Source organism: Adiantum capillus-veneris, chromosome 18 (assembly GCF_014529385.1).
Source record: "Adiantum capillus-veneris isolate H3 chromosome 18, ASM1452938v2, whole genome shotgun sequence".
Classification (NCBI taxonomy): domain Eukaryota; kingdom Viridiplantae; phylum Streptophyta; class Polypodiopsida; order Polypodiales; family Pteridaceae; genus Adiantum; species Adiantum capillus-veneris.
The window spans coordinates 47,762,773-47,906,951 of record NC_140948.1 but is presented as its reverse complement, the minus strand read 5'-3'; the positions used below and the strand labels follow the sequence as shown (position 1 = coordinate 47,906,951).

Genomic DNA, 144,179 nt, shown 5'->3' with positions numbered 1-144,179 from the left:
GAGTTTTTCTTCAAGAAGGACATACCATAGCATATGAGAGCCAAAGGCTCAATACAGATGAACGTGTCTTAGGCATTTATGAGAAAGAGCTTTTAGCTATTCTACATGCCCTAGACACATGGAAACATTATTTATTGGGGACTCCATTTATTCTACTAACCGACCACCAAAGCCTCAAGTACTTCATGATGCAAACCAAGCTTTCTGACAAACAAATGAGGTGGGAAAATTTTCTTTCACAATTTAATTTCCATATTTCTCACATTACTAGTAAGCACAATCAAGTGGCTGATGCACTTTAACGACAACCAAAAGTTAATGCGGTGTCTATAGCTACTCACAACGATCTATCTTCTATGATAGATGAGTATGCTACTGACCCTGACTATAGAGACATAATGTCAGCCCTTGCTTTGGGGAAGAAAGAGGAACCATTCACCTTGCACGATGGTTATCTTCTCCATAGAAATAGGCTATGTGTTACCCATTCCCTTCATGAGAAAGTCATGTATGAAGCCCATGCTCCTCCCTATGTGGGGCATAGAGGCATTCAATCGAGTAGAAACGTACTTCTATTGGCCTACCATGAAAGTGGACATACAAGAGTATGTTTCAAAATGTGTAGTATGCCAAAAGACCAAGTATGATAGAGGGAACCAACCTGGATCACTCCAGTCTTTGCCTATCCCAAATTCACCATGGGAGAGTATATCCATGTATTTCAGCTTTGGATTACCCACTTCCTTTTATAGGAATACGGGAGTATGGACAATAGTCAACAGGTTTAGTAAGCAAGCACACTTTATTCCTATCAAAAAGACTATAAAGGCACACCAAATGGCAACTCTCTTCATATCATAGATTTTCAAACACCATGGATTACCAACATCCATCGTGTCAGATAGAGATCGTAGAATGTCTAGCAATTTTTGGAAAGGTCTCTTTGAAAATATAGGTACCAGATTGAATTTCTCTTCGGCCTATCACCCACAAACGGATGGCCAAAGTGAGATAGTAAATCTTACGATACTTGATCTACTAAAGACTTATGTTACAAAAGTAGATCAATGCTCACAATGGGAAAAGTACTTACCTCTTGTAGAGTATGCAGCCTACAATAATACTGTATATACTTATATGGGAAAAGCACCTTTTGAAAAAATTGAGGGAAGACCTAAAATCCCTTACTACTTAAAGTACATGGGAAGATCTTCATCGTTGCCGATGAGTATATCCGTGACCTACAAGAATCTTTTTAAAAGATTAAGGAGGCTTTTTCCATCTCTCAACAAAGACAAAAAGCTATTGCTGACAAGCACAAAAGGGCCTTAATGTTCAAATAAAATGATTGGGTCTTACTTAAATTTCCCAAGGCTTGATTGAGGCAAACTACGGGCAAAAATCCTATAGTCCATCAAAAGTATTATGCCAAGTTAGAAAAAAGATACTATGGTCCTTTCAGAATTTTGAATCCCATCAATGAGATGGCTTATCAACTCAAGTTTCCCAACCATTCGCTCATACACAATGTCTTTCATGTGAGCCTACTTAATCCCTACAAAAGGAGAGCCACCAAGTGAACCAACTATTGAAGACCCTCCCGAAGTTGAAGACCAAGAAGAGGTGCTACAACCCAAAGCTATCCTTCGGCATGAAGACAAGGTACTATGACATGGTAAGATTATCCGACGATATCTTATTAAGTTCAAAAATTATTATTTTGAAGATGCTAGATGGATGCAAGGAATACAACTTAAGGATGGTATGAACCTTGTCAATGCTTACAATGCCACATTAGAGTAAGCAAAGATACAAATTTCTTTTAAATGACCAATGATTTTTTCTTATAATACTAGTTCTCTTTTTATTGTGCACAAATTTAAATAGTATGCATGCTTAGAATCATGTTTGTGATGACAACGTCTCTCAAACACCGAGTAGAATTTTTCACTCTACTTGGGATAATCAAATGGACTAAAGAGCAGACATGCTTGCGGCAGCTATGTCTTCCAAGCACCAAATGGATTAGTCATATATCTTGGAAATATTTTGTAGGGTAAAAAGGGATCCTCTACCTACTAAGAAAATTGACTCACGACTAAGGCTTTATCTCTTCTACCCCATAGTCGAGGACGACTATGATTTCAAGACAGAGGTAATGTCATAAAATCTATTTTCTAGACAACCCAAATTATTTTCTCATATTAAATTGATCTTTTAATGTGGGATAGTAAACGAGAACAAGGGTTAGAATATAGACATGTGCTTTTAAATCTATCTCAACACGGGGCCAATGGTAAAGGGGTCCAAATGAGAGATGATCTGTCAAAGAGCAAGGCTAGCCAATGGAGCTTAAAAGACCTTAGGATTAGCTTCATTAAAGACCTCCAAAGGTGAGTGTTAAAAATCTCTTTGACCCTAGTTAAGCTAGGGCTGAGCTTGAGGTGGGAACCCGCCCAAGATTAAGGTGCTTGAGGTGTTGTTGGCGGATACGTCGCGACGGACGTCAACACGGCGAGAACTCACCTAACAAGATTTTTCAACTAAGGACGAAGCTCGACCCGCAGGCGCGTGGAAGCAAGCATAGGGTGTCAGTTTACACTCGACCGACTCTCGACTAATTCCTATAGAGTTCTCTACCCAGTGTCTAAGCTACAGCCTTCAGGAGTGCTTAAGAGGAGGTTTCGTACAATGCTTACAAGAGCCAAATACCCATCAAACGGTCTCAAAACTCCATAGAACTTGAAGGAGACCCTACTAACACCAATAGGTCGCTCTCCCTAAGGTCCATGAACCAAAATCCCAACCCAAAACACCTAGTGCAAAATCACGTAGGATGTCTGGCCGAAATTTGCAGGTCGTCGTTTTCGAAAACTAAAGTGCCTAATGTGTAGCCCTACTCAATGCGTTCGAACGCATGGATATGCTGAAATGTGAAAACGGATAACGTATGCTCATCAAATCACCAGATGAAGCTCGTAGGTCGAGCTCGCAAAACCGGACCGTATGCACGCAATGTAGGTATTGGCGCGTAGCTCTCGTCGGGGGCAACACGTTGCACTTCTCTGCTCTCGATTCCGACCACCGGTGCACGCATAGCGTCAAGATGAAGATCTCACTTTCTCTCGTACACAATACGCTCACTCACAAACTTAACTTTTTTTTAAATGACAAAAGGTCCTTCATTAAGGTCAAAAAGTGGTATAAATACTTTACAATCTCAAACCCTAATGTTCCAATTTAACCATCTTCTCAATCTAAATGTCAAAACTAGGATACAATCTGGAAACTTCTGTAAGCCCCAATATTTACAAAGGTGAAATGTCGGGTTTTCTCACTAAATGAATAATTACAAAAAATAATAATAATTCGCCGAGCAGTAATTTTTCGTAGGGTGTGTCCAGCTTCTAACACTCCCCCCCTCCTTGTTCATGTCGTCCTTGACATGGCTGTTAAGTTGCTTCTTTAGTGTAGGCTTTCTCATATGTTGAGCAGTGACTCATATCTTTCATGTTGAGCTAGTAGCATCGGGCCGAATATGTCTGTGCTGATTGTGAAGAAGCCGGTGTAGAAGGCTTCTTCAAAGGCCTAGAGGTGATAAGATGGTAAAAACATGATCCTCTGATACAATGCATGTATCACCTCGTGAGAAGGCTGACCAGACAGATCGTATACACGTCTGTATGTATCTTGAAAGAAGAAGATATTGTCTGTCACCTGGCCTGGTTTGAATGTCTCGAATACTGCCAAAAGTGTTTTGCATATCTTTCTCATCATGATGCAAGATAGGTTAGGCGAGCCAGTGAACAATTTGATGGCGCCCATTAGGGTTTTCACCATGTATTGCTCACCTATTCTCTCGCCTACCTTCAAGCTTGGCAGCTTCGGGTAATTTAGCCAAGTCGGTTGGCTTCTCTGCAATAGCTCATGGGCCTTCCATGTCCTCATCCTTGGTAGGGGGCAGAAACTGAGGTTATCTCTGATGGCTTTAGGCACCTCTACCAGATGGATTAGATACTGTGGATACTTTGTCAGCCATGCCTTTCTCCACCTGGGCTGAGAGTCTACTATCAGCTTGACGCCTTCAGGCTTAGAGATGTCTGCTTTGTACATTGGCATTGTTGGCTCCTCTCTGATCCGCTTGTTGATCCCGACAGCTTCATATTTCAGTAGAGGATATGGGAGAGAGGGCTGTATCCTTTCACGCCGAAGGTTGCTAGCATCTATCTTCTGAATAGTTATTGATTTAAAGACCCTCTGCTCCCATCCCAAGGCTTCTTTGGCAGTGTCTCTGACTGCCGCTTCTATAGCCTTTTGCAGCTTCTCTTCTTCTTCTTGTGTCAGATCTTGTGGCTCTTGTGAGGGTCCCACAAGGATTTCCTCTTGCATGGTGGTGTCCACTGGATCTTCCACATTCTCTATATCTATTCCCTCCATGGTTGTTGGCCCAGTGCTAAACTGCTGCTCTTCGATTTTCTGCTAGCCTCTTAGCTCTTCTATCTGCTTCTGAAATATTTTCTTCTCCTCTTTCGCTTGCTCTCCCATATTCACAAGGAGGTTGTTTAGATCGGCATTTATCTTTTCCGCCTTCTCGAGCTTTCTCTTGATGGATTCTAGCTCATTTTGCATGGCCTTGTGCTCTTCTTCCAGTCGGTTCTGCATTACCATAGAGCCCTCAACCAGCATCAGTCTTTGTCGCTTCTCCAATGTTAACTGCTTTTGAAGCTCTTTCATATGTTCTTCATATAAATTAGTCTCTGAGGTAGTGTGAGTCAAGCTAGTAGCTCTGACTCTGGCAGGAGATGCTCGTAGCCATTGGATGGTTTGATCTTTGACTTTAATCTGATCTTTTAGCTCAATGACCTCATCCTGGCTTGCTTCATGCTCTATCTCTGCCTTCTCTTTGGCATTTCTCAGGGCTTCCACCTCCTTGGATTCTCTAGCAAGTTGTAGGATTAGGTTGTCCCTTTCCCTCTCTGCATCTGTCAATGACTTGTTGATTTTTCTGTATTCTTCTTTAGCTCTTTGAAGTCTTTGATCTACAGCCTGATTTTCTTGTTCCATCTCTTAACATCTTTGCAATGCCGTGGCCAGACTGGCTTGCAGCTCTGCTTGTTTCTCTTTCTGCTCTTGGCTCTGTCTTTGTAGTGTGTTTACTTCGGATTTGATAAAAACTTCATTGGCTTTGAGATTGTCAATCTCACTTTCCGTGGCCAATGATTTTGCCTTGAGCCCGGTTAGCTTGTGCATCACCACATCCCAGTCATTTGGCGGTGGTTGTAGGTCCATTGTATCAGTGGCCATCTCTTTTAGTTCCACTAACCGTAGGCTCGGCTTTTGTTCGTTGGGTCTTGTGCTTGGGAAGAATCCCGCTCTCCGAGCGAGCAAATCTAAGCGAGTGCTAAAGCGAGCAGATAATTACAAAGATATTAACAATATTTTCATTTTTTTTGTCAATTGAACGCGTGAATATATTAAGAAAGAACACAAAAGATTACATACATCCATGGGAAGGGAGTAGTAGACTCATACCAAACTATCCAAAGCCCTAATTAATAATATTTTGCAACATTCTTTTATCAAAACCTAATTAAAGCATCGTTAGACAATTCGTCTTCTATGGACAAATTGGCATATAGAACTTTCTTTAGAGAATTTTGTGCACCTTTTAATTCTCTCTCTCTCTCTCTCTCTCTCTCTCTCTCTCTCTCTCTCTCTCAAGCTAGCTATAATCTATAGGAGCCAATAAAAAACCGGTCACCAATTTAGGGACACAAGTTAGAGACAAGTCTTGCCTAGTTCAATTACACTTTGCACCAATTTAAAGTCAAGGTTGGGTGAGTGTTGGGTTTGATAGTTCACTTTAGATTTGATCTTAACCATTGGATCCATGATATTTACCTTGTTGGCACATTTGTTTTTACATACCCCCTTGAGAGGTTCTCCATTGGCACCCACTTTTTTACACATGAATTAGAAATCAACCACAATATTTGCCCTACCTAACTCGATTTGACCTGAAATTTCTTTTGCAGATTCTCCTTGTCGAGGGCTTTCATAGTGGTGTAGTATGTCGTCAGCAATTGCTCGTCTACCTTGGGCGTCTCTAAACTAGCTTCTTTACCCTAAAAATCTTTGAATTTTGAAGCAAAATATGGCTATTAGATGATATGTATGAATTTTCTGTCTTGAAAGGTACGCAGGTCGGCGTGAGCATGTTTCGCTTCTCTCACACTCTATCTCTCCCACAAATGCAATGAACGCTGGCATGCATGTATGTAAAGGTTGTGGAGGCTAGACTCCACCTTCAGAGGCTACGAGTATTCATACGCTCCAGCATGTGAAGGCGGTGCGAGCAGAGGCTTTGGTTCGATAGAGAGAGAGAGAGAGAGAGAGAGAGAGAGGGAGAGAGAGAGAGAGAGAGAGAGAGAGAGAGAGAGAGAGAGAGAGAGAGAGAGAGCACTAGCTATTTGCAGACATGGAGTTGAGTGCCAGACAAAGGTGTGGGTGGGTATGGATATCCTTCAGAATCTCCCATGTGCGTCCGAATTTTGTGCTCTCCCTCCAATTTCTTCGATAAGTCATAGGTTCTTTGCATCAGCTCTACATACAATTTGCGATTGCGATCTTCACAAGCTTGGTCTATCTCCAAAATCCATGCACGCATGCGCGCGTCCATAGAAACAGCAATCTCACCTTTGTGTTTAGCTTCTCAATTAATTATTAGCCTCCTGCCACAAACACTGCACGCCGGCGTTAAGTGTTTTGTGCTATGTTTATGTTTAGGGAGAGGCTTACCCACAAGCCTAAAAAATTTCAAATATCAACTAGATTCCTTAACTAGTATTCCCCGACACATCCCCTCCTCTCCTACCCATCCCCTCTCTGCCACGTGTTGCCTCGTCTCGTCTTGAATATACGCCACCTCTTGAAGGTCTCAATGACCATGGCCAGCAAACGCAACAGGTATGAGGGTCTGCTTTCCAAACACTGGACATGCATCATCTTCCACTACTTCAATCCTTGTTTCATGCAAGTACGTCAGCAAAGAAGTCCAAACTACCTCTCAGAAAAAAAGGTCAAGAGGAGCACCTCTCAAAAGTAGTAGGTCTGGAAACTTTCAAGAAGAGCCACCCTCCTTCAAAGTACGGTTGTTTCTCAAGAAGCAACTAGCATGTTTAGTGAATAGTATGTGCAAAAAATACCTACATACATATTTAGACATGCTCAAAGACAAATGGCCCCACAAACTAAATGTCTTTCTCATGTTGGCTTATTGTATATAGGTATGCACGTCGATGTGCAGTCCTACAAAATGATTCACTAAACATGATCATTGAAACAGCCATACTTTGCAAGAGGGTGCCTCCTCTTGAAAGTCCTCATACCTACTTTTGAGAGGTACTGAGCGGTGTTCGAAAAAAACTGAGATTTAATGTATTTTTAATCGGCTAAGGTTGCAAAATTCCGGCTAAGTTTTGAGCTTGCCTTGGAAAAAATAGATCAAATTTTACAATATTTAGTGTACATACCGGAAAAAGCTTCAGATTTTGACCTAAAAACTGATTAACTTTCAACTTTGCCCTTATTTCCTTTGGTTAGGAAAAATGTTTTTTTTAAGCCCTAAGGTGGTCCTCTTGACCCTCTTGTAGGTATGGCTGTTTCAACGAGCATACCTACAAGAGGGTCAAGAGGACCACCTTAGGGCTTAAAAAAACCATTTTTCCTAACCAAAGGAAACAAGGGCAAAGTTGAAATCTCTTGACCCTCTTGTAGGTATGCACGTTGACGTGCATACCTACAAGATACCTACAAGAGGGTCAAGAGGACCACCTTAGGGCTTAAAAGAACCATTTTTCCTAACCAAAGGAAACAAGGGCAAAGTTGAAATTTTATCTGTTTTTAGGTCAAAATTTGAAGCTTTTGTCGGTATTTACACTAAATATTGTAAAATTTGACCCCAAGCAAGGCATGGGGTTCTGCCATGGCAACGCTGGCAACAACACTGTAGCCCAAGTACACGGGGAGGAAGGGACAATACAAGGAGAGGAAGGGACGATGACGATCTATATTCACTAAAGCACTGTAAAAATACCCACCATTGTCAAAAATATAGACCAACAAATCTTTAAGTTAATCGCTACTATGATTTTAAAAAAAGGGGGGGGGGTGTAGGTATGCACATTGACGTGCGGTCCTTGCGCTCCCTGCCTCCTCGCCCTCTAGGCATACACAACGACGCTGCCTCTCTCCTGTGCCGATCTAAAGAAATTAGAGAGAAAGAGACTATTGTCTCTCTTCACTGATGCAGAGATAGCGGGTGAGAGAGCCAGGAGCCTTGATCATGCATTGATGAGAGAGAGAGTGTCCAGTGCTCAGGCGCATGTGCCCAGAAGAGAGAGGGTGCGGAGAGAGCGTAGTGGTACATACGCAAGACTGCACGTAGAAATCTGACTGCATGCAAAGCAATGGCTTCCTTCTCTCTCCCATTTTAGCTGCAAAGCATGATAATCCCACTCTTCTCTCTTGCACTCACGCTCACACACTCACACATACACACGGAATGTTGTCCAAGTCAGGCCTCCACTAACACACACACACACACACACACACACAGAGGCACCTGCATCCACCATGGCCACCCCCATCTATGACACCTTAATTGAAAAGGATGAGGCCACTCGTGACAGAGAGTGAAAGAGACTCTCTCCAAAAAAAAACACCTAAAAAATTGATGCCGTGCTTCTAAAATTAGTGCACTAAAAAATTGATGATGTGCTTCTAAAATTAGTGCACTAAAAAATTGATGTTGTGCCTCTAAAATTAGTGCACTAAAACTTTATTTATAACTATAGACTTCATAGGTATCTCCAAAGATTCTCCCTTTTCTTTTTTTTTAAAAATTGAGTGCTTCTAGCTTAGGCACCAATTGGCAATGTGTGCACCGCTAGCAATGCCCACCACGCAGACCTGGCAGCACTTGTAGCACAAAATATAGAAGAAGAAGAAAGTGGTACCACGTGGCAACCTGAATTGCTTTCTCCATTATACTATGTATTAGATGTGTTGGTTATGTAAGCTAATTTTTCTATTTCCTTGTTATCTAAGACTTAGATTACACGTACACTCAAACCCACATACTTTGCTCGGATTTGGGCTTGCTCGGAAAAGATTGCTCGGGGTATGGTAAGACTCTGTGCTTGGCAGCTCAAATGCCACAGTGGCTGCCTCTTCTCTTGAATACCCAGCTGCTAGTAGATCAAGGAATGTTCTGAAATTCCTTTCTTCTAGATCTACCTTTTCCTCTTTCTTTTCATCATCTTCTTTCTGCTCTTGGCTCTTTTCTTGCTTAGAATCTTCGTGTTCCCGGCTAAGAGGAGGTGGTGATGGCGGTGGGCTGGGCTCCCGGCTTGGTGGTGGAGTTGTTGGCTTCTTCTTGAAGTCCCTATCCGCCTTTGTCTGACCTTCCTGCTCTTCTAGCAGTTGCCGTCGTACTTCATCCACTTCTTCTTCTGTAAAAGGGACATTTGGGATATTTTCTGTTGTAGCGTCCAGGATCTCAAATTTTTTGATGTAATCTTCAAATCTATCTTTGTGAACCCTTTGGGATGATCCCGACATGGCCTCTAGTGAGGGCTTCCACAGCTCGCTTAGATCTCCTTTCAGTGCTCTTTTGGCTCTGAAGCTTTCCATTAATCTTTCGAGCCGTGCCGCTTTCTGTGATTTGGTTTCTTTGATAGATACTTGTACGTTTTCTTTCTTTCCTTTATTTGGCTCTGGCGGCTCTTCTAGCACGGACTCTAGCTGGCGCTTTAACCTTCTGGCAACTCTGGGTGCTTTGGGCTGTTCTTCCTCTTTATCTTCTTTCAGCCTTAGCCAATCATTCTGTGATGGAGGGTCAGGCCAGTTTCCCTTGGCGTGCAATGCCCCATAAACCACTTTTGTTATCAGTTCACCTGGCACAATGTAGTGGGATTATTGTTGCCCATCTTCACCAGGTTGTCATGGATATAAGCCACATAATTTATCACCTTTGGCTTGCTCTTTTGCATTGCCCAGGTGAAGGTGGTAGCAATGGCTCCAGGTGGCATTCTGTACTTCTGTGGCCACTTTGTACACATATGGAAGTATTGGTTGTACAGCTAGATCATGACAACCACTTTAGGGTTTGCTATATCTTCAAAGGTGTAGTTGTTTTTCTTTTCTGAGTATACCTTGACTTCATCTCTTCTCTTAGTCACACTATCCTCTTTGTTGGAGAGGTCTAGTGCGGCTGCCACTACTCTCTCTGTGATTACAATCATAGTGTCCGGCTTGCCCTGCAGATCAGTGACTCTGGCCACTCCATCTTCTTTGATAGTTGTTACGAGCTCCCACACTCTATTGATGTCGATTCCCGCTGGCAGAGATTCAAAGTAGTTATGTAGATCTATCTTCTCTAGGTATTCTCCCATCTTGCTTCTGACAAACTCATTGAGCTCCCGAGGTAGCATAGGTAGCTCTATTGCATTTCCTTCAGGATCTTTGAACACACCTTGGTAGATCTTCAAGTCATTGGACTCTAGCAAATCCTCTTGAATCCACGTGTTGGTTGGCTTCAGAGTTCCTTCTGGGATGACAAACGGATCTACTTCTTCCAAGTAGTCTTTTATTGTCATTCTCTTCTTCTTTGCCGGTGATTTTGCGGCTACCATGGATCCTATTGAACTCAGTAGTCCAGGGTTAGCGTTTTTTCCATATCAGCTGTTGAGAAACTGAGTTTTAACTATCCAAATGACTTAAAAATTGAAAATAACACTTAAAAGGAACTTGGGAAACCCTGCATGTGCTCACAATGTCTTTCTGGCTAAAATTTATTTATACATCCTACGCGTGTCTATTTCATCAGTTTTTGGTGAAACTTGGTATGATGGTGGTCCTTGGCTTGTGCAACATGGCTATATGGTTGGAATTGGGTTTGGGCATCAAAAAGTGCATTTTTGGGCAGATTCAGGCTTTAGGCTCACAAATTGGGTAGGATGTCCACAACAGGTGGCAAATGATATTCAAATGGGTTGAAGTTTGATATATGAGCTTCTTGCACCATGGTAATGGCTCCTATGAAGTCAGATCCTGCACAGAAGGTCAAAATCATGCTGGAGACATCCTACGCATAGGATGTCTTTTTCATCAAAATTACTTGAAATTGATTCTGTAGGTAGCCCATGGCAAGTGGAACATGGCCCCGCTCTTGGATTTTGATTTGGACAAGAATTAGTGTTGGTAAGACCATGTGTAGTGTTTTTGGGCTCAAAAATTGCATCTTGGAGGTGTTGGGGGCCAAAAGTGATGGGAATGGCTTGAAACTTGATATATGAGCTCAAGAAAGGGTAATAAAGAGATCTGGAGTTGAAAAATACCATCTGGGGGCCAAAAATGTCATTTAGACATCCTATGCATAGAATGTTTATTTCATCATTTTTCACTTGTGACCACACAGATAGCTTGGCAATGTGCTCATGAGTGTATTGTGCAAGTTTCATGTGATTTGGACAAGTTTTGGTAGATTTATGGCCCATTATTGCCTCTATGCCCTGACTTTGCGTTTTTTGGTGCACATGAGGTCAATTTTTGTCCAAATGTGATGAAACTTGGTGGCTAGCTTGTACAGGCTATTTAGAAACTTTGTGTGATGAGAGATGTTGGGGTTGGTGCCCATAAATGGCCTTGAGACATCCTACGCATAGGATGTCCCCTGATGAAAATTTCATGGTGAGTGCTACTGTTGCCTGCCCTGAGCCCCCTGAGTCCCTTTTAAACATTATTTCAACAAAAAAGTCAAATAGATAGAAAGAAACTCCCTGTGTGGATTTCAGAGCCTCCGAGCCGTTTTCTGACTCTTGGAGTGCTTTTCGGCTAAATTTCTTGATGTTGGTCTCTATAGCTTCCCGATCCCTTGAGAATTCTTGCCGTATGGTTTTTGTCGACTTTGGCTTCACCAGAGCTCCATTTGGCAATTTGTCGCTCTAGAAGTACCCGTGGTTGCGTTTTCATGTCGTCAATGACTTGTGGTGGTCTACCACCGTAGGACTCAGTAGTTGATGGTCTAGGAAAGCCGCTCGTGAAGTTTGGTGGCAAACGGACATGCGGTTTGGCCGCGAGAGCTATTTGACACTTTGTGTGTCTGATGCCATTTCTGAATTTTACTGCCGCTTTGGGTCACCGTATGGTTATGTGGGCTATATAGACTTGTCGAGCATGTCGAGATGCTCCTACCCATGAGTTTTGGTAGCATTTGGACGCCTTTCCGCCGATTTCCCATTTGGTGGCCTCTTGCGGGGCTCTAGGAATTAGGGTTTTTCTCGATGGTTTTCTACTGCCTTTGGTCATCCAAAAGTGGCTGTCGATGAAGTCTCATTGCTTTTGGGTTAGCCGTCGGGTGGTCACTTCTACCTGTAGGTCTCTACTGCTCGCTTTCTATATGAACCCTACGCTAGTTTTCGTGAGACAAAACAACAAACATGTGCGAAAAGCTCAAGGTGGTGAGCCTACCTCTCATGTCTGGAGCCTGTCAGGTAGTCGTGCGCGTCGTAGAAGCTGTTGGAAGTGCCGTTCACTCTAGGTGGCAGAAGCTCTCTCTCAAAAGTCAATAGTGGAAATGAGCTTAAAATGAAGTGAAAATTTCTTATAATGGGGGTCCCCGAACCACTTTTCGTGAAATTTGACATGTGCTCCCAACTTCTTGCGAGATGCGGTTTAGGCTCAAAAATTTCTTGATTTGGACTCCATTTGCCCAGTTTAAGAAATTTGACGTTTCGGTCAAAACCTGGTCAAAGCACGCTTTTCGCTCCATTCTCATAATTGCACCCCCATTGTACCATAGGTTGTCCTATAGTCACTGATCATCCCCATATTTTTTGTTTCTCATTACGATCGTTTTTCACCTGCTTTTTTTATTTTTGAAATTTTTCTGTCGAAAATTAGTAAAATTAAAAGGAAAAGAGAAAATTGAACCCAGAAAATCCCCAAAAATCATAATAAATCCAAAACATCATCGCTGAACATTATATACACTCACATGGAATTTTTAATTGGCCGGGTTTCTCCGTTTTACCAATATTTTGTCCGAAAAATGGCTATTTCTACTTATATACACACACCTAGGGGCTTGATTTGGCATTTGGCCCCATATACTTGTAGATTCATGCTGTATAAGGGCATATATACTTAGTTTAATCCAAAAAACAATTCAATCAAACGACAACCCTTTAAAATAGTCAAAAAACATGCCTTTTTTAGCTCTTTCTGCCATTGGGTTCGCATTGAGAATGCCTCCCCCCCTCCTAGCCGGAGTCCTCCCGGATGACAAGGTATCGCCTCGGTGTATGTGACGTGCATGGGTTGAAAATTTTGCTAATGCTTGGCCGTGTAATTTGGCCCTATATGATGCATACTCGGTCAATGCATGGAAAAATTAATGTTGTGCAAGAGGATTAAAGCAATATGCTTATTGGCATTCGCCGTCGAGGTTTTCTGTTTGTTATTGATTTGGTCGGCAGATTTTCTTTGCAAGTAAAAGTTGTAACTCTACCGCTCTTTGTTTGATTGTCTTTCTTGCGAAAGTTGCTTGGTTTGCCGTTATTGTCGATATGGCCGTAGTCGTCTCCTTGGAGAGAATTTTCGTGGCAGAATTGGCCATAGTCTTTGTCTCTTTGGCTTTCCATTTGTAGCTTTGCTTTGGAGATTTGTATATTGCTACTTCCTCGTTTGTCATTGTTTTACTGCTGATTGGCACCCACATAGATCTGTTTGTCGGTTTCATATGTTGTGTGTCTCTGCCTTCCGATGTTGCTTGTACTGAAGGGAGTCCCTTTTGCTTTGGTTTCGGGATTCATATGTGAGTCGCATTTAAGTTGTTGCAGAGCATTTTCTTTGGGATCCATATCTGTTTTATTCCCTTGGTTTTTGGTTGAACTATCTGCTTCTGTTGACTTCTTCTGTTGTATTGTGGTTTGTCTTCCATGTCACCTCTATCCTTTTGCACCCATACTTGTTTGTTGCGTGTTGTTAACCGTGATCTTGGCACTGCGGTCTGTGTTGTTTTATGTTTGTAGTGAACATGGTTGGCAGTTCCTTGTTTGTTCGCCATGGGTATCTTGTTGTTTTTTTGTGGCACCCATCCTTGTGGCTCTGTTTCCAATGTCTGTATTGTTGGCAGCTAATTCTTCCGGGGTTGCTGAGCAAAAGCTACCACCTGTTGCTCTTGTGCATGCTGAATCTTGGCTGCATCCGCATTCCAATCTATCCTCACATTGTACTCTTTTTGCCAAGGTTGTCCCAACAACATGGGGTATTGTGTGCTTTCATCCTCAACCACATAAAACTTGTGTGGGTAAATATATTGATGTACTTGTACATGCAATATAATCCATCCCAATGTTTTCAGCGAATGTGATGTACTACTTTCCAGCACTTGTGGAGTAGGATGTAGTTGACCTATGGGCTTGAGCTGTTTGTATAATCTGTAAGAGATTAAATTTGCTTGAGCTCCAGAATCAAGCAATGTTGTCGATTCAACTTGATTGCGACCCACTTTGACTGCAGTTATTGGTTCCACAGTGTCTTCATCAAAATTCGTTAGTCGAATAGCATTTATCCGCAATGGTGATCCACATTGTTGTTGTTGTTGTCGTAGAAGCCGGCTTTTTGCAATGCGTTCTTTTGCTTCTGCTTGGGCTTCTTCCCGTACCCTCTGTTTCTCCTTCATCCGTTGTTTTTCTTGATGGATTTGTTGAAGCATATCCTATGTTAGTGGTAAATGATTAAGGCAATTTTTGTTTACCTGCTTCGTCTTCTCATTGGCTTCCTCTTTGACTTGATGAATGTCTTTCACGTACTTCTCTTGCACTGAGGACTAGGCAGCACATATATATTTTCTTGCTTCCCTTTCATTGACGGGAGATGAATTCAATCTTCAACAGTAGCCAAACAATTCGTCTCTCCCATCTCTAATAAAACTCAGTAGCTCAGTGGTGTTACAAAAGGATGATGATGCATTGGTAATTAGATTACCAAGGTAAATATGGCCATCAACCCTTAAGTTGATTGCCTTGTACCCAAGGTTCCATAGTTGATCTCCGGCACTAGGATTAGATGTGTCAAGTCGCACAGTAGCGTACTCCTACTCTGAATCAGCATTTAATCGATATCTTTTTATCTTGTTACTAATGTCTTGCAGTGGTAGGGGATTGAGTGACATTTGTGTTAGATAATCAAGCAAATTAGAGAGAGAAGATGTAATGGTGCTCTACGTTGCATTATACATTATATGGGATACATATAATATGCCATACATGGGCATATTATATGATACCCCATATTATAGGAGCGTATTATATTCCTGCGATTAAGGAAATTTTTGTCATCTTATCGCCTCAAAAATGGCCTCCACTTATGCCTCCATGTGCGTGTTTTAGAATCATCAAGTATTCACTTTCACTTGCATAGATTCTAAGTTGATTGTCCTTTCCTCACTTATAGATTTGGTTCCCAATTAAATTATAGTCACAAGCGTCCAGCTCTATAGCTCTTTTCCGTGCTCTTGTTATGTTTTCAGGAAACGTCCTTGTGGTTAAGAAATCAATGATATATTGACTCCATGCAGGTGCAATGTTTTCCTAAAACAATGTCGCGTGATCCACTGGTTGTTTGGCACTACATATAGTACAATTGTTAACATAAGCATGTGTGTCAGCATACATAGTTGGCCAGTAAATCCATATTGCTTCAGTCTCTGGTGTGTTTTCATTGTTGAACAATGAAATGCACAATCCTGGACGTGTGCTTCTTCAAGATAACACTCAAATTCCTCCAGATTTATACATAATCGTAGAATCTGGTCCGATCCTCGATGATACAGCCATCTTGCAATCAACTGAAAGTTTTTTGTTTGTCGAATTGTTTGCTATTTGGATCTGTCTTCCTGGTTATCAAACCTACCTCCAAGGGAAAGAATGCTAACAATTCTTGAGACCATTTGGGTATCAATTCAATATTGAAAAGATACGCATCAGGTATGTCATCATCTACTCCTTCAGGAGCTTCTTCGTTTTGCAGCGTTAAAAGGTGATCCGCCCGTAGATGAGTTTTACCCTTTTTGACCACCAGTGTGAAATCAAACTCTAGCAATATAATAAACGAGCGTACAATTCTCCCAGTATTGCATGGTTTATTTACCATATACAAAAGAGCTTGATGATCTGTGAAGAACACAAATTTTTTTGCGAGCAAATAATGCCGAAATTTCTTTACAGCATAAATCATTCCTAACCCCTCTCTTTTTGTGTTGTGTAGTTCTTTTCTGCACTGTTTAACTGTCGACTTGCATAAAAAACTGGGAAATCCATTGTTCCGTCTCCAGGTTGAGCCAGAATACTCCCAATTTCATATGCAGATGCATCAATGTGAACATGGAATATCTTTTCCCAATTTGGTGCTTTAAGTACAGGTGCTGATACAAGGTTTTCTTTTAGATTTTGGAATGAAGTTTCACACTCCTCAGTTCAGCCAAAACTGACTAACAAACGATACAGAGGTTGTGCAATGACTGCATACATATATATGAATCTTCGATAATATCCGCAGTGTCCCATAAAGGATTGCACTTGTTTCGCATTAGTAGGCCTGGGCAGGTCTACTATGACTTTGATTTTGTCGAGGTCAGTGGTTATGCCATTCCTTGAGACAATGTGTCCTAAGATGCGGCCTTGCCTAACCATAAAAATACACTTTTTCGGGTTAAGATAGATTCGATATGTTCTGCACTTCTCAAATACCTTTTATAAATGGTCAATATGTTCCTCTCGTAGAAGAGAGTGTACACAAAGATCATCCATGTATATTTCTAAGAATATTATGAGGTATTCATTGAACGCATGAGTCATTAACCTTTGAAAGGTAGCTAGGGCATTAGTTAAGCCAAAAGGCATAACTCTATATGCATATATTCCCCATTTTGTGGCAAACGCTGTTTTGTGTTGATCCTCTATTGCAGTTGCCAATTGGTTATATCCTGAAACCCATCTAGGAAGGAATAAGACCGTTTCCCGGCCACCCTCTCAAGTACATGTTCTGTGATCGGCAACGGATAATTATCCCTTATGGTGGCTACATTTACCTTTTTGAGGTTCACACACACTCGCAGTTTTCCATTCTTTTTGGGGACAACCACAATGGGTGACACCCAATCTGTATGTGCGATCTCATAGATGAATTCAACATCCATCAGCTTGTCAATATCATCTTTGATTCGTTTAGCAAATGTGTCATTATATGTATAAGGACGTTGTTTGCTAGGTTTGGCATCTGATTTCAAAGGAATTGTATGTTGGCATATCGATGGATCGACTCCTTTGAGATCTTTGTAGGACCATGCAAACACATCTTTATACTTCTTGAGAAGTTGTGTTAGCCGTTCTTCTTCTTCAGGCTCTAAATAAGTGGGATATAGACCGGCTAAGGCTTTTCACTTGGTTCAGCAAGGTCTATCCGTTTTGCATTTTCCGGCCCATCGTAAGATTCCTGGTTTATTCTTTCCCTGACTGGTGGTGTCATTTTGATTTTTCTGTCCTGGATGGTGAATTTTTTATAGTATGATGGTACATTCATATTTCCTTTTCTTGACTCCTCCTTACCATCACCTTCTCCCTCCATAGTCCATACCTCTCGTAAAGACCGTTTTAGTTCTTGGTATTTCTTTTTATGCTCCAATTTGGTCCACTCTGGGTCTTTTGTTTTTTCTTGTTTTGATTTTTGTGATTTTTGTGATTTTGTTTCTGTTTTAGCTTTCCGTACTTGTTTTATTTCCTCTTGCGTTTGTTTCCTTCGCACTCTCAAGAATCTTCTTGATATTTGGTCTTTTACACAATACTCTTCTTTGACAAGCATTAGATAGTGAGTTTTATCTTTTATCCTGGGCATCAAATTCTCTCTCATTTTGTTTTCTGCTCGTTTTTTCCTATAGCGTTCCTGGCGTCTAGGGTGCTGATTGGCAAAATCATAAAACTTGTCATTCGTTTTTTTCTCCCCACGCTCGCTTGAGCTGTCTGAACACTCATTATCGGCATCGTTATTTACCTCCAGATGCTCAAAGGATTTATAAAACTCTTCTTGTTCTGTTGGTTCTACATTCTCATCTCCTCCTCGTATAAGGCTTACCATGTAATAGGGTAGCACATAATAGCCATCCTTATCGCAAAATTTCATCGTTGGGCTATCTGTAATGGTACAAATATCCAATGTTGCTAGTACCATCCTAGAGGTTCCAAGGCATCTTCAGGAAAAGGTTCCGGAATATAATCCTTGTCCTCAATCGCTCTTTCTAAGACGCATTCCTCCCTTTTTAAGCTCCCACAATGTGAAGCTCTGCACATCCATAGCTCTTTTTGTTGCCCTAACCATGCTGGGAGTTTGGACCCTACAAATGTAGCTGAATCAAACTCTTCCACTAGTGTCTGGTTGACATCTTTGTAACTATGGTCTTTTAGGTGTATTTTGGTTGTAGTCTCGCCATGTCTAAGGTATATGTGGTCATATCCCCAATCCTAAACCATCTTTAATTGTCTCATGAATGGTCTTCCCAAGATGATCTCGTAATTGTTCTTTTTTTCGAAATTGACTATTGCAACGTATGCTCATACTCGATTCCGCACGAGGTGACAATTACTTTTTCTAAGAGCCCTAGAGGCTTTTCCATGAACCCGTCTGCCAATTGCAATTTCATTATGGTGTCTCTCAAAGCCGTTTTTTCCCATTTTTTCCAGATTTCCTTGGTGGCAATAGCGACTCTGCTCCACTGTCTAGAATATCTTTGGAAACTACTCCTTGGAATTCTACTAGTAGCGTGGTGTTTCCATCTTCTCCCTCGCAATATTCTCCAACCTTGTTTAAAGGTACTAGCCTTGTGTTTAGTTGAGGCCTGTCCAATTCTCTGATCCCTTCTTGAAGCTTCAAGGTGGGGTCTTTCACTCCAAATTTTTCTAAGCATTTGCCTACGGTGGTCCACATGCTGGTCGTAGCCTTAGGAGTTCTGCTAATGTGATTGTGCATGCCACAGGGGTGGACAGCAACTCAATCAACCCTTGTGAATCCATCACTCTGTTAGAAGAAAGTCTTGGGATGGGATTGCTCTCACCTCAGACTTGGCTTCATACTCTCCTAGGTAAGAGGGTAGAGTTTTTAGTGAGTCTGGTTGGCTGTGCCCTAAACTAATTGATCCCTGGTCTCCCCCTTACGAATGTATATCAAAGTTCATTTGTGATCTTGCCTCAAATTCATAAATAGGAAATAAGATCTCATTTTTCTCTTTTCTCGTGCTATTCATGTGGTAACTCACCCTGTTAGATTCGTTGGCATCACGGATTTGCTTCCACAGGTCACCTAGACCATTATAATCCCTACCCATTTCTACCAATGTTTTAGGCTGGAACCCGTCACTTGCCTCATCTGTTGTATTTGGCACTATGATAGGCTCTCCCCTAGACTCAGAGGCATTCGTGAGTCTTTCCTTCGTTTCTACTTGTTTCTCCAAAGTTGGTTTGATAGGGGTTGGAGCTGGTACTTCATGCCAACTTGCTGGTTTTTCAAGCGGATTTTCTATCAATGATTGAGTTGTTTCAATCATCTTTCGACACATTTCCAACCTTTGTTTTTCTATTTCAACATATGGATAAGCCATCCATCTTTGCTCTTGGGTTTTGGTTGTTTTTGAGTCTGGCTTCGTAAGATTTCAAAAGTGTGTCTAACTGCTCATTTATCTTTTCTGCCAATACAGATCCTCCTGATCTTGCACTTTTGGGTTTTGTTATTTTCTTTGGTGCTATGGTTGCCACAGTGTGTGAACTTAGGCTAGCTAGATCCTCTAACCGCTCTAATCTATCCTTGGTGTGTTTTAACTCTTCGGATAGAGTCGTTTGCTCTTGTTCTATCCTGGCTTTCATACACGCCTTTCTAGCTTTCCAAGTGCTTCTCTGATTTTTCATTTTTGAACTTGGGGCATCGGTTTTTGGCTCTTCAATTATGGGTTCATTCGTCATTCTTTGATCTTGGGCTCGTGTCATTGCCTGAATAGGTATTATTTTCTCGTTTTCTGACCCTCCACTAGAAGGCAGTGCTTCCAGCGTAGTTTTTGCTCCTTTGCTCGGGTTCTTAGGGCAATCAGGAATCAAATGAGTAACTCCACACTCGGTGCAATATGCGTTAACTCTAATGATTTCATCATGAGGATAGTCTCTTAGCCAATGGTCTCCACCACACTTGTAGCAGGGTCCCTTAGGTTGTTGAGGTGCTCCTTGAGCTCCTCTTTGTTGGTATGCATGTCTCTGCCCTCCCATGCCTCCGTTGGCTATGAACAACAATGTTTGTTCATCCAAGCTATATCTTCCTTCTCCTGTTGCCTGTGCAGCTGTTGGTGGTCCTGTACTTTCCATCATGCTCCATGGTTCTAGTGTTGGGGATTCTTCCGATGGATAATAGATAGGATTTGCAGCATATCCATTGGGATCTTCATAATATGCATGCATAGGCACCACAGCCTTCTCTTCTAGTTCGGTTACTGTTGGTGTGTATCTTATGTCGATTGGTCGTAATCCTGGTAGGGGTGGTTGCTGCCCCAACACTGGTTGTGGTCTTTCTACACCTACAGGTCCTGGTAGGTTGCCTGCTTGATATTTAGGCATCGGTGGAAGTTGAGAAGATGCTACCTGAGCCTGAGAGCATAAGGTCTCTCTCTCTCACATATCCTTTGTTATAATATCATTCCTTCGTCCCATTGTTTGTCCATTTTTGTTCAATAGCACACCACTTTGGCTGTTTAGCCTGAGGTTTGGCGTATAGGTTAATCTTTTTTAACACTTCCTCTACAAGCTGCTCTTGGCTCACAGCTACTTCTCCTTTCGGTGCCGTCTTAGCGGACTTGCTTCCACTTTGTTGTGAGGATGAATCGTCATCAAGATCCTTGAATTCACCCTCTTTGTAGACCGCACAATTGTCTACAAGGTAAAGAGCCTCCTTAGTTAACTGATTTAACATCGTGCTCCTCTTCATATGTAAGTCCTTCTGGAGATCTGCATTCCTTAGTCCTTGGATAAATATAAGCATAAGTCTAGACTGAGTTGGCAGTTCGTCCACAGGGTAGAACTTAACATATCTTTTTAGTCGTAGGGTTGCCTTTCGCACAGATTCCCTGTCTTTCTGTTTGAATTTATGGATTTGTGAGACTGTATTATGAGATATCCCCCTTTGAGATAATTCCTCAATAAACTTGTCAAACACCTCTTCCATAGACTCAAAGTCTCTACGCTCCACAGAGTCAAACCAAGTAGCAGTATCCTCCTCTAGTATTAGTCCAAAGCTTGCAAATTGGGTAGGGAAGTCTAACACCTCTTCAGCTCTAATTACATGCACAAAGGCTGCTACATGATCTCTAGGATCTCTATTTCCCGTGTTTTTTTTTTTAACCCATTTTTGCACTTGAGAAGGTCTAATTCTATGATGGTCTACAAATCTCATCATTGGGTCTACTCGTCCTAATCTATATACCTCCTCTGGCCTTCGGTAGTGGGCTGGCTCCTCTCCCACTGGTGCTCCTAAGCCATAATTTCTAACGGTTCTTGCAAGAGATGGTTCATCTCTTCGAACTCGCTCTATGGGTGGTCTTCCAGGCTCTGTTGACCCTTGAGTTTTTGGCTTACTCTCGCCTTGATACCGTGAAAAGAGTGGTGGTTCTTGTAAATCCCTTAGCCCTCGTGTGGCTTGATAACCATCTCGGTTTTGGTCTTGTTCTAATGTTGCACTTTGTCAAAGACATTCCTGCAATGATGGCTGAGTTTTTGGTTAGCTCTGGTTGTTGAACATCTGCGGTCGGGTAGAATGTGAGGTCGCGTCATAATCTTCCGAAAATGGATTTTTCTACTTGCTAGGGGTGTAGGTGGCTCTTGGCACTTCTTTGGGGGCATATGTTGATGCTTCTGGAACTGTTGCCTTTTCTACCTCCTCTAGGAGAATACATTTGTATTCTCGCCCGTACCTATCAACAAAAACAATATCCTTCCCCATAGCAATTTTATAAGAGAATAAGTAAAGAACCTTGTCTTTGCTTAATTCGTTTGGGTAGGGTTCTTTGCATCAAAAGTAAGAGACTATTCCCTCGCTCTCATGCTTGTAAATTCCCACATTTTCATTATAGGTTGAGATCCTGGTTGTTTTCTTATCATACATAAAAAGTGCTCTAGGTCAATCAATGTTTGGAGGCGGTTCTTGAGTTTCTGAAACCATTTTTCCTTTTGCCACGTTATCTCCAGATCTATTGTAATCCTCAGGGTTACTAACTATCAAATAATGGTTCCCCTTTTTGTCTCGGAATCTATCTCCATCATCATAGACTCAAATTAGCTCCAGTCTCTGAGGCAGTCTTTCTTCAATACAAATACACTTGCGTCCTCGATAGTCAGAATAAACTAGGGCTCCCCTCAAGTTCGTTCCTTCTAAGAAGATTAAAATGAACTTGGAATCGTTCAAAGGATTTAGGGAGGTGCTTCCTCCTGGCATTGGTCTGTCATAGGTGAAACCTCCTGGCTGTTGACTACCCATCATGAAGAAGGATTTTTCTGAAGAAGTGTTAGTATCACTACCCTCCTCAATAATTGGTGCTAGTGGATCTAGCCTTGCCTGAGTTACACTCTCCTCGGTGGACACTAAACTACCATGATCACCTGCCACCTTTTGGTCTCTAAAAATGTATCTTCCTGATCTTAAATTTATCAAACTTAGCAATGCAACTAAACACAAATCCAACCACTCACCTAGTAAAGGATCAGTTTCCGCACAACTTCTTGCTTTGCCACTGAATATACCTATACACAAGCGTTTAATTTTGGCAATTGAATCAAAGAATTTAACCACTAGAGGTGGTTTTAGTAATGATTGGTATAACTGGAGAGTTAACCTCAACCACTACTGTATTTTATACACTTTTGATGGTCTGGATTAGGTCTACTAATCTGGAACTGTACTTTCCTCGGATGTTGGTCAATTTATCTGAAGAGTCTTAATTCCGTCTTTGCTCCATCAAAAGATCAAACAAGGTCCAAATTCACTTCTGAAAGAAGTTCTAGAACTCTTAAGTCAAATGGAACCTCACTATATGTCCTCAGTCAAATTTTCTCTTCACTAAGCCCTTGTAGACATCCTACACGTAGGATGTCTCGTGCTCTGTTTTGCCTGGATTTTTGCACTATAGACTCCCCTTGATGTGTTGAGTCCACAGCTGTTTTTACTTTTTGATTTAAACACCTATAAGTTGGTCAATGGATCAGAAATCTGTTCGAGCAGCTTAATGTTGGTCTGACCAGTCAAATCAACTCCAATTTGGACCAAAATTGACTAGGAGGCTTACCTTAGGCTATACAACACCCTGCTATGCCTATAGTCAGTTTCTGGCTTTAATTTCATGCATTAGACATTCTACGTGTATCATGTCTTATTGCTCAAAATGGCTTCAAATGCAAAGCACGGACTCCCCTTGAGGTGCTGATCACTTTGGTATGCTCAGATCTGAAATTGGAGGCCAGATCACCTAAAACACATCCTACACGTAGGATGTCTTTTTGGCCTATTGGACCCCATACTTGATCCATAGCTTCCTCTTGATGTCAGCAACCCAGTGGTATTCTTAGATTTTGATTTGGATTTCAAAAGACCACAATTTTAGTTGTTCTAGACCCTTTCAGTCAAAAATGCTAAAGTCTGCTTAGAACCCAATTTTCTCACCCAATTGAGATGAAACCTCTCTCAATCACTCAATATATCATGCAAATCATGCTCATGCAGCCATCCTATGGTTTTGGTCTTAAAATAATGCCTTGGCACAATTTGGGTAGGATGTCTGGAAATTTCTGTCTATATGGCCTTATCCTATTAAGAAGTGAAAGTTTTAAAGCCCAATGGGTGAGTCTTATTTTTACCAAATTTTATCCTAATTTACTAGGTCTAAATTAGCAGGTAGGCTGGAGCCCCGCATCAGCCTCCAAGGTTTGTACAAAGCTCTTGCACCCGAGCTAATTAATAAAAGGGTAAGTTTATGGATTCTATTAAATAAAAGGGAACATCTAAAGACTAAGGTTAGATCAGCCCTTCCTCATTTAGTAAGTTGACTTTAGTCTTTGATTACTAAACTTGGCTAGGCCACATGTCCAAAGTAACACACACTTGCTTTGTGTGAACTTAACAAGTGTGTGTGAGTGTATGTGGTGTCTCCACTTGCCAAGAAGAGTTCAAAGAAGGGGGGGCGGGGGGGGGGGGTTCTTCATGCATAGCAAGCTATAAAAAAGTGTTAGAACATGCTTGAGTTGCATTATGGGATGTTCACACCTCATTCGTCAAGCTGCAAGCATTCCAAATCAAGACTAGTTGCAAATTAGCATAAGGATAAAAGCGGGTCTCATTGGATTTTTTGTCTTCTTGCTCCTCACACTCTCTCAAGTGTCCAAGTTGGCAAAGCAGCTCTCTCTCTCTCTCTCTCTCTCTCTCTCTCTCTCTCTCTCTCTCTCTCTCATTCATGGGAGCTTTAGAGATGGACTCTATGTTCAAGCTCTTGGCTATGAATGCAAATCCAAGCCAATGAAAGTTTCTTCTTCTCCATCTCTACTATTCTATTATACTAAGCTATACTAAGAGTTTGCCCATGAGCAAGCGTATACAAAGAATCCATTCTCTTACTTGAAAAATACTTATTTCCATCCTCATCTTCCTCTTTCCCTACAATTCCTTTCTCCCTGCTAGATGTTTAGGTTTTGGGAAGGAGGGTTATACCATGGAATCTTGAAGAACATCATCTTCTTGATTCAAGAAAGACTCCGCAAGAGCATAAACATGTATTGTAACAAAGCTCTCTTTTGAGAGGATTATAATACAAGTCCTTTTGGAGGGGGACCGGCTCCAAACAAATCCAGTTCTCATCAGTTATCAATCTTAATTGGGTATTCTCTTTGAGTTATGTGCATGATTCTAGTGTTTTTAATGTGTAATATTATGTAAAGAAATCAGCCCAACACAACCTATAGTCTCATCTCTATCTTTCTCTTAAGGTAAAACTCTCTCCTTTCATAGTTAAATTTTGCTAAATCTAAAAGTAAGTATTAGATTCTTTGATGCATGCTATAGAAAAATGATTGAATTGACCAAATACAAGCTCAAAGAGAGAATTTTTTCTTCAAAACTTGTGGAAACTTGCAAAGGAGTAGTCTGTGTATAAGCAGTGGATACTAAAGCGAGGATCCCACCCCACATTGTAATGATTGTCCATGAAGGTGCTCGCTCAATCCTAGCTCAATTACAATGGGAGCAGATACAAGTATCCACTCTGGAGGAGTTCCAAAGGTCGAGCAAGATTTTCAAGCAAACAATAAGCCAAGCAAGCTAAGCAATCAAAGCCAACAATTTGGATGTTACAAAAAAGAGAATAGAGTAGCCATTTTAGTTCCTTCCCAAAAAGAGGATAATCATTTTTAGTTCCTTTCCAAAATACACATTAGCAAATACAAAGAAGTTAGGAGTACATTGTAAGAAACAAAATCACCAAAGAAGAAGTGAACATTTGGGTTTGATGAGGATAGGTACTATAATTATCTTAGGGGGAACACCATTTACATTTATCACGTTTAAATTCTTCAATATAGATAATTGGTTTATGATAGTTCACAAGTCATATATATTTTTTAAAAATAAACATTAGATAGAAATAATGAGCGATATACCATTTGAGCATATAAGATGCTATATAGGAATCTATGAATTGAACAGCTACAAGTACTCACCAAAATCAATTAAAGTTAGGTATTTATGTTTTATGATCTTCTTTCTCTTTCTCCACCTTGATAGATGCCTCTCTCTCTCTCTCTCTCTCTCTCTCTCTCTCTCTCTCTCTCTCTCTCTCTCTCTCTCTCTCTCTCTCTCTCTCTATCTATCTATCTATCTCTCTCTCTCAACCAGTCTTTTTACATAGGACCAAATTATATTTCTTAGATAGTTATGTGTGCTTTTCATTTATAATTCCAAAGTGGTGCATATGAGCATACTATCACTTTATCTAGAAATGTACCAAAATTGTCAACTAGAGGCAAAAAGACTACCCATATAGGTCATTGATGTAGCTTTTTTTACGCCCAGTCATCATCCTAGTAGAAAAATAGATTGGCCGCTTTTTGAATACTTTTGCATCAAAACATTCCCAAGCATATCATTGCCTACACTTGGGTTGAGATATAAGGTTTCATTCCACTTTGGTGGCGCAATGGTGGGGAAAGAGGCTAACAATTTTTTAACCTCATTGAATCTCTGCTCATTTTCCTCATTCCAAGTGAAGACATCATTGTGTGAGTTGTTGCAAGGAAAGAATCACCTAAGAGAGAAAGTGTATGAACCTACTCAAGTATCTACCTTTTGAAGGAAAGAAACTTGTTGCTTTGCTGTGGTGGGAGCAAGTAGAGACAGAAGTGTAAAAAAGACCTAGTGGCATCTACACCAAGAATGCATGATGACCTCATCATAGGAGATACACATTAGGGGCACCACCTAGCTTGGGATGTGGCTAGGATGCATATACAGACGGCCAAGACGATAGAAATGATACACCGTCTAGCTAAGCCAATGAGAAAACACTTTATGATACATGGAGTAGGAGAAGCACACTCAACATGGTGATATGCATGCACATGCAAGTGGTCTATGTCACTTGACAAAGCTAGACAGTGTGACATGCGAAAACACTAGCGAGCATATCTCCAAATTGAGAGCTAGAGAGAGAGAGAGAATAAACACAAAAGCATCAAAAGGTCAAACTCATTTCTTGATGATGCTTACAATGGTAGCTAGATGATAACACCAACATCCAAGAAGGGAGAGAGAGAGGGATAGAGCTCCTAATGCGAGGTGTACATGGTGGAATGTGGATTGCCATATGGTGCATGGCAATCTCGAGAGTTAGCAAGTTAGTGGATTGGCGGTAAGATTAGTATAGGAACATCATGATGATGGGGACGCTGGCAACATTGTGAGCAATGACAAGTTCTAGGAGTGCCTAAGAGTAGAATGGAGTCATTGCCCGTTGCCCTAGAGTGCTCATGGTGCCTTCAAGTGCTTGCCTAGTACCTTAGTGCATGATTTTTTTGCGAATGCATGTGGTGTGTGTGGTCGGGCATCCCACTATGCTGTCATGCTCCCTCTCTCATGTCTCATATCACACATCGTGTCTTTGATGTGGTGTGTTCTTTGGTGATGTCTCTCTCTCAAAGTGGTAGTGTGCTGTGATGATGGTGTGTTCATAACAATGTCCTCTAACACTCCTTGTATAGGTAGAGAGGAGGGAATCTTCCACAATTTTTAATGCCAGACAAAGAGGGCCTTGGCACATGGCCCGACCTCACTAGGAAGACCATTGTCCTAGTGTTACTTAGGGATGATGATGCAGGCTAGATGCTCTCTAATTGGTGGGTGGCCACCGGTAGAGAGAGAAGGACAATACACAATGAATATTTGGTTTTAAAATTACAAGGAAAGATGAGGGTAGTGATAGGTAGGGTAAAATGAGAATTTTACAAGTGGTCATGCCATTGAAATCAATATCCACAGCTATGCAAGATGGCTGTGACATACCTGTTGATGCTCGATTTGATGCGACGTTCATACAAGTACTCCTCTAGCGTGTCGTGTTATCTATAGCCATAGTCATGCGCTTCAATTGTTGTCTTCATGGTTGTCATCGTTCTTGTTGAGACCATGTGCTCAAGTATACAAATGAGAGATGACTAAAAATATATTTTTTCTTACTCATTTTGAACAATGATTATGCGAGGAAAAATGTGCATGCGTGTGTAGGCAATGGGTGACCATGTGTATGCAAGTGCGTGTGGCTGAAAATCAGCTTATTCGTAGCTTATGGATGATCTGAGAGAGAGAGAGAGAGAGAGAGAGAGAGAGAGAGAGAGAGAGAGAGAGAGAGAGAGAGAGAGAGAGATAATTGTGCCTGAGAAAGCGGGAGAAAGAGCTCACCATTGAGGAAGACAAACTGGGGAATGTGTGTGCATCTATGTGTGTGTATATGTGCATGTGTGTGTGTGTGTGTGTGTGTGTGTGAGAGAGAGAGAGAGAGAGAGAGAGAGAACCATTGATTGTGTGTGCATGTATGTGTGTGTATATGTGCATGTGTGTATATGTGCATGTGTGTGTGTGTGTGTGTGTGTGAGAGAGAGAGAGAGAGAGAGAGAGAGAGAGAGAGAGGAAGAACAGAGAGAACCATTGATTTTAGAGAGGGAGAAAGAGAGAGAGAATTTTCAGCCATGGTGAGGTTGGGAAAGACATGAGAGTGAGAGAGAAGATAAAATGTGTGCGTGTATGTGTGTGTGTGTGTGTGTGTGTGTGTGTGTGTGTGTGTGTGTGTGTGTGTGTGTGTGTGTGTGTGTGTGTGTGTGTGTGAGAGAGAGAGAGAGAGAGAGAGAGAGAGAGAGAGAACCATTGATTTTAGAGAGGGAGAAAGAGAGAGAATTTTCAGCCACGGAGAGGTTGGGAAAGACATGAGAGTGAGAGAGAAGATAAAATGTGTGTGTGTGTGTGTGTGTGTGTGTGTGTGTGTGTGTGAGAGAGAGAGAGAGAGAGAGAGAGAGAGAGAGAGAGAGATATATAGATAGTTCTATTATCGTCCTCGGAGGTCAAATATGACCTATGGGACCAAATGAACATGTCACATGGTGTGAGTGGAGGTCATAAGTGACTCTCGATGCTCAAAAATGGCTGAAATGAGCGTCGCAATAGAGAGTCCACATCGTGGTTGGGAGAGGAAGGTATGTAGGGAGAGCTCATGGCTGAATATATGGGGAAAAGAGGACCTAATGTGGTCAAAAGCTGAGCACTCAAGTAGTGTGTGGTACTCACTATCTCGCGCTTGATGAGGGCATAAGGTGCAAAGTCGATGAGACTCCTCGCCAGTGCCCCAACATCCTGTCTCGCAGCGTAGAGAATGGGAGCTAAGACGAATGGAGGCGATGGTGCGGATCACACTCGATGGGATGGGCTCAAGGATGTAGGGATGGGTTCGGTTACCGCGCTCAGAGAAGAAGAGAGATTTATAGTTTGGGGCAATGTGTGTGGTGTAATGGCTGAAGCGAGAACCTCCGAATTTCTCCCAAGCCGTGATACATTGGCGTTGTAACACACTCACAAGCTTCATTTGTACACAAGGGGAAAGAAGGACACATGGTAGCTCCCTAGTTCAGATGCCCACAAGGTGTACTCAAATCCTATTGGATGACCATGGAGGTGGACCAATGAGAATTAGGCTAGAGTAAGTCTAGTTTAATTAATTTATAAACACTTAATAAAAGAACCAATAAGAATTAAGCTCTCTAGAAGACTATTGGACAGTCTTCCAAGGGGACCAATGAGCATTCAGCAACCCAATGGCTTGCCTGATTCCTATTGGCCAAGAGGCAAAGCGGTCCAATGAGAGTTTAGTTGCATTTATTAATTACCTAAAGCTCTCACAAAAGGGAAAAGGGGGACACATGTCAGAAGGCTATCACTTATGCTACTTAATTGTCATTGGCTAAGCCTGGGGAGGTCCAATAGGATGCTAGCATGAGCAATTAGCAAGGGAGGTCGACCAAGAGAGAGAGGGGGCTGATTTTTGCAAGGATTATCACACCACACTCACACAATCTCATGTGTGAAGAAAAGAAGACTCTCTCTCCTTCTCAAGCTTTAATGGAAAGCTTACCACCTACTCCAAGCTTGTGAGAAGGGAGGCCTACACTAACAACTCTTGGCTTTGTGATGCAAATCCAACCAAGAGCCAAGCTTCAATGCATGCTCATCTCCTCTACCATGCTAATTACTAAGCTAAGCTATGCTAATATGAGTGATTATGTGAGGAGATGTACATCTTTCTCGTAAGAATACTCCTTCTTCCTCTCAATCTACTCTCATACCCCACTAGCTCTCACCATCTTCGAAGGTGTGTGAGGTCTTGGGTATGAGACCGTGAGGGAATTGATGTTGTGTTTGATAAGTTTTTTGCTTAGTGCATGAAGTTTCCATCTTCAGTGCACTAGCTAGTATTGAAGAAACACAAAGAATTGTATTGTAAAATGTCTCTCTTGATGGGAGAAATCATAATACAAAGCCTTTTGGAGGGGGGACCGGCTCCATGCAAATCCGGTCCTCACTGTTGTCAATTGCTTAATTTCTCCGCTCTTTTGAAGTATTGTTCATGCTATCTAACTAGGTGTTATACTTTTTGTTGCTCTCTCCACCCAAGCACTCTTGTTATTCTCATTAGGAAGCTATTCTAATGAAATGCTCACTATGTTCATGCTATTTTTCGCTACACACAAGTTACTAGACCATTAAATGTTACAAATTACAAGATTAAGACCCAACTTAATCAACCTAATTAGTGATGCTAAATATCCCAAATCGAATGCTTGTAGAAGAATAGGAGTGGTTAATAGTAAGAAGTACATACTTCTCTCAAATCTAGAATAATGAGAGTGTAATGCTACTCCATGACATAATGAAATGTAGAGAAGAAGTAGAATAATGAGAAAATATGAATTATATTAATCAAGAAGAGCTTACTCTAATTACAATGATTAGCACTAGCCCCTTAAGCATCAACATTAAGCTCAAGGCTAAGCCATAGAGTGAACACTCAAGAGAGAGAGAGCTCTCAAAAGTGGATCCCCAAGAATGGATACTCAAGAATGAAGCCTCCTTGCATAAAGGCTTCCTTTTAAAGGCTTTCACCACAATCCCTTCTACTATGGGTTGAAGCGTGAGCCCTCTAACTACCGTATACAACTTTGGAACTCCAAGTGAGCCCAAGACTTATACAAAGTGTGTTGGAAATATTATGCACAACCATAGCATATCTCCCGGTTGATGCATATTCGGTGTAGCTTGTGTTAGCCGCTGCTAACAACCATCAATATCCCTCATGTTTTAACAGGCCATTACTAATTTTCAAGCTCTCAGAAACCAGCATGTTCTCAGCCAGCAAATCGTCATTATCACTGTGAGAAAAGCAAGCCCAAAGCACCCCAAGGAAGAAAATATGATCCAAGGAGACATGAATAATTCCTAGGATTAGCTTTATAAATGAGTGTAAGTATTAAAAAAAACATTATGTGGAGTAATAGCCAGGTAATGGTCTTTATCCTAAGTAGTGGAAAAAAAAACCCATCAAGAGTATGTTTATTACTAGTAGCTAATCCAAGAAGAGAGTGCTAGAAGGAGTAGAGCTTTCCCGGCTGTAAGTACTCCTAGTTTATGTAATCTATAAACGGCAATATTAACCCTAGCTTTATCTATTTTAGAGCCAAAGTATACCACATAGGTTCATAAAGTGCATCCAACCCTGGGTAGGTCACAAAATGGATGTCACCAAGGTATCCAACACAGATATGTTGGGTAAGTTAAATACTAGGTGAAATAGTATAATAAATCCAACATCTCGTACACTTCCCATTATTCAAACCCATTGAGAAGGGATAAAATCCAATCAGGGGCTACCAAAAGCACCCTGAGGGAGTAAATGGTCCAAGCAAAGCATAATCCGTATAAACTTAGTTTTTTAAAGAAAATTAGAAAAATTAACCAAAATTCAAGAGGGATTATGGGAAGGAGCCATCCTTGCTCAATCAATCCCAAAATCAACAATCCTTAGATTTAATATAGTTAGTGCAGTACAACCAGATAACCGCGATTTATATCTATGTTGAAAACAACATTAAGTAAGTTTTGGAAGAAACAAGTTTACAATTCCATCCCGATAATCATAAGTAAAGATCAATCCACAAATAAAAACAGAGTATTTAGGCATGCTAAACCAAGAAATCTCAACATTAATCTTATCATTCTTTTCCTAGCACCGGGTACTTATAAATGCCAACCTTCAACAGGTTTGTACCTGTACAAATGTACAAAATAGAGCAACATTGAGCGTAAAATTTGGTGAATAACAATCCATTAATCCGAACCACTGATAAGGAGCTAATAGTTTGCTCAATCATTCTCATGGAAGAGTTAAAAACTTATTTTAATATAAACATCAAGTGATAGCATGCCCATACCAAGCAGAGTTAAAAAATCAACAATAAATGCCATAGTTCAAATCCCATGAACATGAACCAATTACGACAGAGTGCAAACGATTTAATCAAAATGTATGGTACCAACCTAAGAAGAAGAGCCTTGATCTATAATCACCGCAGTGTAATGTATTAAGAGTAGAAAGTGATGTACCCTCACAATCCCACCAGAACTTGCAGTGTAAAAGTCGGTGATAGAATACATAGCTAAACCTTTTCATGACAAACAAATACTTGTAAAGTAAGTATTTGTAAAAGGAATACTTGTAAAGCAAGGCTAGGTGAGGGGGATGAGCCACCCTCACCTTAATATAGCAGTTCCCTTGATCGAATATGGGAGGCGACATTTGCAAGCTTAGCCCGTAGAATCTGCAAAGTATCCCGGTGATCCGGGCCATGCCATACCATCATCACGCCAGCCTGTCTCCCAGGCCAAGGTGCAAGGGAGATACAGTGATACAAGGGGGCGATGCAGAGCAATAGCCAGACAAATAGCGGTTCCATTCAACACACGCTCGAGATAATGGCCAACCCTTAAGAGAGTGTGTCCAACACGTCCCTGGTTTTGAATAACCCATTGAGTGAGTTTTAGGGTTATGCTCCCACCATACCACATTATTTTACACCATCAAATGGGTTTGTTCCCACCTACCCAATGAGCTCCAAGGGTTATGTATAAAGAGTTCCATCTAGTGTCAATCAGTTAAGATGTTCTAGGCCTACTATTAATATCCTCAAACATAGTTTTAGGGATAAGTTCCATTAGGTGCATATAGGCTAAATAATCTAAGTTTAAGTAACAAAACAATGTAATGTTGAGATAAAAACCAACTCAAACCGACACCCCTTAGGTGCAAGAGTTTGTAGCTGGGTGAGACACTTATAGCTAGATGGTATACCCAAGACAAACCGACACTCATTCACTGCTTAAGCTGAGCTATTTTAGAAAGGGTAGTCGCCCAAAAGAAGAGCTGTAGTTGTTTGTGCAGTTGTTTTTGCCAAGATCACTACAAAGGTCCCATCCTCAAGTCAGAGATTGAAGTTTAAGCACAACTTATCAAAAAGCAAAGTAAAGTTCAGTATAGAATAGTCACTAGCCATATCAATAGCTCAGGTGTAGGTTTTTGTAGCTAGGTGAAGCCATTATAGCTAGATAAGGTGACAAAGTGTGTGTGTGTGTGTGTGTGCACGCGCGCGCACGCGTGTGATAGAGAGAGAGAGAGTTTTAGAGAGAGAAAGTGAATGGGGGGTGTGGGCTGGAATGGGGTAAGAGAGCGCAGAGTAGGAAAGGGGGACTAGGGCGGGGGAGTGGGGGCTACGTAGGGGACGGGGGGTGGGAATGGGGGTGAGGGGAAAGAGGATAAAGGGGGTTTTGGGGGGGGGGGATTAGGGATGGGGGATGGTGAGGGCGTGGGTGAGGAGCCGTGTTAGGGTTTTAGGCCAAGTGGTTGGTGGCCGACCACCCATCTTCTATTCTTTGGTTATAATGTCAATAAGGAGTGTGAGCACATTGGCTCACTAAGCTCCACCAAGGCTGCATGTGTCTTGCTCTCCTTCCCTCTCTTGCATCCTGCACTCTCCGGATCCTCACCCCACAAGTGGTATGAGAGCACCCAGGAGCCCGTCCGCATCCCCTGCCCATCCCGCGTGTGTAGCGACCCCAAAGCAAGCTTTGGAATCTTGGATTTTTTTGAAGCTCTCTAGATTCAAGAGTCGCAAGCAAGAAGGTTTTGAAGCTTTGTAGATTCAAGAGTCGCAAGCAAGAAGGAGCCAGAGTCGAGTAGGGAAAGCATCTCGGGTAGAACAAATCAAGCTTTGAAATTGGGATCTGAGTTGCAAAGTGTCAGGTGAGCAAGGCATTCAAGTAGGAAATCAAGCAGAACCGAGAGAAGGTAAAAACGAGTAGAGAATGCATCAAGGCTCGGGTTGCAAGAAGGCAAAATTGACCAAAGCATGGGACCTTTGAGAGTGTGTGTACAAAAACTAAACACACAAATTGCAGGGACTTTCGAGCAAGGCAGTTAACGAGCTTGTAAGTAGCAAATCAAGGCAGCACTGGCAGCTAGCAAGTAGAGCAGGGGAGGGTGTGTAGCATAGCAGGGAAAGCACACAATGAGCAGTCCCAACCACACACACACACACACACACACACTCCCACTCGACCTCGTTTGTCAAACAAAGTCTGCATAATTTTTTGACACTTTGCACAGGATTGAAGTTTTTTTTAAAAAAAACTTTGACTTACACAAAATTTGTGTGCAAGCTCTCGTTCCCACCAAGGCCCTCAATAGCCAGTCCAGCTCACACACATCCGAGAGGCAGTGAGAGAGCTTGAGAGATAGCGAGTGAGAGAGAGAGAGAGAGAGACTTCCTCACTGTGAGAGAGCGGAGGTGTGAGATTAAGAGCAAGATAGAGTGTGTGTGTGTGTGTGTGTGTGTGTGTGTGTGAGAGAGAGAGAGAGAGAGAGAGAGAGCAGGTTTTTGACACTTCAACATGTCAACGACCCACCACTCTACATCGGACATTGGCAACTCGTTGCTCCGCATCGACACCGACTGTACACGCAGGTTTACATGGGGCTTTTGAGCCCACATACAATAGTTTCTCTAGGTTTTCAGACACTTATCGGCACAACGCCTTTCAAGCAATTTTGGCAGTCATTTTGACAACAATTTCTCTACGAACATATGCGTTGATAGATGCATGTTTCTTTTAGCATGCATAGTTCTATTGAGCTCTTTTGAGAGAAGATATCCCCGTGGGGATCCTTTTTTTACTACACACAGTAGTTCTTGGGGCATGTTCATGCATGGTCACTCATGTACCTTGAGTTGCGGTTACTGCCTTTGTACGTCTTTTATGGGGCCGCTTTGGCTTGACATTTTGATAGCTTTCTCGATCATTTCTGAGACTCATATGAAAAGAGCCCTTTTTGAGACTGTGGCTAGTTGGTTTTTTGAGTTTGCTTAGCCTTTGGAGGGTCGTTGCATGAGGTTTTCTTTGAGCTGGGGTATTCTTGAATGTTGAGATACCTTCAGTGATACAGGTAGCTAGAGTTTCCTTCTTACGGTACCCTCGCCATAGGATATGTATTTGGACGATTTCTTTTGCTTTTGATGCTGAGTTGGCGATCACAGGTAGTGGTTTTGAGCAATTTATGCCTAGTGGTTGTTTTGGGTAGTTTATGCGCTTACTCTTGTCTTGTCGGGTTCAAGAGTTTTCTCCGATTACAAAGGAGACTCTATCGGAGTACATTTTATGTGTTCTTGGCACACTTGGCTGTTCTTAGAGAGTGATTTTACTATATTTGGTTTGAATTTTTCCTCCTATTATAGGGAAAACTCTGCCAAAATTATCCCAAAAAATTTGCCATAAGTTTTTGGCCACATTCTCTTAAGTCATGGCTACGAGTAGTGCTTCCAAAAGAGAAGAGTACTACATCAAAAAGTTTGATGGCACAAACTTTGCTATTTGGTAGTAGTGTATGCAATATGTTTTGATCAGCAAAGGTTTGATATCACCCTTGCATGAAAGAAGAGAGAATGCATACATTGATGAATAGTGGGAATACCTGAATGAGCGTGCCATTGCGACCATTTGTCGCACCTTGGTGAATCCATTTTCTTTACCATAATGGATAAGACCAATGCCAAAGATTTATGGGATGGCAACAATGCCTCAAACAAGGTTTCTTGATGAAGAAGCTTATGCACATGAATATGAAAGAAGGCACTAATTTTAGTTCTCGCTTGAACGAGTTCAACAGCATATTTTCACAGATTACTTCAAAAGGTCTCAATTTTGGTGATAAAATGAAGGCCATTTTCTTGCTATGTTCACTACCATTGTCATGGGATACCTTTAACACAGCCATAAGCAATTTTGCACCTAATGGAAAGCTAGTTTTCAGCGATGTTGCCAGTGTGTTTCTCACTGAGGAGATTTGACGTCAATCTCTTGATGCAAGTGGGTATGGTGATGCGTATGTGGCTAGTGGGCAATCTTGTCAAACAAAGGCATCGTGGTCATAGCCGCGGTTGTTCTCATGATCGCAAACAAGGTTGTAGCAGGAGTTGTGGCAAAGACATGAGAAATGTTGAGTGCTACTACTACCATAAAAAGGGACACTTGAAGAAATATTGTTGCACATTGCAACATGACAAGGGCAAAGAGAAATTGAATTCTGACAAACCTAAAACAACGTGAAAAGTGAAGAGATTAATGTGGTTGAGTCTCCAGCCCATTGAGATAATTTTTGACGTGCCAAATGATGTGTTGATTTTCACATTGGATTTGAGTCCTGATGCGTTGTTAGCTCTTGACGAGTGTTATGTGCAGAATTGGATTGTGGACTCAGGTGCTATCTTTCACATGACTCTTCACAAGGAGTGGTTTTCTACATATATTGTCACGTCTGGCATAGTGAAGCTAGACAGCTCTTATGAGCTTGATATATGTGGTGTGGGCAACATCAAGTTTTCTATGCGTAATGGCACTAAGTTTATGCTACACAATGTCAGACATGTACCCAAATTGACAAAGATAGCTGGATGATTTAGGTTACACTACCATATTTGCGCATGGATCATGGATTATCAAGAAGGGAAATTTGGTCATGATTAAAGGCCAGAGATTTGGCTCCTTGTACTCACTTTATGTTTCTTCCGTGAAAGAGAATTTTATTTATGTAGCCAAGCTGTCATCTACAGAGTTGTGGCATAGCCGGCTAGGCCATATGAGTAAGAAGGGAATGAAAGTATTGTAGCATTCTGGTTATATCCCTGTGTTAGATTACTCTAACTTCTCCTTATGTGACCATTGCATCTATGGAAAATAGACTAGGTTGATGTTGGCAGTCCTCTAGATTTTGTTGTGATAGCGACTTGTACGGACCTATGCCAATCAAGTCTTTAGAAGGAGCAGTATACTTTCTGACATTCATAGATGACTCTACTAGAAAGGTGTGGGTTTATCTCTTAAAGCAGAATAGCAAGGTCTTTAGTGTCTTTCAAAAATTCTTAGCCTTGGTTGAGAACCAATCGGGTAGAAAGCTTAAAGCTTTGCGAAGTGACAATGGAGGCGAGTACATCTCCTCTGAATTCAAGGACTTTTGAAGGAAAAGGCATTAGAACATAGTTTACCATGCCTTACACACCAGACAATGGTGTGGTTGAGAGGATGAATAAAACTATTTAGGAATGGGTCACTTCTATGTTTTCTACGGCCAACTTACCTCAAGAATTTTGGGGAGAAGTTGTTATGATGGTTGCTTATGTGATCAACCGGTTTCCTTGTACACCACTAAAGTACAAGGTTCCGCAGGAGATGTGGATGGGCAAACATCCCAATTATGACAGATTACGTGTGTTTGGGTGTGAGGCATTCTCACATGTGCCAAAAGTGCTTAGACAACAGTTGGACCCCAAATCACACAAATGCATCTTCATTGGTGTGGACGGAGAGATGGGATATCGTCTTAGGCACCCAAAATCTAAGAAGGTTATATGCAGCTCACAGGTGATATTCAATGAGTCTAAGATACATAGAAAGCCAATGAAATACATTATCGCAGAGTACGGTTTGAGGATGTTGCCTCACCAACAGTTACACAAAATGTTGGACGTGTTAGTGATGCACCTTCCATTAGTACACACACACACACACATGTTGCTCCAAAGAGAGTAGAATCCAACAATCGGGCACCTTGGAGATCTACTTGTACATCTCATGCACCTGAGCGTTTTGAGCAAGGATTGGACTATTTGCTAGTCATTGACTGTGGTGAGTCCACTTTCTACAAAGAGGCGATTCAAATGAACGATAGCATGAAGTGGGAAGAGGCTATGCAATCTAAGTATAACTCAATCTTAGCTAATGACACTTGGGAGTTGACAGAGTTACTTGCGAGTAAACAAGCATTGCCATGCAAATGAGTGTACAAGAAGAAGTATACCACAAATGATTCTAAGCCTAAGTATAAGGCTAGATTGTTTGCTAAAGGGTTCAAGAAAACAAAAGGTGTAGATTTTGATGAAATATTTTCTCATGGTCAAGATGACTACATTACGTCTTGTGCTTGGTCTAGTAGCCATCGAGGCCATGGAACCGGTCCAAATAGATGTGAAGACAATGTTTCTTCATGGGGATCTTGAAGAGGATGTCTACAGTCTTCAGAGGTAAGTGTGGGCAAGTGCCCGCCACTAATTGTGCTCGAGGGGTAGAGAAATTGGACTACCCTGAGGAGGTCATCCCTAAATGTAGGATCTATTTGGAGAAGTTTGTACAGTGAGATGCTTTTATAAGTGGCCTTCAAAATCTTCTTAGCTGGCAACATTGTTAACCTGTGCAACCTTCCTTGAAGCTTGGGCTTTCATGTCTCGTAGGACTTCTACGTATGCTTGCTCCAATGCCAAAGGCATAACTATGTTTTCAGTGGCTCTAGTGTTGTTTCTTCTTCCAATATCGTTCGCAAGCGACTAGTTGACTCCTTTGGAGATCTTGTAGGCAGATGCTTCTCTATAGGCAAAGGTATTCCTTGGGCTATTCTTTGAGCTTCTCTGAACACTCCATTAGTGCATGAAATCTCTTGGACCAAGGTGGCAGGTGAAGGGTGAGGAGTAAGGACATGAGTGGATGGTGAGGGAAAAGTGGATATAGTGGGCTCTTATGAAGTAACAACAGAGAGCTTATTAAGATCACGTTGAGAGAAGAAGTTGGGTGTTGCTTTGGGCAACCTCTACTGTAATGTTCTTGGCCTCTAGACAATGCCTGCACGGTGGAGCGCCTTCTAATCGATGGGCAACGAGTTTGGAAGGGACCATATAGCACACCTATAGAACATCATTGGTCGGTTGACTAGCCAAGGGTTTTTGGGACGTGGAAAGCCTAGAGCAAGTGGTATAGAAACTTGTTCTGGGCTAGGGGTGGTATAGAAGATATGTATCAAAGGGCCACCGTATGGGGGATGGTAACAACAGAGGATATGTACTAGGACCTAAGTGGGTAGCCCATGGTGAACTGGTTGAGGTTCCCATGGGTGCGGCGCTCATGTGCATGGCCGACCAAATTTTGGTGCAAATGATGGACACCCTTCATATGGTAAACAATCTTGGCCTCATGACCCCCTTTATCACAAAACTTACAGTGGACCATCAGAGGGGGCATTCCTAAGGTGGCCGCGGTTATTGCAATTTCTGCACCATACTTGGGCCCTAGCCTCTGCTGAGCTTTCATTTCTTCTAGTTCTCTTTTGAATTGTGCCAGCATATATGTCTGCTGAGTTGATCCAATTGTGTTGCTATGGGCATCTTTTCCTTTTGTAGTGCCCTCTGCAATTTTAGGGTTTCTATCTCTCTTTTGAGAGACAATAGAGTGTCAACAATAGGGTCGTTCATAAGAACAGTGGGTAAAGAGTTCCTTGGTGATGAGCAGCCAAATTGTACCCTGGCATTTTCTATTCGGGTGGTAGTGGCAACAAAATCATCCAATGTAGCTGGATTCTCGAAGCCTTTGCTGACACGAAGCGGGCAAGGTTTCATGGAGTGAGCCATGGCAGTGGGAGCTGCAAGAAAGGATGGGGTGGAGATAGAGTAGGGAGAAAGGAAGGCCTGCAATTGCAGAGAAGTCGGAAGGTTGGAGCGATAGGTCGCAAGCCTCAGTCACCGTGCCCGCCAAAGCAGCACAAGTGGGTGGACTAAGAAACCTCTCTCCTCATTAGCCCTCCCCCCTCCGAACAGCCCCTGCCTCCCCCTCTGCCCCACAACAGCCTTTGTCTAGGTCTTCGACCATCAGTTGGGCAACAAAACCCACCATAGCATGGTTTTGTACTCCCCCTCGGGTCCCTCATGCAGTTCTTCCACAAAAGCAATGATTCCTTCTGAACCTTCTACCTCAAGGGCCACGACATCATCATCATTGCGTGAAACAGAAGGAAGGAAGAAGGGAAAAAGGGGGCACATGCTCAGTCTGTTAACTTCTAATTGTTGATGATCTTCCATGGTGGAGGTGCTGGCAGATGATTCAATTTTGCACAAAACTATCACATCTTTCTTTGCATTTCTCTTAACCAAATTGATCTCAACCAAATCGGCGGCACAACTTGGAATTATGCCAGAAGAAATGGTACCAGCGGCCATTTTTTGCCGCCGCCCAGTAGGAAATTGTTGCTCAAAAATCTCTTCAATAACCTTGCCCTAACGTTCTGGGCATTGAAAGCCCATGCACATGTAGCATTGAACACACACATATATCTACACATGTAGCAACAGCCACATGCATATACCTACACATGCAATGCCAATGGATGGCATGTAAAAGGAGCAGTAAGTGAAAATGACTAGGAGGGTCACAACATGATAGATTTGCAAACTGCAGATAGTTAAGCCAAAGATAGCTATGGCTACCTTGGAAAGGGCCTTGAGTAGAGAGAGGATACATATGCATGATCTAGGGGAGTATATGTGTGGGTCATGGGTCTTGGGTCTTGGAGCTTTCATGTGAATTTTGTTAGTTGGGCTATGTGTGTATGCGGGTTGGGTTGGTCGAGGCTGATGCATTTCCTTTCGATTTGGTGTGGCGTGCATGGGCCAATGTTGGTGGTGCTACATTCAAGGCGATGAGAGTTCTTTGAATGTATACTACATGCCTGCAGGTAACTTTTCCTCCTAAAAAAACGAGAATTGTACACCTGCCAATTGAGGACTGGGTTGAGGGTGAAGATGTGGGTAAAATGCAATACTAGCAAAGTTCTAGCATGGCAAAGTTGGGCATGGTGGGACTCGAGAATGCGCAAGCATCTTGCAGGATGAGAGGATAGTGACACCGTTTGGAGGGGAGGAGTCTACATAAAGCCAACATTTTTCATATGTCCTCACAAATCTATGCACATGTTAGGACATGAGGGTGAGAAGTTGAAAACGATGTTTGATGCTAGCAACCATGGGGACACATGAAAGCAACATCATCATGACAAACTTGCTGCTTCAAGTCTCGGGATGTCAAGTATGCGAGTGAGGTGGGCAACATAATGTGACACGACGTAGGCACATTTTCCATGATCTGTGCCTTCATGAAGCTATTGTTACCAAAGGGCTTGAAGTTGATAGTGGATGTCCATTACAATCCATCTACTAGAAGTAATGTGGTTGGTGTAGCCAATAGACAACTACACAAGAATAGTACAACAACACCTAGCCACATGATGAATAACATGACCAGCTATTGTAGCAACACCAACAACGTTATAAGCAATAGTTTAGGTGCCCCCACTATAGAGACTAGTACATGGACCAACTCATGGCCTCTCACCTCAACTAGGATGTAGACCCCCATTATTGACCCCATGCACCACCACCTATTCTATTCATCTTTGGGTGATGCAGAAAACCTCCTCGATAAGCTACTGCTACCAAGACCACACGCTTTGGTTTAATGCTGTAGACATTTGATCTTCTATTGTTCACCATAGCTTCCAAGCAAACATACCTCCTCCCCTTGCTCTCCCCTTCTATGTGGAATGACACTATCATAGAATGTTCCTTGCTACTCGCTCTCCCTTCTATGGAATGACACTATTATAGAATGTTTTTTTGCAACTCACACTAACTGCCTTTCATGGGCTCCTTGGCCCTCAGCTTTAAAATTTTGAATTACACTCCAAGTTTGCTCACACAAGCCCAATATCTAAGTTGCATTCAAAGAATACACATCAACAAAGGTGTCCTTACACAACTATAATTGGGTTAGGGCAACAATTGTGAAATTTTGCTATGATCAAAAGGAAGCTCTCCAAGGAGCAACGGATGTTATACCATAATTTAAGTACGATGAGGGTTCTTGGATGTTTCCATGCCAAGCTTCCAACATTCTAATTGATAGATATTGCTACTCTACACATGTCATTATATTGGGCAGGATTTACATCTAGTTACCCGATCCACATTTCTTTGCCAACATTAGGCTCATGTTTTTGAAACAAGAGCTTGGGCTGATTCATCACTACAAGATTTACTTGAGTTGGGATCAAAAAATAGATTTAATAGAATTCTGCCAAGTTACAACTCAATATCTTGTTCCTATTGAAATAGCAACAGTATGAGTCTTACGTAGGTATATCCCAGAGCATTTTTGGTGATAAAGTAGTGTAACTTTAAATTCTTTTGTGGTGTAGAATTGAAAAAAAAACTCTTATTTTTTTGTCTCTGCACTCTCTCTCTCTCTCTCTCTCTCTCTCTCTCTCTCTCTCTCCAGAGGTGGAGTGGGACAAACGGGCCGGTTTCAAATGGCAATCTTATACAATTTCTCAAGCTCACTCAAGACTACACATAGAAACACTCACACTATATATATCTCATATCTCTATTATTGCTTTTGAATGAGAGACATATAGTGTGAGTGTTTCTATGTGTACTCATGAGTGAGCTTGAGGGAATGTGTAAGATTGCCATTCCAAACCATTCAACTTGGTAAGAGTGAGAGAGGCGGGTCGCGCAAGCTAGTTCTCAAAAAGTCTGACCAAGGTGAATGAGAGACATATAGTGTGAGTGTTTCTATGTGTACTCATGAGTGAGCTTGAGGGAATGTGTAAGATTGCCATTCCAAACCATTCAACTTGGTAAGAGTGAGAGAGGCGGGTCGCGCAAGCTAGTTCTCAAAAAGTCTGACCAAGGTGACCTCCCTCTCTCTCTCTCTCTCTCTCTCTCTCACACACACACACACACACACACACACACACACACACACACACACGGATAGGAGGCGGGTCATTATCGGATTCTGGTGTGAAACACACTTCTTCGTTTTTACGAGTTGCTAATCTCACTCGAGCCACGAGCCGTGACGAGAGTACCCACGGCTTGCCTAAACATAGGCGTGAATTTGACTTCCTTAATTGCTGCATTGTCCGCTCCTTCGATCTGCAGCTTTTGGTTAAACCGTAAGGTAAGCTCTTGTGCTTTCTCTCGCCTTCTCTGTTTGCCTTTGCTCAGTTTTTTGGTCGTTCGTTTGTGCTTGTTTCTTTCTCTGAAATTGTCATTTTTCTGCCCTGCAAGGTCCACTACTGGTCTTCGTCAGGTTAGGGGCCAAGAACTCAATCTGGCGAGAGTCAAGGAGGAGAGGGATGCTTATCATTCTGGATGGAGAGGCCATTCACAGGTACCTATATCAAACTGATATCAATTTCTTCGTTTGTAGGTCCGGGTTTGTGTCCCAGATTTGCGCCAGCATTGCCATTGTACCACTTTTGGAGTGATTGATGTTTTTCTGCATATGTATCTTCCAGGATAGAAGATATGCACTGCCAAGTCCAGTCGAGGATGATGATGTGGACGGTGACGAACTGGATGATGATCTACCCTGCAATATGACCTTTTCCTCCGTGGACCGGGATGGCTATTCACGTCTCTCAAATGGTCAGTATGGGTCAGTACAGATCTCCAATGGGGGAGGCGGATCAGCTGTTTCATCGCCTGCGGAGGAAAGTCCAGAAGCCGCCTATATACCTACCCGGTTTCAAGTTGTAAACAGTGGAACCTATGAATCGAAGCACCGCAAACCACTAGTGCGTTATCATGAGTGCCAGAAAAACCATGCTGCTAGCATGGGTGGCCATGCGGTAGATGGGTGTGGAGAGTTCTTACCTGGTGGCAAGGAGGGCACCCTTGAAGCTCTCAAATGTGCAGCTTGTTTTTGCCATCGCAACTTCCATAGGCGGGAATTTTTAACTAGCGATGCTTGCAGTTGTGGTGCTTCAAGGTCACAAGCAATTGCTTTTGCCACTCCATACACACACAACCCGGCAATGCGCCCAATAAGCCCAGGAGTGCGTGAATCTAAAGGCCACCAACCTCCTTCTTCTGCAGATATCTCTCCTCATGCACATATGATTCTGCCTCTTACCCAATTTGAGGACGATGAGGAGGATGATGATGATGAGCCTCCTCAGCATCGTGGTCCAAGTTCATCTAAGAAGAAGAGATTTCGCACAAAATTTACTCCAGAGCAAAAGGAGAGGATGTTCTACTTTGCTGAAACTCTTGGATGGAGGATCTCAAAGCATGATGAGGATGCTGTGGATTCATTTTGCAGTGATGTTGGTGTGAAGCGAAATGTGTTCAAAGTGTGGATGCACAACAACAAACACAATCCAAGGAAGAGGCAGTAAGTGTGCTCTTGGTTATTCCAGCTGTTTTAAAGTTTATGTCTGTGAAAGGACTAACTTGAGATTTTTAGGCCACAATTTGTGTTTTTGTTTGCAAACACATCCTTGTTTTTGGCAATTGGCTGTTGCAAAATCCTTTACTTTGGTTTGTATCTACTGCATTTTGTGATATTATGCTTTGCCTTTCTTAATGGATGGATCGAAGTCTTAAATGTTTCCCCCATTTTGTGATGTTATGCTTTGTTTCTTTCAATAGATAGTCTGCTCTTGGTCGTTTGGTGTTTTCTCATTTTCCTTGTTAGACACGTTGACCACTACCATGCGATTCCTCGCCATTGATGCTTGTCTATCTTCTGCATTTGTGGTGTAATGCACTCTTAAGAGTGTGGAGTCATAGTAGATCGTGGTTTGGTAGTAAACATGAAGGTAGAAGCTGACACATACAGAGTCTTCTGGGAATTTCTCGAAGAGTGATTCTCCTTCATCAAAGTCAATAGAAAGAAGAGAGTTTAGCATGCCGAACGATCCCATGCATTTCAAAGACTTGACATAGTCCTGCCACTTGGAGGAGGGGGTAGAGTGATGATTTTCTTCGAAGAGATCGTAGCCAAAGTGTCTTTTGGTTTGCCTTTACGATAGTGTGCAACGCGATTAAGGAGAGGCAATCTTAACACATTGGAGTGCAGAGAAGTAAGTCGATGAATAGCACAGGTAGAGGAGTGAGTCAATTGAGAACATGGAGTGGGGGTGTAATTTGATGACTATCTTGAGGTAGTACCAATAAAGAGTCCGCATTTGTATTAGAGATGATAGATTCTTGTAATGATACCTCAATGGAGTTATCACCCTTTGTGTGAGGGTGGTTGTAAATCTCCTCAAAAATCTCCACCTAGGGGTCAATTTGGAATTGTAGGCTGAAAACAGGAAATCACAACCAAGAAAGGGTCACTTATGATGAATAGCGGCCAGATTTAGAAGGTTGGGAGTTAAATCAGCCCTAAATAAGGAAAAACGGAAGTGGGTCACCTTGGGGAGATAGGACAGCCACAAAAGGCTGGATGGATAGAGCAGCCAGCAATGCACAAAAATGGAGAGAGGGTATCCTTTGGAAGGCTTATCTGGGCCATAAGGTCCGCATTAGGTTGCGGAGCATGGAGCCTTTGAATGTTTTGTAAGTTATATTTGATGCCGAGAGTAGAGCTGCACTGCAGCGGCAATGTAACCTGTTGGGCACTACGTGCTGTCGGAAAATAACAATTGGAACTGACTTTAGCACAATTGAAACAAATCTGCAAACAATTTGAGCACTTGAATCGAAAAAGAACTTCACACTTGCGGAGAGATTGGAGATTGAGAGAGGACTTACCAGATGCAATGCCTCCTAAATGCACACCTTGCGATATTTATTTATATTATTGATCTTGTGAGAGACAATTGCCAGCGTGAGTCTAGCTTCAGTTGGATGCCTGGAACTCGCATAAGTGCCCACCTTTAGAGACACCTTGGCCTCTTGCTTTTACATGGCTAAGAAGGCCCAAAATCAACTCGTATTCAAGAGATGGCACTCTGAAAAGTCAACAGCTTTACAACTAGCTCCCAAAGGCTTTGAGTCCATACTACCACGTCATCTCCCATTTGAACGGATTCGATGTCAGCACTCAAAAGACGCACTTGATTTTCCACGAGATTGTTGAGAGAGAGAGAGAGAGAGATAGATAGATAGATAGATAGTTCTATTATCATCCTGGGAGGTCAAATATGACCTATGGGACCAAATGAACATGTCACATGGTGTGAGTGGAGTTCATAAGTGATGCTCAAAAATGGCTGAAATGAGCGTCGCAATAGAGAGTCCACATCGTGGTTGGGAGAGGAAGGTATGTAGGGAGAGATCATGGCTGAATATATGGGGAAAAGAGGACCTAATGTGGTCAAAAGCTGAGCACTCAAGTAGTGTGTGGTACTCACTCTCTCGCACTTGACGAGGGCATAAGGTGCAAAGTCGATGACACTCCTCGCCAGTGCCCACAAGATAGACCAGTCCAGTAGGCTTTGGATCTCTTGGAAATGCAGTCGCAGGTGCCTCTTACAGGCTTGGACACTCCAAGCGAGAAATCATTAGCAACACACAAACAAAAACTGCAAAATCATTGAACTTGACGGGAGAAAGAAGGCGAATCGACACACACACACACATAGATAGATAGAGAGAGAGAGAGAGAGAGAGAGAGAGAGAGAGAGAGAGAGAGAGAGAGAGAGAGGAGAAGAAGAAGAAGAGAAGAATTTTAACGTCGTAGGAAACTATCCAAGTGTGGTAGATAGGTTATGCCATTTCCCTCTTGAATAACAGGTCTTGAGTTCAACTCTCCTCGTTGGAGAGAGAGAGGTACCTGGGCAGTTGGACAAAGAGATGAGGAGGATCAACAATCAATGACAGTTCATGAGCAGCAAGATAGACCAGTCCAGCAGGCTTTGGATCTCTTGGAGATGCAGTCACAGGTGCTTCGTACAAGCTTGGACACTCCAAGCGAGAAATCAATAGCAACACACGAACAAAAATGTTAGGTGCAGCGGAATGAATGTTGTACTTTTCTCAGATGAGTGCTCCGAACTGTGCTCAAGGTTCCTTTTTGTTATGGAAGGGAGAGCTTTCCGTTCTTAATGAGAGAGTGCATTGTACACGAACAAAGTGAATGGACATTGTGCGTGAAGGTGCATGAAACTGAGAGATAGAGAGAGAAGAGAATACGACACCAGAGACGTTGTAAAACCCTCCTCCGAAGGCCCCACTCTCGTTGGCGACAATGGTCTACTATTGATTGCACAATCTGGTACAAAAGTGGATGGATGCTAACTGATGCAAGTCTAATGGCTATGTCGATGTCGACAGTTGACGACGGACCGAGTCTATGGCTGAAAACTGAGTGTTCCGACAACTTGTGTACTGCTGTCCAAAAACGCCAAGGAGGCTGAAATCTGCTGATGCAAAAACGCAGCCCGCTGTAGCATGAAAATGCTGCTTTACTGCTGTAATTCAGTGCTTTTCTGCTGCCTTGAAACCGCTGATTTGCCGGCCTTTTGAGACTTCCAAAAACGCTGATGTTGCTGGTATAAAACGCTGATTTGCTGAGGCTATGGCGGTGAGGCTAATGGCTGAAAACGCTAGTGGGAGTGTGGTGTAGGTCGCGGGTCTTGCTGGGGAAAATTGCCACAAAGAAGGGGGAGTCTTGCTTGAGAGAGAGAGGGGGAACCTGCTGCCCTTGGCCTGTGTTCTCCTTGCTCTTCTGCCAAATAGTGCTAGCTTAGGTTTGTTTATATATTATCTTACCCAATTTGCCCTACTCAGTTCCCAACAAAAGTCACTTAAAATAATAAGTGAAAAATGTCAAAAATAGGGAAAATAGGTTTAATGCACTGGAAAATGCTCCTGATGGATTCTGTTGGATTCTGATGGTAATACTGATGATCATGCTGTGTGCAACCAGAGGATATGCATCTACTCTAAGTGCCTGGCATGGATGGGTTGTGAACAGACTCCATAACACTTCTTAAGCTAGACTGATTGGATTGACTGAACCCTTGTCATGCTGTAGTTTGTCCACGGACACATAGGGTTGGATGTGTCACGTGACATCCCCTCCTTTTTAAAGTGAGGTACTAGTACCAAGCTGCATGGCTTCCTTGTAGTCTGCCAACAACTCTGGATAATCCTTGAAAAACTCTTCGTCTATCCACACCGCTTCGTGGGTTCCTCGATCCTTGAACTTCAAGAAGTATTGTCTCACTTGCTTCTTCGAACCATGTCGAAACCGATGCAACAACACTTGCTCCGGCTCCATGACTTTAGCTTCATCTATGATCTCCGGTTCTTCTTCTTCCGAAATGTCCTTTGGAGGCGTTCCCTGAAACACTTTCAACCAAGAAACATGGAAAACATTGTGCATTGACTATGATTTAGGCAATTGCAATTTCATTGAAACCTCATTTATCCTTTTAATGATTGGAAATGGACTATACATGCGAAAAGACAACTTGGGACACTTCTTTCCAACTTGCTTAAGACGTTGCTTCATGATTCTTAAATACACCCAATCCCCTTCCTTGATTGAAACATCCTGACGATGCTTATTAGCCTGCCGTGAATAAGATTCCTGAGCCTTGCTTGGCCGAAGCTTCACACTCTTAGAAATCTCATCCAATGACTGACTTTCAGCATTGGCATCAGGCATTTGACTGACCGAGCGAGTCAAAAGTGACTGGAACGGACGGCAAAAGTTGCCTCATATGGAGTTCGACCAATGGCAGAGGAAAAAGAGTCATTCAAAATAGCCTGAACCAATGGGAGATAGAGCTCCCACTGAGACTGCTGATCATGCACATATGACTTTAAAACATCAAAAGCCAATTGATTGTAAATCTCTGTCTGACTATCTGACTGTGGATGAAAAGACGATGAAAAATTCAACTTAGTGCCAAAATTTTCAAAGAGTGCGCGCCAAAAATTGGACGTGAACTTAACATCCCTATATGAAACAATTGATTTTGGCAAACCACAGAGGGGGTACCAATGCTTAATGAACAACCGTGCTACATCTTGTGCAGTGACTGTGGCTTTACAAGGAATCAACATGCAAAACTTGCTGAAACGATCAACAATTGTTAAACATTGAGTGTTCCTTGAATGCAAACTTGGTGGAAGGTTAGTCACAAAATCCATGGTCCATTGGGAATAGGTAGCGGAAGCAAGAGGCCTTGCTGCTTACCCCGAGGAGCTTTTACCTTTTGACATATAGTGCACTATGTGACATAACGAACACATCCTTTCGCATTTTAGGCCAATAAAAGACTCTTTCTATTTTTTCCAAAATGGCATTCCCCTGTGCCCACCCGTGAGAGAATCATGTGCATCATGCAATATGGTTGGCCTGAGAGAGGGCAACACACATAAACTTTGACGAAAATACAACAAACCATCACAAATGAGATAGTTGCTTGGCCCTTGAGAAGCAAGAGCCTACAACCAATGCTTACCAAACTCGGAATCCTCATACTGATTCTTCATGCTCTTGAAAGACACGCATGAATAGAAAATGTGGACCTTGACTCAAGAGCCAAAATTTGTCCTTTGCGACTCAACGCATCTGTTACAGGGTTAGCTTTTCCAGGCATATACCTCCAAATTGCTCAAAAAATTGTGACCACCGTGCCTGGCGATCACTCCAATGTGCACTAGGCATAGACTGGAGCCACTTGAGGGCTTGATGATTTGTGGGAACTGTAAACTCTCTACCATAAAGAAAATGCTTGCAATGCTTAAAAGAGTGAATGACAGACAAAAGTTCTTTATCATAGACCGAATAATTCTTTTCCGCACTATTGAGCTTCCGGCTAAGGAAAGCTACAGGACGACCATGCTGCTGAAGCACAATGCCTATGGCGACATTGCTTGCATCCGTCCATACCTCAAAGGGATCATCCCAAGAGGCAAGGATAAGACACGGTGCTTCTGTCACCGCAACCTTGAGAGCTGTGATAGCCTCAATGGCTGCTTCGAGCAAGTCTACGCGTTGACGGCGAGTGTTAACCCCTTTCAAAACATCAGTCATAGGTGTAGCAATGCGTGCAAAATTCTCTATGTGCGAACTATATGCTTGACATAAACCAAGAAACAACGCACATCATATGCAGTATTGGACAAATCCCAATTACGAACCTGTTCCACCTTCGCGGGATCTAGCTCGACGCCTTCTGTAGAAATGATATAACCCAGATAAGTGACTTCAGTAAGAAAAAATTCAGACTTACTAGCTACAATGTACAACTGACACTCATCCAAACGGGTTAGTACCCTTTCGACATCCCTTTCATGTTGTTCCCACGATGCAAAAAAATGAGAATATCATCCAAAAAGATGAACACACATACACTGACCATATCGTCGATTAAATGTACCCACGACACCCGTCAATCCAAAAGGCATAACAATATACTCCCATTGCCCTCGCTTGGTGGGAAAAGCGGCCTTGAAAAATGTCGCCTTTGAATACCCGTACTTGATGGTATCCACTCTTGAGATCGACCTTGTTGAAAACCTTTACCCCATTGAGCCGATCAAGGATATACTCAATGCAAGGCATCGGAAACTTGTTCTTGACGGTCATCTTGTTCAATGCCCTGTAATCAACACACAAACGAGACGAACCATCCTTCTTGCGAACAAACAAAATAGGAGCAACAAAAGGACTTACACTAGGACGTATGAATCCTCTAGCCACCAACTCCGTGAGTTGTCGCTCTAACTCTTCTTCCTGTGTCTTGTTCAAATGGTAGGGAGTCTTACTGACATGCTAGTTGCTTTCAGTAGAAGATTTTTTTGTCTCTCCTCTCTCAGGATGTGATATGATTTTGGGCATTCGATGGTTTCGTGAGCTTAACCCTCTCATTGATTGGGAGGCTAACACTCTCACTTTCTATGCCAAAAGTGACTCTCCCATTGTCATTCGTGGAGAGGAAGTTGTTCATTCTCCCTCTCTCATTGCTAAATTTTTTGACATTTTTCACTTATTATTTTTAAGTGACTTTTGTTGGAAAGTAGGTAGGGCAAATTGAGTAAGTTTGTATATGCCCCTCCTCGGTGGTTTCTCCTCCCGTCGTCACACCGACCAACATGAGATTGTTTTAGTCAAGTTGTCACTATAGTGGCTCTCCTCTTTACATTTAGCTTGTACACCCCACGTGATAGGCTATTTTGGCATCCGCTGGGGATTATATTGTACTCAGTAATTACGTGGCATTATGCCCCTCCTCGTGGTTTCTCCTCCACTCGTCACACCGACCACCATGAGATTGTTTTAGTCGAGTTGTCACTATAGTGGCTCTCCTCCTTACATTCAGCTTGTACACCCCACGTGATAGGCTATTTTGGCATCCGCTGGGGATTATATTGTACTCAGTAATATACAGCCTTGACTTTTTCCCAAAAAAAAAAAAAAAAAAAGCAAACCTAGGCTAGCACTAAATGGCAGAAGAGGCAACATGAGCCAAGCTCACCAGGCAACTTCTCAAGCAAGAACTTGGTGGTCTCCTGTAACCGGCCCGTAGGGCGGTAGGCGTTGGCTTTCACCCGAAATTCTTTACTTTATACACACACACAGAGCACTTTGCAAAGAGAACCTGCTATGGGAATTAACACTTAATCACACACACAGCTCGGAAGCTAGAATGCTCCGAGCAGACGCCGACAACCTGTAGGCCCCAAAATTGGCGCCCCTTTCGGTATTTCTTTATTCTTTAGGAGGGTAAATTACAAGGTAAGGTCCTGGGAATCCTTCACGTGTATCCACCTAGATACCATTTGATTTGGCCAAATTTCGGCAGCATAACAGCCCCAAAACTTGCGCGAAACCAATTCCCCTGCTGGAACTCGCTTGCACTGTCGTATACCCTCTGATTCCTGTCAAAAAACAGTAAATTCAGCACGCTGTATTTACTGGTTTTTGCCCTGTTTTCAGCCCCAAACAGTCCCCTAACTGTCCTTTGCCAGTGGGGCACGATTCCCAATGATCCTGGCGTCCGTATGGCTGAAAAACAGTGAATTTACAGCGCATACACAGCGCTGATTTTGCACCTGTACGGTGAGGTTATGACCCTCACCAGTGCCTGCTTTGGAGCAGCAGTTAGCTACCCCTGTTCCTGCTCAAGGAGGCTCTTACCTCAGCACAAAAGCATGAACCCACACAACTGTACATCAGTCAAATGAGTAGCCCTCTTGTGGGGCATCACATAACTGCACGTAGGGGAGAGAGAGAGCAGTGTGTAGTGTGCAGGGCATCACTCCTAGCACCACACTGTACATGAGAGTGAAAGAAAGCACTCCATAGCTCTTAACCTGTGACAGGTTGCAAATGAGGCCTCTCCCAGCATAAAAATCAGCGCCCATTTTTCTGCAAGAGGAAAGTTCACCAAAATGTGACACTTGGCGCATTTTCAAGCATTTTCCCGTTTCGGGTTCGCCGCTTAAAAATATCCCAACCGACGCGTCAGTTGACTTCGCGGCAGAGTTATAAAGTGTTCCCCTAGTCATACCGGAGGTAATGACGCGAACACATTTCACGGCCCAAAATAGCAATTCCCTAAATTTTAGGAGATGCTTCCGTTGGGCTCCCACTGGTCTTCTGACCATCTATCCTCATTGGGACCGCATCCAAAAGTGCAATGTGGCCCAACTGTTGGATACTTTTTGTTGGTAGTCCCACCTTGACTTTACGCCTTAATTGAGTTCACTTCCTAGTATCCACCAACTTGCTAAGTGCGACGGGGGGACCTATATGATCTTGCTCTGAGCCTAGACATCCTCTTACCATACGAATTCCAGTGCCGACCACTTCCCGTCTGCGGGTGAATCTACCGTTCACATTGGCCATACAATGTCCGACCGTTTGCTACTTCAAAAAGAGGGTCTTAAACAAATAAAATAAACCCCATTGGAAAGAAACCAACAACCAAGGTTAGCAGTTGCCACATCTCTGTGACATGGTTAATAACTGCCACGTCCTCGTGACATACCCCCCTCTTGAAATCGCAAACGTCCTCGATTGCATACCATAAATACACGCCACTGATGATCTTGTGCTATTAACACTCTTTTATCATCGCATGTATCCGCAAGAAAGGTCGTAACATACATAGATACAAATGACTTAATGAGGCCTTCATACTTTTGCCATTTCCATCTATGGCACTGAATTCATATGTACATTTGATGTACTAGCTCTATCATTACCCCTCCTTTGCACACGTTGGGTTGGGGCATAAGTAGGCTGTAACCCAAAGGCTTCAAGGTAAAGCTGCAATACATTTGGTGACTCTGACAGTTCATGCTCTTCCATCCACTTTGCATCCATAGGCGGATAGTTCTTGAACTTCACCAAATAGCGTCTTGCAACTTGTCCTTTAACTTTTCTGTCCTTATGTGCCAAAACTTGCTCAGGTACCAAGATCTCATCAAGTTCTTCAACTTCTGGCTGATCCTCAACTGGCATATCTTCTGGCACATCACCCACGAAGGGTCTCAGAAGACTCACGTGAAACGCATTATGAATCTTCCATGCATCAGGCAATTTCAGCCTGTAAGCCACATCGCTGATCTTGTCAAGCACTTGAAAAGGCCCATAGTAACGCATGCTGAGCTTAGGAAACAGCCGTTCCTTGCCCTTCATCTTCTTTAACCTTGCCTTTTCGAACCTTAAGAGAACCCAATCACCAGGTGATAGTAGCAATTCACGACGGTGACGGTCAGCAGCCTTTTTCTGTTTTGCCTGAGTCTTGTCCAAGGCAACTTTAATCTTCTTATACATCTCATCCATGTTCTCAACATATCGATCTGCCTCAAAGATCTTGTCCTTTGTATGCAAAATGGGAGGAACCTTTTTGCCGCCTTCAACAATTTCAAAAGGTGCTTTTCCAGTAGACGAATGCACCGTATTATTGTACGCATACTCAAGCATAGGCAAATACTGTTCCCACTTGCCCTTATTATCTGACACAGCATTTCAGCAGATCTAAGACAGTAGAATTAGCCTCTTCTGACTGTCCATCAGTTTGTGGATGAAACGAAGACGAGAACTTGAGCGTAGTACCCATGTTCTCAAACAATCCTCTCCAGAACAAACTGGTCATGCGAGGATCACGATCACTGATAATCGATTGTGGCATACCATGGTACTTAAACACATTGTACATGAACAAGCGTGCCATATGATCAGATTTTATCTTCTTCCTGACAGGGATAAAATGGGCCTGCTTGCTGAACCTGCAGATAATGGTCCATATACCATCATTCCCTGTTGGCGTTCTTGGAAGATCAAAGATAAAGTCCATAGCAATGCTTTCCCATGGCTTATTCGGAATCGGCAGTGGTTGTAACAACCCTGGTGCCTTTTGCCTGTCAAACTTGACCTTTTGGCAAACTATGCATGCTCGCACAAAGGCATCCACATCTCTCCTCAAGGTAGGCCAATAGAAGAACGTCTCTACCGCTTTAACTGTTGCATCAATGCCATGATGCCCTGCATACGGTGGGACATGACTCTCTTCCATGACCTTATGTCGCAATGGCCTAGTGACACAAAGTCTGCCATGCATCATCATAAAACCATCTCTGAGGAGGTAGTGCTCGTGATGTTGCCCCTCTTGTAACTGTTCAAAGATCCTTGCAAAATCTTCATCAGCAGTATACTGTTCCTTCATGTCATCTAACTCATGATGATAAGGAATTGACACAGCTGAAATTTGTGGCTTTCTTGATAACGCATCAGCCACAACATTCTTCTTGCCTTCCACATGCATAATCTGGAAGTGGAACATGGAAAGAATGTTTGCCCATCGCATATGCTTCTCGGATAACTTTGACTGTGTCAAGAAGTATCGCAAGGTCTGATGATCTGTTTGGACAACAAAATCAGCACCTAAGAGGTAGTGCTTCCAGCTAGAAAGCGCATGAATCACGGCCAAGAGCTCTTTCTCATAGACTTGCATAGTCCTCTCTGGCCCTTGCAAAATTCGGCTTTCATAGGCTACTACCCGTCCATCTTGCATTAGCACTGCTCCGATGCTACTGCCACAGGCGTCACACTGGACCACAAATGACTTCCTGAGATCTGGCAAAACAATAACTGGATCTGAAGTCAACTTTTCCTTTAAGAGACTAAAAGCTGAAATCTCTTTTTGGGTCCATCTGAAAGTGACCTCTTTCTTTTGCAATGCGTGAAGAGGCGATGCTATCTCTGCAAAATTTCTGATAAACCTTCTATAGTAGGAACACAATCCCAAGAAGCTTCTGACATCGTGCACAGTCTTCAAGTCTGGCCATGTCTTGATAGCTTCGACCTTTGCGGGATCCATTCTAACACCATCCTTTGAGACTATGTGGCCCAGAAAGTGGATCTCTTCGAGGAAGAATTCACTTTTCTTAGGATTGACAAGTAACCTGTGACTGCGCAGCTCTTCAAACACAATGGTCAAGTGACGCCTATGCTCCTCTTCATTCTTCGAATACACAATCATGTCATCGAAGAATGTTCCAACAAACTGTTGATGCGAGCGGAAAATCCGGTCCATCATTCTGTTGAACGTGGCAGGAGTATTTGTTAGCCCAAACGGCATCACTAGAAACTCATAAAGACCAAATGTTGTTCTAAACGCAGTCTTGTGCACATCCTCTGGGCTTATACGAATTTGATGGTACCCACTCTTCAGGTCTATCCTGCTGAAAATTGCAGCACCCTCTAAACGATCGAGAATATCATCAATGCGAGGAATAGGAAACCTATTCTTGATGGTATTCTTATTCAACGCACGGTAATCAATACACATGCGCCATGACCAGTCCTTCTGCACTAGGAGCACTGGGGAGCAAAAGGGTGAAGAACTAGGCTGAATCAGCCCCTTCTCTAATAACTCCTCAACCTGGCCCATAATCTCTTTCTGCTGCGCCGCACTAACCCTGTAGGGAGGTCTATTTGGTGGGCTACACCCTGGCACCAAATCTATCCGATGGTCCTCAGGTCTCTCTGGCGGCAATTGCGACGGTAATGAATCAGAAAAACAGTCACTAAACTTTTGCAAAAATGCTGACCTTTCTTTATCTAACACAGATAAATTTGACTGATCCCTATCTGAGACATCACGTGCAAAAATCAAGTACACAGAAAGATGATTCTTTATTACAGAAGTGATAGCAGAAGCAGATACAATAGGGACTGACTCTCCTTTAAGCTTTACATCCAAGATGTGAGTTTTGCCCCTATGCTGTACAGTGATCTTTTTGTTGTAGGCATCCAAGACTCCATGCACTCGGAACATCCACGGGATCCCCAACAAGGCGTCACAACCTTCCAGCGGCATGATGTAAAACTCTTCAGTGTCCACATACGACTGAATATGCAGACGCAGTTTTCCAATGATAGGAGTAACACACTCTGAGTGGCCAGGACATGCCAACCCTGCCTCTGCTATGTACCCCATCTCTTCAGCTTTGATGCCGAGCTTCATAGCTAACTCTGGTGAGATAAAGTTGGCTTTGGCACCTGGATCAAAGAAGATGAGTGCCGTCTGATCCCTAACTTTACCCCATGCCGTGCATAACTCACTGGCATCTGTGCTGGGCCTGTCACCCACCATGTCTGGCACTAAACCTGCCGTGGGTTTAGGCTTCTTGCCTTTCTGGTCTTCTTTATCCTCTGAGTCAGCTGGCCTTTTCCTTTGTGGACAATTGATAGAAAAGTGACCAGGCTGCTCGCATATAAAGCATTTGTTCTCAGCCATTAGGACCTTCTTTTCCTCGAGCGACTTGCGCACAAAAGGCTTCCTTTTCTGTTTCTTTGCGTGCGCTCCAGAAGTCCCAGCTGAATCCTTGTCTTTGGTGGCCTGTTCAGACCCCTGTGACGCATCAGGAGCCGTTTTCACAAAGGGCTTCTTCGCTGAATTTTTCTTCTGCTGCCCTCCTTTATCACTACTCGGAAATCCACTGTCCTCTCCTTTCAACAGGGCAAGACCAATGTTCGCAACTTCCATAAGCTGAGTAAGGGTAGCCACTCTGTTCTTTGTACAGTAATCACGAAGCCCTTTAGGCAGCCCACAACAATACTTCTCTATCTGCTCTGTCAGTGGCACAAATCTGTAGGAGGTCACTGAGAGTAACGCTTTACAAAACCTCCTATTGTACTCCAGCAAGCTCTTGCACGAAGCTGAAGTAAGCTGGTGCCAATCTGTCAGGACATCGGCTTCAAATTCATTTGATAGCCAAGCAGATGCAAACATTTGCTTGAAGTAAACCCAAGTGGCGGGTGCCTGTCCTTGCATTAACAATGTCGTCCAGCATGTAAGCGCATTGTCCTTTAAGAAAGTGGCAGCTTTCCTGACCTTCGAGGCCTCTGTAAAATTCCCTCCCGCATAAGCTGTATCAAACTGCTGGAGGAAAGTGAGTGCCTTTGTCTTGTCCTCGAAACCACTGAAGGTACTGAACTTTACTGCTGCACCACCTTCTTTGTAAGCCTTCGGCTTCTCTAGTGTCCCCAAGCTGTCATACGGAATGGTCTGCAACATGGGCACTGTACTAGGCATGATCGGCACGTGTTGGCCATTCACATTTTGCGTCAGAGGTGCGATATCTGGCTGCTGTCCAGAAAAACCAGCCATGCCAAAATGACCCTGTGGCACCCCAAACTGGCCCTGGTTGCCGTGGAAACCTTGCTGCATGCCGATAGTACCATACATTGGGTTTGGCATGATGCCTTGCATACCCCCGAACACTGTTCCTGGCATGTACGGCTGACTTCCAGACGCATAACCAGCCATACTTTGGAACACTGATCCACCCCCGAAATACCCAGGATGTACCGTGGGTGGTGGAAAAACTGAGTGCATAGCCTGGTATCCAGCTCCCTGTCCATTCAAGACAGCATGCTGGCTCTGAAAGGTGGCGGGCTGAACTGGCATAACCTGTCGAATAGGCGTTCTAGCCACCTGTTCAAGCACGGGAGGAACCTGCTTTGGAGCCCCCGACTCCGCAACATGCGAGTGTTCCCTTTCCTCCTGCGCCTCATGAAGTACCTGGGCTTGAGCTTCAACAAGCTCCGTACGCGGCGTAGGTTGCCTATTTGCTGTTGCACTGGTGGCGCTTGCAAGAATTCCATAAACCTCGGATTCTGCACCAGCTGCGAAAAGACATTCACCGCGGCAACTAACTGAGTCTTAAACGCATCATCCTCAAGTTGCCTTGTCATAAAGCCTTGTACTACTGGAGGGACATTCACGTTGACAGTAGGTACAGACTGACGTGGCCGTGAGCTCTCGCCAATCTCAAAAACCATAGGAATCTCTTGCCTGTCCTTTGGAGAGGAACCCTCTTCCATAATTCCCTTCCCCTTGTCGGCCATAGTGTAATCCCCGTGTTCTTGCACTGTGTGTCTTTACCCTGAACAATCCAGGCTCACTCTTTGAGGAAAAAGTGATTGATGTCCCGGCAATGGAACCATGTAACCGGCCCGTAGGGCGGTAGGTGTTGGCTTTCACCCGAAATTCTTTACTTTATACACACACACGGAGCACTGCTATGGGAATTAACACTTAATCACACACACAGCTCGGAAGCTAGAATGCTCCGAGCAGACGCCGACAACCTGTAGGCCCCAAAATTGGCGCCCCTTTCGGTATTTCTTTATTCTTTAGGAGGGTAAATTACAAGGTAAGGTCCTGGGAATCCTTCACGTGTATCCACCTAGATACCATTTGATTTGGCCAAATTTCGGCAGCATAACAGCCCCAAAACTTGCGCGAAACCAATTCCCCTGCTGGAACTCGCTTGCACTGTCGTATACCCTCTGATTCCTGTCCAAAAACAGTAAATTCAGCACGCTGTATTTACTGGTTTTTGCCCTGTTTTCAGCCCCAAACAGTCCCCTAACTGTCCTTTGCTAGTGGGGCACGATTCCCAATGATCCTGGCGTCCGTATGGCTGAAAAACAGTGAATTTACAGCGCATACACAGCGCTGATTTTGCACCTGTACGGTGAGGTTATGACCCTCACCAGTGCCTGCTTTGGAGCAGCAGTTAGCTACCCCTGTTCCTGCTCAAGGAGGCTCTTGCCTCAGCACAAAAGCATGAACCCACACAACTGTACATCAGTCAAATGAGTAGCCCTCTTGTGGGGCATCACATAACTGCACGTAGGGGAGAGAGAGAGCAGTGTGTAGTGTGCAGGGCATCACTCCTAGCACCACACTGTACATGAGAGGGAAAGAAAGCACTCCATAGCTCTTAACCTGTGACAGGTTGCAAATGAGGCCTCTCCCAGCATAAAAATCAGCGCCCATTTTTCTGCAAGAGGAAAGTTCACCAAAATGTGACACTTGGCGCATTTTCAAGCATTTTCCCGTTTCGGGTTCGCCGCTTAAAAATATCCCAACCGACGCGTCAGTTGACTTCGCGGCAGAGTTATAAAGTGTTCCCCTAGTCATACCGGAGGTAATGACGCGAACACATTTCACGGCCCAAAATAGCAGTTCCCTAAATTTTAGGAGATGCTTCCGTTGGGCTCCCACTGGTCTTCTGACCATCTATCCTCATTGGGACCGCATCCAAAAGTGCAATGTGGCCCAACTGTTGGATACTTTTTGTTGGTAGTCCCACCTTGACTTTACGCCTTAATTGAGTTCACTTCCTAGTATCCACCAACTTGCTAAGTGCGACGGGGGGACCTATATGATCTTGCTCTGAGCCTAGACATCCTCTTACCATACGAATTCCAGTGCCGACCACTTCCCGTCTGCGGGTGAATCTACCGTTCACATTGGCCATACAATGTCCGACCGTTTGCTACTTCAAAAAGAGGGTCTTAAACAAATAAAATAAACCCCATTGGAAAGAAACCAACAACCAAGGTTAGCAGTTGCCACATCTCTGTGACATGGTTAATAACTGCCACGTCCTCGTGACATCTCCCCTCCAAGTAAGAAGGACTCAGCACCTAGCGTTTTCCTCATCAGCATCCACCATTGGCGTTTTCTCCAACAAGTAGTCATCGCCATCCAGTCCCTGCCCTAGCGTTTTGCATTAGCAACCTGTCGGCACACTTCAGGCCTAGCGTTTTGATCCTTGTCATTGCTAACAGTCCCATGCCTAGCGTTTTTGATCCTAGCAAGAGCAGCCCCAGTTTCCAGCCTTTGGACAATTACAACAGGTGATTTTCAGCCATAAAAGACCATCACATTTCAGCCCTAAGACCTGCAGAATTTCAACGACAAAGAACAGCAGAATCAGCCCCACACCCAGCATTTTTGGACTTGCCGCAGATTTCAGCCCATAGCGTTTTTTGGCAGCAGATATAGGATTGTAGATTTCAGCCCTTAAGTCGGTCTCGTCGTCCCCATCGTTATCGCCGACATAGCTTAAACTTGCATCAGTCACATGCATTCAGTTTGTACCAGTTTGTGCAATCATAAGTAGACCACTCTCACCGACGAGAGTGGGGCCTTCGGAGGAGGGTTTTACAACGTCTTTGGTGTCGTATCTCTCTTCTCTCTCTATCTCTCAGTCTCATACACTTGCACACACATTGTCCATTCACTTTGTTTGTGATCATAGCACTCTCATTAAGAACGGAAGGCTCTCCCTTCCATAAGAACAAAAGGAACCTTGAGCACAGTCCGGAGCACTCATCTTGAGCAAAGTTCAAACATTCATTCCTCTGCACCTAACACTTGTTGAGAGAGCCCGCCTAGATGCTAGTCAGAAATCTCCTCTCGAGGTTTCTGGCTTTGCTCCTGGTATGGACTCTCTCATCACGAAAGAGTGCCTTGATGTGATGTTTACAGTTCAACAAGCTGCTTTCCGTAGGAAATTTCTTGTGTCTCCTCTTTCAGGATGTGATATGCTTTTGGGCATAGGATGGTTTCGTGAGCATAACCCTCTCATTGATTGGGAGGCTAACACTCTCACATTAAATGCCAAAACTGACTCCCCCCTCATCATTCGTGCTGAGAAGGGTTTGCATTCTTTGCCTCTTATCTCCCATGTGTAGGTAAAGCGTGAATTACGACGAGGAGCACAAGCGGCATTTATCTATGTTGCTCCACTTTCCCATAGCATTCAGGCTCCAGCTAAGTATTTAGATTTGTTTACCAAGTTTAAGCATCTCTTTTTGCAAGATGATCTACCACCCCATTTCCACTCGAGCGGCCGGAGAACCATCGCATCGAGCTTATGGAGGGGGCACTCTTGAATTGTAAACAACACACCAAGACACTCTTGCGTGATGAGAGAGTCCACACTGGGAACAAAGCCAGAGACCTCGAGAGGAGATTTCTGACTAACTTCTAGGCGGGCTCTCTCAACAAGAGAGGGACTGATCACATCATTCATACTACCTGGGTCAAACAATATGAAAAACGCTGCCCCAACATTGACCATAACATTTAATGAGAGAATCATCAATGGGAGGGTCAAGAGAAACTTGGGGCACGCTCTTGTTATCAGTAATTGCATTGACAGAGGAAGTGGGTTCTGTGGATTTTTTATATTCATTCGATTCAAGCTTAGGACATGTTCTTTTTATGTGACCCTTAATGTGACAATGAAAACAACGACCTTCCTTAGAATAAGTACTTTGCTCTTCCGACATGATGTATCCTCCTAAAATTCCTTGTGCTACCTTTTCATATGGAGTAAGCTTAGGTTTAGCAATTGTGTTAGCCTTACCCTTAGGTTCATTGGAAGAATTCTTTTCTGAGAGACTGTTGGAAGATTGGTTAGAAGAGTTACCGTTCTTACCAGTCTTATCGTTCTTATCGTTCCGAGGGTTCTGAGAAGTCTGCGAGGTACTTGTGGAAGTCTTGTTCTCCTTAGGCTTTCCCTTGTTGTGCTTCATCTCCTGTGCGAGAGCAATCGCTACTGCCTTGTTGAGATCGATTGGATCGAGCACCTCGACATCGTACTTGATATACTCGTCCAATCCATAAAGGAATGCCTCTTTGCGTTCATCATCCGACTTGCGTAATTGGGTACCTAGCTACAAAACACGATTAGAAAAAGACATAACCGGTATACCATTTTGCTTGAGAGCGCGCCAATCGTCCTTCAATCGTGCGAGGTACTGAGGTGGCATAAACTGCGCCTTGAGCTTGTCTTGGAAATCAGCCCAATTGAAGGAAAGGGGCGTGAATTCGTCGGCTTCCTCTAGGTGTGCAGCTAACTGTGCCTCTTGCCATGCGTGGTACCAATTGATGGCATCATCGGCAAGGTACATAGCTGCTGTCAAAACCTTGCTATTCCCTGTCTTCTTAGTTGTCGCAAAATAAGCATTAAATTAATGCAACCAAGAATGAATAACCGTAGCATCCATCTTACCATCATACTTAGTCAACTTTTTTGTGACTGGATTGTTGGAATCTGCCTCGTGGCTTGCGCCACTTGAGGAACTCCCACGATCTTTGGCTGGTTCGGGCTTCGAGGCAAGTACTTGTGGAACCAATCCTTGAGTGCGGAGGTCTCGTTGAGCCTCACGCTCGGCCTCCAAGGCCGTTCGTCTTGCTTCTCTTTGAGCTTCCCGATCCGCCTCCAAGGCGGCTCGTCTTGCTTCAACTTCCTCGTCTTTATGCTTTTCTTTCTTCTCGTTCATCCCGCTCGCGTTCCAAGGCAATGCGATTCGCTTCTTGTTGTATGGCAATTCTTTCGTTTCTTTCGCGCACGCGATTTGCTTCTTGTTGTTGGGCCATCATGTCCAACATCGACTTGACCATCGCCTCCATGGAAGTTGGTACAACTCGTAGCGTAGATGGAGAAGGGGGAGGGTCGGAAAAATCTCTTGGTGGGGAAAATTCTTCGTCGCCTCTCTCATGCTCATCATTGGTATGCGAAGTATCCATTCTGCTTCGGGTGATGACCATGCACTATGATCTTTGGTGCTTAAGTTCACGAGGAACTTGGGTTCTTGAGGGTCTTGGGGGTTCTTGGGTTCTTGAGAGTCTTAAGGTTCTTGAGGTTTTCTTTCGCTTGCAATCTATGTTTGAGAAGGATCTTCTCTTCACCCGAGTTCTACTCTTTTCCGCGGGCGCACCCCTTGGCGGCCTTGCGCTCACACCAAGGTTGCTTTTTCCCACCTCACGTCGATTGGCCGGCCGCTAAGTGCACGGTCCGCTCTCAATGAGTGAAAAGAGACACAAGGGGAGGCTGGACATGTCACAAGACGGGAGCGTACACGAGCACTTAAAAATCTGAAAATTAAATAACTTTGCAAATGTGAGAGAAAGAAGAAGATCGACACAGTATTGGGGACCAGAAGATGGGCTGGTCCCCCCCCCCGTCAAGAGTATTCTTTATTCAGGGAGAGTCGTATACAAGCACAAGAACCCTAGGAAACCCCTCCGTTCTGTAATCTTAGACCCGAAGGTCCTTCTTTCCCGTAAAGGACTTAGGCACGAGGCCGTACTTTTCCCGTAAGGGACTTAGGCGTGAAACTGTACTTCCCGTGAGGGAACTTAGGCGCGAAGCCGTACTTCCCGTGAGGGACTTCCCGTAAAAGGGAGATTCCTGCAAAACAAGCCACACAAAGCAACAACTCGCAATGCGTAATTGACAAATTATACCTGTCGCTCCTTGCTCGGAAAAGCGACCTCCGTACTCCATCGTCACTGAACACTTGCTGAACTTCCTTCGCAATGACTGCTCCAAATTCCCAGCGCTAACTCCTCTTGTTGCTCCTCGCGTGTACAAAACTGGAACGCTAGCTGCCCTTTTATAGGCCCTTGCACCCGGCGGGAATAGAAGCCGAAAAGCAAAAGCCTGGCACCCCTAGAGAGAGGAGAGAGAGAGATCGCTGAATTCAGCCGTCCGTACAGCTTTTTGCGTAGGATTTTGGGGCCTTTGCTTTATTTTATTAATAAAGGGCTGCCGACTTAAAAGTGGGCGGCCTTAAGTGGGCAGCCAAACTTTAAAATAAAGTGTGAACCTGTTTAAACTTAAAAATCCACTAAGTGAGTTAAAATCGATGTTACACAAACACATTCCAGGCGTCCCCGGGTGCAGAACACGGCACAGATGCAATGCAGACATAGCTTCCTCGCAGGGAAAGCATCTGCCCTCCCGCGAAGGTTCCTGCTTTTCGTAAAAAGCTTCCTTGAACCCATCTTTATCCTTGTGCTTGCGTTCTTACGCGTATTTTCTTACTCAGTTCGGATTTCCTCCTCAGCCTACGGAATGCCCTCTTTATGTTGCACCCGTCACCCATCATGTAACGCATCAGGGGCACTCGTAACCCGGCCCTTTCCACGGAACTTACGGAAACTCCTTCGCGATGTTTACCGTCACCCATCAAATGACACATCAGAGTTATCCGTTCTAGATGGCACTTCCTGTATCTACAATCTTTTAACAGTTCTTAGTGTACACAATAAAATATCCTAGAAAAAGAAATTAATCATTAAAAATAAGAAAATAGTCCAATTAGCAACATCCCTCTGGCTTCTAAACAGTTGACCTCAACTGTAGTGCTTGAACATATACCTCCAGTATCTCGGGATAAGCTGCTAATTCCTCCTACGTCATCCATTGAGCATCTAGATTCGATTAACCAAATACTTCCGTGTTATTTTTCCGGATCTTGAGGGGCCGCTCTTGATGACTTACTATCTGCTCCGGTTGGAGTATTTCTTCTGTTTCCTGAACCTCAGGAGGTTCCTCAGCACTAGGCTGACTCGGAGGCGGTCCCACATATGGCCGGAGTAAACTGACATGGAAAGCATTATGTATCCTCCAATTAGGCGGTAGCTCTAATCGGAATGTGACATCATTCACTTGCTTAGTGATCTTAAACGGCCCATAATAACGGGTAGAAAGTTTTACCACCTTCCCCTTATGAGACACTTGTTTCTTAAGTCTTGCCTTCTCAAACTTGAGGAAGACTAACTGTCCGAGTGTTAAGTCTAGATTCCTCCTCTGCTTGTCTGCAGCTTTCTTATGCTTTTCCTGAGAGCGTAGAATAGCTCTCCTAACTTGCCCGTAGGCTGTGTCTAAATCCCGGACAAATTCATCCGCTGCAAAGATCTTATCCTTAGTTAAAAGGATCGGTGGAAGCAAAGGCTTGCCATAGAGAATCTCAAAAGGTGCTTTCCCCGTTGATGAGTGTATGGTATTGTTGTACGCATACTGGACAAGAGGCAAATATTTCTCCCAGTCAGATTGCCGGTCTGACACATAAGCTTTTAACATATCCAATACTGTGGAATTGGCTATCTCACTTTGCCCGTCTGTTTGAGGATGGTAGACAGATGAAAAATTCAACTTCGTACCAAGATTATCCATCAAAGCACGCCAAAAATTTCCTGTCATGCGAGGATCTCGATCACTCACAATAGACTTAGGCATTTCATGATGCTTAAAGATATGTGCCAGAAAGACCCTAGCCATATGATCTGCTTTGATCGTTTTCTTGACTGGTATAAAGTGTGCTTGCTTGCTAAACCTGTCCACAATGGTCCAGATCGCGTCATTTCCAGTCTGAGTTCTAGGGAGGTCCATGATGAAGTCCATGGCAATACTTTCCCAAGGTTCATTAGGCATAGGCAATGGTTGTAGCAACCCAGACGTCTTATGCCGATCAAACTTCACTTTTTGGCAAACCAAGCATTCCCTGACATACTTATCAATGTTTGCTTTAAGGCTAGGCCGAAAGAACTATCTTTCCATTGCTAAGGTCGTAGGGAGAATACCCCGATGACCCGCATAAGGCGAAGCGTGTGCTTCATCCATGATCTTCTTTCTTAATGGTTCCGCCACACATATGGCTTGATGGTGGTAGAGATAACCGTCCCGAATGGAATAGGGAAACTCATTCTCTCCACGATGTAGCTTTCCCCAAACGGTGGAGAAGTCTGGATCTTTCGGATACAAATCCGGTAGTGCTTCTAATTCTTGGTGATACACCGAAGTGATAGCGTTCACCCTTGGCCGCCTAGACAATGCGTCCGCGACCATATTCTTACTCCCAACCGTGTGAAGGATCTGGAAGTGAAACATAGACAAAAAGTTTTCCCATCTCATTTGCTTCTCAAATAGTTTCCTTTGCGTAAGAAAGTACCGCAAACTCTGGTGATCAGTCTTGATCACAAAATCCGCTACTAGAAGATAGTGCTTCCAGTTGGATAAGGCGTGAATCACAGCCGTGAGTTCCTTTTCGTAGATTGATGCATGCAACTCTGCATCCTTAAGCCGTCTGCTTTCGTAGGCCACTGCATGGCCTTCTTGGTTTAACACTGCTCCAATGCAATCGCCTGAAGCATCGCAGTGAACCTCAAATGGTTTCCTTAAGTCAGGCACTATCAAAATAGGTCCATGGCTTAGCAAGTACTTGAGCCGATCAAAAGCTCCTTGTTGTCTCGATCCCCATCTGAAAGGAATCTTCTTCTTTGTCAAGTCATGAAGTGGTTCTGCTACATGGGCAAATCCTCGGACAAACCTTCGATAATACGAACATAATCCCAGGAAGCTACGTACATCATGTACCGTAGTGGGAATAGGCCAATCTTCTACCACTCGGATCTTGGCAGGGTCCATACTCACTTGATTGTGAGAGACTATATGGCCGAGATAGTGTATCTCTGAGAGAAAGAACTCGCTCTTCTTTGCATTCACATGCAACTCATGCTTTCGCAATTCTTGAAACACTAGGTCCAAGTGCTTCCGATGTTTTTCTTCTGACTTAGAGAAGATGAGTATGTCGTCAAAGAATACTCCCGTAAAAGCTCGATACGGGCTGAAAATGCGGTCCATCATGCGATTGAACGTCGCAGGAGCATTGGTCAAGCCGAAAGGCATTACCAAAAATTCATATAGTCCAAAGGTTGTGCGGAAAGCAGTCTTATGGACATCCTCAGGGGCGAGCCGTATCTGATGATACCCACCCTTTAAGTCTATGCGACTAAAGGCACTTGCACCCTGCAACTTATCAAGTATATCATCAATCCGGGGGATCGGAAAGCGATTCTTGACGGTGATCTTGTTTAAAGACCTAAAGTCTATGCACATTCGAAACGTGCCATCTTTCTTTTGCACCAGTAGAACTGGAGAGTAGTAGGGTGAAGCACTTGGCCGTACTAACCCTTTCTCTAGAAGCTCGTTGACTTGCTTCAAAATTTCCTCTTGTTGAGCAAGACTCACCCGATAAGGGGGTTGATTGGGAGGCGAGCTACCCGGTATGAGATCTATGCGGTGATCTTCCGGGCGTACCGGAGGTAGTTCATCAGGGAGTGTTTCCGTGAAACAATCTTTGTACTTTTCAATAAATTGAAAACGCTTAATTTCCAGACTAGAGAGTGAATCCCCACTAGTTTTATCCTTCTCACGTGCAAAAATCAAGTAAGCAGAAACACACTTCTTCATTTCTTTCTTAATGGAGATATGACTTACAATTGGGAACTGCCAATCTCCTACATCAGCATGAATCTTTATTTTCTTACCCCCATGATCAAAGCTGAGGGTCTTTTCCACATAATCAGGGACAGGTGTCATGTGGAAATGCCATGGCATACCCAAGATGATATCACATCCCTCGATGGGTGCCATCAAAAATGATTCGCGGTCCTTGTACTCGCCAATCCGAAGATTGAGCTGTCCTTGCACGGGAGTTGCATTGGTTGTCAACCCCTCGAATGTCGATCCGGCTGTAACCGGTGTGCCAAGCTGAGCCGGTGTGAGGCACAAACGTTCCGCAGTATCCAGGGAGATGAAGTTATCCGTGGATCCTGGATCATAAAGAATCAGTACTCGCTGGTTGTTCAAAGACCCCCAACCCTTCAAAAGTTGACGCTTCCCTTTCTCCGTTTCTGTGTTATTGAATATCTGGAATTGAGTTCGAGCTTGGTGGAGCGGGTTCCTTCCTTGCTTTATCTTGCCTCGTAGGGGCGTGTTCTTGCCGTTGCTGCTTTAGCGGGCAATCCGGTTTCATATGTCCTTTCTCGCCACAGTAGAAGCATCTTCCTTTCTCTCTGAAAGTTTGAAGTTGAGTAGGAGAGAGATACTTAGTTCGCTTGCCATTGCCCTATGGCTTCTTAGAATGATCATAGTCCCTAGATGGAGGACGTTTCCTTCCTTGGCCCCCTTGGTCATCGTAGACCCCTCTTTGTCTCGCACGGTAAGTGCTATGCTCCATTTTTCTGGGCGTCCCAGTCGAGTGCAAATCCTCAGCAATGATTGCTGACTCCATCATCCTCTGAAGAGTGTCATGCGGATACACCTTCATACTCTTTCGAATTTGCAGTTGGAGACCCGCTTCGAACTTTCGTTTCTTTTCCTCGTCGGCGATCTTTATGAAGGGAGTGACCTTCAGAAGAACCGACCAATACTTGTCCACATAGGTTGTTACTCTCTCATGTTCCTTCTGGGCGAGCTAGTCCCATTCCTTCCGTATGTCCTGCTCGAAGTCAGGCGGAAGAAACTGTTCATAAAATTCAGATTTGAATCTCTCCCAAGTTCTGGCCTGAGAACCTTCCAGAATCTTGGCTAACCACCAATTACTTGCTGTTTCCTTGAGGTGCATCCCGACATGGCGCAATTTGGATCTTTCTGTGAAGTGCCCATTGGTAAAGGCGACTTCAAACTGTCTGATGAAGGACAGTGCTTTTGGAGATATCTCTCCGTCCGTTGTAGGTTTCGAACTTGATGTCCTTGTCGCTTGATTTGAAGACTCTCATGCGATGTTGAGACTTGCGACCTTGCTTCTTGAATCGAGGCTTATCTTTAGGTTGATGTAGGGTAGTAGTAGTAGCGGCTTCCTTCTTCTGGCGAGACGATTGAGAAGTAGAAGTATAATCAGGAGAGTAAGATGGAGATGAGATAGAGATGTCCTTGCTCTCGTCTAGCAAAGAGAGCGCTTTTTCCTGGCCTTTCCTTGGAGTAGGCCGTTCATTCCGATCCGAAGATCCTTTGTGCACCTCGGTACATTCTTCTTCTCTTTCTTCCTGTGGTCTCACACCAACAATGTGGTCTGGATGCCCAGCTGCATCGGTTCCATTCGTTCTCTTCATTCCGCCCAAGAGCTTTTGGACATCTGGCAATAGTAAGACTTGTTGCAAATCCGCAAGCTGAGCTTGCACTTGTTGAAGCTCCTCTTCAACGCTTCTCCCTTGGCTCGACATGGTTCTTCCCGTTCTTCCCGGAATCGTCCTTCCTTGCGGAGAAAGAGAGGAGTCCGAGCTCTGATACCACTGTCACAAGACGGGAGCGTACACGAGCACTTAAAAATCTGAAAATTAAATAACTTTGCAAATGTGAGAGAAAGAAGAAGATCGACATAGCATTGGGGACCAGAAGATGGGCTCGTCCCCCCCCCGTCAAAAGTATTCTTTATTCAGGGAGAGTCGTATACAAGCACAAGAACCCGAGGAAACCCCTCCGTTCTGTAATCTTAGACCCGAAGGTCGTTCTTTCCCGTAAAGGACTTAGGCACGAGGCTGTACTTTTCCCGTAAGGGACTTGGGCGTGAAACTGTACTTCCCGTGAGGGACTTAGGCGCGAAGTTGTACTTCCCGTGAGGGACTTCTCGTAAAAGGGAGATTCTTGCAAAACAAGCCACACAAAGCAACAACTCGCAATGCGTAATTGACAAATTATACCTATCGCTCCTTGCTCGGAAAAGCGACCTCCGTACTCCGTCGTCACTGGACACTTGCTGAATTTCCTTCGCAATGACTGCTCCAAATTCCCAGCGCTAACTCCTGCTGCTGCTCCTGGCGTGTACAAAACTGGAACGCTAACTGCCCTTTTATAATAGAAGCCGAAAAGCAAAAGCTTGGCGCCCCTAGAGAGAGGAGAGAGAGAGATCGCTGAATTCAGCCGTCCGTACAGCTTTTTGCGTAGGATTTTGGGGCCTTTGCTTTATTTTATTAATAAAGGAGTGGGCGGCCAAACTTTAAAATAAAGTGTGAACGTGTTTAAACTTAAAAATCCACTCAGTGAGTTAAAATCGATGCTACACAAACACATTCCAGGCGTCCCCGGGTGCAGAACACGGCACAGATGCAATGCAGACATAGCTTCCTCGCAGGGAAAGCATCTGCCCTCCCGCGAAGGTTCCTGCTTTTCGTAAAAAGCTTCCTTGAACCCATCTTTATCCTTGTGCTTGCGTTCTTACGCGTATTTTCTTACTCAGTTCGGATTTCCTCCTTAGCCTACGGAATGCCCCCTTTATGATGCACCCGTCACCCATCATGTAACGCATCAGGGGCACTCGTAACCCGGCCCTTTCCACGGAACTTACGGAAACTCCTTCGCGATGTTTACCGTCACCCATCAAATGACACACACATCAGAGTTGTCCGTTCTAGATGGCACTTCCTGTAGCTACAATCTTTTAACAGTTCTTAGTGTACACAATAAAATATCCTAGAAAAAGAAATTAATCATTAAAAATAAGAAAATAGTCCAATTAGCAACAGGACAAGCCCTTCTTTCTTGGGATTCCTGTCACTCTTCAAAAACACGATTAGGAATCGACACGCCCAAGCGAACTTGGGTTCGTGCGACCTCAACAAGCAAAAAGAAATTATGTGGTTCTTGTGGTTCTTTCCTTGAGTGATACAGAACACTGCCAAAGCTCTGATACCAATGTTAGGTGCAGCGGAATGAATGTTTGAACTTTGCTCAAGATTGAGTCCTCCGAACTGTGCTCAAGGTTTTTTTGTTCTTATGGAAGGGAGAGCCTTCCGTTCTTAATGAGAGAGTGCTATGATCACAAACAAAGTGAATGGACACTGTGCATGCAAGTGTATGAGACTGAGAGATAGAGAGAGAAGAGAGATACGACACCAGAGACGTTGTAAAACCCTCCTCCGAAGGCCCCACTCTCGTCGGCGAGAGTGGTCTACTTATGATTGCAAAAACTGGGACAAACTGAATGCATGTGACTGATGCAAGTTTAGGCTATGTTGGCGATGACGACGGGGACTTAAGGGCTGAAATCTACAATCTTTTATCTGCTGTCCAAAAAACGCTACGGGTTGAAATCTGCGGCAAGTTCAAAAACGCTGGGTTTGGGGCTGATTCTGTTGTTCTTTGTCGCTGAAATTCTACAGGTGTTAGGGCTGAAAACTGATGGTCTTTTATGGCTGAAAATCACCTACTGTAATTGTCCAAAGGCTGGAAACTGGGGCTGCTCTTGCTAGGATCAAAAACGCTAGGCATGGGGGATTGTTGGCGATGGCAAGGATCAAAACGCTAGGCCTGAAGTGTGCCGACGGGTTGCTGATGCAAAAAGCTAGGGCAGGGACTGGATGGCTTGCTGTAGAAAACGGCAATGGTGGATACTGATGAGGAAAACGCTAGGTGCTGAGTCCTGCTTGCTTGGAGGGGAGACAACCTGTCACGTGACACATCCCAACCCTATGTGTCCGTGGACAAGCTACACCACAGCAGGGTTCCCGTCAGTTCAGTTAGTTTAGATTAGCAGTGATCTGGCACTTTTGTGAGTCTATTCGTAGACCGTGCATGCCCAGTCACTTAGCATAGATCCATATCCTCCGGTTGCACAAAGCATGATCATCGGAATTCCCATCAGAATCCATTAGCATCAGTTAGGGGAATTTCCCAATGCATTTAGCCTATTTTCTTATTTATTGGTTATTTTCACTTATTATTTTTAAGTGACTTTCCAACAAAAGTAGGTAGGGCAATTTTGCTAAGTTAATGCAAACCCAAGTTAGCACTTTTTGGCAGAAGAGGCAGCAGGAGCTTCGCGCTCAACAGGCAACTTCTCAGCAGTACCCCCCTTAGCATCAAGATCCATCGCCATCCAAGGCCATCCTTCGCGTTTTTCCCGCGACGAACCACCTTCAAGCCTTAGCGTTTTCAGCATTCCCTAGCGCTATGCACATGAGCAGTTCCAGTGTTTTCATACCTCAGCAGATCAGCGTTTTTGACATCAGCCATTAGCTTTTTTATTCCCAGCAGGCCAGCGTTTTTGCAAGGACTAGATCCAGCCAGCGTTTTCAACTTTCAGCCCTTATCGCATCAGATCCACAGCATTTCTAGCCCTATGACACAGTAGCAGATAAGCCCAAGAAGGTTGCAGATGCTCCCCCATTTTCAGCCATCAAAACGCAGCCAAAACAGTCATTTTCAGCCACCAAGAAGACCATGAAAATCAGCAGATAAAAGATCCCAGATTTCAGCCATCATGTCGTCGTCGTCATCGGCATTGTCCCATTGCATCAGTCCATTGCATTCGCATTGTACACCTTTGTGCAATCAAAGTAGACCACTCTCGCCGACGAGAGTGGGGCCTTCGGAGCAGGGTTTTACAACCTCTCGGGTGTCGTATCTCTTCTCTCTCCTTCTCTCAGTCTCATTCACTTGCACGCACAATATCCACTCACTTTGTTCGTGACCACAGCACTCTACAAGACGGAAAGCTCTCTCTTTCCCTAAGAACTAAAAGGAACCTTGAGCAATAAAGATCACTAATCTTGAGAAAAAACAACATTCATTCCGCTGCACTTTACACCATGGTGAGGAAATTCTTCTTCACTACTTTCATGCCCATCACCTCCATGCGAAGTATCCATTCCGCTTTGGGTGATGACCATGCACTGTGATCTTTGGTTCTTAAGTTCATGAGGAACTTGGGTTCTTGTGGGTCTTGGGTTCTTGGGTTCTTGGGTTCTTGAGCTCTTTTCCGCGGGTGCACCCCTTGGCGGCCTTGCGCTCACACCAAGGTTGCTTTTTCCCACCTCACGTCGATTGGCCGGCCGCTAAGTGCACGGTCCGCTCTCAATGAGTGAAAAGAGGCACAAGGGGAGGCTGGACAAGCCCTTCTTTCTTGGGATTCCTGTCACTCTTCAAAAACACGATTAGGAATCGACATGCCCAAGTGAACTTGGGTTCGTGCGACCTCAACAAGCAAAAAAAAATTCTTGTGGTTCTTGTTGTTCTTTCCTTGAGTGATATAGAACACTGCCAAAGCTCTGATACCAATGTTAGGTGCAACGGAATGAATGTTGTACTTTTCTCAAGATGAGTGCTGCGAATTGTGCTCAAGGTTCCTTTTTCTTATGGAAGGGAGAGCCTTCCGTTCTTAATGAGAGAGTGCAGTGTACACGAACAAAGTGACTGGACACTGTGCGTGAAGGTGCATGAGACTGAGAGATAGAGAGAGAAGAGAATACAACACCAGAGACGTCGTTAAACCCTCCTCCGAAGGCCCCACTCTCGTTGGCGAGAGTGGTCTACTATTGATTTCACAATCTGGTACAAAAGTGGATGGATGCTAACTGATGCAAGTCTAATGGCTATGCCGATGTCGACGGACCGAGTCTATGGCTGAAAATTGAGTGTTCCGACAACTTGTGTACTGCTGTCCAAAAACGCCAAGGAAGCTGAAATCTGCTGATGCAAAAACGCAGCCCGCTGTAGCATGAAAACAATGCTTTACTGCTGTAATTCAATGCTTTTCTGCTGCCTTGAAACCGCTGATTTGCTGGCATTTTGAGACTTCCAAAAACGCTGATGTTGCTGGTCTAAAAGGCTGATTTGGTGAGGCTATGGCGATGAGGCTAATGGCTGAAAACGCTAGGGGGAGTGTGGTGTAGGTCGCGAGTCTTGCTGGGGAAAATCGCCACCAAGAAGGGGGAGTCTTGCTTGAGAGAGAGAGGGGGAACCTGTTGCCCTTGGCTTATGTTCTCCTTGCTCTTCTGCCAAATAGTGCTAGCCTAGGTTTGCTTATAAATTATCTTACCCAATTTGCCCTACTCAGTTCCCAACAAAAGTCACTTCAAATAATAAGTAAAAAATGTCAAAAATAGGGAAAATAGGTTTAATGCACTGGAAAATGCTCCTGTTGGATTCTGATGGTAATGCTGATGATCATGTTGTGTGCAAACAGAGGATATGCATCTACTCTAAGTGCGTGGCATGCATGGTTTGCGAACAGACTCACAAAAGTGCTAGAACACGTCCTAAGCTAGACTGACTGGATTGACTGAACCCTTGTCATGGTGTAGCTTGTCCACGGACACATAGGGTTGGATGTGTCATGTGACAAAAAATTGCAAAATCACTGAACTTAACGAGAGAAAAAAGGCTAATCTACACATGAAATCTCGTTGGTACTTAAGTTTCATATGGACTTGGCAACACTGGTGAACACTAGCCCGTCCGTAGGATAAGTCAATGATTTGGTGTCACCAGGAGGTGTATTTTTTTTGTTGCCTTACGTAAATAAGTACTAGATATTTTTATTTATTTTTATTTCTACTTGTTTTCCTCGGAACCCTTGAAAAGGTGCAAGTGGACATTGCATGGCTAGTGTGAAACGGCTGTGGCTCAATAGGTTTCTCACATCGAGAGTCTGAGTCGGTCAGTCTGGGGCTGGTCGGGCCAATTAGCATTGAATTCTGATGAGTATGAAAGCGTGTGTGGGCCAAATGAAGTCTGGGCCACTCGGAAAGTCACTTATAACTTTATAAGTCAGTGGGAACTAGGGAATTAACTCAAAGGGGCAAACTGGAGAGGAGGCGCTCAAGAGAGAGAGAGGGGGCTGATTTTTTATTGATAAGTGACCTACAGTGTGTGTGAGTAGTGGGTGCAGGTCTACAGCTTTAATGGAAAGCTTGCCTTTTCCTCTGTCTCATGTAGCGCGATGATTTGCTCTCGTGCATCTCTCTCCCCTTTGGCACATATGGTAATGCCCCACTAGTTGGGCTAGTCAGATGAACATGTACAGTTCTGTGGGTTTATGCGCGTTTGCCAAGGCAGAGCGTTCTGAACAGGAACTGGATTAGCTAATTGCTAATCCCCCACCGGTACGCACAGTTCCATCGCGAAAGATTGCGAGCTCGGAGAGTTTTCTTGTGTGAAAACTCGTCCAATTCACAGGGGAACTGTCCCATTGTGTGCGGGAGCCTTGGGACACGCATAGGTGTGTTCGTTCCGCTAAAAATGATCCGAAACAGGGAATTACAGCCTGCTGTGTTTTTCTGCAGGTTTAGGGTTTCGCACCTAAACTGCAAGGGAACACCGGGGGAGCCTTGTGAGAGCCTTGGGATGCATGTACAGGCTTTTGGGCACCCGGCAATGAAAAACAGGGAATTACAGCCCGCTGAATTTCTGTGACAGCTCACCAGAAAGCTTCCATATAGCGAGGGAATCCGTCCTAGACAGGTGCTTTTGACCTATAGGGGTTTTTGCGTTGTTATGTTGCCGAATTCAGGTCGAAAACCTGCGTTTTCAGCCCTCGCCAGGTTTGAACAGCTTTGTGAAAGCTTGTGCTAAGTGGTCAGATCGTCTATCTTAATTTGAATAAAGAAATACTGAAAGGGGCGCCAGTCTTTGGGGCCTCCAGGGTGTTGGTCTCGTGTGTGCAGTGACATTCTAGTCGCTGGACGCAACTGTGTTCTCTTCCCTTCTCAGTGCTGTGTGTAAAGTTAACAGGTAATTGAAATAGTAACGCTGTACAGGCCGGTTATATGGTTCCATCGACGGGATAGTCACTTTTTTTTCAAAAAGTGCAGCGTGGACCGTTGTGGGTGAAAGCAACACAGAGCTTGTCGTTATGGCGGAGAAGAGAGACCAAGTACCTGAAGAGGGATCTTCCTCACATGGCACAGAGAAAATTCCTTCAACTCTTCACGAAGAAGACAGGTTGTTTAGAACTCAATTGCGTTGTTGCATGGACATGTTTTAGCAGTTGGCTAACAACCCAAGGATGTAGGAGTTTTTACAGGCTCTGACACAAGGTTTTCAGCCTCCTACATAGGGCATGACTGAGCCGTTGCAGGAAAAGGAGATTTCCAATGCGCAGAGGACTCATGATACTCGAGGGAAAGCCCATGTGGTTGAGCAACTAGCGGTGTCCAATGATCCAAAGCAACTTGCTTTAGCTGGACAGGAACCGTTTGTGATTGGTCAAGGGAGTAATGAACATGCTATGCGTGAGACCCTTCCATTACCTATTACTTATCCTGGTTATTTTGGAGGTGGTTCAGTGTTTCAAGCTATGGCTGGACCTTCCCCAGGTTATATGCCAAGGAATGTGTTTGGAACAATGCAAACAGGCATGGGTAACCCTATGTACGCGAACATGGTTGTCCAACCAGGTTTTCAGGGTGCCTATGGCCAGTTTCGAGTGCCTGGAACACAATATGGTATGGCTGGTTTTTTTGCAGCCATACGTACAAAATGCAGATACGACATGGAAAACAGTGTTTCAAGCTATGGCTGGACCTTCCCCAAGTTATATGCCAAGGAATGTGTTTGGAACAATGCAAACAGGCATGGGTAACCCTATGTACGCGAACATGGTTGTCCAACCAGGTTTTCAGGGTGCCTATGGCCAGTTTCGAGTGCCTGGAACACAATATGGTATGGCTGGTTTTTTTGCAGCCATACGTACAAAATGCAGATACGACAGGGAAAACAGTTGATGCGAGTGCTGGAATGAACAATCATGGAGCACCACTATTACAGGCTCCTGTTTATGATAATGTGGCTCCTTTGAGTCAGCCTAAGGATTACAAGGAAGGTGGGCAGGGAGTGAAGTTTGAAACTGTCACAAGGCGGGCACCACGTGCCAATAGAAAAGAACAGACTGAACAGACTTTTAGCACTTCAATAACAACTGAATTGAAAGAGAGAGACGACACGCGACACGGAGTGGCGGAATTCCACCCCAGAGAGTATTGGCCCCAAACCTTGGCGCCCCTTTCGGTATTTCTTTATATTGCATCATCAAAGTACAAGCCGGTACTCCAGACTCTGCACCTTCGTACTGAAGCATGCCAGAGAATGAGCCCTAGCCTCATATTTAAAGGCCCTTGGCCTTAAAAGTAGTTTACATGAAAAGCTTTCAAAATCAAAAGCTTCTGGTCCAAAAAGCAGTTTACATGAAAAGTTTTCAAACTCAAAAGCTTCTAGTCCAAAAAGCAATGCCAAAAGCTGCTAGCGTAAATCACGGAAATCCGTACAGCCTGCCACGTCATCATGCTAGTGCAATTTTTGGAAATCAGCTAGGTTGTTGCAGTTCTAGGGTTAGGGTTTTCAGAATTAGGGTTTGCAGGTTTTAGGGTTAGGGTTTTCAGAATTAGGGTTTCAGCAGTTAGGGTTTCTGGAATTAGGGTTTCCAGAATTAGGGTTTCTGGCAGAAATTAGGGTTAGGGTTTTCTGCACTCAGGCAACCACGTCATCACTTTGTGACACTTCTTCTGTTGCTTGTTCTTCTTAGGGTTTAGGCCCCTCGGTCGGCATCTGTAAGTTGGCTCCATTCTTTAGGCTTTGACACGTCAGCAGTTTGTTACAGAAACTTTCAGAGGAACTGAGGATCAATTGAAGGCTTTGACCTTCATACAACAGTTCGATGCAGCTTATGCTGGAGGAAACTTCACGGAATCTTCAAAGATACGCAAGACTGCCACTTTCTTGAAAGGGAATGCGCTTTCTTGAAAGGGATTGCACTTCAATGGTGGACTGCATTGTTGAACCAAGGTCAAGCCCCAACAATGTGGGTCCAATTCAAACAGCTTTTTGCGCCTGCATGGTTGACAAACACTTTTGAAGTGGATGTGATGACAGAATGGCACGAGTTGAATGCTAAACAGTGTGCGAATGTGGAAGAGTACAATAAACAGTTTTGGGCCACACTGTTGCCAGTCACCTCTTACAGGTTTGTGCCATTGTCAGAACAGATTGAGAAGTACTGTTGCGGATTGCCCAAGAAAATCAGGGACTATTGCACGAAGACTACTGTCATGAATATGTTTCAGTTGATTGAGAATGCAAGAGTGGCCAGCAATTTGTCGAAGGGAGATTCCGATGGATTTAATAGCCACAAGAAAGGATCCCAGGGCAAACAGTTTTCAGCCAAGGGCAATGTTGCAGCAAAGCCTTCTGAGCCTCCCACAAAGAAGCCCTCCACTGAAGAAGGTGATACGTCCAAGAAGCAGTCTAAATCTTCTTCGGGAGGAGGACAAGGGCAAAAAAGGCATTTTTCTGGCAAAACTTTTGAAGAAAGAAAAGCTCTTAGGGAGGCCAAGAATGCTACATTTGTGAACAGGAAGGACATTTTGCAAATAAATGCCCACAGAAGAAGTCACAGGATAAGAATGACAAGTCAAACCATAAAGGGAAGAAGCCAAAGCCAAGTGCAGGACTTGTTCCAGATTTGGTTGGAGACCAGCCAAACACAGATGCCACGGAGCTGTGCAGAGCTTGGGGCAAAGTTAGAGACCAGACAGTGCTGGTTTTCTTTGATCCAGGAGCCCGTGCAAATTTCATATCACCAGAATTGGCATCAAAGTTGGGCATTCGTGCAAAGGAGATGGGTATGACAGGGGAAGCAGGTTTGGCATGCCGAGGTCATTCAGAGCCTGTTACTCCCATTTTGGGAAAGCTTCGTCTACACATTCAGAGCTATGTGGATGCGGAAGAATTTCATATTATGCCACTTGAGGGCTGTGATGTGTTACTGGGTATCCCATGGTGTTACAGGTTGCATGCTATGGTGGATACTTACAACAAAAAGATTACCCTTGTACATAGAGGAAAGACTCATGTCCTTGATGTAAAGCTTAAAGGCGAGTCTGTTCCAATTGTTTCTGCTTCTTCTATTTCATTTGTAATAAAGAATCATCTTTCTGCGTACTTGATCTTTGCAAAAGTACCTCAAGTTGTATCTAATTTGTCTACCTTAGATAAAGACAGGTCAATTTTTTTGAGTGGTTTCAGTGATTGTTTTTCGGACTCTTTGCCAGGGGAGTTACCTCCTGAGAGACCTGAGGATCATACTATAGATCTTGTGCCAGGTTCTAGTCTACCGAACAAATCACCATACAGGGTTAGTGCAGCCCAGCAGAAAGAGATTATGAGTCAGGTCAACAAGCTTTTAGAGAAGGGGCTGATTCAGCCTAGTTCATCCCCTTTTTGTTCGCGTGTACTCTTAGTGCAGAAGAAGGATGGTTCATGGCGCATGTGCATTGACTATCGGGCCTTGAATAAGAATACCGTCAAGAACAGGTTCCCCATACCGAGGATAGATGACATTCTTGATCGGCTTGAGGGAGCGTCATTGTTTACAAGGATAGACCTAAAGAGTGGTTACCATCAGATACGATTAGGCAAGAAGAAGTCCATAAGACTACGTTCAGGACAACATTTGGTCTCTACGAGTTTCTTGTTATGCCATTTGGTCTCACAAATGCTCCTGCCACCTTTAATAGAATGATGGACATAATTTTTAGACCACATAGAAACTTCGTGGGTACCTTCTTTGATGACATGATTGTCTACTCGAAGTCTGAAGAGGAGCATAGGGATCACTTGGCTGTAGTTTTCAATGAGTTACGTAAGAACAGGCTACTCATTAATGCGAAGAAGAGTGAGTTCTTTTTGCAAGAGATTCACTTCCTTGGGCACATTGTTTCAAAGGATGGGGTACGCATGGATCGTGCCAAAGTGGAAGCAATTAGGTCATGGCCAGACTTGAAGTCCATACATGACATTTGAAGCTTTCTAGGCTTATGTTCCTACTACAGGAGGTTCATCCGAAATTTTGCTGAGATCGCTTCTCCACTCCATGCACTGCAAGGAAAAGGAGTTACTTTCAAGTGGACAGCCAAGGAAATTTTAGCGTTTAAACACTTGAAAGAGAAGCTGACTTCAGATCTGGTGTTAGAAAGACGAAATGACTGCAACATTTCGGACTTGTGTTTCCGGAGAGATGAGATGGACATGATAGTAACAAGATTTAGTCAATCGAGACATCTGTGGAGATTTGAGATAGATCTAGATGTGATTGCTAAATATGTTGCCGATTGATCATGATTGAATATCTCGATGGAAGTGGTGATATGAATGTTAAGTGAATGTCGTCTTTGTGTAAGTGCTGGATATGTGTTGTTTAGTGCGTCAATGCTTAGAGGCAGTGTCTACTGTACTGGTTTCTGGCTTATGTGTTATCAAGGGCGTTTACAATTCTTTCAAGATGGGGGTATGTCACAAAGTGATGACGTGGCATGTCCACCCGAGAAACTGATAGATAAAATGATCTAAGTTGTTCCAACTTATGAGGTCCAGTCCGATGGGACCCGAGGGACACAAAGAAAGTTAAAACTAAAGCAAGGAGCCAAAGGAGCGTTGAGGAGGCTAACGTGGCAGACTGTACGGAATTCCGCGTTTTGCGGCACAAATAACGGCAGCCAGTGCTGGTGCTTTTAGGGCCAGAGCTTTAGGGACTTGAAGCTTTTCATTGTATTGCTTTTGGGGCCTGAGAGCCTTCATAAGAAATTGCCAGGGCCTCTCTCCCTCAGATTGGCTTGGGAGCACTGAGCAGAGAGAGGACCCTTGGACATTGTATTTTGCCAAGATTAATATAAAAAGAAATACGGAAAGGGACACCAGACTTTGGGGCCAATATTTCTGTGCACGAAACTACGCCGGGCCGTGTCGTCGTCTCTCTCAGTTGTGATTAAGTTACTTTCAGTTCCTTTCATGTGTGTTGCATCAGATTCACGACTTGGGGTGTCCAAGTCTGTTACATTGTCATCCATAACTTTTGTTCAACCATTTCAGCATACATTTGTGTCTGTTTGAAATTCATACAAAGAGATAATTTCTCTTCCCATTGGCTGAGATTACCATGCTTAGTTGTTTCTCCACATGTAAGGTCAATTTATAAGGTCCGAGGATTTGATTCCGTGGTCCATTGGCCAAGCATAAAGATACATGATGGTTTTGGAGAGTAGTATATAGTCAATCACACTATTCCCATTGTGTTTTCTACATGTAAATCCATCGGTCCCACTGCATAAAGATACACCGTTGGCAATGAGCATACCCGTGCCATTGCACATGTGCGAAAGTAACTTTCCATAATGATCCGGCTCTTTCTCATCCATTGAAGTACGATTATACGAGTGAACTACCTTCAACTCTCTTGAAATGTATGACATATCAAATTGTATCATGTTGCAATGTTTTTTGTGCAAGCATTCATATCCCCAAAGACAATAATATCACCTTTGTCTTTAAAATAAGCAATGTCCTTCTCTAAATCAACAAATGGTCTAGGTGGAACCATACCTAAAATATGATACGTGTTCGGTATGCAGTTCTGTATGGATTTGAGGTTTAAGGTACGTAAAACCATTCACCATTGGTTAAAAACTTGAACAATAGAGAAAAATAGGAATTTCACAATAGAAACTTACACACATTTAAACTATCCCTCTAGTTGATTGGAGAGACCCATTTGCCCTGAACATCAATCAAGTTACTTGTTACTTGCCACTTGGACAATGATAAATGCACAATACCTATCACCATGAATGCGTACATCAAACACAGTATCTATGACTTGTACGATGATATAATCTCAAATATAAATTCCACAAAGTGACAATTGATTACTGCTCATTGCCTAGAACACAAGAACTTAGAAGCAAGGAATTCCACAGTTGATTGGTTTCACGAGGCATGGCGGTATTCAGGCCACTCTGCATTATTCTCTGTAGTAACTTGTTATAAAGCAATCTTCAAACTATGGTTAAAGGGCTTAGAAAACCCTCATGCAATGCAAATGAGCACACTGGAGACAATCCGGCTTGGATTTTTTGTTTTTAAAAAAACCCGTACACACGGATCTGTATTGTATGGATGTACTATACGGATAGAATTCGTCCATGTGTATGGATAACCTTGCAAATGAATGATCTCTATCCATGCAAGCATAAAAGGGGGATCATGATGAGGAATGTAGCAACCGGCTACAAAAATGGGTTCTCTTTTTGGTGTCATAAATTTCAGCTATACATAACGCTTGTGCTTGTCATCTTTCACAATTGATACAAAATCTTCCAGTCCTTTCTTAGTCATACATGTTACCCCTCCTTGCTCTCTTCGTTGAGATACTTTGAAGACATCAATGAATGTACATTGTAGCTCTCCAACCTGTTAATTCTATTTGCTTGAGGGACTTGCCTCCTTGGGCATGTTTTCTTCACGAGATATCTCCTTTTTTTTCTTATTTCTATCCTCATATGCCTTGCAATGAACATTTTGTTGCTTAGTAGTGCAATCTTCACATACAAAACATTTTGTATCCCTCAAATAAATCCAACTATCATCAAGGATAATCTTTTGTTTGGCCTCATCCGGCATGGTGCATACAATTGGCGTTCTCCCGAGCAAAGAGCTCCTGGCTTACCCACTCTATGTGCTCCGTAAACCATAATTCTTGACATGTCAAAGGGGGTTTTGAAGAAATCTTCGATAAGAATGGCAAGAGAAGGAGGTGTTTGTAACTTCTCTTTGGGAATTGCACGAATAACAATGTTCTTGGAGCGTCGCTCCCATTCCTTCAACTCCTTTACATCCACATTCTCAACATTCTTTGTTTGGGCCATAGCTTGCATGAGAGAGGAATTAGAAACCACATTGCTACCACATACATCAGCCCAAGTCTTCTTTGTGCATGCATTTTTCATGTCGCATACATCATAGTTCATGGTGTCAAATTTCTTTTCTTTCAATACTCTCCTCTTTCAATACATAGTTATACTGAGAGAGAGAGAGAGAGAGAGAGAGAGAGAGAGAGAGAGAGCTTTTTGTTAATGGTTGTTTCTACACATGGTGGCCACTTTGTTTACTACATGCTCACTTTTTTTCTTCCCCTTTATAACAGGAACGGTGGATCTGAGCTCGATCGGAACTGTGACAGCCCGCCTGACTATTGATTAATAATCTTCACAATTTTTGGTTTTCATGCGAGAAACATGATTCGAACCTTCTTTGTACTCGTGGAGATACTTCTTTGCTGGGCCCATTGCAAAGTTTCAAAGTGCATTATTTACCAAAAGGAGCAATTTGTAGTGCCAATGGGGTCATAACCTAGTGGTTAAGGTAGATGTGTGGGTGCGTAAAGACCCAGGTTTGGTCCCAGCAGCATCTTTCAAATTTTAGTTGTACCTTAGAAAAAAAAAGCAATTTGTGGTGCTATTCACAGATAAAATGTTGCATTGATCTCGTCCACTAGACTGTGTCACTAAGCATGGCGTTATTATTGCAAAAAGAATTTCCTTCACCGCACGTATCCATTGGTTTCGAGGGTTTTCTGTGGCCTGCTTGCGTGAGTGTGAGCTTTGAGGGGGCAAGGAAAGAAGGCATGCAGGGCCTGCCTGTGATAGGGTCCTTATATCTGAAAACTATGGTATATGAGATGATCTTTGTGGTCGAAAATACTTCCCAAGTGTCCAAACAGCTTATATGGTAAACTGCTCTCATTTTTTTCTGAACTGGACTTTTCTTAGCAGTGGATATATGTTGGAAGGCTTGGAAATCCATTGCCTCTTTTGCTTTCTTTCCTCTTGCTGTTTCGAATTCCTGGCGAATGCTAGCTCGTATCGCCGGAGGTGTGATGGATGGCAGTGATGCATTGAATCAACATTCTAGAGTGATGCATTGACGCTCCGTGTCAGCAATTGTGAGCTGATGTATGTAATTTTTGATCCCTCAAAGTGCATCAGTTGGTGTAATATTATGTGTGCCACTTTCAAGGAAATGTTCTCAATGGATGATCTTCATGTCTAAGCAAAGGCTAGTGTGTGGAATTAAGCAAGCGTTGCGGTGATGTTTACTAATATGTAGGTAATAAGATGGTTCATAGGAGTGAAAACTAAATGGGGAGGTGAGATTCAGATTATCATACAGGTTGTAGAGCTTGCTGGCTGCCAATGCAAAAAGCCATGGTTTTGAGAAATGTAAATGTGGTTCATGCTGCAGCTGGTGCATGCTTCTTATTTGTTTTGAATATTTCAGGCACTGAATAATTTTTAGGGAAAATTACCAAAATACCCCTCTAATTTGTGGAAATTCCCAAAATACCCCTCAAATTTCAAAAAATCCCAAAATACCATTGTATCTATTTTAGTTGGAATGTTTACGATTTCCTAATCTTTATTCCTTAGCATGTAATTTGTCACAAATTACCTCCCCAAAAAAGACAATTATGTCTAAAAATAATGAAGCAATTCATCTCCAAAGCGTACATAACCAGCTCAAATTCTAGTTTTAGTATATTGTATTGATAGACAATCAATTTTCTTATGAAAAGCTACAAATTGTTTTATCTTTGGATAAATTTACTATGGTATTTTGGAAATTTTGGAAAATTTGAAGGGCATTTTGGGAATTTATGACAAAATATGAGGGGTATATTGGGAATTTTTAAAATTTGAAGGGTATTTTGGGAATTTCCACAAATTAGAGGGGTATTTTGGTAATCTTCCCTAATTTTTAATGTCCTTGAACTTCATGTTCCCTGTCAACCATGCCTAGGGGTTTCCCCTTCTTCATCTTTGCCATTGCTATGAGATTGTCAACTAGTTAGTTGGGCTAGGAATAAGTCATGCGCACATGCATTTTGTCTTGCAAGGGAAACATCGGATGATCGGCTTTTTCATTTGCTCATAGGCATTATGGTGGGTGGTGGATTGTTGGTACATTCATTGCATAGGAGTAATGGCTATCTAAGGTCATGAATTGCACAATCAATAACGGTGTTAAGTAACCTCAATTATGTGAGAGCCTTCATGCTTGAGATTCATTAGGGTCAAAACTCATGATGAGAGAGAGCTTGATTTTTGGAGGAACAAGGAAATGGTGGAAGTGTCGTCTGCGTTGGCGAATTCTATTGTGTCTCCTACATTTTTGTATCTGAATCCTTCCTTTCTACACTCTGATTGAAATAGGTAACGATGAGGGATTTTTCTCCCTCATAGCACAAGATAAGGCGAAAGTCCCAAAGTTCTAAGCATTTTCAAATATTGAGCTCTTGTGGATTAGGTGTGTCACATAGCTTGTAGGAGTGCCCCTTGATGGTCCACTGTAAGTTTTGTGGTAAAGGGGGTCATGAGGCCGAGGATTGTTTACCATATGAACGATGTTCATCATTTGCACCAAAATTTGGTCGGCCATGCACATGAGCGCGGCACCCATGGGAACCTCAACCAGTTCACCATGGGCTACCCACTTAGGTCCTAGTACATATCCTATGTTGTTACCATCCCCCAAAGTCCCCAATGTGTCCCCATATGGTGGCCCTTTGATACAGAGCTTCTATACCACCCCTAGCCCAGACCAAGTTTCTGTCCCATTGGCGTCACACCCTCCACGTCCCAAAAACCCTTGGCTAGTCAACCGACCAGTGATGTGCTATAGGTGTGCTATATGGTCCCTTCCAAACTCGTTGCCTAATATTAGAACGCGCTTCACCGTGCAGGCATTGTCCAGAGGCTAAAGAACATTACATTAGAGGTCATCTTGACAACAAGAGAGAATATTTCATCGAAATCTACGCTTTTCGTTTGCTTGAATCCTTTAGCAAACAATCTAGCCTTATACTTAGGCTCGGAATCATTTGTGGTGTACTTTTTCTTGTACACTCATTTGCATGGCAATGCTTGTTTACCCGCAGGTAACTTTGTCAACTCCCAAGTGTCATTTGCGAAGATTGAGTTATAGTCAGATTGCATAGCCTCTTCCCACTTCACGCTATCGTTCATTTGAATGGCCTCTTTGTAGAAAGTGGGCTCACCACAGTCACTGACTAGCAAATAGTCCAATCTTTTCTCAAAACGCTTAGGTGCATGAGATGTACGAGTAGATCTCCAAAGTGCTTGATTGTTGGATTTCGCTCTCTCTGGAGCAACATGTGTGTGTGTGTGTACTAGTGGAAGGTGCATCACTAACACGTCCAACATTCTGTGTAGTTGGTGGTGAGGCAACATTATCAAACCGTACTATGCGGTAATGTATTTCATTGGCTTTCTATGTATCTTAGACTCATTGATATCACCTGTGAGTTATGTATAACCTTCTTAGATTCTGGGTGCCTAAGAGGATATCCCATCTCTCCGTCCACACCAATGAAGATGCACTTGTGTGATTTGGGGTCCAGCTTTTGTCTAAGCACTTTTGACATATGTGAGAATGCCTCAGACCCAAACACACGTAATCTGTCATAATTGGGATGTTTGCCCATCCACATCTCCTGCAGAACCTTGTACTTTAGTGGTGTACTAGAAAACCGATTGATCAAATAAGCAGTCGTCATAACAACTTCTCTCCAAAATTCTCGAGGTAAGTTGGCCGTAGAAAACATAGAAGTGACTCGTTCCTGAATGGTTCTATTCATCCTCTCAACCACACCATTTTGGGATGGTGTGTAAGGCATGGTAAACCATGTTCTAATGCACTGTTTACTTCATGAGTCCTTGAATTCGGAGGAGACGTACTCGCCTCCATTGTCACTTCGAAAAGCTTTAAGCTTTCTACCCGATTGGTTCTCAAGCAGGACTAAGAATTTTTGAAAGACGCTAAAGACCTCGCTATTATGCTTCAAGAGATAAACCCACACCTTTCTAGTAGAGTCATCTATGAATGTCAGAAAGTATAATGCTCCTTTTAGGGACTTGACTGGCATAGGTCCGTACAAGTTGTATCACAACGAGATCTAGAGGACTCTCTAACTCCTTGTCCAATATCCAAAGGCGTTGATGTCAACCTAGTCTGTTTGCCATAGATGCAATGCTCACATAAAAAGAAGTTAGAGTAATATAACACATGGATATAACGAGAATTCTGCAAGACTTTCATTCCCTTCTGACTCATATGACCTAGCCGGCTACGCCACAACTCTGTAGACGATAGCTTGGCTACATAAATAGAATTCTCTTTCACGGAAGAGACATAAAATGAGTACAATGAGCTAGACTTCTGGCCTTCAAGCATGGCCAGATTTCCCTTCTTGATAATCCATGATCCATGCGCAAGTATGGTAGTGTAACCTAAATCATCCAACTTTCTTTGTCAATTTGGGTACATGTCTGACATTGTGTAGCATAAACTCAGTTCCATTGCGCATAGAAAACTTGATGCTGCCCACACCGCATATATCAAGCTCATAAGACATGTCTAGCTTCACTATGTCATGTGTGATAGTGTATGTAGAAAACCACTCCTTGTGAGGAGTCACGTGAGAGCTAGCACTTGAGTCCAAAATCCAATTCTGCGCATAAGAGCTAACAACGCATCAGGACTCAAATCTGATGTGAAAATCAATACATCATTTGGCACGTCAAAAAATTGTCTCAATGGCTGGAGACTCAACCACATTAATCTCTTCAATTTTCACGTTGTTTTAGGTTTGCCAGAATTTAATTTCTCTTTGCCATTGTCACGTTGCAATATGTGCAACAATATTTCTTAAAGTGTCCCTTTTAATGGCAGTAGTAATACTCAACATTTCTTATGTCTTTGCTGCAACTCTTGCTACAACCTTTCGTGTGATCATGAGAACAATTGTGTCTATGACCACGATGCCTTTGTTTGACACGATTGCCCACTAGCCACATACGCATCACCATACCCACTCGCATCAAGAGATTGACATCGAATCTCCTCAGTGAGAAACAGATGGGCAACATCGCTGAAAACTAGCTCTCCATTAGGTGCAAAATTGCTTATGGCTGTTTTAAAGGTATCCCATGACAATGGTAGTGAATATAGCAAGAAAATGGCCTTCATTTCATCACCAAAATTGAGACCTTTTGAAGTAATCTGTGAAAATATGTTGTTGAACTTGTTCAAGTGAGAACTAACATTAGTGCCTTCTTTCATATTCATGAGCATAAGCTTCTTCATCAAGAAAACCTTGTTCGAGGCATTGTTGCCATCCCATGCTGCACATAGAACATCCCATAAATCTTTGGCATTGGCATTATCCATTATGGTAAAGAAAATGGATTCACCAAGGTGCAGGCAAATGGTCGCCATGGCACGCTCATTCAAGTATTCCCACTGCTCATCAATGTACGCATTCTCTCTTCTTTCATGCAGGGTGCTATCAAGCCTTTGTTGATCAAAACATCTTGCATATACTACCACCAAATAGCAAAGTTTGTGCCATTAAATTTTTTGATGTAGTACTCTTCTCTTTTGAAAGCACTACTCGCAGCCAATGACTCAAGAGAATGTGGCCAAAAACTTATGGCAAATTTCCCAGGATAATTTTGGCAGAATCTTCTCTATAATGGGAGGAAAAATTCAAACCAATTGTAGTAAAATCATTGTCTAAGATCATTGTCTAAGAACAGTCAAGTGTACCAAGAACGTATAAAAATGGACTCCGGCAGAGTCTCCTCTGTACAGCAAGAAAACTCTCGAACCTGACAGGACAAGAGTAAGTGCATAAATTGCCCAAGACAACCACTAGGCATAAATTGCTCAAAATCACTGCTGTGTGATCACCAACTCGGCATCAAAAGCAAAAGAAATCGTCCAGATACATATCCTATGGCGAGGGTATCGTAAGAAGGAAACTCTAGCTACGTGTATCAACGAAGGTATCGCAACATTCGAGAATACCCCAGCTCAAAGAAAACCTCATGCAACTACCCTCCAAAGGCTAAGGAGAGTCAAAAAACAACTAGCCACAGTCTCAAAAAGGACTCTTTTCGTACGAGTCTCAGAAACGGCCAAGAAAACTGTCAAAATGTGAAGCCAAAACGGCCCCACAAAAGACGTACAAAGGCAGTAACCGCAACTCAATGTACATGAGGGACTATGCATGAACATGCGCCAAGAACTACTGTGTGCAGTAAAAAGGGATCCCCACGGGGATATCTTCTCTCAAAAGAGCACAGTAGCACTATGCATATGTCCGTAGAGAAACTGTTGTCAAAATGATTGCCAAAATTGCCTGAAAGGCGATGTGCCTATAAGTGTCTAAAAACCTGGAGAAACTATTATATGTGGGCTTGAAAGCCCCCTGTAAACCTGCGTGTATAGTCGGTGTCGATGCGGAGCAATGACTTGCCAATGTCCGGTGCGGAGTGGTGAGTTGTGACATGTTGAAGTGTCAAAATCTTGCTCTCTCTCTCTCTCTCTCTCACACACACACACACACACACACACACACACACACACACACACACACACACACACACACACACTTACTTTGGTACTATAATTACATTGGTTCTTTTTTCCCTCCTTCTATATAATCCCCCCCCCCCCCCCCCTCTTAACACTCATTAAACTTGTCGGACATCAATGGGATATTGCTCAAAAAAAGCCAGTAATGGGCTACGGGACTATACCCTTGCATAACAATCATAAAGTATGTCTCTCCTGGAATAACGAGCGTGAGTAAAACGCCGGGTTCTCATTACTTATGGTAGGTGGCCTGCGCTTCCTGGCTACGGATCTCCCTTGCAATGCTTTCTGTGCACCGCTTGATGACACCACACAGCAGGGCGGCTCCCCTCTCTCATCGTTCACGCTCGGGAACAAGCAGTCCAACCTCTATAAATAAGGTGAGGGTGCACCTTGCCCCTCACTTAGCCTGTGTTTATTTTCTGTTGTTTTGACCAAGGGGATTTACCGCCGGCTTCATGGTTCGAGCTATGGAGCTCACTACTCAAGCTTCTCAGGTTTTCTTCTAGGCTTTTTTCATACCTCACGCCTGTGTTTGAGTAAAAATATCTAAGGAAAGTCGCTTCAAACATTAAGGAAGATGGTTCGACAGTCATCTACTTTGATTATTAGTTGTTTCTAGTAGCATAACATATGGTTGCTACTGCTTGCATTAGCTCTCAAAGCATGCAGTAGAGTTGTACTGCCTACAGACAATCTTTTTCGGCTTATATTTTTAGGGGTTCTACTTGACTGGTTTTTTTCGCCAGTATTCTACTTCACTGGTTTTCTTCGACAGTTATCCACCGTGGCTCTTAGATCTTGTAGCAAGGCATTTGATTGCTAAAAGCTTACCTAATTTGATTTGTTAGTTAAAGAGGTTGACTATTGGGGATTTCTGTCGACTAGTTTTCTGAGGAAAAACTGCGCATCATCTGGCATCTCTCGGATTCTCTTGGCTTTGTTCAAGCCGCTGCAAGTCTTGACGACTGTCGACTTAACTAGTTTTTTTTAAAAAGGGGGCGGAGTTTATTCTTTGAAGTAGTTACACTCAAAATCAACTTTTTTTGGCTCTCTTTTAGTTGCTACAAGACTTTGCAGGCTTAGCTTAGCCGGACACTACAGTTCTTTGTGTGATGCTAATAACTTGGGATTCTGAAGGTAAGTATATGGCTAATACATTTGGCTTTGGCGTGAAGCTATGGCTAGTGATCTATGAGTGCACTTGATATAAATGGAACCTTGGGTATTGAAACCTCATTTTTGCATCAAAAATGGTGATGATCTCTGTCGAACACTTACACTGATACTTTTGGTGTTTTCTTTGGTGAACTATGGCCACACTTGAACTTGTGTAAAGTACTTTCCCTCATGATTTCATATGAGGAGAAAGTGATGGGGTTTTTTTTTTAGCCCATCTAGTACCCATGACCGTGGAAACATGAAGGTATCTTAACTCAAACAGGATCGAACATTATCGTACTTTATGGGATGCTAATGACTTATAGAAATCTTGGGAGTTTGAAGGTAAGTATATGGTTGATACTCTCAGCTTTGGCATAAATACTGGGCTATGGCTCATGACATGAGGTTCCACTTGGTAAAAATGGAGTTTTTTGATACTCTATTTGATTGGTAAGTATATGGTTGCTACTGTGGGCTTAAGCATAGCTACCGAGCTATGGATAAACAAGTAAAATTCAGTATATTAAATTTTTTTTTTGGTGGACTTCACCACTCAGATCAGAAGGTAGATTATACCACTCATTTTTGAAGAAATAGGTAAAGACTGCTAAACATACAAATTCTAATAAAAGACCCACCTTGTCTAAAGTAATTAAATTCTCTAAGATGGACATGGATAACAACTGATATGGTCCATTGATACCTGTAAAACACATCCAAGGCTAATTGAATTGTTGTCTTGTTTGGATGGATGCAGGTAAGGACTCTATCTTATCTTGGAGGGTTTTCTTTTCTTTGGCAAGCAACCTTACTTTAATGAAGTACTCACTGAGGAACGGGGAAGTTATTTTACTGTTGTGCGCGTGTGGTGTGGTGTGTGCAAGAGAAGGGAAGAAGAGAATGGGGAAGGGGATGATACACAGACAGCCTCTCTTTGGGTTAGTGGAGAAGAAAAAGAAGAGTCAACCCTCTCTCTTTTTCTCCTTATATTGATTAGGTGAAATCAAGTTTAGAAGGGCGGTTTCCCACGGCCACCTGGCCTACACCCCAACAACCTCCCACTTGAAGGTCATGGTGGCCAATAGTGGCATTAGTATAGTTAGTATATACAAAGTTGATGAAGCATTGCCGAGGCTTCATCCTATACCCATAAGTTCTATACAATGTTTATAATTGCTCCGAGGCTAGGCTCTTTGTGAGAGCATCTGCGGGATTGTCGTCAGTGTGAACCTTGACAAGCTCGATGCGCTTGCCAGCCAATGCATCTCGTATGACATGGTATCTGGCCTCTATGTGTTTCGACTTTGAGTGAAACACCGGATTCTTTGCCAAAGCAATGGCACTTTGACTATCACAATGTAGTACTGGAATCTCGTAAATTCCAAAATCTCCCACTAGATGAGCCAACCATATGGCTTCCTTGCTCGCGTCAGATGTAGCAACATATTCTGCCTCAGTGGTAGATGAAGACGTGCAATCTTGGAGACACGATCTCCAAGAGATAGCTGCTCCAACAAACATGAACACATAGCCAGATGTGGATCTTCTACGATCCACACAACCTGCATAATCCGCATCCGTGTAACCTACAATAGATGCATCACTGTTTCGGAAGCGCAAACACTTGCTAGCTGTACCTTTCAAATATCTGAGGATTTTCTTCAAATTGCCAGGGTTTGCCATGTACCTACTAACCACTCCCACTGCATGTGCAATGTCTGGTCTTGTGGCTATCATAGAGTACATCAAACTGCCAACTGCTGAAGAATATGATACTTTCGCCATTTCCTCTTTGTCAGCCACTGTCTTGGGAGAGTCTTCCTTGCTAAGTTTGGAGTATGCTTGCATTGGGGTACTCAATGACTTCCTCCCCTGCATACTAAAACATTGCAAGACTTTGTGAATGTACTTTTCTTGAGATAATTCAAGAATTCCACGTTGTCTGTCTCTCTTGATGTGCATACCAAGAAAGTGATTGGCATCTCCCAAATCTTTCATGGAAATTTGAGTGCTCAGCATCTTTTTCAACTGATTGATCTCATCAATTGATTTGCCTACGATAAGCATACCATCTACAAGATCAAGATGATTAAAGAACCATCGTTCAATCTTTTTGTGTATAAGGAGTGATCCTCTTGACTTCTTATGTAACCCTGAGACAGCATGAATTTGTCGAATTTTGATACCATTGCCTTGAACCTTGCTTGAGGCCATAGAGTGCCTTTTTAAGTCTACAAACCAATTCTGTCCTCGTTGGTTTTTTGGTTTCACATACGAAGCCCTCTAGTTGTTTCATGTAGACATCTTCATCTAGATCCTCATGAAGAAATGTTGTGTTCACATCCATTTGGACAAGTTCCATGTCCTGGATAGCAACCAAGCCAAGCACAGTGCGAAGTGTAGTCATCTTGACTACTGGAGAGAAAATCTCATCGAAATCCACACCTTTTTGTTGCTTGAAATCCTTGGCAACTAGACGAGCCTTGTATCGAGGCTCGGGGTCTTCCGCTGTATACTTCTTTTTGTATACCCACTTGCAAGGTAAAGCATTTTTGCCTTTTGGTAATTCAACAAAATCCATGTCTCATTAGCCACAATCGAATTGTATTCTGATTGCATAGCCTGCTCCCACTTAACGCTATCATCCATTTGTATAGATTCTTTGTACAGGTTGGCACTCCATTGTCAGTGACCAAAATGTGGTGTATACCCGGCTCAAACCGCTCAGGCGCACGTGATACTCTCTCAGAGCGTCTTAGTGCCTGACTGTTGGACTCTGCTCTCTCTGGAGAAATAGTAGTATCTTGCACTTTAGGAGTAGGTGCAACACTACTGAACTGAGTTGGTTCGGAGGCTACATCCTCAAAACGAACACGTCTGTACTCAACATCTTTGATGGGCTTCTTGTGCATTTTTGATTCATTGAAAATCACATGTGAGCTACGAATGACTTTGTTTGATTCTGGGTGCCAGAGACGATATCCCATCTCTCCATTTGCACCATAGCCAATAAAAATGCATTTGTGTGATTTGGGATCTAACTTTCGATGAAGTTCTTTGGGCACATGTGCATATGCCTCACATCCAAATACACGTAAATGCTCATAGCTTGGCCTTTTGCCACTCCATAATTCCTCTGGAATTTTGAAATTCAAAGGAGAACTAGGTGACCTGTTGATGATGTGCACTGCTGTCAGAACAACTTCCCCCCAAAACTCTGGAGTAAGCTTTGCCATAGACATCATAGAGACAACTCGCTCTTGAATCGTAGGATTCATTCTTTCAGCTATCCCATTTTGTGCAGGTGTGTATGGAGCAGTAAACTATTGCCGAATGCCTCTTCTATTGCAAAAATCCTTGAACTCCGTGGAGACGTATTCTCCACCATTGTCCGTGCGAAAAGCTTTTAGCTTTTTTGCTGATTGGTTCTCAACCATGGCGAGGAATTTTTGGAATGTCGAAAATACTTCTTCCTTACGCTTAACGAGATACACCCACATATTTCTGGTAGAATCATCTATGAACGTGAGAAAGTAGTTCGCCCCCCCTAGAGTTTTATGTGGCATTGAACCACACAAATCACTGTGCACCAAGTCTAGAGGTCACCTAGTTTCTTATTCAATGGCAAAGATGTCAATCTAGTCTGTTTGCCATATAGACAATGCTCACACAATGGAAAGTCCGTGTAATCTAACACAGGTAAGTAGCCAAAACACTGAAGTGTTTTAATTCCCTTTTGGCTAATATGCCCTAGCCCGCTATGCCACAACTCAGTAAACGGCAGTTCGGCAACATAGATAGAGTGTTCGTCGACACTCGGAACAAACAAAGAGTACAAGGATCTGTTTTTATTACCTTTCATCATGATAAGGTTGTTCTTGCGCATCATCCAAGAACGATTACCAAAAACTGTAGTGTAGCCAAGATCATCCAATTGCCTTATAGAAAGCAAGCTTTTTGTAAGCTTGGGCACATGTCTGACATTCTGCAGCACAAAAGTAGTTCCATTATGCATCTAAAGTTTCATATCACCAATGCCAATAACGTCAAGCTCATAGGAATCACCAAGCTTGACTATTCCATGCATGGATGCATAAGAGGAAAACCACTCTCTATGCAGTGTGGCATGAAAACTTGCACCAGAATCAAGAATCCAATTCTGTGCACAACCCTCATCCTGTGCAACCAAAGCATCTGGAGTGAGATCTCAAGTGAAAATGAGAACATCTGAGGGATCTTCTGTCACCTCGGCATGAATCTCTGTGGGCATAATGAGCATCACTGGAGATGGAGCATCCTCTACTGCAGTGGTAGGTATGGGAGACTTAACAACATTGAGATCTTCAAGCTTTACTGTACTTTTGCCTTTGCCAGAATTATGCTTTTGCATGTTTTTATGATCTCTTAGGAAACTGCGACAATCCTTTTTGTAATGACCCTTCTTGTGGCAATAGTAACACTCGACATTTCTGGCATTGCGGTCTCTACTTTGGTTCTTGTGTCTGCTAGGACTACGAGGATTTCGCTCTCTACTTTTGATTTTGTATTTGTTCCTATCACAGCCTCTTGCCTTTGTTGAACTGCGAGCCATATATGCATCTCCATGACTAACACCGTCGAGAGATTTACGACGAATCTCTTCTGAGCAACGCATCTGTGATGGCATTGAACTCTAACTTGCCATTCGGAGCTGAATTGCTAATGGGTGTGCAAAAGATATCCATGAACTGGGTAGAGAGCATAACAAGAATATAGGCTTGAGTTCATCGTGAAACTCCTTAAAGCCCTGCGATGCCAACTGACTGAACAAGGAGTTGAACTCATTTAAGTGACCAGAAACTGTGCTACCTTCTTTGATATTGAGCTTCATAAGATTTTTCATGAGAAAAACTTTGTTGGATGCACTTTTGCTCTCCCATGCTGAACATAAGCTATCCCAAAGTTCCTTGGTTGTTTTCTTCCCTATGATAGTGAAGAAGACTAAGTCAGCTAGATGTAGACGTATCGTAGCCATGGATTTTGCATCCAAAAGCTCCCATTGAGCTTGTGTATAATCATCATCCTCTGCGCGCTCTTTCAACGGTTCTGAGAGGCCTTTGTTTATCAAAACATCTTTCATGCGCTCTTTCCACATGGTGAAGTTGCTGCCATCGAACTTCTGAATGAAATACTCCTCCTTTTTTGAAGAAGAAGCCATCGCTGACAAGAGGGTTTGAGAGGTGCCAAACTATGGCGAGAAGCTGTAGAAATTTGGGCAGAGTAAACTTTATATCGAGAGTAAAATCTCAACCAAAATAGATTCAAAAGTGCCAACAATGAAAGTCACGACTCGCGGGAAGTAAATTCGGTAGAGTCTCCTTTGTATGAGGAGTCAAAACTCAACTCAAAATACACATAAATGTGCCAACTGCAGTAACTGGGCATCTGCTGCACAAAACCACTGCTGTGTGACTGCCAAATCGGTGTCAAAAGCATAAATAACCGTCCAGATACATATCCTATGGCGAGGGTACCGTAAAGGGGAACTCCAACTACCTGTATCACCAAAGGTGTCTCAACATTCGAGCACACCCCAGCTCAAAGAAAACCTCATGCTATCGACCCTCCAAAGGCTAATGCAGACACAAATAGACTAGCCACAGTCTCAGAAGGGGCTCTTCTGGTCCGAGTCTCAGAAACGACCGAGAAAAATTGCCAAAATAGCCAAAAATGGCTCCACACGTAGTACAGTGGGCACTGTCCGCAACTCAACGTACATGAGTAAAACCGCGCTCAAACAGGCGCCAAGAACTACTGCATGTAGTGAAAGTGATCCCTGCGGGGATATCTACTCTCAAAAGAGCTCAGTAGCACTAGGTGTGCTCACAACAAAAATGCATCTGTCAATGCATGTGTCCGCAGAGAATCTGCTGTCGAAATGACTGCCGAATCGCCTGTGAAAGTGATGTGTCTGGTAATCTGTAGAATCTGTGAGTGAATGAGCTGAAAACCCCCCCTGTAACCTGTAACCTACATGTCGGTGTCGCTATGTGTTGATTTCTCGCAGGGCAAAAATATGCTAGTCGAATAGCTGCCAAAGGTGTCGTATTCGTAATCTGTGTCATACAGTGCGATCGGTGCACTCGATGTCGATGTCGGGTGTCACTCCTCTATGATAGAGGTACCTCACCCGCGCATGTGGCAAGCACGGTCGTCCATCGCGGGAACGCGCTCGTCTGGGGAAACGCCCGGTTTCAAGGTCGGATGTTGGAGATCCGCCGAACGAGCAGTGTCAAGCCGGTGCGCATGGGTGGTGTCGATGTCGATGTTGATGTCGAATCTGTCTTGCATATGTTGTCATTTAATGATTGGGTAAAAATTCTGGCTACATTGGACAAAGACCCCTAGAAGGTGTTAATTTGTTGTCCCAATATATTGCCCAACTTCCTGTCCTTGCTTCACAATATCAGCAAGAGCATGCCCTGTTCTCCTCATTTGGAGCTGAGCTGCCAAACTTCCTTAGAAAACTATGTGGGTTTAACCCCTCGTTTGTCTACACTCCAAATATCCCCTCCATCCCTCCAACTGGTGGCATATTCTGTCGACATAGTGTAGCACTAGAAGCAGTAAAAGAATTTCAAAATAATCTTTGCTCCCTCAATGATATTAACCTCCTTGAGATGGTACCAAAAATCTCTAAAGTTTTTCCTGTCTTACCAATAAGACAAATAGAAATTGAATCTCTCGGAGTTGACCATCAACTGTGGGTTCTGCCAAACAAAGCCTTCCTGGCTCCTATAATAGTGAAACCTGGGTGTACTTGGCCAACCTTTCTGCCTCAATTATGGAAGACTGTAAACTCAAGATTCTTAAAGGTGGACAGTTCTTGGACAAAGGAGGACTGATTAAAGCACCCTTTAACCTTCATCTCATCGACCACTCCAAATGCCCCTCAAATGCTGGATTGTACATACGTACTAAGGGTAGCATGGAATTTGCTAAAAGTAACCCATATTTCTACACTGAGTCCATCTGGAATATCTTCAGCCCCTATGTGAAACGTGCTTGCAGATTTCTTGACCCCAAAGCTACCTGTGAATCAAGCATCATGTGGTTTGATCATGCAGTATGGTTTATCCTCAACCATCTGGATTTATTATTCTCAGAGCAACCGATCGACTTCCATCTATCCCTTATCTGCTCTTGGCTAGGTGGACAGGCTAAGTAGATTGTGATTGCACAAATTGCCTTTAATATCTTCCGTGATCTTATGCATGATATTCTGAAAGAGCTTAAAGCAGATGAGCCCGGTGCATACCTCACCACTTATGCTAACTTTAAAGGGGTCAAGTTTATCACTAATCTGCTTAAACCTTGTAATGAAGATGATGATTCTCTTGCCCTAAAAAGAGCTAACTCTTTGGCTACTCCCAACTCTTTCACCTCGTTTTTTACACCTAGCTCCTCGTCTAATCGAGGAAAAACTCGTAGCTTTACAAGAGGGAGAGGCAGGTTCCGTGCTATCAGAAACTTCCCTGAAATCTAACCCATGAATATATTGCAGGTCTCTACAAACCCATGTGGAAGAAGAGTTCTCAGCAGAGAAGATTCAAAATGTGGTGCTATCTACATACACTATCTCTTTCACAATATACTTCTCGATTGGATCTTACCAAAAAATCTTTTTTGCGAGTGCTTTGACTTACTTTTTGGGAATCATAAACTGCTTGACAATATTCTCATAGGATGGAAATATCATCATCCTATAAAAGGATTAGTTTTAAATAATGACTTTCTTAGACAAGAAACAATCCCTTACTGTACATGCATTCAATTTACCTCATTCTGTAGGAATTTTGAAGGAATTCGTAACCATGCCTGTACTCAGGATCTCAGCATTATCGATAATGTCACAATACGTAAGTTATTGGCCAAAGGGCTCAATCACATACCTCACTATCCAAAAAACCCTTACCTTGCCTTATCACATTTACTTAGTTGCCTCACTGACCTTGTCAGTGCTCTTCGACTGGAGATGACAGTCCTACCGGACTTAAAGGAATTAGTGAAGGAAGGCTTCCTTCATAAAATTTCTCTACTTCCTAGGAAGTTGGTTTCTTCTAATAGATCTTGGCTTACACCTCAACTAGCTCTTGATTTTCAACTAATCTCAGATAAATGGTTAGTGGTCAGGCTTGACAAAAGCTCCAACTGTCTTAATATTATGTGCAAATACCTTGCTTGGAAAGCAGCTTGGGATCGAGTATCAGGTAAAGAATTCTATCATACTAACAATACGCCACAAAATATCTCTAACAAGATCTCTAAACATTTAGGACAACTTGGATACTCAATTAGTAACACCAAGTTACCAGTACTATTTCCTACATATAAATTCCACAAACATAAGTTCAGATGGATATCTGATGCCTCTAACTGTATCTTCACAGATATCACCAAAGATATTACTCTTTGCCTTGATATTATTCTCACAGAATTTGAGCTCATTTGTGCAAAGAAGCAGAGAATCTGCAAGGATTTCCTAAAATATCCAATATATTCCCTTTTGGTTAACAAAAAACGCTACAGAAGTCACACTTAACCTTCCTCAACATATCTTCCACATCTTTATAGATGATATTACACAATGCTACGAAAACATCCCACTTAGTGGGGATCTCGGCCTTAAGACTGTTTTAGCCAAGGTTATTATTTGAGCCTTTACCAATGCTAAAAAGAGAAAGATATTACTTCACAGATATCACCAAAGATATCCCTATCCAAGAAACCTAGATGGATTCAAGCATCTCACTCCGTACACCCTCTACACTTCAAAGAAACAAAACTTTGCTCCTATATTTTTTGGTTGTTGAATAAGTGCACTATTATTTCATGCGGCTGTTGCTTTAACCAATGCCTTGGCATCCCTATGGGCTTCTCTTGCTAACCACTTATGTGTAATATTTACCTGGCTTTTTTTGAATACAGATGGTGTCTTAAGAACATGGAAACTAACCATAAAATAATTCCACTATTCAATCATACTTTTAGATATATGGATCACCTGCTTAGTGTTAACAACAAAATGTTTTCTAATGAGATTGATCTAATCTACCCCCACTGCCTAAAAATTGAGCCTACTTCCCTCGCAGATAATTTGACTTTTTGTTGGGACTTTTGCAAATCAGCCCAATTTCTTAACCTTTCAATATCCCTTCACTCCCCATCTACAGGTGGATATGACCTTAGATTTATCTGGAGAAAGGATCTTCTTAAGCTTCCTCACATAGAATTCATTAAAAGAAATAGAAATAGGCCATACAAAGCCTCTATTTGCTCCTGTATTGGCCTTCTTTACCTAATCTGCTACTCTTCATCTACTCCCTCTTTGGCCTGGGAAGAGATTTCTGTACTAGTTAAAAAATACTGCCATAATGGATTTGATCATAATTAGATCCGTAACGCCATCATACAAGCTCTCATTCGGCATAACTGGCCTGGACTATTATTTCAGAAAGAGAGTCTCATCTCTCTAATAAGGTAGTAGGCCCATACACAATGGGCCTACTATCAACCCATTGTGTGTGGTGCCTGGGTTAGGGCGGGTACACACACACACACACACACACACACACACACACACACACACACACACACACACACACACACACACACACACACACACACACACACACACACACACACACACACACACACACACACACACACACACTTTGGTACTATAATTACATTGTTTCTTTTTTCCCTCCTTCTATATAATCCCCCCCCCCCCCCCCCCCCCCCCCCCTTAACACTCATTAAACTTGTCGGACATCAATGGGATACTGCTAACAAAAAGCCAGTAATGGGCTACGGGACTATACCCTTGCATAACAATCATAAAGTATGTCTCTCCTGGAATAACGAGCGTGAGTAAAACACTGGGTTCTCATTACTTCTGGTAGGCGGCCTGCGCTTCCTGGCTACGGATCTCCCCTTGCAAGGCTTTCTGTGCACCGCTTGATGACACCACACAGCAGGGCGGCTCGCCTCTCTCATCGTTCACGCTCGGGAACAAGCAGTCCAACCTCTATAAATAAGGTGAGGGTGCACCTTGCCCCTCACTTAGCCTGTGTTTATTTTCTGTTGTTTTGACTAAGGGGATTTACCGCTTGCTTCATGGTTCGAGCTATGGAGCTCACTACTCAAGCTTCTCAGGTTTTCTTCTAGGCTTTTTTCATACCTCACGCCTGTGTTTGAGTAAAAATATCTAAGGAAAGTCGCTTCAAACATTAAGGAGGATGGTTCGACAGCCATCTACTTTGATTATTAGTTGTTTCTAGTAGTATAACATATGGTTGCTACTGCTTGCATTAGCTCTCAAAGCATGCAGTAGAGTTGTACTGCCTACAGATAATCTTTTTCGACTTATATTTTTAGGGGTTCTACTTGACTGGTTTCTTTCGACAGTATTCTACTTGACTCGTTTTTTTCGACAGTTATCCACTGTGGCTCTTAGGTCTTGTAGCAAGGAATTTGATTGCTAAAAGCTTACCTAATTTGATTTGTTAGTTAAAGAGGTTGACTATTGGGGATTTTTGGCATCTCTCAGATTCTCTTGGCTTTGTTCAAGCCGCTATAGGTCTTGACGACTACCGACTTAACTAGGTTTTTTTTAAAAAAGGGGGAGGAGTTTATTCTTTGAAGTAGTTACACTCAAAATCAACTTTTTTGGCTCTGTTTAAGCCACTACAGGACTTTGCAGGCTTATCTTATCCGGACACTACAGTTCTTTGTGTGATGCTAATAACTTGGGATTCTGAAGGTAAGTATATGGCTAATACATTTGGCTTTGGCGTGAAGCTATGGATGGTGATCTATGAGTGCACTTGATATAAATGGAACCTTGTGATGATCTCTGTCGAACACTTACACATATACTTTTGGTGTTTTCTATGGTGAACTATGGCCACACTTGAACTTGTGTAAAGTACTTTCCCTCATGATTTCATATGAGGAGAAAGTGTTGGGGTTTTTTTTGTAGCCCATCTAGTACCCATGGCTGTGAAAACATGAAGGTATCTTAACTCAAACAAGGCCGAACATTACCGTACTTTATGGAATGCTAATGACTTAATAGAAATCTTGGAAGTTTGAAGGTAAGTATATGGTTGATACTCTCAGCTTTGGCATAAATACTGGGCTATGGCTCGTGACATGAGGTTCCACTTGGTAAAAATGGAGTTATTTGATACATTGCCAAGTATATGGTTGCTACTGTGGGCTTAAGCATAGCTACCGAGCTATGGCTAAACAAGTAAACTTCACTATGTATATATATTTTTGTGGTGGACTTCACCACTCAGATTAGAAGGTAGATTGTACCACTCATTTTTGAAGAAATAGGTAAAGACTGCTAAACATACAAATTCTAATAAAAGACCTAGCTTGTCTAAAGTAATTAAATCCTGTAAGATGGACATGGATAACAAATGATATGGTCCATTGATACCTGTAAAACACATCCAAGGCTAACTGAATTGTTGTCTTGTTTGGATGGATGCATGTAAGGACTCTGTCTTATCTTGGAGGGTTTTTTTTTCTTTGGCAAGCAACCTTACTTTAATGAAGTACTCACTGAGGAACGGGGAAGTTCTTTTACTACTGGTCTTATTGAAAAAGGATCTCTTTCCTACAATCATTGTACCTAAATAATTCTGATACTGATAAATTTTTGTACATATCAGTTCATTATTCCTTGACCAACTGTCTTTTGAATGTAAAAATTCAATTATGTCTTATAAGTTAAGATTTAAACAGCTACACACACACACACACACACACACACACACACACACACACACACACACACACACACACACACACACACACACACACACACACACACACACACACACTTGCTCTTAATCTCACAGATCCGCTCTCTCACAGTGAGGAAGTCTCTCTCTCTCTCTCTCTCTCTATCTCTCAACCTCTCTCACTGCCTCTTGGGTGTGTGTGAGCTGGACTGGTTGTTGAGGGCATTGGTGGGAACGAGAGCTTGCACACAAAGTTTGTGTAAGTCAAAGTTTTTTTAAAAACCTTCAATCCTTTGCAAAGTGTCAAAATATTATGCAGACTCTGTTTGACAAACGAGGTCGAGTGGGAGTGTGTGTGTTTGTGGTCGAGACTGTTCGTTGTGTGCTTTCCCTTCTATGCTACATACCCTCCCTTGCACTACTTGCTAGCTACGAGTGTTGTCTTGATTTACTGCTTGCAAGCTCGTTAACTGCCTTGCTCGAAGATCCCTGCAATTTGTGTGTTTAGTTTTTGTACACACACTCTCAAAGGTCCCATGCTTTTGTCAATTTTTCCTGATTGCAACCCGAGCCTTGATGCATTCTCTGCTTGTTTTTACCTTCTCTCGGTTCTGCTTGATTTCCTACTTGAATGCCTTGCTCAGCTGACACTCGCTGCTCATATCCCAATTTCAAAGCTCGATTTGTTCTACCCATGATGCTCTCCCTTCTTGACTCTGGCTCCTCCTTGCTTGCGACTCCTGAATCTACAGAGCTTCAAAAAACTCCAACATTCCAAAGCTTGCTTTGGGGTCGCTCCACACACATGATGGGGAGGGGATGCCGACGGGCTCCTGTGTGCTTTGATACCACTTGTGGGGTGAGGATCCGGAGTGTGCAAGATGCAAGAGAGGGAAGGAGAGCAAGACACATGCAGCCTTGGTGGAGCTTATTGAGCCAATGTGCTCACACTCCTTATTGACACTATAACCAAAGAATAGAAGATGAGTGGTCGGCCATACACCACTTGGCCTAAAACCCTAACATGGCCCTCCCCCACGCCCTCATCGTCCTACCCCCCCCCCCCCCCCCCCCCCCCAAAACCCCCTTTATTCGCCTCCCCCTCACCCCCATTCCCAACCCCGTCCCCTACCTAGCCCCCACTCCCACTCCCACTTCCCCGCCCTAGTCCCCCTTTCCCACTCCCCGCTCTCTTACACCATTCCAGCCCCCACCCCCCATTCACTTTCTCTCTCTAAAACTCTCTCTCTCTCTCTCTCTCTCTCTCTCTCTCTCTTTCTCTCTATCCGTATCTATCACACGCGCACACGCGCGTGCACACACACACACACACACACACACACACACACACACACACACACACACACACACACACTTACACACACTTTGTCACCTTATCTAGATATAATGGCTTCATCTAGCTACAAACACCTACACTTGAGCTATTGATATGGCTAGTGGCTATTCTACATTGAAGACTTTGCTTTTTGATAAGTTGTGCTCAAACTTCAATTTCTTGCTTGAGATTGGGAGCTATGTAGTGATCTTGGAAAAAACAACTACATAAACAACTACAACTCTTCGTTTGGGCGACTACCCTTTCTACAATAGCTCAGCTTGAGTAGTGAATGAGTGTCGGTTTGTCTTGGGTATAGCATCTAGCTATAAGTGTCTCATCCAACTACAAAATCTTGCACCTGAGGGGTGTCGGTTTGAGTTGGTTTTTATCTCAACAGTACATTTTGTGTGTTACTTAAAATTAGATTATTTAGCCTATATGCACCTAATGGAACTTATCCGTAAAACTATGTTTGAGGATATTACCAGTAGGCTTAGAATATCTTAATTGATTGAAACTAGATGGAACTCTTAATACATAACCCTTGGAGCTCATTGGGTAGGTGGGAACAAACCCATTTGATGGTGTAAAACAATGTGGTATGGTGGGAGCATAACCCTAAAAACTCACTCAATGGGTTATTCAAAACCAGGGACGTGTTGGGCACACTCTCTTAAGGGTTGTTGGCTCTTATCTCGAGCGTGTAATGATTGGAACCGCTATTTGTCTGGCTATTACTCTGCATCGCTCCCTTGTATCACTCTCTCTATCTTCCCTACACCTTGGCCTTGGAGATAGACTGGCGTGATGATGGTATGGCATGGCCGGATCATCGGGATGCTTTGCAGATTCTATGGGCTGAGCCTGCAAATGTTGCCTCCCATATTTGATCAAGGGAACTGCTATATTAAGGTGAGGATGGCTCATCCCCCTCACTTAGCCTTGCTTTACAAGTATTGGGTAAAGTACACATTGTGGAAGAAGAAGAAGAAAAAAAACGAAGGGAATGTCAATACTAAGAGTACTGAGGCGGTCCGGGGCGGGGCAACGAGAAGAGTGGCCTCTAAACACCCTTCGAAGCTCCCGTGCTGCTCAATTGGGGCTGGGGCAAGCACAATCAAAGACAACAACAACCCACAGCCAGAAACCAAACAAGAAAAGGGGCACCACCTAGTTGTAGATGCGAACTAGGACGCACATGATATCTCCTTGTACTCAAACGCACAAAGAGAGGGGAACACAAGATAGCCACACACACCAAACACAAACATTCACCACGCCAGAGAGAGGTAAAGAGCACAAATCAACTTGAGCAACTTAGTCTTAGGCTTAAAGACTAGATGCACACAAAGCTTGATGAGAAATAGAGAGACAACACAAAACTTGACCTTGTTGCCAATACACAAATTGTCTTAGGGTCACTCGAGCCCTCTCACCGAGCACCCTCTTACAATTTACCTTTTAGGCAAACAATTCAACAAGACCTCAAACCACCAAGCATGAAATGGCACAACAAACTTCAAGGACAATATACCTTCAACCACTTGATGAGCCAACTTATCAAGTCAATTTGGAGAGAAGAGTCGTAGTTGCAACATACAATTGCATCCAAAACTATGAACCTTATTTATGGACAAGAGTAGGCTACAAGTGTGATTGCAGAGTATAGTATCACTCCACTCCTCTAGATGGCATAACTAACTTCAAGCTTCTCCATGCACCTTTGTGTAGTGATGCACACACTCTACACAACTAGGCTTGAAGAGTGGTGTGTTATGTGTTGAGAATGGTGTGGTGTAGTGTGATCATGTGATGATTTACAAGGGAGAGAAGGGCTCTATTTATAAAAAGATGAATATTTTTGGTGGTCTAATTTATGAGAGTAATAAAGAATAGATGTAAGAAGGAGAAAATCACAATAGTGAAAAAATATACACATAAATAGAACTAGTTTTTTTGGATTTTTGTTAGGATGGAGTTACACCAAAAATAAGAGAAGCTTGCATGAAATTATTTTTATATGGAATAAAGAGTATGCAAAATGGTAAGAAAAAATATGATAACGGTGAGTCAATGTACATAGCATAAATAACACACCATAAGTAGAAATATTTAAATAAATACCAAAATAATTATGAAAAATCCTTTTATTTAGGCCCTATATACAATGAAATATTTACACACAAATGGGCCATAATATATTTTATTTTTTTGATTTTATTTAGTTTTTTGGCTCAACTAGCTCAGTGACTAGCTAATTGAGGGTTTTTAAAGAAAATATGGAAAAAGTCCCTAACTCACACACGCCTATGTACAGTGAAATGGTAGGGAGAACCAAAATGTTTGAGTGATTTGATAGGGTGAGGTAGCTTACTATGGCAATTATGGAAAGCCGAAAAATGGCTATCAGTACGTATTGTAATGGGTTTTAGACACTATACTAAGCCCAAATTTTGGAGGTAAGACCTACCCCCTCTTGCATCAGATTCCATCTTATGAGCCCCATGTAGTTACTTGATGTAACCCATGCTAGACTCCCTGATCAGAATCCATGCTCCTTCGTGTAAGCTTCAGCTTATGGGGGCATATGTTGGGGTAAGCCATTTATCTTACACTAAATACGTGACCAACCCCTAATGCCAAGCATACCTACCATGCACCCTTATGTGCATGTATGCATCCACTACATAGATTTCCCTAAACATATGCTTCTCTAAAGTCACATGCTATTCACTATAGCCACTTGATATTTGACCCTTCTTCCACATGTAATGAAAATCACTTTCTAGCATTAAATGCCACCTTCCACTCTGAGCCTATATAAGGCCATAATGCTTAGCTTGTACTTCACCCAACCCTCTTGAATCTTATCAATCTACTTATTTTTTGGTATTTTGCATTTGTGTTGCTTACACCAGTTATTAAATTAGTATATTAAATTAATGCTCTAATTATGAGTGCGACTAACCCTTTTTTGCCTTAATTAAAACCTTACAATCTGGGACAAACATCTCAACCGAGATTAAAGCGCATAACCATATGCACAAGTAGTGAGCAGACAGTGCTCAAAATGCATCCCAAGTAGGCATGTAAAGATTTGCCAAAAAACCTATAGAACCTGTAAAACCTCTCACTATCTATCTATAGCCACACGAGCATATGCAACTCTCACTCTTGCAAGAGTGGGTACAAGAACACTGAACTTTGTCCAAGCTAAAAAAACTGTCAAAGTGGGAGTCAAACTCAACCACTAAATCATCAGAGAGTAAAACTACATATACACATAAAACATGGTGAGAATCTGGGAAAATTTGGTAGAGTTTCCCTCGAAAACTGAATAAAAACTTAAAAAATCTCACCAAAATCTCATGAAAGAGACACTCCGTGTCTCAGTAAACAGATCCACAAATGGCATACATGCACTACCAAAAGCCTGGCAAACTGGCTCACTCCTGAACGAGTGGCTTTATGGACCTCTAATTGTCCAAAAACAATGTAACCTGTGAACCTGCTACCCGTGAGCTATACGTAGCTCAAGTTGTATCTGCATATGCATACATAGCATAACCTTCACAAAACCATGCTAAAACCACTCTTTGGAATGCCCCACATAGTCATACATGAGCACTACATGTGCCGCATAATATGCATTGCAAAGAATGTGCAACCTGTGAGCAAAATGTCGAGAATCGGGCACACTCTACCTCTAGGTCAAAAAACGCGTCGATTGAAAACCAAACGCAAAATACAACCAGCTGCATGTGTTCATAATGACGTCCAAGAGCCGAGCTTGCTCAAGGGAAAGACACTCCAGAATGGTCCGTCGAAGCCACCATGCACTAGTGTGTGCCACCAAAGCAGGAAAATGGAGAAGCGTCCAAGCCGAAACGCCATCGGGGGAGGGGGGGTTAATGAGGAGACGATCCGGAGCCAAGCCACTGAGCCGATGCTGCTCTTGGTCATCTGTCTCTTGATACATCAAAGTTGGAATGTTAGGGGTGCCAGGGAATGTCCATCGGGAGACAAAACCGCTTTGGATGAGCACGTGGGAGGGTAGTCAATGGCGAGGCTACACTGGCTAGTCTCTCTCACTCTCGCTATATCAAAGCCGACCGAAAAGTCAATGCCACCTTTCGCGGCCGGCCGAAAGTGCTCACCAATGCGTAGCCACCGCCAATCCCCGAGAAGAACACCAAAATCGAGTGGCGTGGCTGATGTAAAAAAGAAGTCATCGTTAGAGGATCATGTTGATGCCCGAGTGAAAAACCCGGGCTTACTCGCTCGACCTGCACATGCATGCGCACTCGTGTGTGTGTGTGTGTATGCACACACGTACCAAGAGCTCACACACCCTGTGCCTTCTCTTAGTGACCAAAAGAGCTCCAAAGCTTGTTCTCTTGCTCTTTTTTTCCGCTGTCTAGAGTGTGTACAAATGCCAACTTCCTTTCTGACACCTCTCTCTCTCTCTCACACACACACACACACATTAGTGTGTGTACACCCTCTTGGAGAAACAAAAAGTTTCTTAATTTTTTGTTGCCTACCAACTTACTATGCAGCTCATAAGTGTGTATAAGTGTGTTGGCCAAAGTGTGTGTATAAGTTTTGCAATGGCCAATTTCCCCTCCCCCAGCACTGCACTTCCAAGTTGCCAAGTGCCTTCAATTTAGCACTATTTCTTGTAGCTCCTCAAGCCACATGTGCGGTGCCTTAATAAATTCATTAGGCTCATGCTCAAAAAAGCTTCTGTTGCACTCGCCCCTAATTTGCCACCTTCAAACCTACTTTGTTTGTGTGTGAGCGCCATTGCAGTTGCATATGCAACTTCCAACTCTCAAATGCTCATAATGCTCTTCAGTTGCTTTGACTCCCTTCAATTCTTGATTCCTTCAAGCTCTACAAAATCTCACTGTTCTCTGCAGACTTGCCTCAATCTTCCCTACAGATCCCCAGTTTCTTGCAGATAACCTTAAGGAAATCTCAAGATTCCCTCTCCTTGAGAGGGGCTCCACATACCATGGGTACGGGAAGCCGAGCACCACCAATGCTAGGCCAATCTGCCTCGATCTAGTTCTTCCCCATGAGCTCTGCCACCACCAAGCTCAAGCTCAAGCTCAAGCTCAAGCTCCAAGCTCCGCCATAGTTGGCGAACTTACCCCGCAAGCCCGTCCATTGTCTCTGATACCATTCAAAGAGGACAATGCCCCAAATGCGTGTGTGTAGTGTAATGTGTGCAGGTGGGAAGGGGAGAATGAGAGAGTGCAAGGTGTTGTGTGGGTGGAGCAAGTCTCAAAGTGAGCTGCCCCTTATTCTCTGTATATGTACAAGAATAAGGTCAGTGGGTGGCCGGACACTGGACGTTCGGCTTGGGCAAAATCACAACGCCTTTACCCCAACACTAGGGACTATTGGATTTATTGGGGAAAGTGCACAATGAGTGGGAAAATATGCCCACACCAATCACAACCCCCCAATTCAAGCAGTAGAATCCATTCATCCAATGGAAGTCAAGAAGCTCAAAAATTATTGAACCGCACTTGTTTGTCTATATTGTGCATTTAACATATAAAATTCAATTCAATTGCCCTATGTTTATGTTACTCAAACTCAAAAGTAAAATTTACTTGCATTTTGATCTCTTGCCTTGTAACTCTAATCGCATGTACCAAGATGTAGTGGATTGATCTTCTCGTTTGTACCATCTACAATAGAAAACAACCTTATAACTATGTGTTAGTCAAACTTACTAATTTGTGCACTAAGTTAAATAATATGCTCAAAAAGTATTATGCCTTTACCTAACCCAAACATCTCCTCAATGTTATCATTTGACAGTGGACTACAAACGTGATGATCATTCTGCTCAGAGTGGCTGTGGCCACTATGCTCTAATGGTGAGCCATGTATTTGCAATCTCTCATGGGCACTCACATGCGACGTCATATTGAGAGTTTCATCCACACCCTGAGACTCTGCTCCGCCATCATCATGTGTGTCTGCATGTAAGCATGTGATGTGGTGCATACTATCTTGGTTTCCTTCTCCATGGCCCACCATTGAATCCTCATCATTGTCCCCATGTTGTTCGCCCCTGGCATTCTTTTTGCATTTTCTACTAGATTGTTGAGCTTTGTGGTTATCCTCATTCCGTTGCTTCTTTTTTTGTGGGTATTTTTCTAGATGTTGTAATCCAAAGATTTATTTTTGTATTGTAAGAAAATTAACTTAAGAAAGTAAAGACAATCTATCTCTAAGTGTGTTTACTTACCATTATACTCGCTGGCTTCTTCTGCTCGAAACACTCCATCAGAATAATCTAACCACCATGCACAACTCTAGGTGAAGCAGTTAGTTCTCTGTGCACTTTGATCCAATCCTCTGGGTAGAGTCTAGTGTCCTCTCTCTTTGACTCCACCACCCATGCATCAAATAGATGTTATGGGTGGAGCAACTAGTTCTATGTGCACTTTCTCCACCATCTACATGATTTACAATTCAACTTGAGAAAGAGGTAGAGAAAGTATGACTTGAAGAGACATCATTTTATTTTCACCTTACCTATAAAGAAGACAGCTTGCTATGCACGCCATGTGTGGTTGCTCCCGTGGCTCATTGGTGGCATGCATTTGACTCTTCCACTTGCTGAAGGTCTTCTCAAAATGGCGTGTGCGATAGGCTCGGTGGATGCTAAAGTAACCCCTAATTTTTTGTCACCTGTCTATGCACCTTGAGAGAGGAGCTCTTGAGCTTTGCAGTGAGTTTGAAAGTAAACTATTAAAGTTGCCACCAATATATGTATGGCATCCAAGCCATATAAAGAAATTCTTGTCTGCTAGGGGGATTTTGGTTTCCTTAAGTGCTTCCTCACCTTCACATAAAATATAAAGCAATTCACACTTCCAACATTTCAATATTTCAATGATTAGACAAATGAATGTTACATTATGCACGCAATAAAGAATTGCAAAAACTTACTCCTGGTGGGGTGTACGTGCTCGTGCAATCTCTGCAAGCCTTGGTAGGGTGAACCTGTTTCTCTTTTCATTCCAACCCTTGTAAGGGTGAACATGTTCCCCTTTTCATTCCAACCCTTATAAGAAATTGCTTTGCGAAAGAATTCTTTACCATTGTTAGGGTACAAGCTTGTAACCTCGCTTTACAAAGAGGGCTTCGATATCCTTGAGTGCATCATCATAGTTTTTGGAATATTCATCTAGGGCCAATAAGTACTCAAATGAATCTTTCTTTGGCAATGAACTAACCTTTGCATTGTATGAGAACTCTAACTATCAATGCACGAACAAAACAATTTTAGTGCTCTTGATCGCAAAATCCTTTTCAAACATATAAAATGGCATAGCTTCATCTACCTTGTGAGGTCATTCACTTACCTTAAAAACCAATTTCAACAATAGAGCCATTGGAAGCTTGAGCCACTTTGATTTGTTGGTGGACTTGTGCTTCACTGCCTTCTCAACCCATTCACGATCAGCACCAGCGAGTTTTGAAATAATTGTTCATGGATCGGCCAACCCCACCTTCTGCATCATGAAATTATCATGCCCATGGGTATTCAGTGCGTGCAGAGAGTTCACTCTATTTATAGAAAAATCACTTAATCAAGCACAATACTTACAAAAAAATCTTTCATTGTTCAATAAATAAAAATACTTGTTGATAGTGGGCAATTCCATTAGAAACTCGTCTTCTTCTTTCTCTTCAAATTTAACGCATGTGCACTCAACTTTAGGCATGAGTTCCTTTGCCACTTTTTCCTACTTGGTCCACTCATTCTAGGCACGGAGATGGTGGTTGCCATCCCAACCTACAAACATCTTTTCGGCCATGTGGCTCAATTTGGGTATGGAGTCTAGCTGCACACCCCACTCATAATAGAGTTGCAAGTCCCAACCACTACGGCTTGAGGATCAAAAGGTATGGGGCTCCTATCTCGGAAGGCTCTCTGTAATGATGATTGGTGCCATAGTTGGCTGATACATTTGTCACGAATAGATGAAACCAAACTCTTAACGTGGTTGGTATTTGTGCGGATTGCAGGATTTTGCAAGAGCCGACACAAAGGGATATGGGGAAGGAGGCACTGGAATTTTGTAGTGTGATCATCCACCCACGTGGATGAAATATGGTTATCTATTATGCGACCAAAAGTATCACTAACATTCTTTGCATGAGTGTGTAAAGGCTTGTTAGAACTACCTTCTCTAGTGTTAGTGGTGGAAGGTGCATGCTCACCAGTATATGCTAGGCCTCAATTTTGGACGCATTGTGGACTTCGCTCTGGCATATTGCTAAAGGTTTAACTGGCAGCTAAAGTCCTTTGGCAGTATCAATCATTTGGACTTTCATTCTCGCACGAATCCAAGGTGGCATATCCAACGGTGTAGCACGCATGCACACACAAACACACAACCAAAGAGAGAGAGAGAGAGAGAGAGAGAGAGAGAGAGAGAGAGAGAGAGAGAGAGAGAGAGAGAGAGAGAGAGAAGGAACACAAATATTGTATTGTACCAAGTCTCTCTTGATGGGACAAACTATAATACAAATGCCTATTGGAGGGGGACTGCCGTATGAATCCGGTCCTCAATTGTTGTCATGTTCTCTAAACTCTCTCTCTTGCAAAAGTATTGTTCATGCCAAGTTAACTAAGTACCATGCTTATGTTGCTACCATCAATTAAGTTTACCCGCTATGCTCACAAATTAATCTCACAAAAGTGCTTCACCGAATTTCCTAATTCCGCTACTCTCAAAGTTCATAGGCCATTTCCATTACATTGGTATCAAAGCATTTGGTTTCTCTTTTCTTCCTTAAGAAGAGAGGTCCTTAAGTAGCCTATTAATGGTTGATTTTGTTGATTGTACTAGGGTAAGTGGGATTGGGATCTATTATCGGTTTTGTTGAGCCCACTATGTGGGATATGGTGCGCACCTCGGGAGCTTTCGTCTTAATAATGGATTCTTCTAAGACTTGCCTACGGCTTTACCATTATTGAGCCATAAGAAGTCCGAAAGGCGCTATCCCTTAGCAACTTTGCTATGTTAGACCCACTCCATTACTCTCTATAATTAACCAATTCAAGCCAGGGGTGTAGATACTTAAGTGTCTATTTTCAAAGGCTAAGAGGAGTAGCACCTAAGGTTTTGAATTGCCAAAGAATTCACTAAGTAAACACATAAGTTTCATTAACATGGCTGACAATAAACAAGAGAGTAGAATGAACATTGTCAACTTTGATTTTGCACATGAAGGTGCTAATAATGATGCCCCCATGTTTGTTAATTACTTGTTACTAGGTTGCAAGAAGCTATGGGCAACCTTGCTTTGCAAGCCGAAGTTACTCAACAACTTTGTGCTTATGGGATTACCCTTCCTCTCCAAGAGGAGAGAGAGCTTAGGAGGCCTCTTGATGAGACCCCCAAAAGAAGACTCTCTCCCATACGAGAGGAGGAATCCAAAGAACAAGAAAGTAATGAATCCCTAAGCTCCTCCAAAGATGTGGTTGCACGAAGATGACAGACTAAACAATCCCCAACTCCTCCCACGAGGAAACGGTTAACCCATAGTCCTTCTCCTCGTCACTCCAAAAAGGAAGAGAGGAAACAAAGGAAGAAAAGGGCAAGAAAGAGGTCACCCTCTTCTCCTTATTCTTCACCTTACTCCTCTACTGATGAAAGCTATGGCTATTCTCCTGGAGAATATAAGAGGGGAGGACATCGCAAATCTTACCTTGCATAGCGAAGGTCACCAAAGCTAAAGAAGTTCAAAGAGGGAGGAAAGAGTATCTCTTTCCTTACCTATGATGGCACCTTTGGTGCTATCAACAAAGTATTGGCTTTCATCCAACAATTTGATGCCGCCTTTGGAGGCGAGGGATTCATGGAGCCCTCCAAGCTATGCCATGTAGCTATGCATTTCCAAAAATTGGCTCGTCAATGGTGGGCTAGCCTTTGTGGCTACAGCGAAGCCCCAAAGACATGGAAAACTCTACGAGTTTCCATCATGAAGCAATTCCTTGCAAGTGATGCAAAGGAATAAGTGCTTACCAAATGGTGAAGTTTCAAGCTTCTTTCTCATGAGTCTATCCACAAATATGTGGACAAGTTTTGGGATTTATATCTCAAGGATATTGTCTTTCAAAAGATAGACTTTGCCAAGGAAAAGAAACAATTTTGTGTGGGATTACCAAAGAGATGGCTGAGTATGTCAACTCTCAACGGCCTGGTTCTATCACTGAAGTAATCCACCACACCATGGTTTCTTCACGCATCAATTGGCTTGATGGAATCTCAAGACCATGGAAAATAAAGACAAAAGTGATGCAAAGGGAAAAATTAATGCTCAAAATTCTTCCCTAGGCCATTCCAACAATCGGTCCAAGGAGAAAGGAGTTCACAAAGGTAAAAATAAACTCTCTCCTAAAGATCTTGAAGCTTTTCGTAAGGACCACAAATGTTTTAAGTGTGGGGAGCAAGGCCATAGTTATCATCCTTGCCCCAAAAGAATTGCCCGCAATGAGACTCCTAGAGCCTCTTTGTTTGAAGCTCCAAAAGAGGATGCTCATTGCCAAGGATTTCTCCTTTCCTATGCTTGGGAAGATGAAAGAGCATGATGCCTTTATTTTGTTTGCCCTGGTTCAACTCACAACTTCATATCCACGGAGCTGACCACTAAGCTAGGCATACAAGCCCACTAAACGGGAGATGCATTGAAAGGCAATGGAGCTATCAAGGGACAAGACGTCTCAGTTAATTCCTTAAATGGAAAATTAAGGCTTCATGTCCAAAGCTATGTGGAAAAAAATGATTTCTTCATCTCCCCTCTCAAACATGAGAATGTTATCGTTGGGGCACCATGGTTCAACCGCATGGCTTCCAACATGAAGTTCCTTGAAAGGAGAATCTACTTCACCTACAGGAAAGAGAGCATGTGCATGGATGCTAATGAGTTGGGGAACACCATATCCTTGCAATAAAAGGAATCAAGAGGAATTAGAGTTGTCTAATTTCCTAAATGGATCCCAAGATGTTTTCATTGATGACATCCCTAGTGAGCTACATCTAAAATGAGGGATGATGACCGTGCAATTGAGCTCTTACCACGAAGCTCACTGCCTAACAAGCCTCCATATCGAGTTCACATCTCAACAAGAGGAGATCATGAGGCAAGTGCATGAATTGGTGGAAAAAGGGATGGTGAGGTCTAGCTCCTCTCCATTTTGTTCACCATTACTTTTAGTGCAAAAGAAAGCTGACACATATCCCATGTGTGTCGACTATAGTGCACTAAATAAGATTACTATCAAAAACAGATTTTTTGTGCCGCATGTAGAAGATCTATTTGATAATCTACAAGTTTTAGCCTGACAAATGCTCCAGAAGCATTCAAACTCATGATGAACAAAAGTCTTTAGGCCATTCGAATTCTCTTGAGGACTAAAAGCGACACCTCCAGGTAATCTTTCAAGTTGTGAGAGAGAATAAGCTTTTCATTAATCAAAAGAAAAGAGAAATTTAGATTCAATATTTAGGTCACATTATCTCTAAAGATGGCACCCATATGGATGCAACAAAATTAGAGATAATAAAAGGAGGGCTTAATCCAAGGAATCTACAGGAGGTACGAAGCTTCATAGGTATGTGTGCATACTATAGATGCTTCATTAAAAGAAATTCTCGCTAATAGCAAGCCCATTACATGACTTTAAAAAAAGAACGTTAAGTATTCATTGACTACAAAAGTGCAAGAAGCTTTTGAGGAAGCTTAAGGAGAATCTTATCTCTCAAGTGCTCACACTATTAGATCTCTCAAAGCCATTTGAGCTCCAATGTGATGCTTGTGGTGATTGCTTGGAGCTATTTTTCTTCAATAAGGGCATGCCATAGCATATGAGAGTCAAAGACTCAACTTCGATAAGTGAGTATTGGGCAAATACAAAAAAGTGCTACTAGCTATTCTTTATGCTATAAACACGTGGAAACACTATCTCTTGGGGACTCCATTCATCCTACGAATGGATCACAAAGCCTCAAGAACTTCATGATGCAAACCAAGCTCTCCGAAAAACAAATGAGGTGGGCAAATTTTCTTTTGCAATTTAAATTTCATATTGCTCACCTTGTTGGCAAGCACAATCAAGTGGTCGATGCACTTTCACAATGATCAAGGGTAAATGTGGTGTCTATGGCAACTCACAATGATCTATCTTTTAGTATAGATGAGTATACTACTGACTGAGACTTTAAGTATGTAATTATAGCCTTTGCAATAGGGAAGAAAAAAGAACCATTCACTTTGAAGGATGGTTATCTTCCAAATGGCAATAGGCTATGTGTTAATCACCCATACAATAAGAACGTCATGTATGAATCCCATACTTCTCTTATGCGAGGCAAAGAGGGATTCCATAGTCTACTCTTTGAGTGTAGAAATGTAATTTTGTTGGTCTATCATGAAAAGTAAACATACAAGAGTATGTTTCAAAGTGCGTGGTATACCAAAAGTTGAAATTTGATTGAGGGAGGCAACTTGGATTATTTTAGCCGATAGGCTTAACAAGAAAACACATTGTATGCCTGTCAAAAAGACTATTAAGGCACATCAAATGGCAACCCTCTTCAGATCTCAAATTTTTAAACATCATGGATTTCCAACATCTATAGTGTCGGACAAAGATCTTAGAATGACTAGTAATTTCTAGAAGGGTCTCTTTTGGAATCTATGAAGTAGATTAAATTTCTCTTTCAGCCTATCATCCACAAACGGATGACCAAAGTGAAATAACTAATCTAACAATTCTTGAATCTACTAAAAGCCTATGTCATGGAAGTAGATCAATGTTCTCAATGATAGAAGTACCTACCTCTTATAGAGTATGCGTACAATGACATTGTACATACTTCTATAGGAAAAGTAGCTTTTGAGGTTAAAGAAGGAAGATCCAAAAGTCCCCTACTACTTAAAGTACATGGGAAGATCTTCGCTACTGATGAATATAACGGAGACCTACAAGAATCTTTTCCAAAGATTAACGGGGTTATATCCATCTCACAAGAAAGGCAAAACGGGTTGCTGCTAATAAGCATAGAAGAGCCTTAGCCTTTAAGGAAATTGATTGGGTCTTGCTAAAGTTTCTCAAGGCTTATCTGAGGCATACTACGGGAAAGAGTCCTACGGACCACCAAGAGTATGATGCTAAACTAGCAAAAAGATACTATGGTCCTTAAAAATTCTTAAGCCAGTTAATGAGATGGCTTATCAATTGAAGTTGCCCAACCATTGGCTCATGCACAATGTTTTCCATGAGAACCTACATAACCCTTACAAAGGAGCGCCATCAAAAGAAGCAATAGTTGCAGACCCTCCAAAAATTCAAGATCAAGAAGAAGTACTTCAATTTAAGTCCATCCTATGACATGAAGACAAGGTATTAAGAAATGGTAAAATTATCTCCTGATATATTATTAAGTTAAAGAATTATCCTTTTAAAGATGCTAAATGGATGCAAGGAACCTAACTTAAAGATAATATGAACCTTGTCAATGCTTACAATGATGCCTTAAAGTAAGCATATGAAAATGCATTTTAAATGATAAATGTTTTTGTCTTATAAGACTAGTTCTCTTTTTATTGTGCACAAATTTAAGAAGTATCATGCTTAGGATCATGTTTGTGGTGACGATGTCTCCCAAACACCAAGTAGAACTTGTCACTCTACTTTGGAAGTATGATATGGACTAAAGAGTAGACATGCTTGCGGTAGCTACGTCTCCCAAGCACCAAATGGACTAGTCATCCATCTTGAAATGATGTCGTAGGGTAAAAAAAGATCCTCTACTCGCTAAGAAACATAGACTAATGACTAGGCTTTATCTTCTCTACCTCATAGTCGAGGACGACTATGATTTCAAGAGAGAGGTAATATCATAAAAATATAATGTCTAACTTTCCCAAATGATTTCCTCATATTAAACTGATCATTTAATGTGGGAAAACAAACGAAAACAAGAGTTAGAATAGAGACATGTGCTTCTAGACCTATCTCAACACCGGACCAAAAGGAGAGATGGTTGCATCTCAATAGGGGTCCAAAAGAAGATGGTCTATCAAAGAGCAATGTGCAATAAGTGCTTCTACACTTACCTCAGCGGGGGACCAAGAGGAGAGATGGTTACATCTCAATAGGGGTCCAAAAGGAGGTAGTCTATCAAAGAGCAATGTGCATCTAATGGAGCTTAAAAGACCTTAGGGCTAGCTTCCTTAAAGAACTTCAATGGTTAGTGTTAAAAGTCCTTTGACCTTAGGCAAGAGCTTGAGGTGGGAACCCGAACTAAGCTTGAGGTGCTTGTCATGCTTGATGACTAAGGTGCTTGAGGTGCTTGATGACTAAGGTTCTTGAGGTGCTTGCCGCGCTTGATGACTAAGGTACTTGAGGTGCTTGTCATACTTAATGAGGAAGGTGCTTGAGAAGCTTCCCATGCAAAGGGGGTAAGGTGTTTGAGTCAAAAAGAGACCCTACAAACTTAATGAGAAAGGTGATTGCGAAGCTTCCCATGCATAGGGGGTAGGGTGCTTGAGTCATAAGAGACCCTACAAAGGAGGGGGAAAGTCCCAAAGTTTAGGGAATCTTTGACTTAACCTTCCACTCACCCAAAGGGCACCCCTTTTCTCAAGGGGCACATGGGACACATGTCAGGCTCTCCCTATGCTTACCCACATGGTGTGATTGAATGCTATTGGTTGGTCTAAAGAGGGGTCCAATGAGCTTCTAGTTACACCCAACAAATATCTAGATGTTTTCAAGCTCTCTCTCTCTAAGGGGTAATGAGGACATTTGTCCAAAGACTACCCATGTACTTGAATGCATGCTGCATGTGATTGTCTAGGGGGAGAGGGGTCCAATGAGCTTGAGGCATGTGAAAAGGTTGAAACTTGCTCCAAGCAAGCAGGGGGTGTGCTGGGGGGTATACACCACACACACACTCAGTTTCTAGATTCGTTCTCACTTGGTGAAAGTTGAGGAACCCCACCTACTTCTCCAAGCTTGTGAGAAGTGAGAGCCTACACCGACACTCTTGGCTATGGAATGCAAATCCAACTAAGAGCCATGCTTCAATGTTTAAGCTTGCCATCTTCTCCATCTTCATTACTATGCTATTATATATGCTAGCAAGAAGAGTGATGATAAGTGAGAAAATATTTAGTTCTCCTATGGAATGTTTCTTCTTTCTGTTCCCTACCCTCATTCCCCGCTAGCTCTCTCCACCTTCGAAGGTGTTTGAGGCCTTGAGACTGAGGCTTGGGATAGTTAATGCTTTCTACAAAGTTTATGTTATGCTTGTGATGCATGAAGCTTTCCATCTTCAGTGCATCACCTAGGTCACAAGGAACACAAATATTGTATTGTACCAAGTCTCTCTTGATGGGAGAAACTAGAATACAAATGCCTATTGAAGGGGGGACCGGCTCCGTATGCATCCGGTCCTCAATTGTTGTCATGTTCTCTGAACTTTGTCTCTTGCAAAAGTATTGTTCATGCCAAGTTAACTAAGTACCATGTTTATGTTTTCTTTTTTGTCGAGTCATGTAATGGGCTTGCTATTATCGAGAATTTTGTTTTTCAATGAAGCATCTATAGTATGCACACATACCTATGAAGCTTCGTACCTCTTGTAGATTCCTTGGGTTAGGCCATCCTTTTATTATCTCTAATTTTTTTGCATCCCTATGGGTGCCGTCTTTAGAGATAATGTGACCTAAATATTGAATCTCTTGTACGAAAAATTCTCTTTTATTTTGATTAATGAAAAGCTTATTCTCTCTCAGAACTTGAAAGACTACCTATAGGTGTGGCTTGTACTCCTCAAGAGAATTTGAGTAACCTGAAGATTTTTGTCCATCATGACTTTGAATGCGGTTGGAGCATTTGTCACGCCAAAACTTGTAACTTATCAATAGATCCTCTACCCGCGACATGAGAAATCTCTTTTGATAGTGCTCTTATTTAGCGCTCTATAGTCGCCACACATGTGATATGTGTCGTCTTTCTTTTGCACTAAAAGCAATGGTGAACAAAATGGAGAGGATCTAGACCTCGCCATCCCTTTTTCCACCAAGTCATGCACTTGCCTCATGATCTCCTCTTGTTGAGCTTGTGAAACTCGATAAGGAGGCTTGTTAGGCGGTGAGCTTCTGGGTAGGAGCTCAATTGTATGATCATCATCCCTCATTTTAGAGGTATCTCACTAGGGATGTCATCAATGAAAACATCTTGGAATCCATTTAGGAAATTAGACAGCTCTAATTCCTCTTGATTCCCTTTATTACAGGGATATGGTGTTCCCCAACTCATTAGCATCTATGTACATGCTCTTTTCCCTGTAGGTGAAGTAGATTCTCCTTTCAAGGAACTTCATGTTGGAAGCCATGCGGTTAAACCATGGTGCCCCAACGATAACAATCTCATGTTTGAGGGGGGAGATGAATAAATCCTCTTTGTCCACATAGCTTTGGACATGAAGCCTCAATTTGCCAATTAAGGGAGTAACTGAGATGTCTTGTCCCTTGATAGATCCATCGGCTTCTAATGTATCTCCCATCTCTTGGGTTTGTATGCCTAGCTTGGTTGTCAAATCCGTGGATATGAAGTTGTGAGGTGAACCAGATTCAAACTAAATAAAGGCATCATGATCTTACATCTTTCCCTAAGCATAGGAAAGGATAAATCCTTGGCAATGAGCATCCTCTTTTGGAGCTTCAAACATAGAGACTCTAGGAGTTTCATTGCGGGCAATTCTCTTGTGGCAAGGACGATAACCATGGCCTTGCTTCTCACACTTAAACCATTTGTGGATCTTACGAAAAGCTTCTAGCTGTTTAGGAGAGAGTTTATATTTACCTTTGTAAACTCCCTTCTCCTTGGACCGATTGTTGTTGTTGTTGGAATATCCTTGGTAAGAATTTTGAGCGTTGGTGTTCCTCTTGGCATCACTTTTGTCTTTATATTCCACGGGCTTGACATTCCGTCTAGCCCCTTGTTGGAAATTGATGCGCAAAGCAACCCTGGTGTGGTGGATTACTTCGGTGATAGAACTAGGCCGTTGAGAGGTCACCTACTCGGCCATCTCTTTGGGTAATCCCACACAAAATTGTTGCTTTTGCTCGGCGAATTCTATCTTTTGAAAGGCAATAGACTTGAGATATAAATCCCAAAATGTGTCCACATATTTGTGGATAGACTCATGAGAGAGCAGCCTCAAACTCCGCCATTCGGTGAGTACTTTGTCCTTTGCATTACTTGCAAGGAATTGCTTCATGATGGAAACTCGTAGAGTTTTCCATGCCTTCGGGGCTTCACCATTTTCATGAACGAGCCGATTTTTTTTTAAAGTCCATAGCTACATGGTGTAGCTTGGAGGACTCTATGAAGCCCTTGTCTCCAAAGGCCACATCAAATTGTTGGATGAAGGCCAATACTTTGTCGGTAGCACCAAAGGTGCCATCATAGGTAAGGAAAGAGATACTCTTTCCTCCCTCTTTGAACTTCTTGAGCTTTTGTGACCTTCGCCATGCAGGGTAAGATTTGCGATGTCCTCCCCTCTTGTAATCTCCAGGAAAATAGCCATAGCTTTTATTGGTAGAGAAGGAAGGCGAAGAAGAAGGAGAAGAGGGTGACCTCTTTATTGCCCTTTTCTTCCTTTGTTTTCTCTCTTCCCTTTTGGAGTGATGAGGAGAAGGACTATGGGTTAACCGTTTCCTCTTGGGAGGAGCTCGCGATTGTTTAGTCCGCCTTCTTCGTGGAGCCACATCTTCGGAGGAATCTAGGAATTCATTACTTTCATTATAAACCTTAGTTGCTACTCCTCTTAAACTTTGAAAATAGGCCTTAAGTATCGACAGCCAGGGCTCGAATTGGTTAATTATAGAGAGTAGTGGAGTGAGTCTAATATAGCGAAGTTGCCAAGGGATAGCTCCTTTTGGAGTTCTTATGGCTCAATAATGATAAAGCCATAGGCAAGTCTAAAAATATTCCATTATTAAGACCAAAGCTCCCGAGGTGTGCACCATATCCCACATAATGAGCTCAACAAAATCGATAATAATAGGCTACTTAAGGACCTCTCTTCTTAAGCAAGAAAAGAGAAACCAAATGCTCTCATACCAATGTAATGGAAATGGCCTATGAAATTTGAGAGTAGCAGAATTAGGAAATTAGGTGAAGCACTTTTGTGAGATTACTTTTTGAGCATAGCGGGTGAACTTAATTGATGGTAGCAACATATACATGGTACTTAGTTAGCTTGGCATGAACAATAATTTTGCAAGAGAGAGTGTTTAGAGAACATGACAACATTTGAGGATTGGATTCATACGGAGCCCATCCCCCCTCCAATAGGCATTTGTATTATAGTTTCTCCCATCAAGAGAGACTTAGTACAATACAATCTTTGTATTCCTTGTGACCTTGGTGATGCAAGGAAGATGGAAAGCTTCATGCATCACAAGCATAACATAAACTTTGTAGAAAGCATTAACTATCCCAAGCCTCAGTCCCAAGGCCTCAAAACACCTTCGAAGGTGGAGAGAGCTAGCAGGGAATGAGGGTAGGGAAGAGGAAAAAGAAACATTCCATAGGAGAAAGAAATAGTTCCTCACTTATCATAACTCTTCTTGCTAGCATACATAATGGCATAGTAATGAAGATGGAGAAGATGGCAAGCTTAAGCATTGAATCATGGCTCTTACTTGGATTTGCATTCCATAGCCAAGAGTGTTGGTGTAGGCTCTCACTTCTCACAAGCTTGGAGAAGGAGGTGCAGTTCCTCTACGTTCACCAAGTGAGAATGAATTGACAAAATGAGTATGTGTGTGTGTGTGTGTGTGTGTGTGTGTGTGTGTGTGTGTGTGTGTGTGTGTTGTATATCCCCCCAACACCCCCCTTGCTTGCTTGGGGTGATTTGTAGCTTTTACACATGTTTCAATCTCATTGGACCCCTCTCCCCCCCTAGCCAATCACATGCAACATGCATTCAAGTACATGGGTAGTCTTTGGACAAGTGTCCTCCTTACCCCTTAGAGAGAGAGAGAGAGCTTGAAAATATCTAGATATTTGTTGGGTGGAACTAGAAGCTCATTGGACCCCTATTTAGCCCAACCAATAGCATTCAAGCACACCATGTGGTTAAGCATAGGGAGAGTGTGACATGTGTCCCATGTGCCCTTTGGGTGAGTGGAAGGTTAAGTCAAATATTCCCCTAACTTTCGGACTTTCATGCATAGGAAGCTTCTCAAGCACCTTCCTCATTAATTTTGTAGGCTCTCTTTTTTACTCAAGCACCTTACCCCCCTATGCATGGGAAGCTTCGCAAGCATCTTCCTCATTATGTTTGTAGGGTCTCTTTTTGACTCCAGCACCTTACCCCCGATGCATGGGAAGCTTCTCAAGCACCTTCTTCATTAAGTATGACAAGCACCTCACGTACCTTAGTCATCAAGCATGACAAGCACCTCAAGCACCTTAGTCATCAAGCACAACAAGAACCTCAAGCACCTTAGTCATCAAGCACCACAAGCACCTCAAGCTTAGGTCTGGTTCCCACCTCCTAGCTTGCCTAAGTTCAAAGGACTTTTAACACTAACCATTGGAGGTCTATAATGAAGCTAACGCTAAGGTCTTTTAAGCTCCATTAGATGCACATTACTCTTTGATAGACTACCTCCTTTTGGACCCCTATTGAGATGTAAACATCTCTCCTCTTGGTCCCCTGCTGAGGTAAGTCTAGAAGCACTTATTGCACATTTCTCTTTGATAGACCATCTTCTTTTGGACCCCTATTGAGATGCAACCATCTCTCCTTTTGGTCCCGTGTTGAGATAGGTCTTGAAGCACATGTCTCTACTCTAACTCTTGTTCTCGTTTATTCTCCCACATTAAATGATCAGTTTAATATGAGAAAATCATTTGGTAAAGTTAGATATTATATTTTATGACAAAACCTGCTCCATGTAAAGGAGTATGCAGCTGCTCCCATCCTCTTTTGACAAGTGACATCATCAAGGCTTTCTCTTTTTCTGCATAAGATGTACAGTCTTTTAACTTACGAGTGGCTTCATGCATGTACCAGTAAACCCATCCAAAGATAGAGGCTTCTTTGTCCACTAATCGTATCAGGTGAGTGAAGGGTTCTGTGATCATAATAGTTTTGTCTATATTTCCCCAAAAAATGTTACCATATACATGTGGTAGTGATGTGTGTGAACCTACTAGGACAGCTGGGGCATTTTTTCCCTCTTTAGGAGGTTTTTTCCCCCGAGCATTGTACATACGTCCATCACTCTAGGGCTACCTCTTTCCATTGCATACTAAGTAACACACTGTCTATTGTGTGCCTTGAGCTTCCTTCGTCTTCTCCAAGTTGTGTGCATTTCTCTGCAACCCTAATTCCAATAATTGGTATCAGAGCAGGTTGCGTCCTCCCGGGCTTAGTGGCCAGCTGCGCCAACACACGCTTGCTCACTTTCTCCGATTTTAGTGAGATTTGGCAAGCATTCGCAGGTCGACATTTCGACCTCCGTTTCCACTACAGGAAGTATTGCACAGGCTATTTCGTCATTTTGTGTAAAATATCTCTCAATGCCGTTTTTTGCATAACAGGTGCCTCATAGTCTTCTATGGTTTGTGCTATATAGCACGTGTTGTTCCCGCTCTGTTTCTCATATTTTTGGACAGTTTTCACATCAGGTGCAGCATTTACCATGGTTGACAACAACAAAGATGTGTTCAAGATGTTTGCTGTTGAGGACAAGTTGTTTGGGGACAACTACCCTATGTGGGATTATATGATGCAACATGTTCTTGTGTCAAAGGGCGTCTGGAACATTGTGTAGGGCATTGATGTACGTCCTGGTATTTGAGGATGTAGGCGATGTTGAGGATGTTGCAGGTCTTGTTGCAAGGATTGCTGCTATTAGAGTTGTTTTGCCTACGGCAGAACAAGCTCGTTGGGATGTACAGGATGCGCAGACTCATGCATTGATTGTGTTGTCTGTGAAGCGCACCATTGTTCCTCACATTCGTTTAGCAAAATCTGCAAAACAGGCTTGGGATATTCTAGCAGGTCTTTATGGAAGCCAGAATGAGGCTAAAATTGCTTTGCTGCGTAAAGAGCTGGAGTCGAAGATTATGCATGAGGAAGATGATATGGACACTTTCCTTGCTGGTGTCAAGGATATCAATGAGCAACTTATTTCTGTAGGTGAAGTCATTTCAAACAGTTCCCTTGTGGAGAATGTTCTTGATGCCTTACCACATTCCTACCAGACTTTTGCTAGTACTTAGAGATTGATGACCCAAGAAAATCCTGAAGTTTTCAAGTTTGATGCATTATGCACATTGCTTCCAGAAAAAACAGAACTAGGCAGCGTGCAGTTGAACAGGATTTTATTGCTTCTCAAAGAAAGGGTGGTAACAACAATGCGACCACTTCTTATGGTTCTGTTGCGAGTGGCAAAACTTATGTTCCTAATGCTTCAGCTGGTAGCAATTCGTATGGAAATTTTGGTGATAAGGGAAAAAAGAAGATGCCTTGACATTATTGTAAAGCTAATGATCACTTGATCAAGTCGTGTCCTAAGTTGAAGGCCAAAGAGTCTAAGAAGAAAGAGGGTGGTTTCACTGCAAATGGTGGTTCCACTATAAATGCAGCCATTGTTGAGTCTTCTGTGAAAGGAGACTGTGTTGCTGATGTTGATGCAGAATGGGCTTTTAGCGCAGAGTGCACTTACAATCCTGTTGTCCATAATGCATGCTTGACAGTTGCTGTAGATTCACATGTGTGGTATTTTGATATTGGTGCTACAAAGCACATTACCTCACATCGTGAATTGTTTACCTCTCTCGAGTCTGTCCCTCATGGAAATTCAGTCACTTGTGCCAACAATGCCTCTTATCCGGTTCAAGGAGTTGGAAAGATTGTGCTTACTGCTGCAAATGGCAGTTCCTTCACACTTGTTGATGCACTTTATGTACCTGGGATCAAGAAGAATCTCTTGTCTATATCCGCACTTGCTAGACCTGGACTTGTAGTCAAATTTGTGGATGACAGATGTACAGTTCATGATCTCAGTTTTGGTAATGAAATTGTTGCATTTGGCCTTTTGTGCCGTGGGTTGTATAAGCTCACTTTGTATGACAAGTGTGGATAACATTTTTGCAAATACTGTTGCAGATTCAAGGGCTATTTCAGATGCAAAACTTTGGCATCCACGTTTTGGTCATCTGAATTTTGCCAGTTTGCTGCGTTTGTAGAAATCTGATATGGTTGCTTCTTTGCCGCCTCTTGAAGCATCTGTCAAATATGTTTGTGAAGGCTGTATTTTGGGTAAGATACAACGTTCTAAGTTTCCAAAGGATTCAGTTCGGGCCACATGCAGGTTGCACCTTGTGCATAGTGATGTTTGTGGGCCCATGCAAACTCCGTCCTTGGGAATTACCTTTACTTCGTGACTTTCATTGATGATTACTCCAGGCATGCATGGGTATTTTCGCTTAAAGAGAAGTCCAAAGTTTTTATGTGCTTCAAACAATTTTTTGGCTATGGCTGAAAATGTCTCGAAATGTACTATGGGCACCCTTCATTCCGATCAAGGGGGGGAGTACAGTGTCTTACACACCTTAGCAAAATGGTGTTGCTGAGAGGAAAAAGAGGTCACTAACGGAAATGGCATGATGCATGGTCAAATGTCAAGCTTTGCCGCATTCTTTTTGGTTTGAGGCCATCATGTGTGCCACTTATGTACTTAACAGGTGTCCTATGAAAGCTTTGCAGTCTATTACTCCATATGAAGCATGGCATGATAGAAAGCCTTTTATTGAGCACATGCGGGTTTTTGGCTGTTTGGCATATGATTTGGTGCCACAAACACAGCGCAGAAAATTGGATGATAAGGCTGTCAAATGTATTTTTGTTGGTTATAGTGCCGAAAGCAAAGGTTACATGTTATATCATCCGCAAACAAAGCGTATTCTGGTTTCACAGGATGTAGTGTTTGTGGAAGATTTTGTTCAGCCCTTGCTGTCATGTACTAGAGACAATAATGTAAGCTCACATGACATTTATGACACTTTTCAGTGGTGGAAATACGAATGTAATTTCCAATGAGGCAAATGTACAGCCTATGGGGGTTTCTGAACATAGTTCAACACACAACAAGTAACTTTTAACTTTAACTATTTAACTAAAGTTCCTTCTAAGTGTGAATATTCAACACAAAACAAATAACTGCTAATTTTAACTATCTTAAATCACCTCCAAGTGTGAGTTTCCTCTACACAAGGCAAGTAATCATTAACTATCTTACTTAATTTACCTCTGAGTGTAAGATATACTTCACAAAGAGCCAATAACTCAAAACTCGAAAGGGTTTTTTTTTTAAATTATCCAAAGTTTTAAATTTTTACTAAATATATATAACTAAATTTCAACTGACTTTTTTATATTTTTCTTGATGTTGTAAAGCTCACCTATAGATGAGATAAGGAAGAGAGATCAATAGAATGAGCAAAGCAATCCGTTTTCACGGTATATAAAGAGATTTATTTTGATCGAAATATTATTTCAATCAAAATTTTAAGAAATTCTATGATACGGTGGTTTTACTGATGTGGCATCCTATAATACGACCGAATAAAGATAGGTATCGTATAATATGTCCGTTTAAAGAGTATTATATGTACACCGTATAACGTACAATGAAACTTAGTGTTCGATCATGCTACCCTCTCATATTTGTTGCCTTTTTAATTCCATATCTATCAGCAAATAATCCGTTGAGTAGTTTATTGATATTTCTCATGCTAATAAGTACTGCAATAATGCACGTATCCCAAAGGTACTCTTTTCCCACTGGGTTTTTTCCCTTTGATCATCCAGATAATAGACCCTAATTTAGGACCTCATCATTCTACTTCCCTTGTACATACTTTTCATAAATAAGCAATAGCCTCATCATTATGCTATTACAAAGGACAAATGAAACATCATCTCGCACATCAGAAACAAATTTGGACCAATGAAGATACTGCAGCAAATTAAACCTCTTCAACAAACTCAATGACAAATGAAGATGATCAGCCCATCAAAAACCACCCAAAAACCTTCCACAACCTCCACAGACACTTTTCGATAGTGCCCAAGGACGGGCACTAAAATCGGAAGGGGAGAATGTTAACTGAGCTGACATTAATTAACAAAAGCGGCTAAAGACCGAAGACATATAAATGCACATCAAGGATGAATACAAAGAAGCAGTGAAGATTGAAGCTACACATCTTTTACATTTTCCAAAATGGTCATGTATTGTAAATTCCCGATTTATTTCAAGCCATTGTAATATTTTTAATGTGTTATGGGCTCAATGGGAGTTCCAAGCTGTAAAGAACAAGTCAGTTAGTGTGCCAAGGTTGCAGATTTAGTAAGTGGTGGAGCCCTAAAGCCTTGGGCATAGGACATTGCATATTTTACTCTAGGTATATAAGGCAGTGTGTAAAAGAAATTAGGGTTCTCAAGCTCATTTGTTGAGACCACTCTTTGGTGAGAGCTCATGAGGTGTGTGGCTATGGAGTCCTTGGGCTTCTCCTTGCTCATGTGACTTGATTAAACTAATCAATGCTTAATTCTCTTTCAATATGCCTCTCTCATACTTCTTATAATTGCTAATGATGATTTGATTAGCTAGATTGTACCTAATTAGTGGTTAATCCCTCTCTATGCTTGTGTGTGTATGTAGATTTGATTGGAGTGTGGTGCTCAATGGATCTATGTGTTCATTCAAAAGTGAAAAATTTGTTTCCATGGCAAACCTGTATGATTGCAATGCTCTAAAGTTCTGTAAATGAAGCAATTCTATGTTGTCATCCGTGCTAGTTGTCATGCAAGCACCCTCCATGAGAGTAGCCAGCTGCACTGCAACAGTAGGCCTAACATGCATAGGGTTCTCAAAGTCAAAAGCATGATGTATGTCTATGTTTGAATCGATGGTGCAGTATTGTGGTAACAAGAAAAGAAATGAATACCTTATATTACAAGCATCGTGCAAGGCTTTTTCAAATTGTTGATGAGCAACCACAAGTAGACATCCCTTGGTTGTGCCAAAACAATGTCCAACAGCCAAGATAACTGATAAAAAATGATGCGACTTCAGAAATCCTATTTGGATAACAATTAGAAGAAATAGTAGCCTGAATTAGAAATGATGCAGATAGCAAGAAGTTGCATGAAGGCAACTGCCTTGACCTTGCGCCTATGGGACAGAGCAATTTTCTAATTGTTGTTCCTAAATTGTCCTGACAAGTATCCCAACCCAATCATATAACTGATCTTTCAAAGAAAGGAAAACCATTCAAATGTGAAGAAGAAGTCAAAAACGGCTAAAACCTCTGCAATATTCGAATTTCAAAACCTCTAAAATCTATAAAATATCTGCACTTTTTTTTGGCTTGGAGGTCAAATCATGTGTGAACCGTGAGATAATTGCTTTGTTGTGCTTGCCCCTTGCTGCTGTAAGGGATAACCCCTTGGCCAAGGCAAAGCCTTAAATTGTGCCCCAAGAGAGATAGAGTGCGTGAGAGAGGAAGAGATAAAGTGCTAACAGAAGAGTGCCAAGGAAATGAGGGAGTAAGAGAGAGAATCTTTTTTAGAATATGCTCATCTGATTCCAAAAAAGCGCTCGTCAAAAAATGCTCATAAAAAAATATCCCCCTCTTTTCTCTACTCTGGGGAGAGCTAATTTGACCGAGGTTCGACATCCCCCTGACCATGGCCAAGGTTAGGGTTAGGGGATCGCTTGTGAAACTTCTTAAGGCATGCAACTTGTTGATGCTTTTATACTTCCTTTCATGCTTTGAGTGCAGTCTCCACACCTCTCCTTGCAATCCCTATATCCTAATCCTTGCACACTTGTTCTATGAACTATTTAGCATATGACAAAAAAACTTGCCAGCTTCCAGGTCTTTGTCAAAGTGTTCCCCCTCAAGGGAAATCTTTGTTTTAGCCCTTTGGATATCTTCTCAACTAGCTAGAAATCCCCATAGCAATTGGCTCTACCCTCTCCATTACATTGAGCTTGCATTTTGTGACTCTTCCAATTGTGACCAATGTTATTTCATTGCACGCTAAGTCAACCTGGATCTTAGCTAAATGGACACACGAGTGGGCACTGGCTATTTAGCCTTGAGGAATTATAGAAGAGCTATAGAACAACGATAAAGCTAGCAAGTTCTATACCTCCTAGTCACTAGCATTATCCATGTGCCTTTCACTATTTTTTGTAGGTATGTGTTGTGTCAATAGGGAGTGTTGAAGTGGTTGATTGCATAAATGTAGCAATTCCTTTTGGCACAATTTCTAGTCCATGAAGCTTAGGAGCAGGATCTCCAAGTTATCCTTTCTTATAGAAGGGTTGTTATCTTGGGCTTGGACTTCATGGTTCTTCAACAAGTATGTGATGTTTGCTCATTTTCTTTCATTTGGACACGCTAGTCTATAAAACGGTTCACCAAGGTTGCATACTATTCAGCATCTAGAGGCTCCAACATTGTATGAAATAAAGCAGGATAAAATGATGGAAGGGCCTCTAGTTTTGGAGCAATGGCGTATAGGAGAGGGGGCTTACACTTGCTTCCAGAGCTACATTTCCTACTTAGCTATATTGCAGCAAAGTCAGCAAATAATTGGCATGGCCTAAGAGATCACCAGGAATTTGCAATTCCTGCATGTGGTTGCCTCACAAATGGCTAAGTGGGGATAGGCATGGGGGCTGCCTATAAGATAGAGCACGAACACTGGGTGGAGCACATGTCTTCACACCCTTTGTACTCACACTAGTATTAGAGCATTAGTTCAATCTCCATGCTCTCTCTCTCTCTCTCTCTACTTGCTCTCTCTTTACACTCACTATTTCTCTCTCTATACACACCCTCTCCCTATCTCTCTCACTCTACCTCTCTCTCTCTCTCTCTCTCTCTCTCTCTCTCTCTCTCTCTCTCTCTCTCTTCTTGATATCTCTATTCCTCTCTTACTCTCTTCTTCCCTCATTCCATATTTTCCTCTCTTTCTCTCTCATTTCATGTCTCTTCCTCTCCCATTCCCTTGGCAGAGAAATTGCATACCCTTATGCTCTCTCTCTCTCTCTCTCTCTCTCTCTCTCTCTCTCTCTCTCTCTCTCTCTCTCTCACCTTGGTGATGCAAGGAAGATGGAAAGCTTCATTCATCACAAGCATAACATAAACTTTGTAGAAAGCATTAACTATCCCAAGCCTCAGTCCCAAGGCCTCAAACACCTTCGAAGGTGGAGAGAGCTAGCAAGGAATAAGGGTAGGGAAGAGGAAAAAGAAACATTCCATAGGAGAAAGAAATAGTTCCTTACTTATCATCACTCTTCTTGCTAGCATACATAATAGTATAGTAATGAAGATGGAGAAGATGGCAAGCTTAAGCATTGAAGCATGGATCTTGGTTGGATTTGCATTCCATAGCCAAGAGTGTTGGTGTAGGCTCTCACTTCTCACAAGCTTGGAGAAGGAGGTGGAGTTCCTCTACTTTCACCAAGTGAGAATGAATCCACAAATTGAGTGTGTGTGAAGTGTATATCCTCACCAGTACACCCGCTTGCTTGCTTGGGGTGAGTTGTAGCTTTTACACATGTTTCAAGCTCATTGGACCCCTCTCCTCCCTAGCCAATCACATCCAACATGCATTCAAGCACATGGGTAGTCTTTGGACAAGTGTCCTCCTTACCCCTTAGAGAGAGAGAGAGAGAGAGAGAGAGAGAGAGAGAGAGAGAGAGAGAGAGAGAGAGAGAGCTTGAAAACATCTAGATATTTGTTGGGTGTAACTAGAAGCTCATTGGACCCCTCTTTAGCCCAACCAATAGCATTCAAGCACACCATGTGGTTAAGCATAGGGAGAGTCAGACATGTGTCCCATGTGTCCTTTGAGAAAAGGGGTGCCCTTTACGTAAGTGGAATGTTAAGTCTAAGATTCCCCTAACTTTGGGTCTTTCATGCATAGGAAGCTTCTCAAGCACCTTCCTCATTAAGTTTGTAGGTTCTCTTTTTGAATCAAGCACCTTACCCCCCTATGCATGGGAAGCTTCTCAAGCACCTTCCTCATTAAGGTTGTAGGGTCTCTTTTTGACTCAAGCACCTTACCCCCTATCCATGGGAAGCTTCTCAAGCACCTTCCTCATTAAGTATGACAAGCACCTCACGTACCTTAGTCATCAAGTATGACAAGCACCTCAAGCACCTTAGTCATCAAGCAAAGGACGCCCACCCGAGAATATTCATGCACGGGAAGCCAATCAAGAAGATCCTCCTTGCAAGAGAGGTTACAAATATTTTCCCAAAGAAACCGCAGTCATTAAGTAGCTTGAAACCCAAGGCGTGGGTTTGGCAAATCTTTGACTTAACCTTCCACTCATGCAAAGGGCACCCCTTTTCTCAAAGGACACATGGGACACATGTCAGACTCTCCCTATGCTTAACCACATGGTGTGCTTGAATGCTATTGGTTGGGCTAAAGAGGGGTCCAATGAGCTTCTAGTTACACCCAACAAATATCTAGATTTTTTCAAGCTCTCTCTCTCTAAGGGGTAAGGAGGACACTTGTCCAAAGACTACCCATGTGCTTGAATGCATGTTGGATGTGATTGGCTAGGGAGGAGAGGGGTCCAATGAGCTTGAAACATGTGTAAAAGCTACAACTCACCCCAAGCAAGCAAGCGGGTGTACTGGTGAGGATATACACTTCACACACACTCAATTTGTGGATTCATTCTCACTTGGTGAAAGTAGAGGAACTCCACCTCCTTCTCCAAGCTTGTGAGAAGTGAGAGCCTACACCAACACTCTTGGCTATGGAATGCAAATCCAACCAAGATCCATGCTTCAATGCTTAAGCTTGCCATCTTCTCCATCTTCATTACTATGCTATTATGTATGCTAGCAAGAAGAGTGATGATAAGTGAGGAACTATTTCTTTCTCCTATGGAATGTTTCTTTTTCCTCTTCCCTACCCTCATTCCCTACTAGCTCTCTCCACCTTCGAAGGTGTTTGAGGCCTTGGGACTAGGGCTTGGGATAGTTAATGCTTTCTACAAAGTTTATGTTATGCTTTTGATGAAAGAAGCTTTCCATCTTCCTTGCATCACCAAGGTCACAAGGAACACAAATATTGTATTTTACCAAGTCTCTCTTGATGGGAGAAACTATAATACAAATGCCTATTGGAGGGGGGATGGGCTCCGTATGAATCCAATCCTCAAATGTTGTCATGTTCTCTAAACACTCTCTCTTGCAAAATTATTGTTCATGCCAAGCTAACTAAGTACCATGTATATGTTGCTACCATCAATTAAGTTTACCCGCTATGCTCACAAAGTAATCTCACAAAAGTGCTTCACCTAATTTCCTAATTCTTCTACTCTCAAAGTTCATAGGCCATTTCCATTATAGGTTTTGTCTTGGATGCCAAGTTCCAGATGCACAAGCAATCTTCAAACAATGAAGTGATCAGTGATTTCAAGAAAGTGTGTGCTCAACTATTAGGCAATGTGGATGGACAAGTGGCATACACACAGAAGACGGTATATACTAGCAGAGAAGGAATGTTTGGGGATCCTTGGCATATAGATGCTATCAAGACAATGAGCGCACCAATTTGGTGGAAAGAGTATGGTGGAGAAAAAGTGGAACTTCAACATGTGGCTATGAGAGTATTGTCTATTCCTGCCTCAAGTGGTAGTTGTGAAAGAAATTAGTCTTTGTATTCTTTCATGCATACTAAAAAACAAAATCGATTAAGTCCTAAACGAGCTGCAGACTTGGTGTATGTCTTTTGTAACATGCGACTTACACATAAGCCAGCAAAGTTAGCCACACGTGCCACAGAAGAAAGCTTCGAGCGGTTTCAAACACACGAAGCAATTGCAAGGAGCTCAACTCTGATGATGAAATGGAATGGAACCCTGAAGATATTGATCTAAAATGTTGAGATTTCGAAGAAATTGAAGTAATGGTGGCTGTGAATGAGGGGAGAGATGAGCTATAAAGTTTGCAATATATTCTCAATTAATTTTGCAATGCAAAAGTAATGTGGAGTTTAGCTTTACAATCCATACCTTGTCTCTCTCTCTCTCTCTCTCTCTCTCTGACTCTCTTCCTCTCTCATTGTCTCTCTTTCTCTCCATCTGCTCTCTATCATTGTCAAAAAGAGGGAAGAAGAGAGAACATAACTTACACAATTGCAACAACATGCGTCATGTCCATTTGTTCCATCAAATAGAGATTTACGTACCAAAAAAAGATTTTAGTTACAAATCTTGAGATTTAAGATACAAAATAAGCTTAGTATTATTTGGGAGATTTAATTTAAATCATGGGCTTGTTCTCCAAAGAGATCATATACATGACATTTTGAATTGCCAACAGAATCACTTGGACCCGCATTGCCTATCTCTCCTTCGTTAACAGGCCCATACCTTGCCTCGTATCATGCCAACTTTCTTTCTAGCTCTACTATACAAGCACACAGCATGGCTAGGGTCTCTCCTTGACTTGCCAAACCCACGCCTTGGGTTGCAAGCTACTTAATGATTGCGGTTTCTTTGGGAAAATATTTGTAACCTCTCTTGCGAGGAGGATCTTCTTGATTGGCTTCCCGTGCATGAATATATTCATGAATATTCTCAGGTGGGCATCCTCCTGTAGTGGGATGATCGTTCCAATTTACTTTGAGCCGCAATACATAATTACAATAGCATTGCTGCACAAAGTAAATTTCCACTTGATTATTATTTGGTGGCAATCTGTACATTTGGATAAATCATGAAAGGATATTTCTTGCTATAATAGTGTGTTGCAAATCTGAAACCTTCAAGAAAGCGGAAGCCTTAGCATTTCCAATGAATCGAAATAATGTATTGCGCACAAAGTGATTCGGGCATAGCTGTCTGCATTGCCTGTAATTAAGTGGCTCCCCTTGAAGTTCTAATTCGTCTTCTTAGGACGCAGCCAAAGCGTTGAGATCTCCTTGAGCCACCCAAATCTCTTTCTCTTTGTAAATTTGTTGAGCGAATGCATAATTAAGCAAAGGATCCTTAGGCCGCGGTGCATTTTGGTCGAGAGCAATATCTTCCATACCTGAAATGCAAAATAATAAACTTTAATGAGACAACTCTTAGCACATAAAAAAGAGAGATGATTTAGAGGATTTCAGCGATCCAACTTAAAATAGTTTAAAACCTTAACTTGAAGAACTTTAAAGACATAACTAAAAATATGATTAAAGAGGTAGTTTGAAATATCACCACACATTGCACACCATTAATGACAAAAAAGTTTGTTACTATTCTAATCATCAACAGGCCTCAAGCCAGATTCGGTTACAATATGATAGCCAACATTATGGGATCCATTCAAACAAAGGCTTAAATCGTAAAATATATATTCCCACCCTGCAGTGTCACATGGTGGTCAACAACAACCAGAGATGAAGAATCCATTAAATCCAATCTCCTTGCAGTGCAACGAGATGGTCAACAACAACCAAGAACGATGGATTTAAAAACCCTAAACCTCCTTACAGGGCGACATGGTGGTCAACAACAATCAGAGACGAGGAATCTATTCAATCAAATCTTCTTGCGGTGCGACACAATGGTTAGCAACAAGTAAGAACAAAGGATTTGACAACCCTAAATCCCTCCTTGCAGTGCAACACGGTGATCAGCAACAAATAGAGACGAAGAATCTATTAAATCCAATATTCTTGCGGTGTGACGTGAGTAATAGTCAAGAACAAAGGATTAGGCAACCCTAAACTCCTCTCTGTAGTGTGACATGATGGTCAACAACAGACAAAGACAAAGAATCTATTTTTTAAAATTCGATCTTCCAACAGTGCAACATAATGGTCAACAATAACTAGGAAGAGAAGATGTAAGATAGCTAACTCCTCCCTGCAGTGCGACTCGGTGATCAGCAACAACCAGGGATGGAAATTCTAATTGTACAACCTAAGATACTCCCTACAGTGCAACACGGTGGTCAGCAGCAGTCAAGGACGAAGCATCTAAAGTCTAACCCCCCTTGTAGTGTGTCACGAGGATCAACATAGTCAAGGACGGGTGTCTTAACCTGCAGACTAACACTGAGGTGTGAGCAAAGCTCCACAACAATAGCGTTAGCAAAAACAAGATATAAACTAACAATGAGGTGCGAGCAAAGCTCCACAAAAACAGCGTTAGCAAATAAAATTCACCAAAAAACGAAGAAGAAAAATTACCTGCTCGGCTTGACTCAACTCTGCTCTACTCTGATTTACTGTATCATTGCTCTCTCTCTCTCTCTCTATAGTGATTCTCTCTCTTGTGCGACAACTCGAACGAATTCTCACGGAGCTCGATTTGAGTCCATGTCGACTGGTTTTGTAAAAACTGTCTCCTAGCAGATTTTGACGTTGCTTATAGCAGAATTTCTCCTGCTTGGGTTTGATAAGACTGCTTGTGTCAAAGCAATTTTGATGTTGATTGATCTTCAAACTCACAAGAGTTGATTAACTCTATCTTGAAAGTGTCAGAATTGATTGTAGCCTTTGAAATGATGAAAATCTAGGCCTTGAATAGCCTATCCTACAATCCAATGTGATTTGTGTCCCTATTCATCCAATTAAAAGCTCAATTTGCAATGCAATTACTTACACTTGCCCGTTTCTGGTTGGTATGATCAATTCTAGCTCCTTGATTGATCGCAACAAATCTTTTGAAAATTGGCTAGAATAATGATATTCTTGGCCATAATAATTCAGTCCCAGTTCCTAAGACACTAATCCTATCATGCAACACACTAATCACAAGCACACACACATATATCTATTGATCACCACACTCCAATCAAACCTACATGCACACACAAGCAAAAGAGGGCAATCACATAAGATTAGAGAGTGATTAACCACTAATTAGTTATGATCTAGCTAATCAAAGCATCATTAGCAATCACAAGAAGTATGAGAGAGGCCTAGAAAATTAAGCATTGATCAGTGTTAATCAAGTCACATGAGCAAGGAGAAGCCCAAGGACTCCATAGCCACACACCTCATGAGCTCTCACCAAAGAGTGGTCTCAACAAGCTTGAGAACCCTAATTTCTTTTACACACTGCCTTATATACCTAGGATACAATATGCAATGTTCGGGCGCCCAAGGCCTTTAGGGCTCCACCACTTACTAAATTTGCAACCTAGGCACACTAACTGGCCTGTTTTTTACATCTTGGAACTCCCATTGAGCCCGTAACACATGAAAAATATTACAATGGCTTGAAATAAATCGGGAATTTACAATACATGGCCATTTTGAAAAATGTAAAAAATGTGTAACTCCAATGTTCACTGCTTCTTTATATTCATCCTCGATGTGCATTTATACGTCTTCGATCTTTAGCCGCTTTTGTTAACTGATGTTGTCTCATTTAACAAGAGGGTCTAGACGCCTTCCAGTAGGTACAATGATTCATCCATGGGTTCTCTTGAGCTTAAGAAGCATATTAACACCTGGGATCCCAAAAGGCTTGAGGAAGCTATAGTGCAAACTCATATCCATTATGATCCGGATGAAAAAGCATTGCATAGTGCACACGTGCTTGACACTTCAAATACTCAAGCATCTCATAGTCATAATAAGAGGAAATTTGTGGTAGCCTCATCTAATGTGTCCAAAAGGCCCAGGGGACTTAGAGGCCATTTTTCAAGTGAGGAATTTGAAAAAGTAAAGAAGGATATATTATGTTTTAATTTTTTGATAAGTGGGCATGGAAAAATTGTCCCAAGGAGAAATCTGCTCCCTAAGACAAGGAGAAACCTATGTACATGGTGCAATTGCTTCTCCTAGAATTCTCTTTCTTGCTATTCCATTGTGGAAGTAATACATACTAAAGTGGTTTATGAGTGATGTATTACTGCCTCTATGTGGAAACCAACTTTTGGACCACACGAGCTCGTGAGAATGCATGGGTCTATCCAAGGTCACAAGGTGAGAATCCTGGTAGATGATGAAGCCTCTTACAATTTCATTAACTACAAGCTAGTGAAACATCTCAATCTACCCTAGAACCCTAGTTTCCACTGCTACAAGGTAGCTATGATAAATGACCATGATGTTGAAGTGTGGGATACACAAGTTAAGAGGGTACCACTTGAGAACCATGGCCATGATTATTTGTTTGTGTTGAAAATCTCTGCAATTTTTCTCTGACGTGCTATAGTGACCTGCCACCTGCGCTGTGCCAAGGCTTTGTACTTGCCTAGATTTACTCCCTCCAAAAAGGGGGGGTTAGCCCATGGGCACCCTATTCAAGGGTATCAGATAGCCTTAGATTTTCAAGTGATAAATATGCACAATGCAGATGTGGTGTCAAGCCAATCGTGGTTGCATGGGTTAGGGTCATCATTATGCCGCACAACTATGAGCATAGTACTCCAATGCTTGAATCCAATGGTGTGCACATGTTGCTATTGGGAGAAAAGGATGCACCTTTCTCACCACTTATTTTTGCAATCGAGCTTATGAAGATCTCTTCTAAAGATGAAATCAAAGATTCTTTTTGTGTTACTCTTTGTGTCATTTTTTTATCAAATGTTGATAATAATTCTATTCTGGTTGATGATTCCTCAATGCCGTATGCTTCTTCCTCTCTTCCTTCTCTTGCTACCACTCTGTTAGCACAACAAGAAAATGTTACTAGTCAATTAAAAGAACTTTTATCTAAATAAAGAGATGTATTTCTAGAGGATTTACCTCTTGGGTTCCCACCGAGACATTCTATCCAACACGGCATAGATGTGGTTGTAGGTAGTAAGACCATTAGTAAACCACCCTACAAAATGAGCCATTCTAAGGCTATTGCGGTGGAATGTCAGCTTGCTAACTACCTCAACAGAGGGTTTATTGAACCTAGTTATTCACCATGGGAATCTCTTATTGAAGAAAGTGCATGTGCATAGATTATGGTGGTATGAATACCATTAAGAATAAGTATCCATTTCTACGACTAAATGGATTGTTTGATAAACTCACCCATGCTCATATTATTACAAAAATAGATCTATGGTCTATGTATCATCAAATGCAAATTCAACTTGTTGATATATATTAAAGTACTTTTTGAACAAGGTTTGAAAATTATGAGTTTTTGGTTATGCCTTTTGACTTAACCAATGCACCAACTACATTTACAATGCTTATGGATAGTGTTCAAAAGCCATATCTAGGAAAATTTGCCATTGTTTTCCTTGATGATAGTTTAGTGTACAATGCATTTGAGAAACAACACTTTACAACATTTAAAGCAGGTGTTTGATATGCTATGAGAACACAAAGTATATGCTAAGCAATCCAAGTGTGATTTTTTGAAAGTGAAAATTCACTATTTGGGGCATGTAATTTCTACTGCAGGCCTACACAAGGATCAATCCAAAGTGGCTATCATCTTTAACTGGCCTTCTCTGATGAATTTGGAAGAGGTCCATATTTTTTTGGGGTTTGCAAGTTGTTATCGTATATTCGATAAAAACTAGTCTAAAATTGATGTTCCTACATGCCAACTAAAAGCCAAGGGCAAATGATTTCATTGCGGAGAAACTCAACAAAGCTTCAATTCCCTTAAGGCGGCTATGACTACTGTACCAATCTTAGCTATATTGTGGATCCAATGAAACCTTTTGTGCTCAAGGAAATTGCTAGTAATCAAGCTATTGGAGCAGTTTTCTTGCAAGAAGAAAGGCCAATTGTGTTTGAAAGCAAAAAAAAAAAAGATTCTACATAGTGAAACTAATTTTCTTATGAAAGAGAACTCTATGCAAGTGTTTGCTCTAATAATGCGGCAACAATATTTGTATAGTGCTCACTTTGAAATAGTGTTTAACCATGAAAGTATCAAGTGGTTTACAAAGCAATCTCACTTGAAGGGTCGAAATGCCACATGGGCTGAGATTCTTCAAGAGTATGATGCAAAGTTATGGTATCATAAAGGACAATATAATGGATCTTAGTAGAATTCTTGAGATCAACTCTCTTCTCTTCATGGAACTTAAAAGTGAGTTTTGAAATATCAAAAGGGTACTTGTGAGCATGATGAGGCATACTCCAAGGTGGGGATCCATGTCAAAAAGAGGAATCCTTCTCACTCCAATATTGGCAGTGTGTCTAATTCCTCCTCCACACCTGGTTCTCCTTTTTGAGTGATGAGTTGAATAGATGGAATAAATTTTCCATTGACAATGGGTACATATTCCACAAGGGGAGAGTTTATGTCCGTCGACATACAAATTTGACATCAAATTCTTTATGAATGTCATGACAATCCTAGTGTAGGGAAACCAGGTATAAAGAAGACATGCACTCATATGACAACAATTCTACTGGCTAGGCTTGCATGGGCATGTTCAAGACTATGGCCAACAATATCAAGTTAATAAAGCAGAGCACCTAAAGGGAGGAGGTCTCTTGCATCCTTTGGAGATTCCGAATGGTAAATGGGAGAATATCTTTGTGGATTTCATTGTGGGTCTACCAACCACCACCATACAAGGTCATGACTCAGTATGGGTGATTGTAGATAGGTTGACGAAACTTTATTGCAACCAAATCCACCATTGAAACTCCATAGTTAGTCAAATTGTTTGTTGACAATCTGTACAAGCTATATGGATTTCCCAACAACATCGTGAGTGACCGTGATCCCAAGTGCAACGGTCATTTTCAGAGGGTTGCAAACACAACTCAATATCAATATTGTAGATCACCCAAAGATGGATGGGTAGATTGAACATGTTAATCAAGTGCTAGAGGATATGCTACAAACATAAGTTAATAAGAAGCAATGTGATTTAGAAGAGTATCTCCCTATTTTGGATTTTCTTATAATAGTGCAAAGCATGTTAGGATTAGTTTTAGTGGCTTCATGCTTATATATGATTTTCAACATTTTCAACCTAGATTACTAGTTATGATGAGGTTGCAAATTGAGAAAATTTAGCAAGTCTAGGAATTTATCCAAGACCACATGGATATGCTAATTTTTTTTTGTCAAAATGTTGGACAAGCACAAGAAGACAGATAAAAGAAGTACATTGATGAGAAACGTCAACAAATCACCTTCATGGAAGATGAAGTGGTATACTTACATGCTCGAGAGCATTAAAAAAGTATAAAAACTTGTCCTACACCTAAGTTATATCCTAGGTATTGTGGTCCATTAAAAATACTCAAGCGAGTTGGAGCTATGGCCAACAAACTTTCTTTACCTATGCACTCTTGTATTCATCTGGTTTTTCATGTAAGTCGTCTACATAAATGCTTGCACAAGGACAACAATGTGATTGATCATTAGGTTTTGGTCAATTTCATTGAACCTCCAACTCAGTTGCATGAACTTAATCACATCCTCAACTATCATGATGTAAAACTTGTCATCTTGTGCATCACCAAGCATTAGTTAAATGGAAAGATCGACCTGAAGAAGGTGCCACTTGGGAAAATATTAGTGTTCTTAAGGAGAATTATTTCTCTTTGTTTTCAAGGATAAAAACACTTCTCCAAGGGGGGAGTAATGTGAGGCCAAGGGCTAGGTGGAGACTAGCACATGGGATACCTATAAGATAGAGCATGAAAGCTGGGTGGAGCATAGGTCTTCACACCCTTTGTCCTCACAGGTCTAAAGATCCCATGATGTCTCCTACTTCATTCTTCCATGCATTCATACTTTACCCCAAGAGAAGTCCCAGTGAGATCATCGTGCTTTCCATTCCACATAAATCAATTTGGCATCGATCCCTTTTGGGAAATCTTCAAGAAAATTCAAAACTGGGGGCTTTCTTAACACTTGAAAACAAATGGGATGAGGGGTATCTCATAGTTTGTCATATTGTGAGGTTATACTTTTGACTGTCTTTTTGAGAGCTTCTTGACTCTCAACTTCCTAGCTCGTAGGACTTCTAGGCTTATGATGCCCCGTTGCATGGTGACCCTCAACCTAAACTCATCATTCTCCCTTTCATTTTGCATTCAACAATTCAGCTTGAGTTTTTGTCATTTTTTGATGGTCACCTCCCGTTTGATAACCACCTCTTCCCTTTTCAGTAATTGTCTAACCCATTGCTTTGCTATCTCCATATCCTAGCTTAATTCTTGTCTAGTTTGATAGGAAGCTTCCTTGGTTTACTAGTTTTGTCCCTTATGTGGCCCCTTTTTCTTGTGCCTACCCTTGGCATATTGCTTTCTAGATTGTTTAATTTCCTTCGATTCGGTGTTAGGCTAGCCCAAACATTTAGGCTTCTTGGCCAGTGTTGTTCGTTCTCAAAGTGGATCCGCATGTATTTCCTATTCCTAAAGGGCCCTCATTTTGATCATCATTATTGTCTTTATCCTTATCCCCTTCCTCCTCCTCCTACTTCCCTTCTCCTGCGTCACTCTCGATGGTGCTATCTTCCTTGTCTTCCTCATTTCTACTTGCCTGAACATGTTTGCTTAGACTAGCTGCCGATGTGTTTACCATGTCATCAAAAAAGGAATTTTCATGTTCTTTGAAAAATGACTCCATTCTTGCATGGTAATTTTAGATCATTCAAATCAATAAATGCCCCCTTGGCATGTTGGTTATAGAGGCTCTAAATGGACCTTGCCACCATTTCCTGATTTAAAATGGTTTGGTAGGAGCTCACTTTGCCTTCTTGGAGGTTCACCTCTTTTTTCTCCAGGATGCTTTGCATCCAGTAAAAGAGTATTTGGGTCACATCCAAGTGATTATCGTCCATGAACGTGACCATTTCCATCAAATGGTTCTCTAAAATTTGCTTGCCATCTTTTTTATGCCATGAGCTTAAAGCATTTCAACCTAGTATCCTTGAATAGCATTCTTTCTTGTTGTTAGCTTCTCCTTTGTCTCCCCCAAAAAATTGTGCACTTATTCTTTTGTCCATGTTGTGCTTGTGTTTTGTGGTAAGGAGAGGGTACTTACCAATTTTTCCTACTGACCTTAGTCATTGTTCCTTTGATCGTGGTAGCGTACTCCTCTGGTGCATAGTTTTGTAGGGCATCAATGGTGATATTGTTGGAATTAGGGTTGTAGGATGCACACACAACTTGGGGATGATAAGGAAGCTTAAGGCACACAACAAAGAGTGTATTTCTTTGTGTGCAAATAAAAAGATGAATTAGTGATGGACCTATAAACAATGCATGACCGAGAAAACCTCCTAGTGAGGGAAAAAGTGCCTTGGCGGTCCTAAGTGTGTTCACGCACATCACTACCATAAATATGGTAGCAAATCCCCCTAGAAGTGATGCAGTGAATGAGAGATAGAATATAGTGTATAGGGAAGGTCCATGCCCTAAGAACATGATCAATCCACAAAGGAAAGCAAGCCCAAAGCTTTGTGGAAAGCTTCAAACTTTTCATGAGGCAATGCCTTTATGAATAGATATGCAAAGTTGTCGTGTGCCAGCACATAAGCGAAGCTGATCTCTCCTGTTGAGAGTCTCTCATTGACATAGTGATAATGCACTTCAATGTGCTTTATGCAAGCATGAAAACGTGGGTTCCTTGCAGCTACCAACGCACTTTGACTATCAGTGTATATGATTTTGGCAATGTCCTGTCCAGCACCCAAATTATCCATAAGGTTTTCAAGCTAATACACTCGATCGTAGCGGTGAAGACTGCTCTATACTCAGTCTCACAATTGGAAGTGTCCATAATAGGTTTCTTTTTGCTCAACCATGATATGCATGAACTGCCGATTATGAAATAGAAAAACCACTTGTGGACACTCATGCATCATAACAACCAGCCCAATTTGAGTTCGAAAAAGCATGCAAATTTGGTGGCAATGATTCCCCTTGGGATAAAACAACCCAAGATGTAAAGTGCCACTCAAGTATCAAAAGATTTTTTTAGTAGCGTGCCAATGCTTAGACTCTTGACTATGCATGAACTAATACATAAAAGATCCGTTTACCAATGTGCCAATGCTTAGACCCTCGGCTATGCATAAATCTGCTCATCTGTGAGACTGCAAATCGAATATCCAGCCTTGTATTGCATAAATAAGGCATCCAACAACAATCTAATAAAGAGTTACATTTGCAAAATCTCCAGCATCATGAAGACTCAATTTCAAACCTGTTTCCATTGGAGTTGCAATAGGTTTGTCGTGCTCAAGTCCAAACATACATAGTAATATCTCTATGTATCTTGCTTGACACAAAGCAATGCCTCCATCACACTGATCAAACTTTATACCCAAGTCTTTCATCTTGAAAGTAGCATTCACGTGTCTGTCATTTCAACCAATAATCAACTAATCATCTACATACAAAACGACGATGAGATATACATCACCCTCACGTTTGACATACAAAGTTCTTTTTATTGGACAGTTACGGAAGCCTTGTTTAACCAAATGAGTGTCAACTTTCTCATACCAACCACAAGGAGACTGATTCAACACATATAAATCTTTCTTACATTTGCACACTTTCTTTTCTTGTCCTTTTTTGACAAAATCGTGCGATTGTGTTACATATACCTCCTCAAAAACTATCATCATTCAAGAAAGCAGTAACAATGTCAAAATGATTTACACTCATCCAAAATGAGCTATCAATGCACATAGAAAACAAGCAATTGTCATACAACAAGTGGAAGAAAAAATTTCAATGCCTTTTTTTATGTGCATAGCCTTTTGCAACAAGTCTAGCCTTATAGAGATCACATTCACCATCCAACTTACATATCAAGTGTTACCATATACATGTGGTAGTGATGTGTGTGAACACACTAGGACCGCCGGGGCATTTTTTCCCTCTGTAGGAGGTTTTTTCCCCCGAGCATTGTATATACGCCACATCACTCTAGGGCTATCTATCTTTCCATTGCACACTAAGTAAT

The 144,179-nt window shown here is 42.4% G+C and overlaps 1 protein-coding gene across 1 annotated transcript; it reads left to right on the top strand.

The window, feature by feature from the left end:
* Positions 1-42,944: 42,944 nt before the first annotated feature.
* On the top strand, positions 42,945-82,944 carry LOC147435611 (zinc-finger homeodomain protein 2-like). Its single transcript, XM_086488630.1, has 4 exons — positions 42,945-43,113; positions 43,224-43,326; positions 43,454-44,331; positions 82,546-82,944. Exons 3-4 carry the CDS (start codon positions 43,535-43,537, stop codon positions 82,595-82,597), a joined length of 849 nt encoding a protein of 282 aa, XP_086344756.1. The 5' UTR covers positions 42,945-43,113; positions 43,224-43,326; positions 43,454-43,534; the 3' UTR covers positions 82,598-82,944.
* Positions 82,945-144,179: the final 61,235 nt, after the last annotated feature.

Bases quoted from the DNA above. Each gene is read 5' to 3' on its own strand.
- LOC147435611 (XM_086488630.1), top strand. From the start codon at position 43,535: ATGACCTTTTCCTCCGTGGACCGGGATGGCTATTCACGTCTCTCAAAT. The intron at 44,332-82,545 runs GTAAGTGTGCTC...CCTTTATAACAG, and splicing joins CACAATCCAAGGAAGAGGCA to GAACGGTGGATCTGAGCTCG.